This window comes from Pelophylax lessonae (genome assembly GCF_965119305.1).
Source record: "Pelophylax lessonae genome assembly, chromosome: 13".
Taxonomy (NCBI): domain Eukaryota; kingdom Metazoa; phylum Chordata; class Amphibia; order Anura; family Ranidae; genus Pelophylax; species Pelophylax lessonae.
This window is the reverse complement of record NC_138780.1, coordinates 114,944,363-115,088,541: the sequence shown is the minus strand read 5'-3', so window position 1 is coordinate 115,088,541 and position 144,179 is coordinate 114,944,363. Positions and strand designations below refer to the sequence as shown.

The 144,179-nt window shown below is 45.5% G+C and overlaps 1 protein-coding gene across 3 annotated transcripts; it reads right to left on the bottom strand.

The window, feature by feature from the left end:
* Window positions 1–81,437: 81,437 nt before the first annotated feature.
* LOC309569390 (serine/arginine-rich splicing factor 5-like) lies at window positions 81,438–136,771 on the bottom strand. Of its 3 annotated transcripts, none has more exons than XM_082275203.1 (8): window positions 136,696–136,771; window positions 125,560–125,690; window positions 124,977–125,047; window positions 124,706–124,825; window positions 120,885–120,954; window positions 117,273–117,346; window positions 92,164–92,274; window positions 81,438–82,645 (listed from the first exon to the last, which is right to left on the bottom strand). In XM_082275203.1, the coding sequence occupies exons 2-8, from the start codon at window positions 125,683–125,685 to the stop codon at window positions 82,447–82,449; spliced, it is 771 nt and encodes a 256-aa protein (XP_082131329.1). In that variant the 5' UTR covers window positions 125,686–125,690; window positions 136,696–136,771; the 3' UTR covers window positions 81,438–82,446. The 3 variants fall into 3 exon arrangements, with proteins under 3 accessions (XP_082131329.1, XP_082131331.1, XP_082131330.1); XM_082275205.1 differs by having other exon boundaries at window positions 81,438–82,642; XM_082275204.1 differs by having other exon boundaries at window positions 136,655–136,739.
* Between the last annotated feature and the right edge of the window lie 7,408 nt (window positions 136,772–144,179).

The following is a 144,179-nucleotide window of genomic DNA, read 5'->3' as shown; positions in this document are numbered from 1 at the left end:
TTTTTTTCCCACAAACAGAGCTTTCTTTTGGTGGTATTTGATCACCTGTGCGATTTTTTGATCACGCGCTATAAACAAAAAAAGAGCGTAATTTTTGCAAAAACAACAATATTTTTCACTTTTTTTTATATGAAATTCCCCCAAAAAAAAATGTAAAAATCAAAATTTTTTAAAATTTTCGGCCAATTTGTTTTACGCTACCTATGTTTGGTAAAAAAAATCGCAAAAAGCGTATTTTGATTGGTTTGCGCAAAAGTTATCGCGTTTACTAACAAAGGGAAAGATTTTTGTCATTTTTGGTGTTTTTTTTTTTAACGAGTAATGGCGGCGATCTGCGATTTTTTTTGCGGTACTGCGACATTGCAGCGGACAGATCGGACCCTTGACTGACATTTTTGACACTTTTGGGGGTACCAGTGACATTACTGCAGTAATCAGTGCTATATATATGCACTGTTACTGCAAAAATGACACTGGCAGGGAAGGGGCTAACAGTATTGGACAGGGAGGGGTTAAGTGTGTCCTAGGGGCGTGATTCTAACTGTGCAGGGACAGGTCTACTAGTGTAAAAACAAAGATCAACAGTTCTACATAGTAGAACTGTTTGATCTTCACTTTTACACAGGGAGAACTGACAGGTGGCTTGTTTACACAAGCCGCTCTGTCTTTCTCCCGCTGTAGCGGCGATCGTAGTGTGACCGGCGGACATCGGGTCCGCCAGTCACACTCCCGCACTCCTCCGTGAACGAGCCGAGGCGGGCGCGCGCCTCGGCGGGCGCGCGCCCGCCCGCTATTGGCTCTGGAAGGAGTGACAGGCGAGCGACGTAGACCTACGTCACTCTGCCTGGCCGGGGCCGACTGCCGCAGTAAATATACTGTGCGCAGTCGGCAAGCGGTTAAATGGGTTATGTTCAGGGGTGGCACTGCCCACTAAGCATGACAGGAGCAATAACTGCAGAGGTCAGCACACAAACTATATTAAAATATATGCAATATGTGATTGTGTTTGGCGGTGGGTCAGGATTGAGTTTAAGGCCCCATGCACACAGGATGTTTTTGCAGCTGCTGTTAGCAGTGTCAGACATTTTTTTTTTTTGAAGCTGCAGAACGCCCATCCATGTTATTCTATGGCCTCAAGCACACATAGAGCTTTTAGGAGCTCCAAGTGGCATAGGCGTTTAATAGCTGCAAAAAAAAAACAGGATCAGTGCGTTCTGGAGCTGCAGGGTCAAGCTGTAAAAACATCTGACGCTGCTAAAGGCTGAATAACATTGCTTAACGTGCGTTAAGCCACGTTAAACGTTTTTTTTTTCCATTCAAAATCAATGGTTCCCTATGGGAGCCTATTGATTTGAATGGAAGGCGCATCGCAAGTTGGATCAGGATGATCCGACTTGCGCTGTGAGAATCTTGAGGGGGAACTCCACGCCACAATGGGAAAAAAACAGCATGGGGGTCCTCCGCAGGTTCCAAACCAGGCCCTTTGGGTCTGGTATGGATTTTGAGGGTAGCCCCACGCCAAAAAAATGGCGTGGGGTCCCCCCCAAAATCCATACCAGACCCTTATCCGAGCATGCAGCCCGGCATGCCAGGAAAGGGGAGGGGATGTCATCTGTGACATAAGGGGGCGGGGCCTCCTGATGGCATCACTGGGAGGCCATGCCCCTAATGGCTATATAATAAGCTGCATAGACCGGAGACCGGCACAATCACCGGAGACAACGTCGGAGGAGGACCGGAGGAAGAAGAAGACCAGAGGAAGAAGAAGAGCGGAGGAAGAAGACCAAAGGCAGAAGAAGAGCAGAGGGGAGAAGACCAGAAGAGCGGAGAGGAGAAGACCAGAGCGGAGAAGACCGGATGAAGATTTTTAATAAACTTTTCAAAACGTCTCCTGTCATTATTTACAAACACAGCTTTTTATGGGGTGAATGGGTAGGGGTACAATGTACCCCATACCCATTCACATAGGGAGGGGGTTCGGGATCTGGGGGGCCCCCTTGTTAAAGGGGGCTTCCAGATTCCGATAAGCCCCCTGCCCGCAGACCCCCACAACCACTGGCCAGGGTTGTCGGGAAGAGGCCCTTGTCCTCATCAACATGGGGGCAAGGGGCTTTGGGGTGGGGGGGGTGCAGAGCCCCCCCCTGCCCCAAAGCACCCACACCCCCCATGTTGAGGGCATGTGGCCTGGTATGGTCCAGGGGGGCGGGGCCGCTCGCTCGTCCCCTCCCCTTTCCTGGCATGCCGGGCTGCATGCTTGGATAAGGGTCTGGTATGGATTTTGGGGGGTACCCCACGCCATTTTCTCGGCGTAGGGCTACCCTCAAAATCCATACCAGACCCGAAGGGCCTGGTTTGGAACCTGGGGGGGACCCCCACACTGTTTTTTTCCCATTTTGGCGTGGAGTTCCCCCTCAAGATTCTCACAGAGCAAGTCGCACGGCAAGTCGGATCATCCTGATCCGACTTTCGATGCGCCTTCCATTCAAATCAATAGGCTCCCATATGGAACCATTGATTTTGAATGGAGGCAGAAAAAACGCTGCTGTGACATGGCCAAACGTGCAATAACGCCAATGGAAAAAGCTACTGAAAGCACGTTTTTACAGCTGCTTTTTCCTGGCGTTAGAAGTGGCTCTACAGCTCTTTTTTTCTGACGCCCTGTGTGCATGGGGGCTTATAGTGCAGACTTGAAGTGTTTTTTGTGCGTGCGTGTGTGTGTGTAGTACTGAAACCACAGTTTCATTCATGTCAACTTGGCCTCCAAGGATGTGGACCAATCACTAGTTAATTAGGAACAGCTGTATGAGGTTTATATAAGTGCATTTTGTGTTTGGGTCCAGTAGGTTATGTTTAAGCGCTCATAGCGTGAAACGCGTCAACCATCGTCTCACCCGCTGTGTCTGTACTGTCATTTTGGTCTTTTATGCAGTAAAGTGGTTCACTTTGGAGTGCAGTCATCCAGATCTTTTTGTTTTCCATATTACATTATTTATAGGATTATCAGGTGAAAATATAGGGAAAATAAAAAACAAATGCAGTCACCTCATCTAAGGACCAATAAGCCTATAATATATACATTTTTGGGAGTTTAGATATGCTTTAAATATATCACATTGTTATTTCTTAATCTCATTAGAGCACTTTTATATTATAAAGGGGCCTACATAAAAAATAATTCCATATTTTTATCAGGCTAGCCCATGTCCTGATGAATATAGTGATGACTGGTGTGTACCAGTCACTGCCATATGTCACCAGTACAGTGCATTGTAAGGCAGGAAGTGTTTGTCATTGTGATAAACCATTCATTCCTTATTCCTGCCTTGTCTCCATTCATTGATAATTCCCAAAAGCCGCGTGCCTGTGAGTAATAAGGGAAAAAAATGAAAAGGACCAAAAATAACTGAATCCTAACCTAGAAAGCTCCACTAACAACCACAATCTTAAGGGTTGAATTTACGCTATTCTGATTATATTCCTCCCAAATACTATGGTACTTTATTACAATACTCACACTATATATACGATCTCTGATTTAAATGTTTTCATGAATCCTTCCTTAAAAATTAAAAAAAGATATGGTTTAACTTGACTACTTTTATATGAAACTTAATTATATTATTATATTGCTGGTCGTTTTCTAATAATTATTTATTTACTGTTGAAATGTATTGCTCTGTTAACCATTTGATTACAACCTAATAAAAAAAAAAATTTCGGAAAAAAAAAAAAAATCCAAATGGTGTCATAAAACGAGTATTCTTCCACATGCTGCTTGAATGGTAAAGACTTGAAATTAAATACATTTCTCAGTGCCACCTGAAAGATATTCCCAGTGTCCAATACCACCTAAATATTACAGATCGTTGGAGAAGTATAAATATTACAGATCCTTATAGGATCCGTATAGGATAATGCAGGAGACTCCCACTGGTCTCTTCTTTTAGGCTTCATGAACCGAGGGCGTTTTTTTAACAGCTGCTTTTATCAGACGTTTTTATCAGACGTTTTTATTTGCAACTTAAAAATACCCCTCCATGTTTTTCTATGGCCTCATGCACACACAGACGTTTTAAAGCTGTAAGTGGCATAGGTGTTTTCAAGCTGTAAAAAAACCCCAGGGCCAGCGCGTTCTTAGGACCGGGGTTACAGCTGTAAAAATGTCTGACGCTACTAAAGGCTGCTAAATGCGGCTTAATGGCGCATACAGTGTTTTTTTTGACATGTCAAAATCAATGGTTTCCTATGAGAGCCGATAGATTTGAATAGAAGTTGCATCCAAATCGGATCATGATGATCCGACTTGTGGTGAGATTTGTGCTCTGAGGATCTTGGAGGGGAACTCCAATGGCGTGGGTTCCCCCAAAGTTCCATACCAGGCCCTTTGAATCTAGTATGGATCTTCAAAGGGAATCCCACGTCAAAAAAAAAAAAAAAATGGCATGAGTTCCCCCCAGAATCTATACCAGACCCTTATCCGAGAATGCAGTCCGGCAGGTCAGGAAAGGGGAGGAGACGAGCAAGCGCCATACCAGGCCACACGCCCTCAACATGGGGGGGTGGGTGCTTTGGGGTAGGGGGGGCTCTGCACCCCCCCACCCCCCCACCCCAAAGCACCTTGTTCTCATGTTGATGGGGACAAGGGACACTTCCCGACAACCCGGGCAGTGGTTAGGGGGGTCTGCGGGCTGTGGACTTATCAGAATCTGGAAGTTCCCTTGAACAAGGGGTCCCCAGATCCCACCCCCCCCATGTGAATAAGTATGAGGTGCGTTGAACCCCTACCCAATCATCCCAGAAAAGGCAGTGTAGTGTAAACAATGACAAGAGATGATTTTGAGAAGTCCTTTATAAAAAATCTTACTTCAATCCTCTCCCTCAGGTCTTCTCCCTCCGGTGTTCTTCCTCCGGTCATTTGTGCCTCCGGTCTTTTCTGCCGGTGCTGTCTTCTCCACTGCCGTCCTGGTCCTCCCCTGACGCTTTCCCCTGTGATTATGCCAGCTCCGCTCTACGTGGCTTATTGTAAAGCCATATAGCCATGGGGCGTGGCCACCTGGTGAAGTCACCCGGAGACCCTGCTCCTTGTGTCGTCACATGATGACACGTAATGACACAAGGGGCAGGATCTCCGGGTGATGTCACCGGGTGCCCATGCATCATGGCTTTATAAGAAGCCACAAAGAGCGGAGCTGGCATAATCATGGGAGACAGCATCGGAGGAGGACCAGGTCGGCGGCGGAGAAGACTGCAGCAGTGAAAAAGACCGGAGGCACAGAAGACCGGAGGAATAACACTGGAGGGAGAAGATCAGAGGAAGAAGACTTGAGGGAGAAGATCGGAGGAAGATTTTTAATAAAGGACTTCTCAAAAACGTCTCTTGTCCTTATTTACACTATGCTGCCTTTTTTGGGCTGAATGGGTAGGGGTACAATGTACCCCATACTCATTCACCTGGGGGGGGGCAGGGGGCCGGGATCTGGGGGCCCCCTTGTTCAAGTGCGTTTCCAGATTCCGATAACCTCCCTGCCCGCAGATGGGGACAAGGTGCTTTGGGGTGGAGGGGTGCAGAACCCCCCCTGCCCTAAAGCACCCACCCCCCATGTTGAGGGCGTGTGGCCTGGTATGGTCCAGGAGGGGGGCCGCTCGCTTGTCCCCTCCCTTTTCCTGACCTGCCGGGCTGCATGCTCGGATAAAGGTTTTGTATGGATTTTGGGGGTGAACCCATGCAGTTCTTTTGTTTTTTATTCATTTTGGCGTGGGGTTTCCCTTCAAGATCCTCAGAGCATAAGTTGCACCACAATCATCATGATCCGACTTGAATGCGACTTCTATTCAAATCAAATGGCTGAAAGTCGGATTAAAGACGACCATAGGCAACTCTGCTAAAAGCTAACACGGCTAAACGTGCATTAACGGCAATGGCAAATGCTACAAAAAGCGTGTTTTTACAGCAGCTTTTTCTGGTGTTGGTAGTGGCTTTGCAGTTCATTTTTTCTAATGCCCTGTGTGCATGAGGCCTTAAAAATAAGTACCAGCCTCTGTGCAGATGGGGACTAAGAACTTGCCCACCACCCTACCCCTTCATCCACCTTACTGTTGTGGATGGGGGAATCTGTTTGGTTAAAAAAAAAAAAAATCTTTGGCCAGCTTTAGTATCTCTCTAAAAAAGATCAGATACTTTAGCTACACAAGGCATACAAAGGCTGGGAAAGAATAGGCTGAAAGAAACCTTTTGCCCACCAGGTAACCCTAGAAGAGTAAGGGTTCTTTCTTTTTTACTGCATTATGTTCATTTTTAAATTGCACGATAACCAGTGTTAATTTTTGCAGCAAATTTCAATTTAGTTTTAGTTATAGTCTTTTGACTAAAATGCCTTTTTAGTTTTAGTCGCATTTAGTTATCTGCAATTGTTTTAGTTTTAGTCGTAGTTAGTCAACTAAATCTGCAGTACGTTTTAGAAGACTAAAATGCCCTACATTTTAGTAGACTAAAATAATTTTAGTCGACTAAAACCCAATAGGTTTAGTTAAATTGTAATGCATTATTTAGGCATTTCTCCAGAATTTCCAAACTTATTATATACTTCCAAAGTAAAAACTTCTAATATGTTATTTTTTTATGGTATTAAGGTTTGAACAAACTCACAGATACAGATTTAGTTGCTTTTGATGGTCTGAGGAGGCCTGTAATGTACAGTACTCTGGACAGTGGTATGCAATGCAATGCTTAACAGTGCTCTGGATGGTTGTTTGTGAGGCCTGTAATGCTGCACAGTGCTCTGGATGGTGGTCTGAGGGAGGCCTGTAATGCACAGTGCTCTGGATGGTGGTCTGAGGGAGGCCTGTAATGCACAGTGCTCTGTGATGGTGGTCTGACTATGAGAGGCACAGTGTTGGATGGTGGTCTCAGGTCTGAGGGATGGCCTTTAATGCACAGTGCTCTGGATGGTGGTCAGAGGGAGGCCTGTAATGTACAGTGCTCTTGATGGTGGTCAGAGGGAGGCCTGTAATGCACAGTGCTCTGGATGGTGGTCAGAGGGAGGCCTGTAATGCACAGTGCTCTTGATGGTGGTCAGAGGGAGGCCTGTAATGCACAGTGCTCTGGATGGTGGTCTGAGGGAGGCCTGTAATGCGCAGTGCTCTGGATGGTGGTCTGACTCTGAGAGCCCTGTAATTCTGCACAGTGTTGGATGGTGGTTTCAGGTCTGAGGGATGGCCTGTAAAGCACACTGCTCTGAATGCTGGTGGTCAGAGGAGGCCTGTAATGCACACACAACTCTCTGGATGGATGGTGGTCTGAGGGGAGGCCTCAGGCCTGTAAATGTAATGTACACACTCACAGTGCTCTCTGCTCTGGACCGTCATTGTCGTGAGTCAGCAGTGGGACTCTCATTGGGACTCTGGAGACCTGTAATGCACGATGCTGCTCTGGACGGTCGTCTGAGAACTCGGAGGCCTGTATTGCTGGCTGCACAGTTCCTCGCTGGGAGCAGAAGCAGGCAGAGCTCTGTGGAAACCCGGAAGTTCATGAGGGTAAACGTCCCTGCCTCACATTCTAATTTCGTTTTCATTCGTTGATTGATTTTCGTCGTAGTTTTAGTCAGTGGACGAAAATGGGGTGTATTTTTTGTTTCGTTTTCGTCACTGTAAAGAGGCCACTGATGAAAATTTTGACAAAAATGTTTTTGTTGACAAAATTGACACTGGCGATAAAACATGCCCATAACGCATCTGCAATATAAAGCATCACATCGCAATGCATGATATGCATTGTGGTGGCTGGGCTGCAAAAAAAAATGGAAGCAGTACCTATGTTTTTCTCCTTTGAGGTGCAATACAGGCCATTTGTTTTAAATGGACAGCCTAAAAAAACATGTGTACTGCTGTGCATTGTATTCAAGTGTAAATGGGCCTAAATGTAGCTATGCAGAAATCCAACCCTGATGTTAGTTGTGCATTTTGGTCCTTGACCATCTACGAATTTTATTTTCTCTGCTGCTCTGCTCCTTTCTGTAACTCAGTGCTTTACTTTAGTTAAGCCCGTGGTGACTATTTGCAAGTGGATGAGGGAATACATCTGATATCTGTATAACATCATCTACATGAAGAGATCGGATGAACCAATGCACTAGGCTGGCACCAGTTCATTTGGTTATTTTAAGGTACTGCATCACTAAGCGCGAATCTCTGCCAAGGGTCACACGGTTATGTTACAATAAGGGAGGGGAGATTCCGAGCGAATATTTCATTTTTCCAGTACTGAAGGGGGATCCCTGGCCCACCCATCTTATTCATTTAAAACAGAGCATGCTGAGTGGGGACTCACATAAGGGTGGGAGGATAAGAGAAGGAAATATTGCTTCTGAGTTTAGACCTGACTTATATTTCCACTCAAGATTAACCAGAGTGTCAACTACCTTCCTGTTTACACCTACGAGTGGTTTCTGGGTTTGGTTAACTGGAGTGCAATGAATTTATTTATATCACTTCAAAGCAAATCAAGCACCGCTTTAACATTTTATTTTTTCTTTTACTACTTTTTTTTGCATTAGTAGTCAAAATAGTATTAGTACTGTGTCTGTTCATACACTATACAGATAAACCTTACATTACACCATCAGGAACAGAATTCCAGCAGGAATCATTCTGCCAGACCGTAACCACTTAAGCCCCGGAAGATTTTCCCCCCTTCCTGACCAGGGGGTTTTTTGCGATTTTTTACTGCGTGACTTTAACAGACAATTGCGCGGTCGTGCGATGCTGTACCTAAACGAATTTCACATCCTTTTTTTCCCACAAACAGAGCTTTCTTTTGGTGGTATTTGATCACCTGTGCGATTTTTTGATCATGCGCTATAAACAAAAAAATAGCGTAAATTTTGCAAAAATAACAATATTTTTCACTTTTTTTTATACGAAATTCCCCCCCCCCCCCCCAAAAAAATGTAAAAATCAAAATTTTTTAACATTTTCGGCCAATTTGTTTTAAGCTACATATGTTTGGTTAAAAAAATCGCAAAAAGCGTATTTTGATTGGTTTGCGCAAAAGTTATCGCGTTTACTAACAAAGGGAAAGATTTTTGTCATTTTTGTGTTTTTTTTTTAACGAGCAATGGTGGGTGGCGATCTGCGATTTTTTTTTGCGGTACTGCGACCTTGCGGCAGACAGATCGGACCCTTGACTGACATTTTTGACACTTTTGGGGGTACCAGTGACATTACTACAGTAATCAGTGCTATACATATGCACTGTTACTGTAAAAATGACACTGGCAGGGAAGGGGTTAACTGTATTGGAGAGGTAGGGGTTAAGTGTGTCCTAGGGGCGTGTTTCTAACTGTGATGGGACATGTCTCCTATTGTAAAAACAGAGATCAACGGTTCAACATAGTAGAACCGTCTGATCTCCATTTTTACACAGGGGAGAATGACAGGCGGCTTGTTTACATAAGCCGCCCACCTTTCTCCCGCTCTACCGACGATCGCAGTGTGACCGGCGGACATCGGGTCCGCCGGTCACACGCCCGGACTCCTCTGTGAGCGAGCCGAGACGGGCGTGCGCCTCAGCGGGCGCTCGCTCGCGCGCTATTGGCTCAAAACCCGGTGACAGGCTAGCGACGTAGACCTACGTCACTCTGCCTGGCCGGGGCTGACTGCCGCAGTAAATATACTGTGCGCAGTCGGCAAGCGGTTAAAGACCAACTCTTCCTACAAGTTTTAATGAGCACCAGTGGGTTTGATTACCACTGGCTTACCATTCATCTTAAAGGCTCAATGGTAGGATTTCAATGCATTGATTTGTGTCTCTGCCCCTCTTCCCCCACAAGTCTCTGATATTACCCTCTGGTAATTGTACCCCCCCCCTCCCCATTTCTTATTTATTACAGGAAATCCATCAGAGGAGGACAATACTGTCATTTCTTTTTGTTATGATCCCTGCAGAAGTGGGAATTCTGTTAAGGAGATGCAGCCAATGGAGCCCTTGAGAGAAATAGAAAACCAGCATTAGATTAAACTTGCCAGAAACTATGCAAAACTGAAATACTAATTTTGTTTTAAGTTGACCCTTGAGCAATAATCTGGACCTTCTTATTGGCCAAGTGTCCCCATTACTGAGATTCAGTCTGTCTAATTCTCCTGATCACCAGTAATGTAAATTAAGGTAAAGTAATGTAGCACTACTCCCTTGGGAGCTGCTTGAAGCGGATTCCCCTGGGTTACCGTTAGCAACAACTTATCGATTCTTAGTGCTTTAGCCTTTAAGTGTTTGGCTCAGTCAGGAAACAGTCCAGGGGATTTGGATTTTGTTGTTTTTTATTTTAGAACTTGGGATGGGAGAAGGGATGAGTGGGATACTCCAACTGAATGAACTATGCACAACTTGAGGACTTCTAGCTATGTTGAGTGCGGCAAGGCCGCTGCTTCACCTTGCCATTGTAGTGAAGTACTTGATAAGCAAACTGTATAGTGAATTACTCTTCAGGGCCCCGCTTGGTACCCCCTTTACCCTTACTCTTCAGGGTTATATTTGGCACCCCATTTACTCTTGCTAACTGTGTGAGCTGACCTTCTATCCTCTGACTTCTTTGGAGTGGTCCCCCTTCCTGGGCAGACCCCTTGGCAAGCCCCCTGGTACTCACGGACACTGTTTTTCACAGATGACTCTTCCAGCAGCTCCACCGTCAGCTTTCCAGGATCCTTCAGGCTCAGCTCCACACCTGGCTCACTAGGCCGACTGCAAGTGACCACCTTCCTCAGACAGCAGGAGGAGAGACAGCCATCACCCTCCTCCTGGGACTCTGCTTCCCACCAAACATGCCCTGTCACATGTGCCCTTGGCTTTTATGGTCAATCCCAGGATGCACTGCAGTGGTGCCCTCCCACTGGGACTGCCACAAAAGCCTGTTTGCCACTGGCCAGATTTCCTCCACTGTCCAACAGGTTCCCCTATTGGATACAGTGGGGAAACTCCCTCAGACCAAGTGACTCACACCTGGACATATGTAACAGGCATAACTAGCAGATCAGGCTCCCCAGATAAGCAGATGGAGCATAACAATGCTTTTAACCCAGCACCTATCTAGGAGGGTGCTACAGTAACATTTTGAGGTGCCTCCAGAACAGGAATAGATGGCAAACTTTCCAATAGGGAAATTTGTGACTCTTTATAACTGTATAAAAGGGGATTTCCCTTACATTTTAAAGATATTCTTTTATTTCCTGTTGGGTCTATAGGACAGGAAGTGCAGGCAAGTATCTTTAATTGACCCCCCCCCCCCCCCACACACACACATCCCACGTATACACTTTATCTGAAAAAAAAAAAAGAAACTTCTTGAAAAGAAAAGTATGCAATGAAGAGTAAATATGTATTTTATATGTCTTTTCACAACCTTTTGCATGGTGTTGTGACAGTCCAGGGAAAGGTCCGCTTTAAATACACTTAAACTACTTCAACAACTGTCACCCCCTTCCTGCCCAGGCCAATTTTCAGCTTTCCGTGTCGCACTTTGAATGACAATTGCACAGTCAAACAACAGTGTACCCAAAATCATTTTTTATAATTTTCTTCACACAAATAGAGCTTTCTTTTGGTGGTATTTAATCACCGCTTGGTTTTTTATTTTTTGCTAAAAAAACAAAAAAAAAGTCAAAAAATGTTGAAAAAAAAAAAGTTTTTCTTAGTTTCTATCAGAATTTTTTTATATAAGTAATTTTTCTCCTACACTGATGTTCACTAATGAGGCTGTGCTGATGGGCACTGATAGACAGCACTGATAGGCACTGATGAGGCAGCACTGAAGGGCACTGATGGGGTGGCACTGATGAGGAGGCTCTAATATGCAGCACTGATAGGTGGCACTAATTTGCAGCACTGATGAGCTCTGATAGGCAGCACTGGTGGGGACTGATAGGTGGCACTGATAGGCGGCACTGATAGGCAGCACCTATGGGCAATGAAAGGTGGCACTGATGGGGGGCACCTGATAGGGGCACTGAAAGGCAGCACTGATTGGAATAACGTATGGGCACTGATGAGCACTGATAGGTGGCACTTATGGGCAATGATAGGTGGCACTAGCGGGCACAGACACTGGTCACTGATGGGCACTGTTTGAGCTGCATTGTAATCAGTGGCACTGATGATCAGTGCCCTGATTACCTTTACAAGTCTTCCCTGTGAGGAGATGCTGCTTATCAGCTCTCCTCACCTCACTCTCTGTCAGCACGAGAGAGGAAAAAACGATAAACGGCACTTCCTTGTTTACATGTGATCGGCTGTAAATGGACCGTGGCTGGGGCTCTTTGTCGAGATCGGGGTCACACCGTGTCCCAGGGGGCACATGATCGCGGCTAAAATGGGTGCCGTCATAAGACGTTGTCCCAAAACGAGAACCACACTGCTCCGCGGGCGGGAAGTAGTTAAAGTGTATATCCAGCATTTTCATAATTTTGGATAAAGTGGGGAAGGGTTAGAACCCCTGTAAGCTTTCCAATGTATCCGCAGCCCCATTAGAGCAATTTCCCTCATGTCCTGTCTCAGTGACAACAGCTTCACCAGACAAGTAATTAGGGGAAATTTCCCTTAACATATGACTCAGCATACACTTTGAAGTACAATTCCAGGTTTTAAGTCACTTTAAGTGGTTTGTTTGTGCAAGACTGGCTGAAACAAACCATTTCTATTCAAACAATGCTGCTGCTGTGTGTGTTGTACTGTAGTAGCACTTGATATCTATTAAAATGAGTCAGGCTGAGAGCTTCTCCACACCATTTAGGATAATCCTTGTATATTTATCAATGAATAGGAGGCGATTACATCACAATCTCCACCTTAGACAATCAAAGTATTTATTGATAAAATTCAACACTTCTAATGAATAGCCGACCCCCTTTACCGGATGTTCTAATACTGCCCCTGGAAAACAGCTCTGCATACTGTATGTAGCTAATGCTATTATAGTACATTACAGCACACACAGCCGCATCGTTTAGCAATGGAAACATTTTGTTTCCATTGTTCCAATCAAACTATTTACAGTGACATGAGACCTGGAATTCTACTTCAACTACCAAGTTTTACAAATAAAGATTAAAAAAATAAAATGATGGGTTTAAAATTAATATTAAACTATTTTTTTCTCTTTAAATAAAATGATCTTGCAAGTTTATTTTTAACTATCTATTTGTAGACCTGCCCCACTTAGGGAAAGTGGGTCAAGCGGGTGAGATGGAATTATAAAAACAATCGCTATTAATTTCCTACACAACAGTCTAGCATGGGGAATGCTCCTTCTCCCCTCTTCATTTGTATCTGCAGATCTAAAGCCTGGTAAACACAGGGCCGAACTACCTACGCAATGTTAGTATGGCAATCTCTCCGCTGAGCTATTATGTGCTGACAAGGAGACTGCCCCCCCCCACCCCCCACCCCACCAGAACACACCGGTCAGCACTCGCAGCCATTGACTGCCAGCGCTGATCGGATGCCGTTCGTCGTTCAGGCCAGCTTCTGTCGGACAGGCTGCTGTACATATGGTAAACAAGAAGGAGAGGCGCCTCTAACTGTAGGATTAAAAGCAATTTTAATAGAAATCATATGATTGGCAATTCACTTGTCAGATAAAAACAGGCACATCTTATGATATAGATATCCCAAGGATCGTCAGTAGACTTGGAGTCCGTCCGCTAGCAGTGCCATGAAGAGGATACCTCGCTGGTCACCGTGAATAGGAAGCCGGCTGTGTGGTGGATGGATACTCAGACTGAGGTTTGAGGTGCAGGTGGCTAAGTGGCGTAGGGCAATGTTGTTACTGGAGTGCAAAGCGTTTCCGAGCATACACGCTGTGAATGTCCCTGTGGCCCAGTCTCCGAAGGGAGGGGATCATGCTCTGCGTCAGTATGTCACAGTACACGTTGGCATTCATGGTTCCCTCAATGAACTGAAGCTCCCCAGTGCCGGCAGCACTCATGCAGCCCCAGATCATGACACTCCCACCACCATGCTTGATTGTAGGCAAGACACACTTGGCTTTTCACTCCTCACCTAGTTGCCGCCACACACGCTTGACACCATCTGAACTAAATAAGTTTATCTTGGTCTCATCAGACCACAGGACATGGTTCCAGTAATCCATGTCCTTAGTCTGCTTGTCTTCAACAAACTGTTTGTGGGGTTTCTTATGCATCATCTTTAGAAGAGGCTTCCTTCTGGGATGACAGCCACGCAGACTAATTTGATGCAGTGTGCGGCGTATGGTCTGAGCACGGACAGGCTGACCCCCCCACCTCTTCAACCTCTGCAGCAATGCAGCACTCATACGTCTATTTCCCAAAGACAACCTCTGGATATGACACTGAGTACATGCACTCAACTTCTTTGCTCAACCATGGCGAGGCCTGTTCTGAGTGGAACCTGTCCTGGTAAACCGCTGTATGGTCTTGGCCACCGTACTGCAGCTCAGTTTCAGGGTCTTGGCAATTGTCTTATAGCTGAGGCCATCTTTATGTAGAGCAACAATTCTTTTTTTCAGATCCTCAGAGAGTTCTTTGCCATGAGGTTCCATGTTGAACTTCCAGTGACCAGTATGAGAGAGTAAAGCCCCGTACACACGTAGCAATTGTCGGCTGTAAATATTCGACCAACGTCTGATCGGCCGATTGTCGGCTTGTTAGTATGATGCTTCCGACAACCGACTCCGACTTTTCGGCCGAACAAAATCTGGTGTGCAGACTATAAAATTTTTGTTGGCCGTCACCAGAACGGCCGATTGTTCGCCAGTCAGTACAGATTTCGGCCGACAAACAGCAGATGAGCAAGACTGGGCATGCTCAGAGAAGAAAAACACACGGAAAGTTAATCATCACATGACATCACTTCTGCAGTCGGCTGTTGTTGGCCGACAAAATTCGTGTTCAGTCGCTAGCACTTTTCAACCGACAGGACAGCACCGGACAAAAGACGGCCGATCGTTCGGCTGACAATCGCTACGTGTGTACGGGGCTTAAGAGCGATAAAACCAAATTTACCACACCTGCTCCCCATTCACACCTGAGACCTTGTAACACTAACCAGTCACATGACACCTGGGGAGGGAAAATTTGGACATTTTTACTTAGGGGTGTACTCACTTTTGTTGCCAGTGGCTTAGACATTAATGGCTGTGTGTTGTTATTTTGAGGGGAAAGCAAATTTACACTGTTATACAAGCTGTACACTCACTACTTTACATTGTAGCAAAGTGTAATTTCTACAGTGTTGGCACATGAAAAGATATAATAAAATATTTACAAAAATGTGAGGGGTGTACTTACTTTTGTGAGATACTGTATATGTGTATGGCTCTCCTGCACATGTACATACATGTAGGGAAATAAAGAAACAAAAAAACTGATACTGTAAAGAATGCATGTACAATCTCCACATATACGTAAAGATATGTGCAATAACAAAAAAACAAAAAATGTATCTTTTTTGCCAAACCGTGCTCCTTAATTATAATATAACAAGCAGATACCTAACATACTTGCCTTACTATCAAACCAAAAATCATAGTGCATATAAATTTACATAAGAAACTGTCATGCCAAAAGCAATTAACTCATTTCATAAAATAAAGTGTGTGTTAACACCAAAGTGCTCCAAAACGTGCAGTTATATGTTCTCAAATATCTCCTCTGGATATTCCACAAGATACCGTGAACTTTGTGCTCTTGTCCACCACCAATGGATAAAATTACCTACTCACCAGAGGCAAGTGGGATCTCACATATTAGATTAGGTGAGGGGAACCCTCATGTAAAAATGGACCCTCTGGCAAAATCCATTCCACCGACACCACAAGCGATATACCATATTAGAGGGAACAAAACAAAAACACTTCTATTGTGCCATATTTAAATTTTATTTTGAAAGCGCAAAGTTTAAAAATACATAAAAGAAGATTTTTCACCAGTTCATGCGCTGACCAGGTATTCACTGCCAGGCTGGCTGGTAGTTTTTTAGAGGAAGGAATACACACTTTGTGCCAATGCAAGGTCTTTGCAGCTCTCCTTGTTTCCACTGGGTGGCAGACAAAGGATCTGTACAAAATTTCAAAAGGAGACACAAGTGCACAGCTGCCCTTGCATAATATAGTCTTAAAAAAAGACAATAAACAGAACTTGTGTTTGATGCACTCACATATTTCCAGCTGGTACAGGGCATGTACAACGACTGACTTCCTTCTCTTCTCTTCTCCTGGATGGCCCCTTCAAGTAGTACGGAGCTCTATCACTGCCCCTCGTGGCTCCTTCTAGCCGAGGCTCCAGCATTCTCAGCCCACTGCGCCTGCGCACTAGACCCGACTGCTAGGTCGCTACTGTGGTCACCTCCTCCACCTATAACTGGTCTTAGCAGTAAGAAGCACTGGAAGGGCAAACGCAGATCAAAAAAGCAAGGAGATTTCCAGTCACTACTTACCAGCCAGCCAGCGACCAACCGAATTAACCTGTCTAACAGTATCCGTTAAAAGCAGGGGTTTAGTTGCACACATTTGCAAATACAGGCATAAGCTGCAGGCCGCGCCAAGGCACCCTGATATCTGCAGTCCCTAACTCTACCTTTAAAGAGTCTCCACAATGGGAGCACATGCATTCTGATGAGATAGATGGAGGACAGGTGACTGGAGGGAGCCCACCCTTCCTTAAAGGCGCAGGGTCACACTGAACACCCAGCACATTGCACAATGGCAGCAAAGGTGTCAGTGCGTTGCCTGACCAATATAAACCAAGTTGCAAAAAGAGTTCACCTCCTCCACTTATAACGGGTCTTTGCTATGACTACGCGTTTCAGAGGCATGGCCTCCTTCCTCAGGTCACGCCCACACTAATACCCAACCTCATTTTATCAGCAGTAACCCCTTCCTTTGTTCTCAGTAGGGATAAATGAAAAACTAGAGGTCAGTACCCTTATTTGAAAATTACTGTGTCTATATATTTAAAAAAAAAAAAATGTGTTTTTTTTTTAAATATTTTTTATTATTATTTATTATTGTTTATTTTAGTTTTATTTTTATGGTTAAAAGTATCATAAAACTTGTAATCAGAGGTTAAAATCCCCTTTCTTGTTTACCGTTTAGAACAGTCATGTCCAAAGTCCGGCCCGCGGGCCAGTTGCGGCCCATCCTTTACTTTCATACGGCCCCCAGAGACACCGCTGATCAATGTCTCTCTCTGAGACATCGCACATCTCCGCCCGGATGCCGATGCAATGGTTTGGGGGCGGGGCCTCTGGCCTCCCTCGGCAGCTCGGCTGCTCCCGAGTCCCGCCGAGTCCCGCTCCGGCCCCCGCTCTGCTCTATGTGCCTGGCGCCGGCCACGACTGCGCGGGAGTGCAGAAGGAATTTGAAATCTGCATTCCTTCTCTCCTTCACCGCACAGCCACACAGCCACCTGTAGAAGCCGTGTGGAGCTGACCGAGGAGGTGTCATCTTTTCTACTGCCTGTCTAAGTGTGATTTTATCCATAAAGCACTGATGCTTTTTATTTCATATATATATATATATATAGTGCCTTGCGAAAGTATTCGGCCCCCTTGAACTTTGTGACCTTTTGCCACATTTCAGGCTTTAAACATAAAGATATAAAACTGTAATTTTATGTGAAGAATCAACAACAAGTGGGACACAATCATGAAGTGGAACGAAATTTATTGGATATTTCAAACTTTGTTAACAAATAAAAAACTGAAAAATTGGGCGTGCAAAATTATTCAGCCCCTTTACTTTCAGTGCAGCAAACTCTCTCCAGAAGTTCAGTGAGGATCTCTGAATGATCCAATGTTGTTACCTAAATGACTAATGATGATAAATAGAATCCACCTGTGTGTAATCAAGTCTCCGTATAAATGCACATGCACTGTGATAGTCTCAGAGGTCCGTTTAAAGCGCAGAGAGCATCATGAAGAACAAGGAACACACCAGGCAGGTCCGAGATACTGTTGTGGAGAAGTTTAAAGCCGGATTTGGATACAAAAAGATTTCCCAAGCTTTAAACATCCCAAGGAGCACTGTGCAAGCGATAATATTGAAATGGAAGGAGTATCAGATCACTGCAAATCTACGAAGACCTGGCCGTCCCTCTAAACTTTCAGCCCATACAAGGAGAAGACTGATCAGAGATGCAGCCAAGAGGCCCATGATCACTCTGGATGAACTGCAGAGATCTACAGCTGAGGTGGGAGACTCTGTCCATAGTACAACAATCAGTCGTATACTGCACAAATCTGGCCTTTATGGAAGAGTGGCAAGAAGAAAGCCATTTCTTAAAGATATCCATAAAAAGTGTTGTTTAAAGTTTGCCACAAGCCACCTGGGAGACACACCAAACATGTGGAAGAAGGTGCTCTGGTCAGATGAAACCAAAATCAAACTTTTTGGCAACAATGCAAAATGTTATGTTTGGTGTAAAAGCAACACAGCTCATCACCCTGAACACACCATTCCCACCATAGGCGTGCGCAGCCTATTGCATTAGGGTGTGCACCCCAAAGCTCAAACACGCATGCGTGTATATATATATATATATATATATATATATACACTTTGTACACATACACACACACTATATATATATATATATATATATATATATATATATATATATATATATACACACTTGTCAAAAGTATTGGGACGCCTGCCTTTACACACACATGAACTTTAATGGCATCCCAGTCTTAGTCCGTAGGGTTCAATATTGAGTTGACCCACCCTTTGCAATTATGCCAGCATCAATTCTTCTGGGAACGCTGTCCACAAGGTTTAGAAGTGTGTTTATGGGAACGTTTGACCATTCTTCCAGAAGCGAATTAGTGACGTCAGGCACAGATGTTGGACGAGAAGGTCTGGCTCGCAGTCTTTGCTCTAATTCATCCCAAAGGTTTTCTATCGGGTTGAGGTCAGGACTCTGTGCAGGCCAGTCAAGTTCCTCCACCTCAAACTCGCTCCATGTCTTTATGGACCTTGCTTTGTGCACTGGTCCACATCATTTGGTTGCGGGGGATTATAGTGTGGGGTGTTTTTCAGGGGTTGGGCTTGGCCCCTTAGACTCTTAGGGAGTCAGCATACCAAGACATTTTGGACAATTTCATGCTCCCAACTTTGTGGGAACAGTTTGGGGATGGCCCCTTCCTGTTCCAACGTGACTGCGCACCAGTGCACAAAGCAAGGTCCATAAAGACATGGACTTAGCATGGGTGGTGGAAAATTAACTTCAAGTGCAATCATTTACATTATAATAGTAACTAAAACATATAAAATTAAGTGTAACAATCTAAAAAATAAAAATTCCAAAGTGCTCTACTGGTGTGAACCTTCCAACTAAAAAGTTTTTGCACTTAAGTTAAATTGTATGGCAAATATCTGTAGAGGGGTTCCACCATCACTGCTAAGTTTTGAAAAAGATGTATGCCTTATTTTCCTTTTGATGTGTATTACAGGTGAAATTACATGTGAGGCACTGATATGGACTGATAGGCAGCACTAATAGGCACTTGTTCTCAGCACTGACTGGCACTGATGAGGCTGCACTGATGGGCACTGATTGGCAGCACTTAGAGGTGGCACTTATTGGCAGCACTGATGGGTACTGATAGGTGGCACTGATAGGCAGCACTTCTGGGCACTAATAGGCATCACCGATGGCTACTGATAGGCGGCTTTGGTGGGCACTGATTGGTGGCACTGATAGGAAGCACTGATGGGCACTGTTAGATGTCACGGATGGGCACTGATGAGGCGGCACTGCTGGGCACTGATAGGTGGCACTGATGAGGCGGCACTGCTGGGCACTGATGAGGCGGCACTGGTGGGCACTGATAGGTGGCACTGGTGGGCACTGATGAGGTGGCACTACTGGGCACTGATAGGTGGCACTACTGGGCACCACTTATGGACACTAACAGGGGAGAGGGGGAGTTTCACATTTAGCAGACAGTGAGACTTGCAAGAAGCGCTCAGTCTGCCTGCAGAAAGAATAGGGAAATATGAATTCCTCTATATGCAGCTTCCCCATCCCCCTCCTATCCAGCACACACACTTGGGCAATGGGCACGCACTCACCTTCTTCCCGGTGAGGCTCCATCCCTTCTTCCCGCTGAGGCTCCGCCCCCTTCTTCCCGCTGAGGCTCCGCCCCCTTCTTCCCATCGCGGCTCCGCCCCCCGCTAGCAGCACGGACTGAAGGAGCTGCCACTGCAGCTGCCTTCACGCTGCGATGCGGGATCTCAGAGCACGCCGGCTGACACCCCCCAGGGCTTGCCCACCCCCCCTTCCCCATTGGTACCCCACTGTGTGTGTGACACTTTCATGTATGTGCTGCTTTCAGGGAGAAAGACCAGCTGTCAAAACTTAGCGGTGATGTCGGGGGTGGGCGGGATCGAGCAGCTGTCAAACACCAGCCAATGATTGGGCTGCTTAAGAAAGGGGCGGAGCCACATAAACAAAGCGTGCCCAGACCCCATCCCATTGGCTGGTGTTTGATAGCTGTTCGGTCCCGCCCACCCCCGACATTACCCCTGAATTTTGACAGCTCGTCTTTCTCCCTGCAAGCAGTAACATTACCTGACAGTGTCACACACACTGAGCGGCTCTGACAAGCCTCACTGTCTGCTGGAGCCAACAGCACAGCTGCCTCTCCACCGAGTATCTCACTACCCTCAGTGCCAAAGATGGAGATCTGGCCCTACACTAACAGACACAGGGTGATTAGGGTGTGCCCAGGCACACCCGGCACACCCCGTGCGCACGCCTATGATCCCCACTGTCAAACATGGTGGTGGCAGCATCATGGTTTGGGCCTGCTTTTCTTCAGCAGGGACAGGGAAGATGGTTAAAATTGATGGAAAGATGGATGGAGCCAAATACAGGACCATTCTGGAAGAAAACCTGATGGAGTCTGCAAAAGACCTGAGACTGGGACGGAGATTTGTCTTCCAACAAGACAATAATCCAAAACATAAAGCAAAATCTACAATGGAATGGTTCACAAATAAACATATCCAGGTGTTAGAATGGCCAAGTCAAAGTCCAGACCTGAATCCAATCGAGAATCTGTGAAAAGAACTGAAAACTGCTGTTCACAAACGCTCTCCATCCAACCTCACTGAGCTCGAGCTGTTTTGCAAGGAGGAATGGGCAAAAATTTTAGTCTCTCGATGTGCAAAACTGATAGAGACATATGCCAAGTGACTTACAGCTGTAATCGCAGCAAAAGGTGGCGCTACAAAGTATTAAATTAAGGGGGCTGAATAATTTTGCATGCCCAATTTTTCAGTTTTTTATTTGTTAAAGTTTGAAATATCCAATAAATTTCGTTCCACTTCATGATTGTGTCCCACTTGTTGATTCTTCACAAAAAATTACAGTTTTATATCTTTATGTTTGAAGCCTAAAATGTGGCAAAAGGTCGCAAAGTTCAAGGGGGCTGAATACTTTCGCAAGGCACTGTATATACATACATACATATATATATATACATACATAAATATATATATATATATATATATATATATATATATATATATACCATATTTATCAGCGTATAACACGCACCTTTTCCTCCTAAAAATGGAGGAAAAAGTAACAGTGCGTGTTATACGCCGATGTAAAAAAAGAAAAGTCCAGGAAGCAGCGCCAAGAGGTAGAAGGGGGCGGGCGGCGCCAAGGAGAAGGAAGGACACGCTGTCATCGGAAGTCCCGCCTCCTATGCTGAGTCTATCATAGGCGCCGGGACTTCCAATGACAGCGCCTCCTTCCTTCTCCTCTGCCCAGCCCGCCCCCTTCTACCTCTCGGCGCTGCTTCCTGGACTTATATAAAAGTGATTCGGATAGTGTCAATGGCGCTGGCAAGGCTGCAATTATGGGCACTGCGCTGGCGAGGCTGCATGTATGGACACTGCACTGGCGAGGCTGCAATTATGGGCACTGCACTGGCGAGGCTGCATGTATGGGCACTGTGCTGTCGAGGCTGCATGTATGGGCACTGCGCTGGCGAGGCTGCAATTATGGGCACTGTGCTGGCAAGGCTGCGTATATGGGCACTGCACTGGTGAGCCTGCATATATGGGCACTGCGCTGGCGAGGCTGCATTTAAGGACACTGCACTGACGAGGCTGCATTCCTGGGCACTGCGCTGATGATTGTATTTAATTCTAAATGTCAGGCAAAATGGTCAGCCCTCACGCATGTTCACTTCATCAAGTCTGGCCCTCTTTGAAAAAAGTTTGGACACCACTGGTTTAGAAGGTTTTTAACAAATGTATAACATGTTTTTAAAGTTTTTAAATGGGTTAACCCAATATGAAAATTCAATGTATCTTTGATTGCCAGTAAGTTTGCTTTTTAGCTCTTTTATACCCTTCCTATTGTGATTAAACTCTTCCTGGTATGGCCCCTTTAAGAAGAAGGGCAAAGGAGGGGTTACTGTTGATAAAATGAGGTTGGGTATTAGTGTGGGCGTGACCTGAGGAAGGAGGCCATTCCTCCGAAACACGTAGTCACACTTTCATGTATGTGCTGCTTTCAGGGAGAAAGACCAGCTGTCAAAACTTAGCGGTGATGTCGGGGGTGGGCGGGATCGAGCAGCTGTCAAACACCAGCCAATGATTGGGCTGCTTAAGAAAGGGGCGGAGCCACATAAACAAAGCCAGTAAGTTTGCTTTTTAGCTCTTTTATACCCTTCCTATTGTGATTAAACTCTTCCTGGTATGGCCCCTTTAAGAAGAAGGGCAAAGGAGGGGTTACTGTTGATAAAATGAGGTTGGGTATTAGTGTGGGCGTGACCTGAGGAAGGAGGCCATTCCTCCGAAACACGTAGTCACACTTTCATGTATGTGCTGCTTTCAGGGAGAAAGACCAGCTGTCAAAACTTAGCGGTGATGTCGGGGGTGGGCGGGATCGAGCAGCTGTCAAACACCAGCCAATGATTGGGCTGCTTAAGAAAGGGGCGGAGCCACATAAACAAAGCAGCCGCCCAGACCCCATCCCATTGGCTGGTGTTTGATAGCTGTTCTGTCCCGCCCACCCCCGACATCACCCCTGAATTTTGACAGCTCATCTTTCCCCCTGCAAGCAGTAACATTACCTGACAGTGTCACACACACTGAGCGGCTCTGACAAGCCTCACTGTCTGCTGGAGCCAACAGCACAGCTGCCTCTCCACCGAGTATCTCACTACCCTCAGTGCCAAAGATGGAGATCTGGCCCTACACTAACAGACACAGGGTGATTAGGGTGTGCCCAGGCACACCCGGCACACCCCGTGCGCACGCCTATGATCCTCACTGTCAAACATGGTGGTGGCAGCATCATGGTTTGGGCCTGCTTTTCTTCAGCAGGGACAGGGAAGATGGTTAAAATTGATGGGAAGATGGATGGAGCCAAATACAGGACCATTCTGGAAGAAAACCTGATGGAGACTGCAAAAGACCTGAGACTGGGACGGAGATTTGTCTTCCAACAAGACAATGATCCAAAACATAAAGCAAAATCTACAATGGAATGGTTCACAAATAAACATATCCAGGTGTTAGAATGGCCAAATCAAAGTCCAGACCTGAATCCAATCGAGAATCTGTGAAAAGAACTGAAAACTGCTGTTCACAAACGCTCTCCATCCAACCTCACTGAGCTTGAGCTGTTTTGCAAGGAGGAATGGGCAAAAATTTTAGTCTCTCGATGTGCAAAACTGATAGAGACATATGCCAAGTGACTTACAGCTGTAATCGCAGCAAAAGGTGGCGCTACAAAGTATTAAATTAAGGGGGCTGAATAATTTTGCATGCCCAATTTTTAAGTTTCGTTCCACTTCATGATTGTGTCCCACTTGTTGTTGATTCTTCACAAAAAATTACAGTTTTATATCTTTATGTTTGAAGCCTAAAATGTGGCAAAAGGTCGCAAAGTTCAAGGGGGCTGAATACTTTTGCAAGGCACTGTATATACATACATACATATATATATATATACATACATACATACATACATATATATATATATACATACATACACATATATATATATATATATATATATATATATATATATATATATACCATATTTATCAGCGTATAACACGCACCTTTTCCTCTTAAAAATGGAGGAAAAAGTAACAGTGCGAGTTATACGCCGATGTAAAAAAAGAAAAGGAGAGGCGAAGGGAGTCAGTCGTTGTACATGCCCTGTACCATCTGGAAATATGTGAGTGCATCAAACACAAGTTTTGTTTATTGTCTTCATTAAAACTATATTATGCGAGGGCGGCTGTGCGCTTGTGTCTCCTTTTAAAATTTTGTAAAGTTTAAAAATACACAGCAGGGAGGCCGATTGCATTCCACCTGCGTTCCAACTGGTGGAAGTGACTTGTCTCGTTACCCAGTACCCTATGCGTTTCGTCAGATGCGTCTGACGTCATCAGGGGTCACATGACCAGACACATCACTTCCTCCTAATTTATACAAACCGCCAGTGAAGGATATTCATTCCGCATCAATCCTTAAGGGACAAGCCTCCAAATGAGTTCCAACCCCCTTCACATCAAACCCATACAATGGAGGTCTATATTAATGCCCTTATTGTTTGCATTGATTAACAAAAAAAAAAATCAAAGAAGTTTAAACAAAAAGATGCTCCCTTTAGTAATGCTGAGAAGTATCTTAATCGAAAAATAAAATTTAAAAAATATATAAAAAACCCTCATATTTATAATTACACTTGGTCACTAATTCCACCCCCATCTAGTGGTGGGAAATTAAAATTAACCATTCTCCACAACCAAAACCCCATTTAATGGTGATATGAACCACCAAGCACCACCTAGTGGTGACTAAAAGGCTAATCATCATTATAATACAAATCATATTTTTAACGTTAGGGTGCACAGGTAGAGGATAAATGTATACATTTTTTTAGTATATTCTACGTAAAGATATGTCTATAGATTTTGATGAGAAAGAAGGGGGGGGGCAGGGAAGCATTGACTAAACAGTGGAAACTTTAAATGAGGAACAATGTAATGGAGGAACAATTAGGAATTGACAGAAGCACTCATAAGGGGGTTTATGGGGGGTTGTGCAAAAGGATCAGTTGACCTACAGTAAAGTAGTTTTAAAGGTTTGGTACCCTTAAACCTCTGGATGTTCTATGAGTAAACATGGTTATTTTAAAGATTCAGGGTTTAAATTTTTGCCATTTTAAAGCCAGGATCCATACTGGGAGGATCCAAGAGGGTCTCGGTCTCGGGTCTTGGACGGCATCATAATTCAAGCTCCATTAGTTACCATCTAATTTTCTAGCGTTAAAGTCCAGAAGGCCATTGGTAAATATCTTTATGTATATACAGTATATCGAATAAACTGTCACAAGAGTCAGCTGATTCTGTTTCATAGGAAGTTTAGGAGCAAACACACATAGTGAGGATGGTAGTTGATTACGTTGATACAATATAATTACTGGAAATGATCATTAGCTCAGTGCTGTAAATAAATCACAGCTCTTGACATATAATATAGCAGTGTGGACTTTGAAACACTTTATAAGCTGACTTAATATGCAGGCATAAGTGATCAGTTAAATAACGTGTTATCTCTTAACTCTCCACGTGTCAGTTGAATAAAACTTTTTTTTTGTTCTGATCTGCACTTTTATTCACAATCACCTGATATGATGCACTGACTCATCAGCAGCTCACTGATACACTCATATGCAGTGATACCGGGGATTCCCAAACTGAGAGTTCATTTAGCTTTTCTTCTCAATTACGGTTCTCTCTCCTGATACCACCCCCATTTTTTTACAACATCCTTTCATATCTCTAGGTAGATTCTACTTTAGCTCAGTCACTTCCCACTACCTTCCTTACAAAGCTTTATCAAAGTTCAATAATCAATAGAAATCAAAATCAAAATCCATAAAAGCCCATCATAGAGGTGAAAATTATTGCAGTTCCATCATAATTAAAGTGCTGAGGTGCCAAATGTTGTAAGTAAAATTGCTGCAGTCCGTGCTGCCCTCCTGTGTGCCCACTCACTCACCAGCTGCCATAGACTCCCATAACATCCTTTGATAAAGTCCTGTGGGAAGGACGAAATGCGTCAGTTGACCGTGGGTGGCGACGTCAGATCTGGCTGGTGACACGCAAGTGGTGGCGTACTTCCAGTTTCTGGTCTATGCTTGTTTAACCTTGTACAAAAGTGAGTGCAATATTGTGTTTTTAGTATCATTAATTACGCTATATATTCCTCCTCTCTTTTGGCATTATACTATACGTGAAGGGAATCCGCACCCACAAAGAAGGAACTCCCTTGGAGGACTACTAATCCCAGCATCTGAGATGTTTTGCAAAGCGCAAATTATTTCTGTTATGGGAGTCTATGGCAGCTGGTGAGCGAGTGGGCACACAGGAGGGGAGCGCGGACTGCACCAATTTTGTTTAGAGCATTTGGCACCTCAGCACTTTAAATATGATGGAACTGCAATAATTCTCACCTATATGATGGACTTTGATTGATTTTGACTTCTATTGATTTTTGAACTTTGATATTGTGTGTATATATATGAGTTTATGTTCCCTTTTACACATATTAGGTTTTCATAATGGGAGCACCCTTTTAACACAAATACATGTGTTAGAATGGCCCAAAGTCCATTCCCAAATCCAATCGAGAATCTGTGGCAAGACTTGAAAATTGCTGTTTACAGACGTTCTCCGTCCAATCTGACAGCTTGAGCTTGTGAAATTTTCCACATTTTGTCATGTTACAACCAAAAATGTAAATGTATTTTATTGGGATTTTATGTGATAGACCAACACAAAGTGGCACATAATTGTGAAGTGGAAGGAAAATGATAATTCGTTTTCATTCTTTACAAATAAATATCTGAAAAGTGTGGTGTGCATTTGTATTTAGCCCCCTATACTCTGATACCCCTAACTAAAATCTAGTGGAACCAATTGCCTTCAGAAGTCACCTAATTATTAAATCGATTTTATGTGATAGACCAACACAAAGTGGCACATAATTGTGAAGTGGAAGGAAAATGATAAATGGTTTTCAAAATGTTATACAAATATATACAGTATCTCACAAAAGTGAGTACACCCCTCACATTTTTGTAAATATTTTATATATATTTTCATGCAACAGCACTGAAGAAATGACACTTTGCTACAATGTAAAGTAGTGAGTGTACTGCTTGTATAACAGTGTAAATTTGCTGACCCCTCAAAATAACTCAGCACACAGCCATTAATGTCTAAACTGCTGGCAACAAAAGTAAGTAGACCCCCAAGTTAAAACCTTGCGCTCCACCACCTTCCGTTTGAGAATGCCCCACAGATGCTCAATAGGGTTTAGGTCTGGAGATATGTTTGGCCAGTCCATCACCTTTACCCCCAGCTTCTTTAGCAAGGCAGTGGTCATCTTGGAGGTGTGTTTGGGGTTGTTATCATGTTGGAATACTGCCCTGCGGCCCAGTGTCCGAAGGGAGGGGATCATGCTCTGCTTCAGTATGTCACAGTACATGTTGGCATTCATGGTTCCCTCAATGAACTGTAGCTCCCCAGTGCCAGCAGCACTCATGCAGCCCCAGACATGACACTCCCGCCACCATGCTTGACTGTAGGCAAGACACACTTGTCTTTATACTCCTGACATGGTTGCCGCCACACACGCTTGACACTATCTGAACCAAATAAGTTTATCTTGGTCTCATCAGACCACAGGACATGGTTCCAGTAATCCATGTCCTTAGTCTGCTTGTCTTCAGCAAACTGTTTGCGGGGGTTTTTTTGTGCATCATCTTTAGAAGAGGCTTCCTTCTGGGATGACAGCCATGCAGACCAATTTGATGCAGTGGTCTGAGCACTGACAGGCTGACCCCCCCCCCGCACCCCTTTAACCGCTGCAGCAAGGCTGGCAGCACTCATATGTCTACTTCCCAAAGACAACCTCTGGATATGACGCTGAGCACGTGTACTCAACTTCTTTGGTCGACCATGACGAGGCATGTTCTGAGTGCATACTGTCCTGTTAAACTGTTGTATGGTCTTGGCCACTGTGCTGCAGCTCAGTTTCAGGATTTTGGCAATCTTCTTATAGCCCTAGGCCATCTTTATGTAGAGCAACAATTCTTTTTTTTCAGATCCTCAGAGAGTTCTATGCCATGAGGTGCCATGTCAAACTTCCAGTGACCAGTATGACAGAGTGAGAGCGATAGCACCAAACCTAACACACCTGCTCCCCATTCATTCCTGAGACCTTGTAACACTAACGAGTCACATGACACAGGGGAGGGAAAATGGCTAAAAAGTTGGGAGATATAGATAAACACACCTACATTGACAGAAAAACACCAAGGATTACAAAGACATTGCTGTTGGAGTCACATGACACTGGGGAGAGAAAATGGCTAATTGGGCCCAATTTGGAAATTTTCACTTAGGGTTGTACTCGCTTTTGTTGCCAGAGGTTTAGAAATTAATGGCTGCGTGTTGAGTTATTTTGAGGGGGACAGCAAATTTACACTGTTATACAAGCTGTACACTCACTACTTTACATTGTAGCAAAGTGTCATTTCTTCAGTGTTGTCACATGAAAAGTTATAATAAAATATTTACAAAAATGTGAGGGGTGTACTCACTTTTGTGAGATACTGTATGTGAAACGTGTGGCATGCATTTGTATTCAGCCACAGCTGAGTCAATACTTTGTAGAACCACCTTTCGCTGCAATTACAGCTGCATGTCTTTTTGGGGTATGTCTCTATCAGCTTTGCACATCTAGGGAGTGAAATTTTTGCCCATTCTTCTTTGCAAATGAGCTCAAGCTCTGTCAGGTTGGATGGAGAGTGTCTGTCAACAGCAATTTTTAAATCTTGCAAAAGATTCTCAATTGGATTTAGGTCTGGACTTTAACTGGGCCATTCTAACACATGAATATGCTTTAATTTAAATAATTCCATTGTAGCTCTGGCTGTATGTTTAGGGTCATTGTCCTGCTGGAAGATGAACTTCCACCCCAGTCTCAAGACTTTTGCAGGCTCTAACAGGTTTTCTTCTAACATTGCCCTGTATTTGGTTCCATCCATCTTTCCATCAACTCTGACCAGCTTCCCTGTCCCTGCTGAAGAAAAGCATCCCCGCAACATTATGCTGTCACCGCCATTTGTTTCACGGTGGGGATGGTGTATTCAGGGTGATGTGCAGTGTTAGTTTTCCGCTACACATAGCATTTTGCTTTTAGGACTAAAAATTACATTTTGGTCTCATCTGACCAGAGCACCTTCTTCCACATGTTTGCTGTGTCCCCCTCATGGCTTCCCGCAAATTGCAATTGGGACTTCTTATGGCTTTCTTTCGACAATGGCTTTCCTCTTGCCACTCTTCCATAAAGGCCAGATTTGTTGAGTGCACAACTAATAGTTGTCTCCTGTTGACAGAGTCTCCCAACTGAGCTGTGGATCTCTGCAGCTCTTCAGAGTTACCATGAGCCTCTTGGCTACTTCTCTGATTAATGCTCTACTTGCCCGGCCTGTCAGTTTAGGTGGACGGCCATGTCTTGGTGGGTTTGCAGTTGTCCCATGCTCTTACCATTTTCAGATGATGGATTGAACAATGCTCCGTGAGATGTTCAAAGCTTGGGGATATTTTTTTATAACCTAAACCTGCTTTAAAATTCTCCTCAACTTTATCCCTGACCAGTCTGGGGTGTTAACACTTTGGCCTTCGTAATGCTGTTTGTTCACTAAGGTTCTCTAACAAACCTCTGAGGGCTTCACAGAACAGCTGTATTTATACTGAAATTAAATTACGCACAGGTGGACCTTTATTTACTAATTGGATGACTTCTGAAGGTAATTGGTTCCACTAGATTTTAGTTAGGGGTATCACAGTAAAGGGGGCTGAATACCAATGCGCTCCACACTTTTCAGATATTTATTTTTAAAAAATGTGAAATAACTTTCCTTCCACTTCACAATTATGTGCCACTTTGTTTTGGTGTATGACATAAAATCCCAATAAAATTAGTTTACGATTTTGGCTTGTAACATGACAAAATGTGGAACATTTCAAGGGGTATGAATACTTTTTCAAGGCACTGTATAACTACTGTGGTTGTGCTATGCTTGTGATATTCCTAATGTATCTGATGTCTTTTTTATATTTCTGATGTTTACATTATTTTCTATAGCATTTTCAATTTTTGGCAGGTTTTATGTTAGGTGCCTTTGGACCTACTCTATTTTCTGTATTTGCACCGAATATACCATAATAAAGTGTATTACAATGAGAGGTAAATTGAACTAGCAATTTTATTTTGTTTGACAACAACCTAGAGAAAACAGGAATTCCTCTTTACAGGTTAGTTGCAACTGATCTTTTTGCTTCTACTGCCATCTTGTGTGCATTTTGTATGGAGTATTCTATACTGCTCAAAAAAAATTAAAGGAACAGTTTGAAAACAAAACACACTGTCCGGTAAGTGGAATCACTTTTGGGGAGAGGAGTCACTTTTAGCATCGCACCACTGCCCTTCCAGCACCTGAGCACTTTTATTTGATTGATATCTGGAATCTTCACTGGCTACTTGCTGAGTCAATTGGGACTATTGATATTTTCATTCTATGTATTGCACACTTTTATGGACTATTCAATAGCACTATTTATGTATTTATTTAATTTTATTATTTATATCACTGGGTTGTAACCACCATTGGAGATTTATTTATATATTTATATATGTTTTGAATTACTTTTTGCAATTTTTATTGCACTTATCACTTTATTAGTTGGTTATACCAATTTTTGCGCTGTTTACACTTGGCACATTATCACTTTGAAAACACATCAGATCTCAATGGGGAAAAATCTCATGCTGGATATCTATAATGATATGGACTGGGTAATGTGTTAGGAATGAAAGGATGCCACATTATTTAGAAATGAAAATGATCAACCTACAGAGGGCTGAATTCAAAGACACCCCGAAAATCAAAGTGAAAAAATTATAAAACAGGCTAGTCCATTTTGCTGAAATTTCATTGCAACAACTCAGAATGGTAGTCAGTAGTTTGTATGGCCCCAATGTGCTTGTATGCATGCCTGACAATGGCGGGGGAAGGTTCTAATGAGCCGACAGATGGTGTCCTGGGGTATTTCCTCCCAGATCTGGACCAGGGCATCACTGAGCTCCTGAACAGACTGAGGTGCAACCTGGCCGCGTCAGATGGACCGAAACATAATGTTCCAGAGGTGTTCTATTGGATTTAGGTCAGACGAGCCTGGGGGCAATTCAATGGTATCAATTCCTTCATCCTCCAGGAACTGGCTGCATACTCTCATCAAACGAGGCTGGGTATTGTCGTGCACCATGAGAGACCCAGTACCCACTGCACCAGCGTAGGGTCTGACAATGGTTCCAAGGATTTCATCCCGCTATCTAATAGCCGTCAGGGTGCCATTGTCTAGTCTTTAGAGGTCTGTGCGTCCCTCCATGGATATTCCTCCCCAATCACTGACCCACCACCAAACCAGTCATGCTGAACGATATTACAGGCAGCATAACATTCTCCACAACTTCTTCAGACCCTTTCACGTCTGTCACATGTGCTCATTGTGAACCTGCTCTAATCTGTAAAAAGCACAGGGCACCAAGGGCGGACCTGCCAATTCTGGTGTTCAGTGGCAAATGACAATAGAGCTCCACGGTGCTGGGCAGTGAACACAGGGCCCACTAGAGGACGTCGGGCCCTCAGGCCACCCTCATGAACTCTGTTTCTGATGGTTTGGTCAGAGACATTCACACCAGTGGCCTGCAGGAAGTCATTTTTTAGGGCCCTGGCAGTGATCACCCTGTTCCTCCTTGCACAAAGGAGAGATACCAGTCCTGCTGATGGGTTAAGGACCTTCTACAGCCCAGCTCTCCTAGAGTAACTGCCTGTCTCCTGCAATCTCCTCCATGCTCTTGAGACTGTGCTGGGAGACACAGCAAACCTTCTGGCAATGGCACGTATTCAGGCCCGGATTGGCTAATCGGGAGCACCGGGAGCATTCCCGGTGGGCCGGTCCGTTTTTTTGGCCGCAAGGGCCGTTGTCATGGCACTGGGTCTCCTGCTAATTAGTAGCCCCGATTAGCCAATCCGGGCCTGGCCTGTGTCTAACGTGTGCTGGCCCGGCCGGGCCTCAGCCTGGCTCTACTGCCTAGCCTGCCCGGGGGCCCGCTGCTGCCACACTGGTTGCTAGTATGCCGCTTGGCGTCTAGCAACCAGTGATGTCACATGACGTCAGCGTCGTCACGTGACTGCAGGAGAGCGCGGGCAACGGGACCTGCGGCTGATGGCGAACCCCCACACCGAGGAAGACTCCCAGGACTACGTCTCCTTCCACGTTCCCCAGGTGAGAGCGGAGATCACAGGTCTGGGGGGGGGGGAGCCTTTTGTTATTATGGGTAGAGTCCCTCCATGTGCCCTATAGTGGGACTCCCGATAAAGCCTTTCTTCTGGTTTGGGTGTCAAAATGGCAACAGCCCCTGAAGAGAAAGAGAATACATCACAACAGTGACATTGTGATGGCCTTGGGGCCGTCTCTGACACCAGGGACCTGGGTAACATTGTTGCCTGCAGCCTTGGGGCTGTCTCTGTCCTCCACTCATAAATAAAGCTGTCAGGTAAGCCGGGTGGCATTATTGCCTGCAGCCTTGGAGCCACCTCTGACACCAGGGAGCTGGGAGACATTATTGCCTGCAGTCTTGGGGCTGTATATGTATTCCACATTTAAATCAAAGTATCATGTAAGCCGAGTGGTATTATTGTCTCCAGTCTTGGAGTTGTCTTTGACACCAGGGAGCTGGGTAACATTATTGTTTGCAGTCTTGGAGTTGTCTCTGACACCAGGGAGCTGGGTAACATTATTGTTTGCAGTCTTGGAGTTGTCTCTGACACCAGGGAGCTGGGTAACATTATTGTTTGCAGTCTTGGAGTTGTCTCTGACACTAGGGAGCTGGGTAACATTATTGTTTGCAGTCTTGGAGTTGTCTCTGACACTAGGGAGCTGGGTAACATTATTGTTTGCAGTCTTGGAGTTGTCTCTGACACTAGGGAGCTGGGTAACATTATTGTCTCCAGTCTTGGAATTGTCTCTGACACCAGGGAGCTGGGTAACATTATTGTTTGCAGTCTTGGAGTTGTCTCTGACACTAGAGAGCTGGGTGACATTGTTGTCTGTAGTATTGGGACCGTCTCTGTCCTCCACATTTAAATGAAAGTATCAGGTAAGCCGGGACTCGGGAGGCATTATTGTCTGCAGCCTTGGAGCCATCTCTGGTACCAGGGAGCTGGGTGACATTATTATCTGCAGCCTTGGAGCCATCTCTGGTACCAGGGAGCTGGGTGACATTATTATCTGCAGCCTTGGAGCCATCTCTGGTACCAGGGAGCTGGGTGACATTATTATCTGCAGCCTTGGAGCCATCTCTGGTACCAGGGAGCTGGGTGACATTATTGTCTGCAGCCTTGGCATTGTCTCTGACAACAGGGAGCTGGATGACAATATTGTCTGCAGCCTTGGAGCCGTCTCTGAAACAGTGAGCTGGGTTTCATTGTTATCAGCAGCCTTGTGGCCATCTCCATCTTCTACTTTTAAATTAAGGTATTAGGTAAGCCGGGTGACATTATTTGCAGCCTTCAGACCATCTATGACACCAGGGAGCTGGGTGACATTGTTATCTGCAGCCTTGGATCTGTTTCTGAAACCAAGGAGCTGGGTGACATTACCCCCAGAGGTTATTGGCTCCTTGTCCCTAGACTCCATCCATAGCATCATCCACATAAGCTCTCACAGTTATATAGTTATAGCCTGGCTGGAACACACATAACAATTTCAAGGAAAACTGCAAGCTAGAAGTAGGAAAATGCAATGCAGCTGGGGTGGTTTTTTTATTTTACAAATCCTTTGTAGACTACACTGGGGGCTCCTTGTCCCTAGGCTCCATAGCATCCACATTGAAAAATACAATTAATTACAAGGTTGTAGAGAACAGTGCGCCATTGCAAACATATATTCTGAAGTTTTAATTACATTATTTTAATATAGTTAGTCATGAACTAAAGTGGGCCGGTCTAAGGCATGAAACTCCAGGGCTGAAAATGAGTCCCACTCCGGCCCTGCACGTATTGATGTGTTATCCTGGAGGAGTACTGCCTGTGCAACCTCTATAGGGTCCAGGTATCGCCTCATGCCACCAGTAGGGACACAGATCCTAGCCAAATGAAAAACTAGTGAAAAACAGTCAGAAAAGATAAGTAAAAGAAAAAAAAAATGTCAGTAGCCTTCACCTGTAAAACCATGCCTGTTTAGGTGGCCATTTCATTGTTGCCCATCTAGTGCACCTGTTGTTAATTTCATTACCACCAAAGCAGCTGAAAGAGACTAACAACCCCCTCTGCTGCTTAACTGACCAGATCAATATCTCAGCAGTTTCATTGACTTGATGCTATACTCTGATTTGATTTTTTTTCAGAAGTGTATAAACATTTCCCTACCATAGCGTTTTTTTTTTTTTTTGCACGCCTAGTAAAAAAATAATTTTAGGCCTAAAGATTACCTAAAGCTTCTAAAACATTTAATATTTTCCGAAAGAAGAGACCCTGGAGAATAAAATGGCTGTAGTTCCAATTTTTTATGTCATGTGATAATAAGGCAATGGTTTATCAAGCACAAATGTTCAGGGAAAAATAAAATAAAGATAATTTTAGGACACACAGACGCAATTATACATACCACTTTTTTGTAAAATATAAAAGATGAGGTTGTGCTGACTAAATAGGCACCAAACATCGATAATCGATCCTTAAAATTGCACGCGCCCATGAAAAAGCAACAAACTCGGTACCGCTTTTCCATAGGTGACGCGTTAAAAGCCCTCATCAGTTTAGAGGTAACTGTGAATAATGGCCCTAACTCTGGCATGCATGGAAATATGTAACATGTAGTGCATTGCATGTTTTTGTAAACAGGCCCCCCTGACACACGTGTTTACATTTGTATGTGCATGTATCTGGGGATGGGCTTACATTTTTTTTGTGTGGGGGTTAAGGTGCTTGGGTGTAACATTATTATTTTACACTTTTTTCTTCACTAAACTTAATTTTCACCTAGGGAACAAAAAGTCTCCAATCTAATACTATTTTCTTGTAGGGTTCTTACTAGGTAGGGAAGATCAACAAACATACACTCACAAGCCTCCCTCCCCTCTACCCAGCAGCAGCAGCCATACCCGTCCAAGGTCCACAGGTGGGACAGTGGAACCTGGGAAACATGGTGGGGCAAATGCGGGAGGGACAGCTGACAGTTGTTTTGTCAGATATATTTGCATTATGGTTAAAGCTCCCTGCTGCTGCCAACAAATACCATACATTGATGGCAGTGAAAGGGTTAAAAACCAGCAAAAGAAATGTAATTCTTCGTGGTACCACCCACTGTATGTTTGGGTACATCTGCTGTTAGTGCTGATGAGCTACCAGTGGCACCACACTCTCTGCCACACCTTGAAGCTGAGAAGAGGGTGATCTATGGAAAACATCCAGCAAGGCAAAATTATAAGCAGTAATCAATGAGCAACAATAATTTGGAACAGTACAACACAGTAGCATTAAAAGTAGCTAATAACATTATAACCAGTAATGCACAACACCTTGGAATGCAGAAGCAAGTTTCAATTTCTGGCACCCCTGTACTAAGAAGGACCCTAACTAGCGAAAAGTGCCTTTTTTTAAACTAACAGGGGTGAAGTCCCTCCCTACCCTACTGGCCAGTGGTGCTATACAAAGTCCTGCCAGCACTGGGGCCCAAGGTCCTTGAGTGGAGTGCTCATACAAGGAAGTTATTTGAAATCATAGAATGATATATGATAGCTGCCCAAAGAAATCAGTCCCACGTATTGAGTATGAGACCAGCACTAAAAGGCCTCTAACCACCCTGGATTCTTGTATTGCAGTCTCTCTCTCTACTTGGAGTCAGGAACAGTGTCCTTGGGAAACGCTCTCAGTTTCTGAATGCAGTTTCCACAGTCCTGGATGCAGCAACAGACTCTACCACAGGCAGGGCTTTGGGGCTCCTCACAATGTCCATCAGTACAGTGCTGCACTGTATATAGTGCGGGCAGGTGTGGAGGGAATATGGTCCTGCTCTCTCTTTCTACCTTTAGTTTTAAAGGCTAAGTTCACTTTCTTTTTATGAGAAAAGTCTTTTTATATATTCTAGGGCAGGCTTTACCTCAGCCTCCAGTGACTCCTATAGAAAACTCTTTCATAACATCCTGATTTTCATCTCGGTATTTGGGGTGGGAAAACTATTAGAAGGAAGTACTTCAAGAGGATCTTCAGGTTGTATGAAAAAAAAAATTACATATACTGTAGCTGCTGACTTTTAATAAAAGGACACTTACCTGTCCAAAGATCCAGCGCCATCCTCACCTGGGCTGGTTCATCACTGGTCCTCGGGTCCACAGTGCTGGCATGTTTACTAAGGGCCTCTGTATATACGCGAGCCAAGCTGCGCATTGTGAATGGTCCCACAACCTCATGGTTCATGGGCCCTGTCTCAGAAGGCTGCAGGAAAAAATAAGGGGGTTGGGAGGGGGGGGGGGGGGTGAACCTTCAACAAATACAAAAGAGATGGTACAAAAATAAAGGGAGTGAGGTCCACAGAAGTAAAACACGTCCTATTCTGTGATGTAGTAAGGCAATGCATGATGGGAGATGAAGTTTCCTGGAAGGTCACATGATTATAAAGAAAGTCAGGAAGCACCTTTTAAATTTTTGAATTGACAGGTGAAGATTCAAGGCTGCCATGGACTAAGTAAGTGAGAGATCAGAACATGGAATGGCTTGGGCAGAAAAGGTGAACTTAGCCTTTAACACAGGGTAAACATAATATTTCAACAGTGACAGGGAGCAACAATTGCTCATATATGAAGTAGACAAAGAAACTTTCCACCATTTACCGGAGACTACAAAACGACCCCTAATATTGCTAGAGGGTAGGGTCAGACTTGTATAAAGTATTCAAAATTTCTACTTGAGTAAAAGTACAAGTGCTCGATCAAAAAGTGACTTAAGTAGAAGTGGAAGTGCTCGCAGAAAAAGTTACTTAAGTAGAAGTACTAAAGTATTCAACATTTTTTTTACTTAAGTATTGCAAGTAGTTTTTTCAAAAAATTTGCTACTTAAGTACTAAAAGTAAAAAGTACCAGTAGTTTTGAAAAAAAATTTCTACTCAAGTACTGAAAGTAGAAGTAGAAGTACTGTGTTATGTAGTTATTAAAGAAAGAAGTCAAAAGTTTGAACATCATATTGTTTTTTATTATTTCAAATGATTTATTCAAATGATTATCCTAAAGGACAATCACAATTCCTTAGGCTGTAACTTTTTGTAAACAAAAAACAGATAAAGTATGTCCCTCCCTTCCCCTTTTAAAGCCAGGGGTGGTCTCCTTCCTGAGCTTCCTCACTCTCACAGCCAGGCAGATCACTTGAAGTTGAAGGGCCAGGGGTGGAAGGTGATGTTTTTGGTTCGTCCATCTTTTCAGCTGATCAAAAGGCAGAACAGGAGCATGCGCAGTCTTCTTAATCGCGGTTTGATTTGATTTGCTCAATTGATGATGATGTGCCAGGCCAGCTTCATCAAACCTACAACGCTTAAAGTGAAAAATGCATCAAAAACTACTAACAAAGTGGCTGTGCTAAAAATGCTAATAAGGTGCCTGCAATTATATATATATATATTCTTCTTGTATTCAAATTTATCGCCCACAGTATCAAAAATAAAGTGACATGTCTGTGCTAAATGTAGTGCAAATTATTCCCACAATGTAAATTTAATTCATATAAAATATATATGACAATACCACAATAAAATAAGTTGTGATTGTGAATAAGTTAGGTGCAAGTTTAAGTGTGTAAACTAAACTTTATAACGAAAAGTCCATAACTGAATTCCAGTGTGCAATCTAAGAAGTGCTTTTCACTTGCTGTCAGATGCTTCCACCTTTCTTCTGTGATCTGCTCAAGTAAAGTGGTGGACTGGATAGCCTTTCACTCTGCCTCTCACCTTAGTAGCACTGGCACTGCACTGGTTCAAAAAGCTGTCTATATAATTTTCATTATAAGAACTTGTCAGAACATGCTTCCACCATCTGTCCTTCACACTAGTAGTGCTCATTTGCTTTGCTCAAGTCAAGTGCCACTGCCAGTGGCCACTGCAGTGCAGGCACAGCCGCACAGGCAGAGGCAGGCCGCAGGAAGCACAGGCACCACCACAACACAACACTTATGGTCCATGGACCATGGATGGTCGGATAATCATCATAGCCGTCAGTCTCACTCTTCTTGGTTCAAAAAAGCCACCCATGACCCGTGTGTATATAATATATTAATATTTTATATTCAGACATCCCAACCTGCAAAAACTCATTTCAGGGAGGTGGCAACGTCATTTCAGGGAGGTGAGCCCCCCCCCCCCCACGCACGCCTGCGCCGCACCCCCCCCTTTCCAATTTAACACTACCAGAGAATAATGAAATTAAATGTAATCAGTATACCTGGTCACTGGTGCTGGTCACTGATGCTGGTACTGGTCACTGATTCTGGTACTGTTCACTGGTGCTGGTACTGTACTGGTCTGGTAACTGGTGCGGGTACTGGTCACTGGTGTGGGTACTGGTCACTGGTGCTGGTACTGGTCACTGGTGCTGGACACTGATGCTGGTACTGGACACTGATGCTGGTACTGGTCACTGGTGCTGGTACCGGCCACTGGTGCTCGTACTGGCCTGGTCACTGGTGCTGGTCTCTGGTACTGGCCTGGTCACTGGTGCTGGTATTGGCCTGGTCACTGGTGCTGGCACTGGCCTGGTCACTGGTGCTGGTACTGGTGCTGGTACTGGCCTGGTCACAGGTGCTGGTGCTGGTACTGGCCTGGTCACTGGTGCTGGCCTGGTCACTGGTGCTGGTACTGGCCTGGTCACTGGTGCTGGTACTGGCCTGGTCACTGGTGCTGGAACTGGCCTGGTCACTGGTGCTGGTACTGGTCACAGGTGCTGGTACTGGTGCTGGTCACCGGTGCTGGCCTGGTCACTGGTACTGGTGCTGGTCACTGGTGCTGGTACTGGCCTGGTCACTGGTGCTGGTCACTGGTGCTGGTCACTGGTGCTGGTACTGGACCTGGTCACTGGTACTGGTACTGGCCTGGTCACAGGTGCTGGTGCTGGTACTGGCCTGGTCACTGGTGCTGGTCACAGGTGCTGGCTCTCTGGTGCTGCTCTCAGGTTAGGTCACTGTGTCTGTCAAAGAGTGGGGTGTCACGATGATTGGTCCCGCGCGCCAAAATGCCTCCTGGAGTAGAATATGTGGCTGTAGTAGAGAGCAAAGCCGCTGCTTGCTCTCCGCAGCTCCTCCCACAGGCGGAAAGCATGACTCATATCACTCCGCCTGTGAGAACGACTTCGGCTCCGACATGATTTCTCTGTGCAGGCTCAGGATATTGCCCTGAGCTCGCGGGTGTCCGTGAGCTCAAGGCAGAAAGCGGGAGTCTCCCCCGCGACTTGCGGGAGACTTGAGATGTCTGTATATTGATTATTTGATTCTCAAATGGCACATTTGACATGGCAAGGATTAGGCCCTCTCTACGGTCCAACCCACTCACCTCATAGAGAAGAAGATGAGATAACGAAGAAAATGCTCCGAGTCCCGCTGCCCGTGTCACAACTCCTCTCAGTAAGGGCCCTAAGGGGTGGAGTCTGAGTGACACACAACACGTTTAGAGGTGGAGACCTCGAGCGGGAAGACGGCAGCACGGCTCCTCCAGTGCGGTCTTAACTTGATGATCATGACAGTGATTCCGCGGGCCGCGGCGCGAGTGAGGCTGTGGGATTGATTGAATTGAGTTGTGCTGCCTACTGCTACACGCTACCTACTACTAAATTGTGAGTCAGTATATTTTATTTCATTTTTATATATAAAAGCGGTATTGTTGAGCACTACTAGCAACTAGATCTCCTGGCTGTCACTTTGTCACATGTTGGGGAATCACAGCGGCTCCAGAAGTGGCGGGTGTCCCCGTCATCCTGCCAGGGCCGCCAAGAAGTTCATCACCTAATCTTAAGTTATTAATATCTTATGAGGAGAGGACCTATGAGATTGAGAATTGAAATAATTAAATATATATGGCTTTTTGAACCAGTGCAGCCAGTGCCACAGTGCCACCCAGACGCTATCCACCAGTGCCACCACCATTAAGTGTGTTGGTCGGTCACTCGAGCACTGAAGGAGGTGGAAGCATCTGACAAGTGAAGTGACACTTTAGATTTGCACACTGGAATTAATTTATGGACTTTTCGTTATAGATAGGTTTACACACTTCAACTTGTTGCACGCACCTGACCTAACTTATTTCATAACTTATTTTATTGTGCTTTATTGTCATATTTTATATGAATTTAATTTACTGTTACATTGTGGGAATAATTATTTTCACTGCATTTAGGCTTTAGCACATTCATGTCACTTTATTTTTGATACTGTGTGGAGTGTGGGCAGGGCATTGGGGGCAACGATGATATTATATCGATTGCACAGGCACTTTATTCGCGCAGCCAAGTTGTGTTTGTTAGTAGTTTCTTGATGCACTTTAAGCGCTGTAGCACAATTTATTTGTTTGTTTCATATTTTCTTTTTATTGGAAAGATTTGGTATAGCAGCTTTTATTATACACAGCCTTTATTTTCGTATGCGCTGATTTACAAATGACATTATACACATTTTTTTGAGCTTTATGTGACCTGCCATCTACTGTTCTGGCAGTGGTAATTTTTTTAAAAGTAACGAGTAACTATGCAGCACAAAAAAAAAATACTTGAGTAGAAGTATCGAAATCATCAAAAAAATGTAGTGAAGTAAAAGTAGAAGTAGGAGAAAAAAATTATACTCTAGGAAAGTACAGATACCGCATTTCGGTACTTAAGTACAGTACTTAAGTAGTTCTACTTCGTTACTATACATCTCTGCTTAGAGTGAACTCTTTTTTATGATATGCACAGTTTTTTTGCACTAATATTTGGTTATGGCAGATCATGATTGTTACAGTTTCAGTGTATTATTTGTGACAACTGTTGTTCGATGGTTTAGACACTTTATATACACAATTTATTACTTGCCACAGATGAGCAGATGTCTCTCTGCCCAATCTTTCAGGCATGAAAACTGCAGCAATTCAGCTAAAATTTGGCCAACCAGAAGCAACTGAGCCCATGAGATCTGACACCTTCTTCTCTCATTTCATCATAAAAGGTAAGAATCAGCTCAGTTGCAGTTGGAAGCAGTCTTTATTACCATCTAGGAGCAGACTTGTATAAAGTACTCGAAATTTCTACTTGAGTAAAAGTACAAGTGCTCGATCAAAAAGTGACTTGAGTAGAAGTGGAAGTGCTCGCAGAAAAAGTTACTTAAGTAGAAGTACTAAAGTATTCAACATTTTTTTTACTTAAGTATTGCAAGTAGTTTTTTCAAAAAATTTGCTACTTAAGTACTAAAAGTAAAAAGTACCAGTAGTTTTGAAAAAAAAATTCTACTCAAGTACTGAAAGTAGAAGTACAAGTACTGTGTTATGTAGTTATTAAAGTTTGAACATCATATTGTTTTTTATTATTTCAAATGATTTATTCAAATGATTAACCTGTGTTTGTTAGTAGTTTCTTGATGCACTTTAAGCGCTGTAGCACCATTTATTTGTTTGTTTCATATTTTCTTTTTATTGGAAAGATTTGGTATAGCAGCTTTTATTATACACAGCCTTTATTTTCGTATGCGCTGATTTACAAATGACATTATACACATTTTTTTGAGCTTTATGCAACCTGCCATCTACTGTTCTGGCAGTGGTAATTTTTTTAAAAGTAACGAGTAACTATGCAGCACAAAAAAAAAAATACTTGAGTAGAAGTATCGAAATCATCGAAAAAATGTAGTGAAGTAAAAGTAGAAGTAGGAGAAAAAAATTCTACTCTAGGAAAGTACAGATACCGCATTTCGGTACTTAAGTACAGTACTTAAGTAGTTCTACTTCGTTACTATACATCTCTGGGTAGGGTAACTTCCCACCTAAGTGTGTTGGGAGATAGGCTAGGGTCGTTGACATCCGAAGTCATGATAGACAGTACCGGTACCTCTAAGGATTTGCAGCGCTGTAAATATTTTCCCCGAAATGTGGCCTGGATTCATATGTCAGTCTCTTAGAAGGATTTTAGTGCAATGTATGGACAGCGCACAGTGATGGTGTATATGAGAGAGAACCCATAGGCAGCAATCCAAAGTGAAATAAAAGTTAGTTTATTAACAGTTAAACTCACAGAATGCAAGCTGGTTAGCACACAGTTCTGGATGGCAGTGAGGACGTTGAGGATGAACCCTTCACAGTGATCAAACCGGAGCATAAGCCACTCTATCTTTGTGGATGTTGGGACCCTTAGATGGAGAAAACCACCCTCTGTGGAGCAAGAAGAAAGATCCAGGCAAAACTGGCCGTTGTACACAGGCGCCACAAGCGCCAAAGGCAGCGTGACTTCCGGGAATGACATCACTCGGTGGAAACAAGCCAAGTGCAGGAACCAGCATGGAACTCAAGCACGCCCTGTTGCTGTGACTACAGCATGTGCTTCGTCAAGTTAAGGTGACTTGACTTTCTTCTTGCTCCACAGAGGGTGGTTTTCTCTATCTAAGGGTCCCAACATCCTGAAAGATAGAGCGGCGTATGTTCCGGTTCGATCGATGTGAAGGGTTCATCCTCAACTTCCTCACTGCCATTCAGAACTGTGTGGTAACAAGCTTGCATTCTGTGAGTTTAACTGTTAATAAACTGACTTTTATTTCACTTTGGATTGCTGCCTATGGGTTCTCTCTCATATACACCATCACTGTGCTCTGTCCATACATTGCACTAAAATCCTTTGCATTCACATCCTATGCTTGGGACTGGCAGCACAGTGAGTGGTTCTGGTATTTTTAAAGTGATCAACTGGTTCAATTCCTCCACAGATGGTTTTTTGGTTGTAAGCGCCTGTACTGTGTATATTATCTTTCAGTCTCTTAGAAGTGCATATGGAGCTGGGGCCTCCCCGAGCTGCCCGATGTGTAAGACGGCTGTGGGCACTTTCTTCCACCTACTCTGGAGTTGCCCCTCAAAACAGGGATGCTGGCAGTAAATCGTCACCTTTCTACATGACAAAATGGGTTCCCCGGTGCAGTTGACCCCCTGTAACGCTCCTGCGCTTTATGTATGATGTGGATTTTCAGCTGCAGAAATATTCCACTTCAGTAGTCATGTAGAGAAACGCTGAGACACCATTCCCAACTCTCAATGACTCATCATGTGTGGATGATCTCAATTCAGCAAGTAAATACACACACTCAATAAGATGTTTCCTAGAGTGACTTATGTATATAGTAACACAGTGATGATAGGCTGAAGAGACAGGTTGGGTAGAGATGGTAGATGACAGACACTTGAAAGGAAATGTTCTTGAAAGTAAGATAGTAGCAGATGGGATGCAGATAGGTTTAGCAATCATGTATGGTAGCAGATGACAGAGTAGCAGGTGGACATACAAGAGAGATCAACCCAGTGCAAGAACAGGTGGTAGTAGGCTCAAGAGCTAGCAATCTTAGATAATGCAGATGTAGTAATAGTCCTTAGTATGCAGAGCTAGATAGTGTAAGCTTTAGTATGAAAGTTATAGAGGTTTTCCCTGTGGGGTACTTATCACTAATAGCAATGTAGCAGAGGAGAGGTTCGGCAAGAGCGGATGATCCGGTAGCGGGATACAGGGATCAGCGCAGCATGGTTCCGACAGCGAGGTATGCTTGCAAGCATGAGAGCTTCAAGACAGGTTAGCATCAAGGCACAAAGCAGTTTGAACGAACACATGTGAGTGAGAGCCGGCGATCTAAATAGCCATCCAGTCCGGCGCTCAGTGATGACAGCATCAGTCTTAAAGGTGTATGCGCACCTTACCAAAAGAGAATGGTGGGGCGCATACACTTATGAAAGAGTAATTAGCGTACCCAAAGGTACCAGAACATTACACCCCCAGGCAGTGCCTCTTGGGTATATTCCCGGATGAGGACACTAACAGGCACCTCACCACTTTCCTACAGACCACATTGTTCCTTGTTAGAAAGTTGATAGCCAGACAGTGGATGCGGGAGTGTCCGCCCACTTTCGGTGCCTGGAAGACGGAGGTCAATAATATCTTACCATACCATAAATTCATGTATAAACACAGAGGTAACCCACTCAAATTTAACAAGATCTGGGATAGATGGGTCCAAAGGTATGATACTTGTACTTAACACACCTGGTCCTCACGTTTGAGATCCTTTGTGGGCACTCTCCTGTATGTGTGAACGGCCCTATTGCATATTTGCATTTTTGAGTTTATAATCTCTTCTAATTATATGTAAGTCATACTGCCAAGTATTTTTCTGACTGTATATGTGTGCACAGTTCATGTTTCTGTTTGTTGTTATTCTGACCTTTTTTTTTTTCAATAAACTCGCTGTTTTAAAAAAAAAAAAGGTTCATGCGTAGCACCTGTGGGTCATTGACTGGGGTGGAAGCCAGACGACCCAATAAAGTATCCTGTTTCAGTGTCCTGGGTTCCATGATGGGCTCCCTGATGCGCAGAGATGCGATAGTACGCAGCTGGACGACGCCCAGCCTCGGCGCCTCACCGACACAGAGGCTCTCCCAAAACTGCGCGTGCGCAGTAGGGAGAATAGGTTAGCTGGGACAAGGCTACGGAAGCCTATGGATGGCAAACCTCCTCAGGCGCAGTACTGGGCATGCTTTCAAAGAGAGAGCGGCCCTTTCCGTGCCCGGTCGCAGCAGGAGTGGGCCGATTGGATTCAATAGCTGCCGCAAAGGGATTGTAGAAAAATAAAAGAAAGAAGGATTCATTTCTCATGTGAATGTAACTCATATATATGTATTGAGTTCAGTAACCATCAAATAAATTTGGCCTGTAAAGGAGCACATAGTGTCACACCATATAAAGAATGGCAGACGCTGTGATTATCTTATATAATAGAAGAGAAACATACAGCCATACAAGACAAATAAGCACTGCGGGAAGTTCTAGGAAAAGGTCAGACAACAAAGAAACTGCTTGTGTGGGTGACCACTATAAGTGTCAGATGTAAAGAGGACATACTGAATTATTGTTAATGTCCAAATTCTAGTCAATATCTAATAGACAGGATGGGAAGATTTATTTTTCCATGCCTCCAGAAGTGAAACCCTCTAGGAAGGGTCTGAATGAAATCATTTCGTTCAGTCCTGGGGGCTGGGTGGCTTTGCAAGTAACTCTGGAGGAGGACCTTGTTCCAGTCCCCTCCACGGGGACTCAGGTGGACACGGTCCAGGATCAGAAATTTGATGTTGGGAAAGGTGCATCCGTGGACAAGGGCAGCATGTCTTCCCAAGGGGAGTTCTGGGTCACACTTTTTGATACTGAGAATGTGACGATAGGCCCTCCTCCAAAATTCTAATTTGGTTTTGCCTATATAAAAGCAACCGCAGTCGCACAGAAATAGATAGATAGACAACACCAGGTGTTCGGCAATTGGCGAAATGCTTTGGTAGAAATATTTGACCGTTAGGGAGAGTGGGATGTTTGTTGGTATACATATACTTACAATATTTACAATTGCCACACATGTACGTACCCCTGTATTTGCAGGGGTCGTCCATGTTTGTTCCCTTATATTCACTTTTAAAAAGTTTGTCCTTTAACGCAGGGGCCTTTCTAAATGTAAATTGGGGAGTTGGAGGTATGTAGAGACCAAGAACTGGGTCCATTGTCAAGACATTCCAGTACTTGTTAATGATCTCTCTGATTTTGATATGCTGATCGAAGTACTTGGTGATAATCCTCATATTTGTGTCTTTTTTGCGTGGAGAGGGGAAGATGAGATCCTGTCTCTTTTTATCAGAGGCCCTTTTAAATGCTTTTTTTAAGGGATGTTTTTGAGTATCCCCTCTGCAACAGTCTGTCCCTCAGTCCATCTGCGGCTATCTTAAATGATTGATCATCAGAGCAATTACCCCTGAGACGCAGATATTGGCTGTAAGGAATAGAATCTATAAGCGGTTTTTGATGAAAACTAGATGTGTGTAAGATTGTATTGCCTGCTGCGGAGGGTGCCGTTCTTACCTTTATGTATTTTAACATCCAGAAAGGGTACTTGGTCCCTATCTGCATGCATGGTGAATGCCAAGTTGAAATCATTTTTATTCATCCTTTCCATGCATTGATGGAGAAGGTCAAGAGGCGCCTCCCACACCACAAATATGTCATCGATATAACGGAACCACATAAGTATGTGGTCCGTATATAATGAGAGAGACTCATCTGAAAGGAAAGAACGCTCCCACTCCCCCAGGTACAGGTTGGCATAGGATGGGGCACAACAAGTGCCCATTGCTACCCCCTGTACTTGGAGGTAGTGGGAGCCGTGGAAAGAAAAGACATTATGTGATAATATGAATTCTAAGAGGGTCACAATGAAACTTGATCCAAGGGGCCGCATTGTGACAAGACGTGCCGTATAGCTGCAACTCCCCTGGAGTGGGGAATCAAGCTATATAGGGCCTCTACATCTATTGTCACCAAATAAGACTCAATAGGGATATTGGTGTCTTCGATAATTTGTAATAGGTGAATAGTGTCAAGGATGTATGATGGTAATGCTATAACATGTGGGTGGAGGTATTTGTCAACAAGTCTGCTGGCGTTCTCAGTCAGCGCTCCTCGTCCTGATATTATGGGCTTCCCTGGTGGAATGGAGGTTTCCTTATGGACCTTAGGGAGGGCGTAGAATGTGGTCGTAATGGGGAATGGTGTCCTAATAAACTCCCAGGTCTGTTTTAGGATGGTGTTGTTGAGGTATGCTGAGTCTACCAGATCATAGAATTCTGTATTGTATTTAATGATAATATCCGCAGTGATGCGCCTGTACCATTGCGGATTTTTTAGGATCTTCATGCACATTTCAACATATTTCTCATTATCCATCAAAACGACATTGCTGCCTTTGTCGGCCTGTCTCTGTGAAATAGTGATATTGGGACTTTTAGAGGGAAGTAGTTTTAAAGTGTCCAGCTCTTTACTGACTAGTTTGACAAAGGGGCTGATGTTAGAGTTGAGATTGGTATTGGGGTATTTATCGGATTTTTTGCTAAGAGTGGATGGAGTTGCAGTGTTAGGCCCGTTATAATTGTCAGCCTCTGAAATAAGGCGAGACAGATCAATACGGTTAATAAGGTCGTCATTTTCTTGCAAAAGGGATACAAGTATTTATAAGGCAGGATCATTAGTGCTATCATGCCTTCCAGAGTCTGATCGTCCATGGAACACAGCTTTGAAGTTTAGTTTTCAAGCAAATAGGTGTAGATCTTTAAGAAAGTCAAATTTGTCAAATTTGTCAAGTTTGTCGTTGGGGCAGAAGCTGAGACCACGTGATAGTATGTCAGCTTCATCATGATTGAGGGGATATGTGGACAAATTGATAATCTAAAGAGAATCATGGGTATTGGTAGGTTCTCCATGTGTAGGAGTCGTGGAGGATGTGTGAATGTTTAAGTGTATAGGAGAGACAGTAACATGTGGTTGGGAGAGTTGGGATACAGAAGTTCTAAAAAAGTAGGGTCAGTAGGGGTGTTCAGGGGAAGACCACCCAAAGTGGGTGGGTATTCTTGTAAACCTAGTGTATGTGGGTGCTCATGTAGACTTGGTGCATAGGTCCGGGGGTGAATGGTTGGAGGGAGAGAAGGGGATCTAGTGTCTCCTTGTGTGGTGGTATGAGGCTTGAATAAAGAGGGCCCTACCTTGGTGTTTTTCTCTGTACTAGGTTTTTTCCCCGTTTGTCCTGGTAGGGGGTCATCGTGGTGTTGCCGTTTGTTACGGGCTGGAATTCTAGAGTTGTTTGAGGACTGTGACGCTATAGAGGACAAACTGGAGGAAGAATGAGATAGGTTACCATAGTGTTCCTTTTTTTTATCAAATTGGTTCGGTTTTCTATTGTTATTTTGGGTCCATTTACTATATCACTTACACTTTTAATTCAAAAATTGTGAAAAACAAAGAAGTACGCTTATGAAATAAAAAAGATATATACGTATATAAAGTATTAGAAAAATGGAAAGGAAAACTTTCCAAGAGGGGGATTGTTGAGGACTGGGCGGGGAAATGGTAGAGTCTGGACGTCTCAGGGAGCCCTTCATGGAACCCAGGACACTGAAACAGGATACTTTATTGGGACGTCTGGCTTCCACCCCAGTCAATGACCCACAGGTGCTACGCATGAACCTAATTTACAAGGCTTTATAAAGTAAAGGCCCGTACACACGTGCAGATTGTCGGCCGAAAAGATTCGGCCGCCGAACGATCGGCCGATTTTCGGCTTGTTAGTATGATGCTTCCGACAGCCGACAGCGCACTTTCGGCCGAACAGAATCTGTCGTGCAAGCATTAAAATTTTTGTATGCCGACACCAGAATGGCCGATTGTTCGCCAGTCAGTACAGAATTCGGCCGACAGACAGCAGATTTGCAAGACTGGGCATGCTCAGAAAAGAAAAAACACACGGAATGTTAACCATCACATGACATCACTTCTGCAGTCGGCGGACAAATTTAGTGTGCAGTCTTTTGCACTTTTCAGCGGACACGACAGCCCGGGGACAAAAGACGGCCGATCGGTCGGCCGACGATCGGTACGTGTGTACGGGGCTTTAGTCTCCCCTGATGCTCAGTCTCATCCTACCTGCGGTGATGGCGGTCATCAGCTCTATCCTTCACACATGTGGTTAAGGTAAGACTATTGAACTTTCATTCATGTAACCTGCAATCCCTGCATGCCTTCATCTATGAGTGAGCCGACAGATCCCACTACACTATACTTCCTCCTTTGTTAGTATATGGCTCTATAAACATAATAGAGGCTCTCCCTATTTGTAAAAAATCTCCCCCCTTTCTTTGATGAATGCATATGAGCCGTTCCCCTTTTACATTCAAGCTATATCTGATTCTTGGCTACTCCCTACCTGCAATCATTTACCTGAGCTACACATAATCCTTTTAGCCCAAAGCCATATTTTGGCAACTATGCAACACCACTAGGTCGGATATTTTTACAATTATATTTTTATGCCATTTCTTACCTATTTTCCCTCCCCTTCCCCAACACTTATACAGCTATATGTGGAACCTTTAAGTTCTTCCTTTAACGTGAAGCGTTCTATGCATTCAGGACTTTTATGCTTTACCCCTTCAACCTGGGTTCCTCTACTTATTGGACTCAAGCCGCATGCAGATGGTGGACTGTGGATCGCAACTGCTGACCTGCTCTAAATAACAGAGAATTACTCCTCTATATCAAGGTTCCTGGCCATTCCCTCTTGAGCCCTGCGGGTAGTTTCCTCAGAAAAGGTCATTGCTTTTGTCGTGGCATACCTATCTCGCATTTTCTGGATACCTTATTGGCCTTTACAGGATGCCTTGACTGGCATTTAGAATGGTTATCTTAAACAAAATGTCTTTCGAGTTAATCTCATTTTACTTTGATTTCTTTACATGTGTCACTGAGCTTGCAAAGGCTAAGAATATATCAGATGAACGAAACAGTGGAAATTCCCTATCTCTCAGAATATCAACTCTGTCTGGACAGCTGACCACAAAGCCAATAATATCTTCTAAAAGCCCCTTTGGAACTTTTATTGTGTGTCACCAAGAAATTTCCCTTTATGACAGAGAATCACGATCTAGATTGACATAATGCTTACTATAATTAGTTGTTAACTTTGATTGGACAAAAGATGTTAATAACAACCCATTTCTGAGTATATTTAAACTCCAGCAATGTTGTAATAAATCAGGTCACTATGATTCAGCCATCTTGAGTCTTGTCTGATCTCATTATATATATAGCTATATATTGTCTGATTTGGTATCACTGACTAACAGGTAACAGGTATTTTGTACCTGAGGAAAAATTCCACAACAATTTGGCGAGCCAGCCAGGAGAGGTGACGTCATCTGCGGACGGAGTGAGACATCTGGACTGCATTGGATACACTGAAAATATCTGGCCAGGTAAGCCCATTGTCTGCTTACAATGTTTTTCAGTCCATCCAATGACGTCCAGGTAACTCTGTTTTATTTTTGACGTAATACCCTCTTAAAGAACCTAAACCCTTAGTCGGTGTATATATTGCTAATAACATTTGTTGTTTGTTGCGAAAGGTGAGGTTGGGTCAACCCTCACCACTGTGGGTGTCTTGGACACGCAGGAACGTGACCCCCAGTTGTGTTCTGGTAAAGCGGTCTCATTTCGGAGTGTCCATTTGAGACGTAGCAAGCATTGAATGTATATGACTGTTTTAGCCTGACATTTCATATACATGTAAAGGTTTCTATCTCTATGTTATAGTATATATGTAAACATATGCATATGGTAATAGGCTGATTTTAAGTTAGAAGTTATCCTGACATTGTGTATCGGCTGTGCAAGGGCCGAAGTCCAGGTCAGGGAACTTGGGAGTTATCCTGACATTGTGTATCGGCTGTTTGAGGCCGAAGTCCAGGTCAGGGAACTTGGGAGTTAGAAGTTAACCTGACATTGTGTATCGGCTGAGCAAGGGCCGAAGTCCAGGTCAGGGTACTTGGGAGTTAACCTGACATTGTGTATCGGCTGGCAAGGGCCGAAGTCCAGGTCAGAGTACTTGGGGGTTAACCTGACATTGTGTATCGGCTGAGCAAGGGCCGAAGTCCAGGTCAGGGTACTTGGGAGTTATAGGTAGTTATTCTATTTCTTGGATAACAGTGAAATGGGAAACTGGGTTTCTGTAGATACCGACCAGGGGTCGATGGGAAAGGTCATTAGGACCATGGCCTTAGAGTGTATGGGTAACAGGGTTACCAGATAAATGGGGCAAACCAGGGAGTTTGCATTCGAAGATTAAATGCTCTGGGAGCATAGTCTTTGGGCTACACAGCCAATTAAAGTGTTCTGTAGTTGGACAGCTAATAATCCTAGTTGTAGGATAAGATAAGATAGGATATGGCAGATTTTTGTAAAGTGTATGAAACAGATTTGGCAAGAACAAACCTAAAATCAGTTGCAGAAATATGGAAGCAGGAGAGTATGAAGTTGAATGAGTATTGATATATTATAAATGAGTTGGTGTGTGTTGAATTGTTTCATGAGAAAACACAGCAAATCTTGTATTCATAAGAAGAATGTAAGGATGATCGTTGCCCTTTAATTCAAAAGCCTGTTGTTTATTTTGAGACAGATTGTATGAAGCTGTGTCTTTAATATAAAAAGAGGAAGTAGCCGAAGAGGTTCCTTCTCCGTGAGCTCGGAGAAAGAGGAAAAAAAAAGATTGTTTCTTTATATGATAAATGAACGGCATATGATATTTTTGGGGTTATTTTGTATTAAATTAAACTAAGATGAAAAATAATAGGTTGCCCTTTAAACCAGGAATCTTTGTTTAGACATTAAGGGTTACCGCAATTAACATGACCATTGAACCCTATTGGCACTGAGCCAAAAGTTTTAAAATAGAATAACTTTGTATATAATTATGGTTTATTAAGTGGTATTTCAGGGGCACCCTCCGTAACCAAAGGGGAACCTCTGATAAGATTTTTGAAATTCGAGACAAAGTTTTAGAGGATATTTGTTTGAAAGATAAAAATACATTACTTCCTGTCATTATGGGTGTATAAAAAGTGACCTACTACAAATAGTGTAAAGACAGGACATTAGAGCAAAGAATTGCAACCACCCCCTCTACCCCAGAAGATGGACAGTAGATAAGGTATTCAGCTAACCTGTGTCCGCATGTCCCCATCAGAAGCGTCCGAAAGGTTTACAGAAGGAATAACAGTAGCAAGGGTGAGAGTGGTTTCCTGCCTGGCTTCAAAGGAAAAGGGGAAGTCATTTAAAAAAAAAATGTTTGTGTTGAGTTAAAATTTCAGTGTTCAGTTTCAGATGAAGTGCCCATTAATCCAGTATGTAGCATATGTCTCTTGCCAGCTTGACCCAGTGATAAAAGGATCCTCAAGCTGTGTGCGGGCCACAGCCTGCAAAAGAGCTTCTGGATAAAACAGGTGCAATGTTTTTAAGCCAGTTTACTTCCAGTACAGGAGCAGGCATTAGAGGGGGAGGGGAAAAAATGTTTGTTAAATATCCCCCATGACTGTTTTTGAGCTGATGATGGCAGAATCTGAATTGTTGAGCCCTGCCAAAAAGGCTCCTCTCTGGAGCCCTGATGAGACCCTTTATGTAGATGTATCATGTTTATAAACAGAGGGGGGTAAGCCTGTAACTGGTTATGCAGTAGTAACAGCAATAAATAAACAAAAGGAATGCAGAGGCATTAAATCTAAAGTTCTAAGCACAAGCAGCTGATGGTTTTGGCAAAGGCCTGTGAATTTTAAAGAGTTAACATTCACATTGACATGATTTTGGTCATATTTTTGAAAGCTTGTAGCTTTTTGACCTCAGCTGATAAGCCAAGAAAAAGCATGCAGATATAATAGAGACTGTTCTTAGTCTTCCAGTGTTTCACCAAGGTGGCCATTTATTAAAAAACCAAGGCACATGCAAGAGAGGACACAGAAGAAGCTGCAGGAAACGCAAGGGCCGACAGAGCAGCGAAGAAGGCTGCACTGGAACAGGTCCCTATCCGGGTACTGACACTCGTAGGAAAGCAACCAACTCCTGTAAGTATGGCAATCTTGATATCATTGCAGAAAAAGCCCCCTCACAGGAGCGTGAGAAGTGGCGGAAGAAAGGTGCAACACAGGATGTAACTGGTTGCTGGAGGATGGAGGAGCATTCCTGTCTGATCTCAGGCCCTATACCCGAGGGTGGCAGCCGCAGCTCACGGATCGTGTCATATCTCAAAGACTCTAATGACCACCTTGGTAATACAACACTGGTTAGCACCAGGTTTTCCTGGAGTAGCTGCAAAATATACTGCTTCTTGTCTTACCTGTGCTAGGTACAATGTTGGTAGAGCTGTAAGCACCCCATAAAAGCACCGCCTAAGTCAGACTGTCCTTTCCAAGGAGTTCAAATAGATTACATTGATTTCCCACAGTCTGGTCCCTATGCACATGTTTTAGTTTGTATAGACATTTTTCAGGATGGCCTGAGGCCTGGCCAGTCTCTAGGGGTACAGTACAAACCACAGGAAAAAGGCCTTTGCCCCAGGTAATGTGCAGGTATAGAATCCCAAAACCTATGGAAAGTGACAGGGGTACTCACTTTAAAGGAAGGGTTCTACAAGAGATCCTATCCGCACTAAATATTGAGAAAGCCTTTCACACTCCATATCACTCACAGAGTAGCGGAAAGGTACAAAAGGTTGTATGAAAAAAAAAAAAAACACAAGTTGAGTAAAATAATAGCAGAAACAAGTAGATTGTTTTATGTTTTTTCCTTTGTCAGGAACACTCCCAAGAGAGGTGTGGGTACCTGAAGCAGGTCTCTATTTATCACAGCAATTGCAAGCTGCACACTCAGATCTCACTAGATGTGTTGCAGCGCTTTAAAAGCAATTGACAAAAATGCATAATAGTGTGTTTTCATTCCTACCAGATCCAAATGAGGATACTAAGTCATAAAGTAAGGCTACTAAGAGTGCAATTGGTTACACCAACATCCCTCAAGGTAGAAGGGATACATGGATTCACGCCAGTCATTGAAAAAAGGTGGTACAATGATTTTCTTTTAATTTTTAATATGTATGGGAATGTTGGGTATAAAAGAGACAGACAACCTAAGGCCCAATGTACTGTTAAGTTTAAATACCAGGTAGCCAGGAAGTTAGGGTACTCAGGGTGCTAGATATGTCCACAATTACACCCAGAGTCCCAGACTATACCTGTGCTAGTAAACCCACTTGCATTAGAGGATCTAAATCAGACAGAGTTTTCAAAATCCTATAGAAACATTACCAGTGCACAAAAGGACATGTTAATTCCCCCAAAAGTCGCAGGTTTCAAGAATCCTACAGTGTGTATAGAGTTCTATGGAAATAAAACTGATGTGGGGAGGGTGGACTGTTCACAAGCACTGATAAACATATCCTGCCTACAGCTGACTGTGAACAGCCCATGAAATGAAACTTGCATGCATTACAGAAATGAAACTGTTAAACATAAAATATGGGCCATATTAAATGACAATATGGACATTTCTCACCTAGGGGAAGCCCTCAGGTTTCTGTTGTTCAGACAGAAACTGGGGTATTATGCAGAAAAGTTATTAATACCCATTTTCACCCCAGGGTGGTCACATTCAGGGTTGGGAATCTATTGTGTCTGTGGCAATCAGTGTGTCACAGGAACAGGTACTATAGCCTCTTTATTTCCAATGGTGTCCGCCCATCCAAATGAACACAGTCTTTTGGAGGTTTTGCTTTATCTCCTAAAATAATGAAAGTGGTGTATTCATATTGATGTTTATGATAATTATGATCTCTAGTTATCTGTTGAATTAAAATAATTATGTGTTTGGTTGATAAGGTTACCAAGGCCAAGAAGACAACCTATTTCAACTCTATACGGAAATAAGAAGGGATTGATGATGCTGAGTATGCTGTAATGAGAAATCTGTCACCTCAAACCCCCATGTATGAAGTAATCTCCGCCTCAGAACCTTACCAAGACTCGGACACCCCCCACTGAGGTTTGCCCTCTGGGCCAGTGTTCCAAGCGTAAGGGGCTGCTCCCTTGGATGAATCTGATAAGCGGAATAGGTAGTTAGTTAGCCTGATCAATACATTCTCAAGAGGAGGGAGATGTCGTGGCATACCTATCTCGCATTTTCTGGATACCTTATTGGCCTTTACAGGATGCCTTGACTGGCATTTAGAATGGTTATCTTAAACAAAATGTCTTTCGAGTTAATCTCATTTTACTTTGATTTCTTTACATGTGTCACTGAGCTTGCAAAGGCTAAGAATATATCAGATGAACGAAACAGTGGAAATTCCCTATCTCTCAGAATATCAACTCTGTCTGGACAGCTGACCACAAAGCCAATAATATCTTCTAAAAGCCCCTTTGGAACTTTTATTGTGTGTCACCAAGAAATTTCCCTTTATGACAGAGAATCACGATCTAGATTGACATAATGCTTACTATAATTAGTTGTTAACTTTGATTGGACAAAAGATGTTAATAACAACCCATTTCTGAGTATATTTAAACTCCAGCAATGTTGTAATAAATCAGGTCACTATGATTCAGCCATCTTGAGTCTTGTCTGATCTCATTATATATATAGCTATATATTGTCTGATTTGGTATCACTGACTAAAAGGGAACAGGTATTTTGTACCTGAGGAAAAATTCCACAACACTTTTATATTCAGCAAACAGGAAATTTAACACAATCACAGATGATGTGAGTTTCTCAATCTTATCAAGATTCTGTTTATACCATACATACTGTAAATTATTTGTATTAATATGACCTTATATCACCCTATTGCAGAATCAGCTCTGCAGCATACAGTTCTTTATCCCTGAAGAAGAAGCACATATTCGCTTTCGAAACACGTTGGATACTCTATTGCTGTTGTTCTGTTAACCTTTTATATGTGCTGCATTTTTTATGTGCAAACTGTTTGCTTATTTATCTCATGTATTTCCGTGTATGAAACCTTTGTACCAATAAAATGTATTACTTTTTTATCTTTTTGAATTTTTTGTGTGCCTGTAAATTCCCAACCCCTTAGGGGAAATCCTTTTCTTTTGCTATCTGCAATCGGATGTGGCACCTTCCTTTGGGGCCTTGTTGAGGACTAATCCTTTGATCTGGAGGAGTGGAAGAGGACTCCAGTGGCAACCTGTGAAGCTCTGGTGAACTCCATGCCCAAGAGGGTTAAGGCAGTGCTGGAAAATAATGGTGGCCACACAAAATATTGACACTTTGGGCCCAATTTGGACATTTTAACTTAGGGGTGTACTCACTTTTGTTGCCAGCGGTTTAGATATTAATGGCTGTGTGTTGGGTTAGTTTGAGGGGACAGCAAATTTACACTGTTATACAAGCTATACACTCACTACTATACAGCAAAGTGTAATCTCTTCAGTGTTGTCACATGAAAAGATATGAAATATTTACAAAAATTTGAGGGGTGTACTCACTTTTGCGAGATACTATATGTAAAAAAAAAAAAAAAAAAAAGGCTAGGGGAAAATCCCAAGCTCTACTTACCGACCAGCCTGCAACCAATCAAATTGACCTAACAGTATATGTTAAACAGGGGTTTAGTCTGCACACATTTGCAAATACATGTGTAAGCTACAGGCCCTGCCAAGGCACCGTTACCTGTAGTTCCCATCTCTAACTTTTAAGAGGCTCCACAGTGGAAGCACATGCATTCTGATGTATAGAGGGCAGATGGGCTGGAGGGAGCCCATTCCTCCTTAAAAGGTACAGGGGCACATTGAACACCAAGCATATAGCACTGTGGCCGCAAAGGTGTCAGTGCATTGCCTGACCAATATATCAACAGTACAAAAAATTAGCCACTGCCCCCACCTATGACTGGCCTTTACAGTAAGGAGCATTGAAGGGCAACATCTCTATAAAAAAAAAAACCAAGGCAAAATCCAAGGAAAATTCCAAGCTCTACTTACCGACCAGCCTGCAACCAATCAGCGGAACTGAAGACTCCTCCTTCATGCCTGAGGCACAAATTTAGGGGCATCAGACTTCAGAGTCCCCAAAATAGGTCTCAGTAGCAGAGGTGGATGAAGTCGCATTAATTGACTCCGATGTCCACAAATGTCATCCTCCTTGACAGGTGAGGAAGACTGGAATCTGGTCACCAAGCATCGTCTTACAGTACATGAACTGATTGATGGTAGCTCAGTTCACTGTGGCATCCAAACAGCTTCACTCAAGGGCAGAATATGATTTGCATGCCAAACTTTCAAGGATCTTGTTTTCCCTTCTAGGTGAGTCTGATACACAGGCAAGCCAGACAGCTGCTTGGAGATGATGTATGGTTTGGAACTCCACAGAGGTCTGCAAGCTTGTACTTTCCAGGAGTATCCAAATTCCTCAGCAACACTCAATCATTCTGTCCTGAAATCTCCATTTTGGAATATAGTTGGTCTTGTTCTGCTAACCTCAAATGCCTGAAACAACTTTGGCCATTTCATAAGCCTATACTTCAGATCCTTTCTAAGCCAGTCCATATATTTTCTGCGGGTTGAAACAGATGTCTGGTTGATGGAAGCAGTGAAGGCAAGTCTACTGACAGTGAGACATTTCACCCAAATAAGAGCATGTACAGGGAGCAACCAGTTGCATCATTTTTGATACTGGCATGACTGTAGATATGTCTACCCCAATGCTGCTTCTTTCCTGGTGTCAGAGTCCCCAGCATTTCAAGGCGGGTGTGCCCATAGGCTGCAGATACCGTTGTGGGCGATAGGAGGTCATTCTGGATTTGAGGACATCCAATTTTTCAAACAACTGTAATGCCCCATACACACGTGCAGATTATCTGCAGACTTTTGTCTGCAGACTTACCAAAACCATATAATATGAGGTCAAACCTAAACACTTTCAATTTGTATGCAATCCGGCAGGCCCTTGCACTACATACAAAAGGTAAGTCTGCAGACAAAAGTCTGCAGATAATCTGCACGTGTGTATGGGGCATTAGATGAGTATGTTCTCAAAGTTTCTGAATTCTTTGGGGCAGTTTGTAATGAACAAATAACTTTCCCACCAGCACTTTAAGCATGTTTGATGCTCATTTTTCTTTTTTTGGGAAAGCTTGGACATAGTGGGTGAAGTGGTCTGTCATCACCAGGATGTTTTTCTGTCTACTCTTATTGGGCTCCAGACTCAGGATTCAATGCTCATAAACTCTATGGGTCCTTGACTTTGGAGATGACCCATCAGGGAAGCTCTGGAGAATAAGTGTAAATAAGGACATTCCGAAGAAATTCGTCAATTAGGTATACTGCCTCATACATATAGGAAGTTGCCCCAGAGCAGACCATGTGAAGCCCCTAAAGTGGATATATGTGCTCTTTCAATCCAATTGGGAAGCTGTCATGCTAAGATGATTGCTACCTGGACCTCGCGTCAGCGGATGTATGATTTTCCCAGGCTTTGCCTGAAATGTGACCATTTGGCAATGGACCTTGTGCAGTGTTACTGACCAAGGTACTTCAAGCAGGGTGCTGTACAGGTCCAAGTCAAAGGACCCCTAGGAAATTGGGAACGAGTCCTTGAAGGTCTGGCTAGATTTGCCTGCCATGATGGGTGAAGATTGGGTCCTGGGAATCAGGACCCTGCGGCGGGAATGGCAAGAAAATAAAACTGGCTGCTTAAGATCACTCCTTTTTTATGCTTGCCTGTCTTGTTTCCTTCAAGTTCGAGGGCCCTGCTAATTGTCAGGCTGTGGGGCTGCTTTCTAGCAGAGTACTAGTTGGTGGCCTTTTTTCACATCCTGTTGCTTCCTGGGGTTGCCTGTATTCACAGAATGATAGACACCTGTTGGGCTGTTCTTTATTGGGATCCTGCAGCACAGACACAAGATAAAGTGTGGACCTGCACCGGGGCAGGAGGAATACCATCTGTAATACTGAGACAGCATGGTGTTGGGAATGCAGATAAGCAGGCTGACAGGGGCAGTGTGTGTGTTCAGCCCGTGGGTGGGTCCCAGAGGCGGAAAGGACACTGGCAGCTGGAGGGCAGGCTCACTGGGGTTATTTTTTATTGCTTCCTCCCTGCTGTGGTGAGCTGCTATCTTAATGAAACAGGTCTCATATTGAGTCAGCATGCTACCATGTTAAAAAGAATGCAAGGAGTGGTCAGCATGGCTGGGAGGGGCATGCAGCTGCCACTGTCAGGTCTTGAGGGCACTGGACATAGTTCCACCTATGCAGTTATTCCCTTAGGAGCCAGGTGTGGCGGGTGGTTCAGTGCCCCTGCGTTTGTCTGGTCTGGTGGCTAATGAGGTGTCTTATGTGACCAGGCATGATTTGGCAAATGCATTGGAAGGCTTAGAAAACAAGCTTGTGGGCATGTTCGGCCAGCAATGGGGAATGCCAGACATGAATCTTCTGGCTTTCAGACAACACAAAGCTAAGAAGATTTGTGTTCAGGACCAGGGATCCACAGGTGTTTGCAGCAGACACCTTGGTAAGACCTTGGGATTCGTTTTCCCTGATGTCTTTCCTCTGATCCAGCTGCTTCAGCATCTGGTTGCACAGAATTCAGTTGGAGAAAACATCAATAATTCTGGCTGTTCCAGCTTGGCCCAGGAAGGCTTGATATTCCAGCAAAGTAAACATGGCGGTGAATTTGCCCTGCACGCTTCCAACTCGCCCGGACCGCCTTCTTTACAGTCACTGGCTTTAACAGCTTGGCTATTAAAGCCAGGGTTTTGATGGATAGAGGAGTATCCGGAACAGTCCTTCCCACGTTATTAAGGGCCAGAAAGGAGGCATCTATGTGTATTTACAATAGGACTTGGAAATCCTATATAGCCTGGTGTGATGCTAGGAAATTCCATCTCTGTAAATATGTTATAGGGCAGATTTTGTCCTTCAGTCTGGAGTAGACTTAAAGCTGGTTATGATTCAGGGGCAAATTTCAACTTTGGCTGTGTATTTTTAGAGACTAACTGCTTCACATTAATTGGTACAAACATTCATTCAAAAGGGGTTACCCGGGTGGATCCTCCTTTTATACTCCCTATTGCCTCCATAGTCCCAGGTGGTCTTAATTATTAGGTCTGCTCTGTGTATGGTGATGTACCAAAAGAAAAACTGAATTTTTGTAAAATCTTACCTTTAAAATTCCTTTCTCTGAGTCCTCCCGACAGTCGCCGCCTCCTCTAAGTCATCACTGTTGGGTATTGACTTCCCATCCGCAGGAATAGCTAGGCATATAGACTTAGTCCAAAGACAAAAGGCATTAGCATATACACACCCATGGGGGCTGTCCCATCTGGTCAATACCCCCCCTGCATCACCACTCCCAACTCAGTTTGGTAGCATAGCAGTAGGTAATAAGAACCCCAAAAGAGGGGCGGGGGCAGCGACCGTCGGAGGACTCAGAGAAAGGAATTTTACAGGTAAGATTTTACAAAAATTCCGTTTTCTCTTACGTCCTCCGACAGTCGCCACCTCCTCTAAGTCATCACTGTTGGGATGTCCCAAAGCAGTATAGACATGAGGGGTGGGAGATGCAACCGTAGAAAAGGCAACGCAGTACCACCATCAGAGAAAGGAATCTTACATGCACTGTAAGAGAACCAAATGGGCAACAGAAAAAAAACAATGCTCAACAGGAGCAACAGCCCAGGAAAGGAAATGCCAACAGCCAGGGACCCATAAAAAAACACAAGGGTCCATCATGGCACTGCCGCACTGAGAACTTTGCGGCCAAAGGAAGCATCAGCCGATGCCCGAATGTCTACTTAGTAGAATTTTGAAAAAAAGTGTGCACCGACGACCAAATCGCAGCCTTGCACACCTGGGCCACCGAGGCCCTATGCCAATAGGCCCAGGATGCACTCACAGATCTGGTAGAGTGCGCCTTAACAGGGAAGGGTGGAACCCGTACACTCAAGGCGTAAGCCTGTTCAATGGTCTGTCTGATCCATTTGGCAATAGTGGCTGCAGAAGCAGCCATGCCCTTCCGAGGACCCTCAGGAAGGACAAAGAGGGAATCCGTCTTCCGAAAGGACTCCGTAGACGACAGGTAAACCCTGATCGCCCTGACAACATCCAAGGAATGCAGAACAACCTCCTTAGGATGTTTTGGCCCCGTACAGAGCGAAGGCAGGACAATGTCCTCATTAATGTGGAACTCAGAGACCACCTTGGGGAGAAAGGAGGGATGCGGACGCAAAACCACCTCATCCCGGTGAATCACCAAGTACGGAGAACGGCAAGAAAACGCAGCCAGTTCAGACACCCTGCGAACCGAAGTGATCGCCACCAAAAAGGCAACCTTCTTAGACAGCAGAGGCAACGATATTTCCCGAATGTTTTCAAAGGGAGCCCGCTGTAAGACGGACAGAACCAAGTTCAAGTCCCATGGAGGTAAAGGCTCCTTCCTGGGAGGAGCCAAATGTCACACACCGTGAATGAAGGTGCGAACCAGAGAGTGAGACACCACAGGGCGTTGAAAAAGAACAGCCAGTGCGGACACCTGGCCTTTTATCGTGGCCAGCTCCAGGCGCTGGTCCACCCCAGACTGGAGGAAGGCCAACACTCTGGACACCGAGTACGAGCGAGGGGAGAACCCCCTGGACTCACACCAGGCATAATAAGCCTTCCAGGTATGGTAATCGAAGTTACCAGAGGAGGATTTCCTGGCCTTGAATAGGGCAGGGATAACCCCCGGGGAGAGACCCTTGTCCATCAAGACCTGGGTCCCAACAGCCAGGCCATTAAAGCCAGCGACTGTAAAGCAGGATGGAAGATCAGACCCTGAGACAGGAGATCTTCCCGCAGAGGCAGACGCCACGGAAGCGCCACTGCCAGGTGAACAACGTCGGCGTACCAGGACCGGCGCAGCCAGTCCGGAGCCACCCGAATCACCACGTGCGGTTCCGAAACCAATCGGCGGAGGAACCGGGATAGTAACTGAATCGGAGGAAAGGCGCACATCAGACAAAACTGATGCCAAGGGGCCACCAACGCATCCGAGGCGTCCGCCAACGGATCGCGCGTTCTTGCCACGAACCTTTCCACCCTTGATTTTGCCGGGATGCGAACAGATCCACGTCCGGGGATCCCCACCTCGCACACAGCATCTGAGGAAAAAAAAAAAAAAACCTCCGGGTGTAGGGACCATTCCCCCTGGTCCAGGGTCTGGCGGCTCAGATAGTCGGCCTGCCAACTTATCACACCCGGAATGTGAACAGCTGAGGTCGCCGGGACATGAGTCTCGGCCCAAGACAGAATGTCGGACACCTCCCGGGCCGCTCGAGCACTCCTGGTGCCCCCTGGTGGTTGATGTAGGCCACCGCGGTAGCATTGTCCGTCTGTACGCGGACAGGCAGGCCCCTGGAGACGGTCCGACCACTGGAAAAGACAGGAGTTCGATCGCTCGTACTTCCAGCACATTTATCGGGAGGGAGGACACCTCCTCCGACCTAGTGCCCTGGGCAGACAGGCTGCCCAGAACTCCACCCCAGCCCGACAGGCTGGTGTCCGTGGTAACCACCGTCCACACCAACGGACGGAAGGACTTGCCGTCCGCCACCGACGGGGACTGGAGCCACCACAGAAGAGCCAATCTGGTCTGACGACTCAAGGAGACATCCCGATCCAAGGACTGAGACAGTCCGTCCCACCTGGCCAGGATCTCCGCCTGGAGAGCCCGCATGTGGAACTGAGCAAAGGGCATCGCCTCTAAGGCCAAAACCATCAACCCCAGGCCCCGCATACAGGTCCTGAGTGACGAGGACGGGTCGTCCCTGAGGGACCTGAGCTCCTCCCGCAAAGTCCGGAGCTTGTCCTCCGGCAAGAACACCTTTGCCTGGAGCGTCTGTACCGTAATGGACAGATCGCGCACAAGGTCCTAGCTGGCACGTGATTGCAGAAGCAGATTGTCCAGGTAACCCAGGACCGCAATGCCCTGGGCCCTCAGCAGGCCCAGAACCGGCGCCAATACCTTGGTAAACACCCTTGGTGCCGAAGCGAGACCAAAAGGTAACGCCACCAAACTGGCAGTGGTCCTCTGCGATAGCAAACCGAAGGTACCGCTGATGGCCCTTCGAAAATGGGGACATGCAGGTACGCGTCCTTCAGAGCTATCGAAGCCAGGAATGCTCCCGGACTCAAGGAGGCCACAACCGAACGGAGAGACTCCATTCGAAACTTCCGAACACGCACAAAGCGGTTCAGTGCTGTTAGGTCCAGATAGGACACACTTTGCCCTCCTTCCTGGGCACAGTGAACAGATTCGAAGAAAACCCCCTGAAACCTGGCCCGATGAGGCACCGGGACAATCACCCCCTGAGAAGCAGGTCCTGCACCACCTGATGCAAATCCTGCAGACGCCCCGGAAGCAGATGAAGATTGGAGGGAAAGAATCTGTCCGCCGGCCGGGAAAGGAATTCGATTTTGTAACCCGATCGAACGATTTCCTGAACCCACCTGTCCGATAGCCGGAGCAGCCAAGGTTGGAAGAAACCGCGCAAACGTCCCCCCACCCCTGAAATGGGTGAGGGCGCCCCATCAGGCAGAGGCGGATTGATCTGCCGAGCCGGCATTGCCGGACTCCTGCTTACCCACCCAGGGCTTCTTCTGGCTGCCCTGGGCCTTGAAGGGCTTGCCCTTGGATTGGTTCCGATAGGCACGAAAGGACCCCCGATTGGATCCAGGCGCAGAACCCCGCCTGCCTTGAAAAGACTTGGTCTTCGGGTTCTGGGGCAGCATAGTGCTCATGCCCCCCGTGACGCCTGCTACCAGGGTGTCCAACGCCTCGCCAAAAAAGCGAGAGCCAGCATAGGGAAAATCAGCAACAGTTTTCCTTGAGGACTGGTCGGCCGACCAGCTCTTCAGCCATATCAGTCGCCGGTGAAGCACCGCGACACTAGAGAGGGGGCCTCGGTCAAGGCTGCATCACACAAGTACATGACTCCTTGGTGGATCTGATCCACCAATTTCAGCTGGGCAGGTGGAACACCATCAGACACGAGATTGCGCCTAAGCATCTTAGTCCAATCAGCCACCGCCTGAGCCACCAGAACGGACGCGAAAACGGGTTTGAGCAACGAACCCGCCACCGTATAGGAATGGCGAGCTAAGGACTCCAACCGCCGGTCCGTGGGATCCCGGAAAACTGGGGCATCCCCAGTAGGAACCAAGGTAGCCTTGTTCAACCCGGCCACAGTGTGATCTACCTGTGGAGGCACACACCATCGTGATTTCGTAGCCGGATCAAAAGGATAAAGCAATGTGAAGCGACTAGGTACCCGGAATGGACGTTTTAACGTGCGCCACTGATCATTAACAGTGTCATGGAATTCCTCTGGACAGGGAAAAACCTGCGCAGACTTGCGGGTCCTGTGCGTTCCAAACGGAGACACAACGCCCGGAGGACAGGGCTCATCCTCTAAATGTAAGGTGTCCTTAACAGACACAATCAACTCATCTATGGTCGCCCGTTCTGCAGGCGACCCCGGGGAGGAGGTATCAACCCCTTCCAACTCAGCCTCCCCCTCAATCCCCGGGGGGTCCAAGGATGAGCGGGACCCTGAAAAGGGCACACTCGCAGCAGCAGCCATATCCCCATCTGAATCAGAAGAGAGAGACAACCTGGGACGCTTTCTCGCAGCCTGTTCAGACATCAGCATTTCCATATTTGCCACAGCAGCCAGATCGGGACACAGCGGGGCCACAGGAGAACTGGGCCCCCCACTAAAGCTGAAGGAAACTTGCTTTCCTGAGAATCCATTGCTCAAGTTATCAGAACAAACTACAGTGCAAAACAATGTACTGTCCCCTTTAAAAACGCTGCGGTGTAAGCAGCCCACCGCTACTGCTACAGTGATAAAAGACCCCCAAAGGAGAAAAGAAACTGAGCCAGAAGCGACAGCACAGAGGGAAATTGAGAGTGATAACCTGCAGAGCGTTGCAACCGGTGTCCTTGCTGCTGATGGAAAGGAAGTGCTGCTGGAGAGGGCTGGACTATATGCCAGACCCTGGGAAAAAGGCTGCCCCATAGGGAAGCATTGGAGGCTACGCCAAAATGGCCGCCGACATGCGGCCGGACCGATCGTTCCACCGCCCACAAAATGGTGGCGGAGGGCGCCAAAATAACATGCAGGATCGCCCCAGAGGAGCTACTCATGTTTGCCCATAGTAAAGATGGCGGACCGGGCGAAAATGCAGCGCTGCGGTTGCCGCACAATCATGAATGTCTGCACCCCCAACAATGCACCTAGGTGACACAGGGACCCCCAGGCAACATACAATATCTGCACAAGCGATCCCCGCAGGGATCGCACAGGGAGTCACACAGGCACAGACACAGGGGAACCCACAGCAACACAGACTGCCACCCCAGACAGAGGCCCCACAGAGAAAGTACTTAGCTGTACCAGATGGCGTGGGGAGCCTCTATGCACGGAAAACCCCTGTCCTCATCTGACAGGGAGTGCCGTGAGCCAGGGACATGACGCTGCAGCACCGCAGACAAGTCCTGTGAGGTAGCCACCTCACGGCTGCATCCCTGTAGCGAACAGGGATGGGTCGTTCATAATGCCAGGGCGAACCATAGCCAAACGCTCGATGGCGGGCTGGGGGTCCATCTGACCCTTTTGCTCTGGAGAACCAGGGCGGTCAGTCCGAATCCCAGCACCGCATGATCCATCTTCATCCGAAGAGAAGACTAACACTAGAAGCTGACAAAATAAACAGCTAGTAAAGTAAGAGAAAAACTGACAGTTTCAAAGAAAATCAAATAAAAGATTAGGAAGGCTGAGACTGAAGCCCCAGCACAAGGGAAGCCTGACTATTCCTGACGCTAGGCAGATTAAAACTGAGTTGGGAGTGGTGATGCAGGGGGGGTATTGACCAGATGGGACAGCCCCCATGGGTGTGTATATGCTAATGCCTTTGGACTAAGTCTATATGTCTAGCTATTCCTGCGGATGGGAAGTCAATACCCAACAGTGATGACTTAGAGGAGGCGGCGACTGTCGGAGGACGTAAGAGAAACTGGATTTTTGTCCTTACCTGTAAAATCTATTTCTAAAGCCTCGTAAACACGATCAGATTATCAAACGATCTTTTGTTCGTTTTTTGTTGCATGCTAGCCTCATATCGAAAGTGAAGAGGTTACTTTCATATGAAAATTCTCGTATGACAGAATTCAACTTCAGAAGTGATATAATGTGTTGAATTGTTTTGTAAGTGTTCTTTCGTTTCTGAGCATGCCTAGTCTTGCTCTTACGATATTTTTCGGACAAAAACTGTATTAAACAAAAAACTGACAGTGTCCGATTTTTGTTTAATTAATACAGTTTGACGAATGTACGATAAAAATTTTATAGCCTGCACATCCAGTTTTTGTCGTCCGAAAATTCGTAATCGGCTGTCGAAAGCACTATACTAATGATCCGAAAATCGGGAGATCGTTAGTCGGACAAAATTTTACTTTCGATTATCGTATCGAGGCTTGGGAGACGTTGGACCTTTCAACAGGACAATGATCCCAAGCATACATCCAAGTCCACTAGAGCATAGTTGCAGATTAAAGGCTGGAACATTTTGGAGTGGCCATCACAGTCACCAGACTTAAATCCGATTGAGAACCTCTGGTGGGACTTAAAGAAAGCAGTTGCAGTGCACAAGCCTAAGAATGTGACTGAACTGGAGGCTTTTGCCCATGACGAATGGGCGAAGATACCCGTAGATCGCTGCAAGACACTTGTGTCAAGCTATGCTTCACATTTAAAAGCGGTTATAACTGTAAAAGGATGTTGTACTAAGATTGAATGTCACTTGGGGGTTGAATAAAACTGATAATGATGTGAGCACAGAAAAGACATTTGTGGTTATTTCATTATAAATGTTATGGTTTACAGGGAGTGCAGAATTATTAGGCAAATTAGTATTTTGACCACATCATCCTCTTTATGCATGTTGTCTTACTCCAAGCTGTATAGGCTCGAAAGCCTACTACCAATTAAGCATATTAGGTGATGTGCATCTCTGTAATGAGAAGGGGTGTGGTCTAATGACATCAACACCCTATATCAGGTGTGCATAATTATTAGGCAACTTCCTTTCCTTGGGCAAAATGGGTCAAAAGAAAGACTTGACAGGTTCAGAAAAGTCAAAAATAGTGAGATATCTTGCAGAGGGATGCAGCACTCTTAAAATTGCAAAGCTTCTGAAGCGTGATCATCGAATAATCAAGCATTTCATTCAAAATAGTAAACAGGGTCACAAGAAGCATGTGGAAAAACCAAGGCGCAAAATAACAGCCCATGAACTGAGAAAAGTCAAGCGTGCAGCTGCCAAGATGCCACTTGCCACCAGTTTGGCCATATTTCAGAGCTGCAACGTCACTGGAGTGCCCAAAAGCACAAGGTGTGCAATACTCAGAGACATGGCCAAGGTAAGAAAGGCTGAAAGACGACCACCACTGAACAAGACACACAAGCTGAAACGTCAAGACTGGGCGAAGAAATATCTCAAGACTGATTTTTCAAAGGTTTTATGGACTGATGAAATGAGAGTGAGTCTTGATGGGCCAGATGGATGGGCCCGTGGCTGGATTGGTAAAGGGCAGAGAGCTCCAGTCCGACTCAGACGCCAGCAAGGTGGAGGTGGAGTACTGGTTTGGGCTGGTATCATCAAAGATGAGCTTGTGGGGCCTTTTCGGGTTGAGAATGGAGTCAAGCTCAACTCCCAGTCCTACTGCCAGTTTCTGGAAGACACCTTCTTCAAGCAGTGGTACAGGAAGAAGTCTGCATCCTTCAAGAAAAACATGATTTTCATGCAGGACAATGCTCCATCACACGCGTCCAAGTACTCCACAGTGTGGCTGGCAAGAAAGGGTATAAAAGAAGAAAAGCTAATGACATGGCCTCCTTGTTCACCTGATCTGAACCCCATTTAGAACCTGTGGTCCATCATCAAATGTGAGATTTACAAGGAGGGAAAACAGTACACCTCTCTGAACAGTGTCTGGGAGGCTGTGGTTGCTGCTGCACGCAATGTTGATGGTGAACAGATCAAAACACTGACAGAATCCATGGATGGCAGGCTTTTGAGTGTCCTTGCAAAGAAAGGTGGCTATATTGGTCACTGATTTGTTTTTGAATGTCAGAAATGTAGATTTGTGAATGTTGAGATGTTATATTGGTTTCACTGGTAAAAAATAAATAATTGAAATGGGTATACTGTATCTTTGATTATTGTTAAGTTGCCTAATAATTATGCACAGTAATAGTCACCTGCACACACAGATATCCCCCTAAAATAGCTAAAACTAAAAACAAACTAAAAACTACTTCCAAAAATAGTCAGCTTTGATATTAATGAGTTTTTTGGGTTCATTGAGAACATGGTTGTTGTTCAATAATAAAATTAATCCTCAAAAATACTAATTTGCCTAATAATTCTGCACTCCCTGTATTTGTCTGACCTACACGTGCCTCTTTGATTTAATTGTAAGCAGGATGACTGAATGATTAAAATCAATGTCAGACTGGCCAAAACAATTTCAGTGGGGGTTGAATCATTTTGAACACAACTGTGTATATATATATATATATATATATATATATACATACATACATATACACACACACACACACACACACACGTGACAACACTAAAGAAATGACACTTTGTTACAATGTAAAGTAGTGTGTACAGCTTGTATAACAGTGTAAATTTGCTGTCCCCTCAAAATAATTCAACATACAGCCATTAACATCTAAACCGCTGTCAACAAAAGGGAGTACACACCCCTAGGTGAAAATGTCCAAACTGGGCCCAAAGTGTCAATATTTTATGTGGCCACCATCATTTTCCAGCACTGCCTTAATCCTCTTGGGCATGACGCTCGCCAGAGCTTCACCGGTTGCCACTGGAGTCCTCTTCCACTCCTCCATGACATCACGTAGCTGGTGGATGTTAGAGACCTTGAGCATCTGTGGGGCATCCTCAAACAGGAGGTGGAGGAGCGCAATAGCGCTTAGGGCTGGAGACATGCTTAGCCAGTCCATCACTTTTGATGGGTGGAGTATATGGGTAATTGGCACTGCCTGTATGGTGGGTGTCAATAAATAATTGAAAGTATGTAATATAAAATATGCACTGCAAATGTGTATATAAAAAATGAATAGATATACACTAAAAATATATAATCCACATATAATAATTTACACTCTAAATAAATAACCAATGATAAAGTGCAATGTGCATACCAAAGTGGAATATAAATATAAAAGTGAATAAATAAGGTAGCTGAATGAATAAATACAATAATGAGAATCCGTGGTAAGGTGCCAAGTGCGTATCAAAGTGGAATAAAAATCCAAGTGAACGAATAAATTAATTAAATAAATATATGCAATAGTGGAGATAATATGTGCTAGTGACACAAGGTGGTTGCAATTAATTAAATAATAAATATATTAAACGAATAATCATGTGAATATTGCAACAAATGGTGCAGAAAGTGCACAATAAATAACAGGTGGGTAACTGGTTGGAATAAAGTCCCAATAGCTAGTATTGGATTGACGTTAAAAAATATTAGTCCATAACTTGGCAGGTGTACAGGTGAATGATAAAAACAGCCTTACGGTGACCCCGTGGTGGGTGACTGGTGAGGTGCAGGGTGACCCCTAATGAAAAAAGACCTACTAACCAGACATACCCACCCCACACAGGGGTATAGAGCAGGTATTTAAGATGTTCTTTCCCGTAGGCTCCTGGCTCCCTTCAGTAGTGGAGGCGAACTACGGGGCGTCCCTGGAGATCCGGAGTATCCCAGGAGAAATCAGGCTTAATGGGACTTCTCCTAGAATGATGTGATGTCCGGCGGTTAGTGGGTGGATTCCGGTCACTCAATGATGTGTTGTGGACAGGAGGGTCATATAGGGCAAAGAAAGGCTCGATAGTGCATTACCGTTTTAAACCTTTATTAGAATATGTGCAATAAAAAGTGGGTACTCACATAGTACAAAACGATTCAGAGCAAGGAAATGGCGCCCTGGAACACAATGCGTTCCACCGAGATGCCAGAACCGGAAGTGATGTGACGGCGCTGTACGCGGTTCGTCATCAGACGTCTTCTGAAGGGAGCCAGGAGCCTACGGGAAAGAACACCTAACTACATCTTAAATACCCGCTCTATACCCCTGTGTGGGGTGGGTATGTCTGGTTAGTAGGTCTTTTTTCATTAGGAGTCACCCTGCACCTCACCAGTCACCCACCACGGGGTCACCGTAAGGCTATTTTTACCATTCACCTGTACACCTACCAAGTTATGGACTAATATTTTTTAACGTCAATCCAATACTAGCTATTGGGACTTTATTCCAACCATTTACCCACCTGTTATTTATTGTGCACTTTCTGCACCATTTGTTGCAATATTCACATGATTATTCGTTTAATATATTTATTATTTAATTCATTGCAACCACTTCATGTCACTAGCACATATTATCTCCACTATTACATATATTTATTTAATTAATTTATTCGTTCACTTGGATTTTTATTCCACTTTGATACGCACTTGGCACTTTACCACGGATTCTCATTATTGTATTTATTCATTCAGCTACCCTATTTATTCACTTTTATATTTATATTCCACTTTGGTATGCACATTGCACTTTATCATTGGTTATTTATTTAGTGCAAATTATTATATGTGGATTATATATTTTTAGTGTATATCCATTTTTTATTTTCAATGGTTTTTATTGAAAGTTTTCATGAGAAATTGACAAACAAAAATTTCAGGTACAGAAAAGAGTACCGTCAACATAAGCATAACAGTTTCAAGTATCCTACTGAAATTACAATGCATTACCGTTGAAAAAGAAAGTTCTTGTAGTATAGGTCTTTGCGTAACATATTCCAAACATCGTGAAAAATTGATATGTAGTACAACAGGGTACCTGACGATACCCAAGCAGGACCGGCAATGGGATCACGAGCCTCCCAGCGCAGCAGGTAAAAAAAACATTAAAAACAATACAGGTCATTCAGCTCACTGCCATAACCTGACCCCAGTGCTGCCCATGTAACTGCCTATAGGGTATAAACATTGGAAGATGTAAGTGAGCTAACGGTACATGCCCATAAGGCTAAAGAGATAGGAATAAGAAGGAATAGCAAGAGAGAAGAAAGAAGGTAATAGGAAGAGAATTTAGCAGGACCCCACCCAGCACCCCCCGTCCCCAAACTCCCGATGCCCCAGACTCCATTAGCCACTTCCGGTAAGATAACGGAGCCACGGCTCCCACACCTTATCAAACTGTTTCATTTTATCATTTAACATGGCCAACATACGTTCATTGAGCATTATCCATGTAAGTTTATGACGGAGCTGGTAGAACGGCAGGACTGGAGATCTCCAGGATCGTGCTAGCGTTACCTTGGCAGCCGTGAAAATAAAAAAAATAAGCCTTCTCTGTGCCCCCGCGGCAGCATCCACCTTCAACCCCAGCAAAGCTTGCTGTGGGGATTTAGGCAGGTTTACTTGCGTGAGGGTGTATATAAAGTTATACACCCTAATCCAATAGCGGCGCGCCTTAGGGCATTGCCACCAGATATGGAACATGGTTCCTTCCTGACCGCAGCCACGGAAGCACAAAGAAGATGCGCCAGGTACAAATTTCGAGATTCTCGCCGGTACCATATACCAGCGCAACAATACTTTGTAGTTCGCTTCAATAATGGAGGTATTGATTAATGATTTGGAGGCGGCTTGAGCCATATTTCGCCAGTCGACCAGCTCAATGCCCTCCTGCAGGTCGGCCTCCCACTGAACCATGTATTGCAGCTTCACGGAAGAGTCAGACAATATATTGTAGAGTATGGAGATATAGCCGCGAAGCTTGTCATAATTCCGGCAAAGAAATTCCATGGGAGTCATAGTAGTTAAGTCAGAAACCTGAGACAAAGTACGTAGAAAGTGCACAATTTGGTTAAAACGATAAAATTCAGATGTTGGTAAAGCGTATTTCTCAATCAATGCCTGTCTCGTTAGTATACCCCTATGGTCACAGAGATCCGCTATCCGTAGAAGCCCCTTATTTGTCCACCATTGGAAGGAGCTGGGAGAGAGACCCGGGGGGAACCCGCTGATGTTGAGGACAGGTGCTAGAGGAGTGTGGAGTGATTTAAACGTATATGCTTTGGACAATCTGTCCCAGACGGCCAGCGAGTGGCAAAGTGCCGGGCACAGAACAGGGGGGCGCTCTCTGGGCAGCAGCCACAATAAATGAGAGATCAATTTACCCGGGACAGAGCGTGCCTCCAGCTGCATCCAGATAGGATGGGGGCCCCCAGAGTTGAATTTAGCCAATTGGGCGCTGCATAGTAATACTTCATCAGATCTGGCACTCCCAAGCCACCCCTGTTTCTAGGGGTCAAAAGCGTTCTCCTGTTCACCCTGGGTCTCTTATTCCCCCAGATGAAGGACAAAAGTTTACCCTGTAATCTTTGGATATCACGTCTACATAAGGCAACTGGCAATGTGCGAAACAAGTATAAAATTTTAGGCAAGACATTCATTTCGATTGAGTGTAGTCTGCCAAACCACGACGGAGGGTGAAGTAGCCACCTATCCATGTCAGCCAACAGTCGAGTAATGAGGGGCGGATAGTTAGCGCTGTACAAGGTGTGTAAGGACGGTGTCAATCGTATGCCTAGGTAAGGTAACGTTTTAGTCTGCCATATGAATTTAAAGGATTGTTGCAATCCGGCGACCGTTGAGTCCTCCAAAGAAATGTTCATCGCCTGCGATTTAGCCTGATTGGCGTTTAAGCCCGATAGACGCGCAAATTGGCGGAGTAGCGCAAAAAGGTTCGGAAGCGTCGTGATCGGCGAAGAGATCAAAGCCAGAATGTCGTCTGCAAACAACATGCATTTGTGCTCCGATCCTCCACAGAGAACTCCCCTAATATCCGCCGAGGCCCGAATTTTGATAGCCAGAGGCTCTAAATCGAGCACAAAAAGTAGGGGAGATAAGGGGCAGCCCTGTCGAGTCCCCCTTCTAATGTTAATCGAACCCGACGCGTAACCCTTCAACATTAGTTTCGCTGTGGGAGAACTATAAAGAGTCCTCAGCATGGTGAGGAAAGGAGCACCGAAACCATATCTCCCCAGGACATCAAACAAAAAATCCCACGAAAGGGAATCAAAGGCCTTGTGAATGTCTAACGAGAGGATCATGCACTTACGTGGGCCCCCCCCCATCCCAGTCCGAGTGAATAGCCGATATGATGTCCAGTATTCGCCTAGTTTGATCGAAGTCTGGCGTCCCGGGACAAACCCCGCTTGGTCAGGATGAATATAACTAGATAGGAAAGAGCAGAGCCTAGTCGCCATAGTTTTAGTTAGGATCTTTAAGTCTGAATTTACTAACGATATCGGGCGCTAATTCTCACACATACTGTGATCTTTCCCTGGTTTCGGGAGGACATGAATGAACGCCGCGTTCTCCTGAGGAAGGTCACCCCCAAGGCGTATTGCGTTAAAGAATGCACAGAGATGAGGGGACAAAACGTCCTGAAATTTGCGATAGTATAGTCCAGGAAAACCATCGGGACCAGGTGCTTTAGAGGGGTGTAAGCCTTTAATCGCCTGTTTGACCTCCGCCTCAGTGATTTCGCCTTCCATCATGTCCTTATGGGATTTTGTCAGCATGGGCAGCGACATATCAGCGAAAAAAACATCAGCCAAGTCCCTGTTGTAAGGGGGAGGCGTGCGGTATAGTTTGGTGTAGAAATCGGTAAATTCCGCCGTAAGCAGTTCAGGATTACGAGAAAGAGCCCCGGATTTAAGGCGCAATTTGGGTAGCGCTGAGGTATACGGGCAAGGCATTAGTTTCCTAGCCAATAGTGTGGTGGGCTTATCACCCATAGTGTAATATTTGTGTCGCGACCAACGAATACATTTTTCTGCTTGCGTAGGAAGGCTTAGATTGAGAGACAGTCTCGCCGCGTCAATCTTATGTTGTATATCTACCTGGGGTTGGGACCGTTGTTCGGCCAAAAGGGCCGAGAGTTCCTTCTCCTGCTGTTTAATCCTGCTTTCCCGATTCCGTTTCAATCTAGCCGCTACCTGTATCAGTTTGCCATGAATTGTGGCATTATGTGCCGCCCAAGTGATAGCAGGAGTTGTGTCCGTCGGACAGTTCTCTATAAAAAAAAAAGTGCTGATCTCAGTTTCTAGTTCTTTGAGAATATGCGGGGTCATTTAAAAGTGTGACATTGAGCCGCCATGGGGATGGACCTGGTTTAGACCACTGCCCTGAGAGCGTTATGAGCACCGGAGCATGATCTGACCAGGGAGGGACTAAAATCTTTGCCGACGACACGTAGGGGGAGAGCGCATGATCTATGCGGGAATACGTACCGTGGACGTGTGAGAAGTGGGTATAATCCCTCCGAGAGGGGTTAAGTTCCCTCCAGAGGTCTAGCAAGTCACAATCATGAAGAAGACGAGCCAGTTTATGCCCATTCCTCTGCACATGTTTCAATTGCGGCTTCCTCTGGACGGTCCTGTCCCTGCTATCCCCCCCCAGGATCACTTTGCCCTGAGCTTTGGGGAGAAGTGTACACAGCATGCTATGGAAAAAGGCAAGTTGTCCTGTGTTAGGAGTGTAATAAGAGATAAGCGAAGTTAGTTGATCATTGACAAGACCCACTACCATAATACAACGGCCCTCCTTGTCCCGCACAACTGTCACTGGAGTAAAAGGGACCGTGCGAGAAAAGCATATGGCCACTTCCCGCTTTTTCTCTAGACCTGACGAAAGGTAGAATTGCGGGTAACGGGCTGAAAGGTATCTAGGGGCGGAGGATTTGGAAAAATGTGTTTCTTGTAAAAGCAGAATATCCGCTTTCTGTTTGTGGTAATAGGTAAAAGCTTTGGTACGCTTAGCCGGGGAATTAAATTCCTGTACATTATGCGATATAAGGGAATACATAGAAGAACTACTGGCTGACATTGTGGTCTGACAGAGCACGCTCACCTGATCGAATCGTTATCCGGAGCAGGTTCCCAACAGCATGAGTCCAGGCACATCCGGGATCCAGGGACATCAAAACGGGGTCAGAGCGCAGGGTCCAAATGAAACGAAGGAAAAAGAAAAGATGGTGAAAAAAGAACAAAAAAAAGCACAAGCAAGAGGATAAGTTCCTCCCGCCAAAAGAGCACAATAACACAAAATAATGCAACATAGAAGGGAATTTACTTTCCCCAGTCCCTCCTTCTGGGGTACACTTTGCGCGGTTGCCCCCATCGTAAGACAAGGGCAAGGTCACAAGAGTGGCATGCGGTTGCACCCCAGCCGACTCATCAAAAAACACACGCCAGCGGGGAAATACAAGGGGCAACTGCCCCACAACATGGGCCCAATCCCGCCTAGTAATAATACTACTCCCCCAAGGGCCTCCCACATCCGGAACCCGGGCCCACGATCCGCCGACCACGGACCCGGACCCGAACACGGTCCGCCCAAACACAGAAACGTGAAGAAAACCAAAAAAAGAAAAAAAAAGGCACAACTTCCAGGCTGGTCCTGGGGTCCCAGAAGGGGAGACAAAAAGAAACGCCAATGTCATCAGCAATGGAACACATACCCCCCCCCTCCCCCGAGGGGAAGCCCGCCGCTCCAGGGACCCCCCCCAACAGGGGGCCCGGAGGGGGAGCACCCCCGAAGCGGCCGACCGGCCCCCACTCAGCAAGAACAACAAGGCATTTCCCCGGACCCCCCCGTAGGGGTGACCAGGGTCAAGGATGGTCACTGTCACCATCCCGGCCGTCCCCAATCGCCACCGACGTGACCGCCAGCAGGCGAAATAGGGACAGACCATGTAAATGTAGCTATGCCCATGCAGGAGGGGGAGAAGAGAGTAGGGCAGTGGAGCCAGAAAAGGCCCTCCCCCCCCCACCCCCCGCAGGGGCACAGCACAATCAAAAATAAAAAAAATGGATAACAACATGTGGGAAAAAAAAGGGAAATAAGGAATCCCAGTCACTTCAGGTGTTGCGCCTGTCGTTCCTCGCAGAGGGGGGGCCCCTGTGGTTCCAAATAGGAGGCAAGAGGGCGAGCTGTTGGAGTCATGGAGGTCGAAGGACGCGGTGATGAATGTGGTTCCCTGGAGATAATGCCCAGTTCCAGAAGTAAAATCTCCCCATCCTGAAAGTTCGTGAAAGAGTAGTTCTTGCCTTGAAACGTGAAGGAGAGCCGAAATGGAAATGACCACCTGTACTTTATTTGGCGATTCAGCAATTGTTGTAGCAAGGGTTTAAGGGTGCGCTGTTTTTGCACCGTGGACGAAGCCAGATCAGTGAAAAGCTGTATGGGGGAGCCAAGCAAAGCAAGGTCCTGTCGTTTCCTAGCTGCCGCCATCATTTTCTCCTTTACCCTAAAGTAATGGGGCTTGAGAATGATGTCGCGTGGAAGTCCATCCTGGCGTGGAGCCGTCAGGGCCCTATGGACCCGATCCACTTCCAGCTGATGAGGTTGGATATCAGGGATTAGATCCTGCATAAGGGTATGGACCGCCGATTCCAAATCCTGGTGCGATTCTGGAAGGCCCCTGATGCGCACATTATAGCGGCGCGAACAATTCTCAAGGTCCTCTATCTTAGAATAAGCCTCCTCCAATCTTTCATGTAATTCCGATACCAGCGCAGTGTTCTGGTTGACTCTGGACAGGGATCCATCCACCTTAGTTTCTATGGTGTCAAGCCTAGCCCCAAAACTCCGCAGGTCCCTTTTAATGTCTGTGGTTATGATGGAGCAAGCTTTAGAGAGTTCCTGTTGAAGCATGGTGGAGAATCGTGCCAGCAGCACAGCATCCCCTGAATATGTGGTTGCAGGAGACTCGGGATCTCCCCCCGTGGGGCTGGGTTGGCTAAAGAGAGATTCAGCCAGGTCTGCCATATTCCTGTCCATGGAGGAAACAGGAGAGTCCGACAGTGCAGGACAATCGTGGGGGGTGGAGGGGGATGGGGGCGATCCCACACCCTGCAGACCTCCCTCCGGCTCCCCGGAGGATTGGGAGGAAAAAAGATCCCTCGGCTCATCCCCAGAGGGCGAGCGGGCAGCCTGGGAAGTATAGCTGGTGGAGGGCGGATTGCCCTGTGCTGGATCCCGGCCGCTGTGTCCGTGCTGCTTACCCGGCGCCATCTTGGATGGAGGAGTCCGGCCCGGCGGTGTGTGCTTCGCGGTTTCTCGTTTCCCTCCCTGCTTATATTGCCGCTTCCTCGTCGTCCTCCGCTGCATGGCAGGCTTACGAGCCCCTGGATAGGATTGGCGGGCGTGTTCTCCCCCTCCCGCCGCTAAAAGTAGCTGAAGTTCGGCTGGTGGTGTGCGGAGCTCGGCTACAGCATGACCGCTCCCGTGCCCGCGCGCATGCGCACTGTGTATATCCATTTTTTATACACACATTTGCAGTGCATATTTTATATTACACACTTTAACTTATTTATTGACACCCACCATACAGGCAGCGCCAATTACCCATATACTCCACCCATCATTTCATACAGTCTTCTGACTGTATTTCTGGGTAGGCCGCAGCCTATCTATATTTACACTCCTTAGCGCGGATTTTTACTTCTTTCAGTCCATCACTTTTACCCTCAGCTTCTTTAGCAAGGCAGTGGTCATTTTGGAGGTGTGTTTGGGGTCGTTATGTTAGAATACTGCCCTGCAGCCCAGTCTCGGAAGAGAGGGGATCATGCTCTGCTTCAGTAGGTCACAGTACATGTTGGCATTCATGGTTCCCTCAATGAACTGTATCTCCCCAGTGTCGACAGCACTCATGCAGCCCCAGACCATGACACTTCCACCACCATGCTTGACTGTAGGCAAGATACACTTGTCTTTTTACTCCTCACCTGGTTGCCACCACATACTCTTGACACCATCTGAACCAAATAAGTTAATCTTGGTCTCATCAGACCACAGTTCCAGTAATCCATGTGCTTAGTCTGCTTGTCTTCTTATGCATTATCTTTAGCAGAGGCTTTCTTCTGGGATGACAGCCATGCAGTATGATCTGAGCACTGAGTCTAGCCCCCCAACCTCTGCAGCAATGCTGGCAGCACTCATTATTTCCCAAAGACATGGATATGATGCTGAGCATGTGCACTCAACTTCTTTGGTCAAACATGGCCTCTGTTCTGAGTGGAACCAGTCCTGTTAAACAGCTGTATGGTCTTGGCCACTGTGCTGCAGCTCAGTTTCAGTGTCTTGGCAATCTTATAGCCTAGGCCATCTTTATATAGAGCAATAATTTTTTTTTTTTTCCCAAGATCCTCAGAGAGTTCTTCACCATGAGGTGCCATGTTGAACTTGAGAGCGATAAGACCAAATTTAACACATCAGCTCCCCATTCACACCTGAGACCTTGTACCACTGCCTGACCAGTACAAAAAGTTAACCACTGCCCCCACCTATAACTGGCCTTTTCAGCAAGGAGCATTGAAGGGCAACATATGTAAAAAAAAAAAAGAAAAATCCAAGGAAAATTGCAACAGTGTCAGGAGAGCTGATCAACAGCTTCTCTTCACACAGGAAATGTGTATAGGTAAATCGGGCACTGATCATCAGTGCCCTGTTTACATTGCAACCCCAACAGTGCCCATCAGGGGACCTAATTCATGCCCCCTATCAGTGCTACATATTCGTGCCTCCTCATCAGTGAAGGAGAAAAATTACTTACTAACAAACATTTTTGACAAAGAAAAACTTTTACAAAAAAACAAAAAAAAAACAGCAGTGATTATTTACAAAAAAAACAAAAAAAAAAGCAGTGATTAAATACCACCAAAAGAAAGATCTATTTGTGTGAAGAAAATTATAAAAAAATAAAATTTGGGTACAGTTTTGCATGTCCGCACAATTGTCAATAGTGCGACAGCAATGAAAGCTGAAAATTTGCCTGGGCAGGAAGGTGGTGAAAGCTATTTATTTGCACCGTGATTTAAATTATTTCTAGCCTACTACTATCTGAAGAATCTTGAACATGTTAAACCTAATTTGTGAAGATCCCCAAAACATTTACATCCTTGTTTAGAACACGTTCACTATGCCCTGACAGTAAGCAATGCCGTGCCACAAAAATCAGAGAGCCTGCCCTGTGAACTACAGAGGTGAGGTGCTTTCATCTATGCCCGAGTGCGATCATCATCTTGTGTTTTGGATTGCTACTTGGACAGCGGATCCGACTCGCACCTGGCCTTCATCTCACTTGAGTGGCTTTGTCTGTGTAAGGAACTACAGAGGTGCTGAGAGGAGGAAATTCAGGAGGCAGAGTCCGTACAGGAATTTACTGCTTACAGACAGCAAGGTACCGTGGGATATGTAGCCTTTAGAAAATGAAAGCAAACAGCAGAAGCAAAGCATGCAGGAAATGTAGGAATTTGTGGAAGGCCAGTAGACAGGCAGCACTTACAACAAGATAGATCGTGCACTCTCTGCCTTTTCCTAAGTGTAGTAGGCAATACATGTATTGTGAATAAAAAAGACAAGTGGCAACTCACATGGAATAGTAAAAAATGTGCCCATCATAAATACATTGGACTACGGGGTTCCTGGGGAGGTGTAGTGTATGGATACAGCTCAAGTTGGCATACAGATGCCAAGAACCTGAAACAAGCTGAGAAGGCACCACGGGACGTCAACTAAATGCAGCAATGGGGTGGTTACAAGGTATCACAAAATTAGCAACACGGATCAATAGTCATGACATGTACAGTGGATTATGGCTGCAGTAGGTCAGTTTCTTTTCAACAGGAAGTGATAGCAACTGAACCTGTACCCGGGTGGTTGTTGGTGGCCAGAATACTGTTTATTTTGGTTTCTTCGTTTAGACCGCCTGAGGTTATAGAGTTCAACCTGAATATCCTGTAGGTTTCTCTTTTGCATTCTGAATCATTGACCCAAGGTTAGTTCCTGGTAAGGCTCTGTGAAAAAGAAACCTACTAGATATTCATATTGAACTCTGACCTCCAGGTGGTCTAAACAAAGAAACAAAATCAATACAGTAATCTAACTAGCTTTTCAACAACCATCCATCAGCTATGCAGGTAGCATCATTCAACTGCCATTTCTCCCCTACCACCTTCCATTTTTATTTACTTCTTTACAGCAGTTTAGCACCACTCCGGTTCCATGTTAAATCACTGTTCATATCCGATTGTCTTTATTAGTTTGTATTTTTTCCACTCTGCAATTCCCCTGTATTAGCCATCATCATTTATGTATCCCGTTTATCATCAATACATATACGCACTCCCTATGTTTCCAGTAAGGTCATGGGTTCAATATTTTGGCCTGCCCATTCCGATGCCCCTTGTGGTTCCACAGCAAATAAGACCAGCTGTTCCATTGCAATGTTGTGGCTTGAAAAGGACATTTTTCAAGTAAGCTTATTTTGGATTGCCAAAAAAGTATTATTTGTATTGCCATTACAATGCTGACGTTCTAGAATGAAAGTGTATGCTCTGACCCTAGAACTTCTTAGGTCTCTTACACATAATACAGATTTGAAATTAGATGCATACTTGTCTATGGAACAATGCAAACATTGAGTACAGAGCCATAAAACAAAAATAGAAAAGTTTAGATTTGAGAGCAGTAATTTACGTGCATACGAGTGTTTACGTGTCGACAAGCTTGTTTATGCAAGTATAAAATGGAATACATTACAACACTGGTAAGAATTGTACTTGTCTATATGCTTACGCACCTTTAAACACACTTATATGATTACATTACTCAGGGTCTTTACACAGTTTTTTTTTTTTAATCAGGGACTTTGTCAACAAGTTCCCACGTTAACATCCGTAAATTATGGTGCCCATGTGCAAGAGGTCTTAAAAAATCGTAGGTAAAAGCACAAAAAAAAATTGTTTAAATGCTTACTTGCAGTGGTGGTCACTTTCAAAAAAAGATTTTGTATTTACGTGCACTGTATCTTTTAACTGGCAAGAAAATGTGACTACACCAGGAAGAGTCAAATCCCTAGTACAACCCTCTCTCTCCTGGAGTCCCCAATTACTCTTCCTTCCCTTTGCCTCTCTACATAACCTTTTAGGTAGCTGCCGTAGGAGTGAAGGGGAAAAATAAAGAGGGTTGAATGGTAGACAGCGCCGAGGCTGCTGGGGATGCCTACATTACATTGAAGATGGCAGAACCCAGCAGAAGTTCCAGGGCTTTTTGATTTCCACATCAAGAGAGTCTTTTACAAGTAAATAACCCGCATAACCCGTTAAATGCACATATAATCTTATTGGAAGATAATTGTTGAATAATTTGTCTAGCAATGTGGTCTCTCTAAAGCGCATCGCAAGAATGAAAAAAACTTAAATCGCTTAAGCGGAACTCTGCAGTAGTGTATGGTGAACTGAGGGGGAACACGGTGAAGCGCCCCAAGGGGGTGTTACCAATGACAGCCTGGGCTCACAGGAAGCAGTCCCAACTATGTTGGCCATCTTAAAACCTAGAAGAGGACCAGTGCCGGACAAAAGGTGAGTAATGTACTGAAAGCTGGTATTTTATTTTTTAATCCTAATAGGCAGTTTATTTTTTTCATTTAAACATGTAGTTCTGCGTAAACATCTGTTTACCTTTTAAAAAAATAGCAACATTTAAATAAATGAAGTCCATAGAGTGCAGGGAACATAAATATATTTGCACAAGCTTAGTTTTACCAGAATATTTAAAATAATCAAAAGCAGGAAAAAATAAAAAATGTTAGAATCAGCAGATCGCTTGCTGGGGCTTTACTTTCCCTGATGCACACTTACTGGTACTTGGTACAAAAGCAAACCAAAAAAAAAAATTACCCACAACATACAATGAACTAAACAATGAAGGCAGCCATTGCACATTGTTCAACTGATTTACTTAGTTGGGGGGGGGGGGGGGGGGATTCTAGGACAATTACAAATTGAGTAGACTCTGTGAAGATAAAGGTTCTGCATTCATTTAATTGAAGTATCATCCATCACACACAACACCTACTAAAGCCAGTATGACAGAACATACACACAACATAAGTTTTGGTATGAATATATGAACAGATGGATACTTGCTTTAAATTTTTTAATTTACTTTAAGTGGTTTCATATTTTTAAACTCTTGAAAATGTTTAATGAAATAGAAAATCTTCTGGTATTTCAACACAGAAGAGAATTACAGGGCAGTATTCAATTTAAAAAGGAAAATATGACCAGCTTAGACTACACTAACTGACATTATAAACAAAGAAAAGAAATAAAAGCACAAGTATCCAAAACAGCTTCCTCTAATCTACACAGTGAAAAGCAAATTCATCTCAAATGGGTTCTACTTGCTGGATTGAGTAACTGCCTTCATATGCTCTAGGCAGAAGGGTTGGATCACATATTTACAAAAACAAAGCATCAGGCCACCACTTCGAGCCTTAATAAACAGGCGCTTTGGTTACATAAAATAGTGAACACCACCTCTCACACCGCCATTGTCTCCTAGGGCACAATCTTCATTCACCATTTACACACAATATGAGATCAAAGATCTCTCAATCACGGCTTTCGGGGGAACTGGAACGAGACTGCCGCTTAGGAGAGCTCTGGGATGGTTCTCCGCTTCCAGATTTTTGACTGTATTTCTTTTCAGGTGTGCGACTGGGAGATCGGGACCTGCTGGCAGAACGAGAAGAGCCACGAGATTTCGACTTGCTTCGGGATCTGGAGTAGCTTCTAGACCTGGACCTGCTTCTGGGGAAAACACATTGATCAGTAAATACTACACAAGGGGGTATCTAAACAACCACATTTAGAGATGGAGTCAACAGAGAGTAATCTACAGAAATAACACGCAGGGAGGCAATTCTACATCGTATCACTTCTGCAGTTTTGACAAGTGAAACTGGGATACCAATTATCTGAACCTCACCCCATTTGGCTTATTCAATAGTGCAAGGGGCTAAGTACACACTACTGTCATACTTCTAGCAACCATCAGAATCCACTCTGTACTGGTAAATTATGGTTATTGTTAAATAGCAGACCCTGCACAATCTATTGAACATTTATAGCAAAACAAGTTTATGTATTTTTCTTTATTTATAATATAAAAAAATAAACACGCACAGCAACCATTCCCTACTTGGCAACAGAAAGACACCAGCTTATTGGTAACTTTTATACCCAATACAAACAAGTTTCTTGTGAACCCTTTTGCTCATTAAGGCCCAGTTCACACCGGCTCCGGGACCGCATGCAATTTATACAGGAATAGTACTGCATTTCTGTTCAAATCACATGCGATTCTGAAGCAGTGCGATTTGAGCCATTCTGTATGGCTCAAATTGCACCGCATCTGCACCGAAATCATGCAGGACCTTTTTTTGCAGCACCAGAATCCGATCGTATGGGTATTCGCGTTGCATTTTGCGAACCAGTTTTGGGATGTCGTTAACATACGCACCTGCAGCAGTTCACATGAACGGGAGGTGTTTTTGATGCAAAGCGGAAACTGCACAGAATTTGCTGTGAATTCCACACTAGTGTAAAAAATCTCAGAGAAAAATACGATTTTTGTAAGATCTTAGCAGAAAATCTTTTCTCTGAAGCCCATTAATGGACGCAGCCTCCATCTTCATTAGCTGAATGGGTTATCCTCCTCCCTGCAGGAGTAGTCTAGGCAGGAAAAATTTAAATGTACACGCCCACGGGCCGTCCCCACATGCATAACTTACACACCCTCTGCTCTGCAAACCAGTTTAGTTGTAAGCAGTGAAGAAAAAAACCATATCCATATCAGAGGGGCGGGTGCTGCGTCTGTCAATGGACTTCAGAAAAAAATATTTTAGGGTAACATCTTACAAAAATCTTATTTTCTCTATCGTTCATTGACAGACAACAGACGCAGCCTCCATCTTCATTCGGTGAATTGGACGTCCCAAAGCAGTATAGGCATAAGGGATGGGAAGAACGCAACCCGAAAGTAAACTCCAAGACTAAACTATGCCCACTGGGTAACGAAGCTCAACCAAACCGGAGCTCATCCAGGTTAAAAGACCCCTAAGAGAAACAAAAAATATTCTCTTACGAAACAGCAGCCTGCAAAACCTTGCGGCCAAAAGAGGCATCCGAAGAATCCAATAAATCTACCTTGTAGAATTTTGTAAAGGTGTGCACAGACAACCAAGTAGCTGCCTTACAAACTTGTACAACAGAGGCCTGATGGCAAAAAGTCCAAGAGGCACACAGCGCTTTAGTAGAATGCGCCTTCACAGGCAAAGGAGGATCCTGGCCGTTGAGTGAATAAGCCTGAACAGTCTGCCTGATCCACTTCGAAATGGTCACAGCGGACGCAGCCAAACCTTTGCGAGGACCGTCCGTAAGGTCAAAAAGAGTCCAATTTTCGAAAGGACTCAGTAACCGTCCGATAAAATCTTATCACTCGAACCACATCCAAAGAGTGCAAGGCAAATTCCTTGGGATGCTTAGGCTTCGAACACAAGGAAGGCAACACAATGTCTTCATTAGAATGAAAATCCGACACCACCTTAGGGAGAAACAACAGATTAGGTCGGAGAACCACTTATCCCTGTGGACCACCAATAAAGTGGACAGGACAGCGCCGCCAATTCAGATACTCTGCGAGCAGAAGTAATAGCCACCAGGAAGACAACCTTCTGCGACAAGGAAGGCAGAGAAATCTCCCTAATATTCTCAAAAGGATGCTTTTAAAGAACAGGCAAAACCAGACCGATCCCACGGAGGTAACTGAGATCTCCTCGGAGGAGACAGATGATGCACCCCATGAATAAAAGTGCTAATCAAGCTATTAGTAGCCAACGGACATTTGAAGTAAATAGCCAAGGCTGACACCTGGCCCTTGATAGTGCCCAACGCCAAGTGCTGCTCAACCCGTTTGTAAAAAGGCCAAAACTCTAGCTATAGAAAACAAGCGAGGGTGCAGTTGCAGCGATTCACACCGTGAAATGTACGATTACCACGTACGATGATAGATCTTCCTAGATGTGGACTTCCTGGCCTTCAAAAGGGTAGGAATCCCAGGGTCAGAAAGGCCTATATCTCTCAACACCATGCTTTCAACAGCCAAGCCGTTAAAAGCCAGCGACCGTAAAGCAGGATGAAAGATCGGTCTCTGAGACAGCAGATGTTCCCGCAGAGGAAGTCTCCATGGAGGATCTGCGACAATTTTTACCAGGTTTGCATACCAAGACTGATGAGGCCAGTCTGGTGCCACCAAAATGACCAGAATGCCTTCTTCGCCGGGTGGCATAAATCAGCCGATACTTGCGTCTGTGGCGTCGGCCAAAGGATCCCGAGACCTGGCCACAAACCTCTGGACTTGTCTGTTGAGATGAGACACAAACAGATCCACCTCCGGAGCCCACCGGGCACACAGAAGATGAAACACCTACAGCTGAAGGGACCATTCCCCTTGATCCAACACCTGACGACTCAGGTAATCCGCTTGCCAATTCTCCACACCCAGGATGTGGACAGCAGAAAGAGCTGAAACATTGGCTTCTGTCCAAACCAGAATCTCAGCCACCTCCTTGGCCGCCAGGGCATTTTGGTGCCCCTTTGAGGATTAATGTAAGCCACAGCCGTGGCATTGTCCGACTGTATCCTGAACCAGAGAATCGCGTAGCCGGCTCGTCCAGTGGAACAGGCAGAGCTTGATCGCTCAGAGCTCCAGAATGTTGATTGGCTAGGAGGACTTTTCTGACGCCCAAGTCCCCTGGGCACAGAACTTCCCCAGCACTCCATACCAGCCGGACAGGCTGGCATCCATGGTGACCACCGTCCAGAACAGCGGCAGGAAGGACATGCCTTGACACAGAGCAGGAGACCGGATCCACCAGGATAGGGTCGACTTCGTGAGAGGACTCAAACGAATATTCTGGTTCAATGACTGAAGGACCCCGCTTAGCATAGGATGTTTTACCTTTGGAGGATTGAGGAAGAAGAGTACTCTTCCCGCCAGTCAGACCCTTGATCAACTCACCCAGTGAATGGCCAAACAAAACGCTCTCCCAGAAAAAGGAGATCCGTCAGGGCTTTCTTGGAAGCTTGGTTAGCCGACCAGCTCTTCAGCCAAACCATGCACCTTAGGGCAATACCCACAGCCGAAACTCTGGCCACCAGGGGGGGCCGCATCCAGGGACGCATCACACAGGAACACAAGAGCCTGGGCCATCTGGTCCAAAAGTTCCATCAGTTCTGGGGGAACTACGTCAGGGTCCAAGCTCCCTTTCAAAACCCTAATCCATTCCGCAACTGTCTCATACCAACACAGACACAAAGACCGGTTTCAAGATTGAACCCGCCAACACGTGAAGATGGCGGGAAAGTGATTCCACCCGCCTGTACACCGGATCTGTAAAAAACAGGCAATCTTCCACCGGCACAATGGTAGATTTGTTCAACCTGAAAACAGGGTGGTCCACCTTAGCTAGCACTGTCCAGCGGTTGGAGACCATATCAGCAAAAGAATACCGGCGTATAAAGCGTTTTGGCACAACTAGCACGTGCTTAACGCGCCGCCATTAGTCATTCACAATATCATGAAAAGTCTCGGGACAGGGAAAAACCTTGCCAGACTTTTGTGTCTTGCGGGAGCCAAAGGCCACCCCTGTTCCTGCCGGCGTGGGCTCAGACAAATTTAAGGTTTCCCTCACTGAAACAATCAGGGCTTCCACCAAAGTGCGTTCCCGTTCTGCAGCTTAAAACGATAGGTCCTCTTCACCATCTGACTGCGAGGACAGCGACCCTTCAGGTAGGGGGGCGTCCGTGGCGACATCAGCCTCAGAATCAGAGGACTCCACCAAAGGTGGAGAAGGCAGCGGCCGTTTGACGATTAACCCTTTTCATGACAAAATCAACTTTTTTGCCGCCAGGCTTTCCAGAGCTGCTGAAATCGCAGCCTGCGACTGCAATCCTGACTGTCAGGAAGTCGAACAGAGTGGGTCTGAGGGAGAAATTACAGCCTGGGGCTCCATATTCAAAGTTGCAGAAAAACGGAGTACGGTCACTTTAAGACGTGCCAATCGCGGTTCCCAGCGGTCTGCAGAGTCCCCCTTAAATATACACTAACAGCAGAGTGTTTAGGGATATGCCCGCAGAGACCCCCAGTACTGTACCACCTCCAGAGAGAACCCTCCTGAACAGCCTGCAGCAGGAAGAAGAATCACAGGAAGTGACCTCGGCCTGGATGTAAAAGATCACGCTGCTAGTGCAGTACAACAGAACTACACAAAAATGGGTGCTAATGCATTTTATTAGGAAGCTCAGGGAAAATGGCTGCTCCATACTAAATGAGAAAAACATACACATTGCCCACACTTAAGATGGCGGCGTCCACGGCATGCCATGTGGCCAGGAACCCCCACAAAGAAGGCCTCAAGGATCTACAAGACTCAGCAAGAACAAGGTACTATTGCCAACCCCCTCAGGACACCAGGCATCCCAGTTACATAGCCCCCGCGGGGACGGGAGAGGGAGACAGGGCACAGAGGCCGGATACCCGACAGGCCAGGGGGATTTTTGAGGTACAAATCCTATTATCCCCAGGAAGAGTGCCAACATCCCACCAAGGCCACCAGGGGCAAGGTGGGCACATTTACTCACCATACCATGGACCGTCTGGGCTCCGCTCAGGGCAGACCTCCTCCCACCCGAAGTGGGGGTGCTGCCAGCCGAGGGGCGTTCCAGGTCGTCATGTCCTGGCAAGGCGACCGCTCTGAGGCTCGTCCCCATCCGGAAAGGGGCACAGTCGTGGCGAGGCCTAGTGCAGGACTTTAACCTGCTCACGCTCGTAGGCCAGGCTGGGGGGGGACCATAAAGATCTAGATTATCCAGTGCAAAGCCCCAGCCGGCATTGCTTGCAGATCACCAGGAGGACCCCTTGAATACTAGCTAGCAAAGTGAAAAAAGAAATAAAACAAAATATTCTAAAAAGAATAAAAAACTGAGACCGAAGTCCCAGCAGGAAACCTAGGTCCTACTCCTTCTCTAGGCAGAAACAAACTGGTTTGCTGAGAAGAGGGTGTGCGAGTTATGCATGTAGGGATGGCCCCGTGGGCATGTACATTTAAATTTTTCTTGCCTAGACTACTCCTGCAGGGAGGAGTATAACCCATTAAGCAAATGAAGATAGAGGCTGCGTCTGTCAATGGAAGATAGAGAAATAGGATTTTTGACTCACCGTAAAATCAAATTCTCTGATGTTTGACGGACAGCTCCTAATTCTTCTTAACCATTGGGTTATACTATCCTCTACAGGAGTAGGACACTACGCAGGAAAAAGCTTGACTACGTCTATGGGCAGTCCCAGGGGGTATACACATACTCTCAGCTATAGGCACTCAGTTTAGTTACAAGCAGTGTCAGAGGGGTGAGTGCTGTGTCCGTCAATGAACATCAGAGAAATGGATTTTACTGAAAGTCAAAAATCCCATTTTCTCTTTCGTTCATTGACGGACACAGCTCCTGATTCTTCTTAACCATTGGGACATCCCAAATCAGTGTTAAACAAGAAGGGTGGGAAAAAAAAATCTGAAAAAACATTCCCAGGGCTAGCCATAGCCAACCAGGTAACATGGAGCTCAACCATAAAGAACTAGAACTCACCTGGGTAAAAAAGAAAAACAAACAATACACCCTCAAAGAGGACCAGGTCCTCAACAGCAGCCAGCAAAACCTTGCTGCCAAAAGAAGCATCCGCAGATGCCAACATATCCACTTTATAAAAATTTGTAAAAGTGTGCAAAAACGACCAGGTGGCCACCTTGCAAACCTGCGTCGCCGACGCTTGATAACGGAAGCCCAGGAGACACTAAGTGCCCTAGTAGAGTGCTCCTTGATAGGGAAAGGAGGAACCTGAACCCTGATGCAAAAGGCCTGAACCCCTGTCTGTCTGGATGAGCCCTCTCGTGGCTTGCCAGACCAGGTCCTCTTGGAATCTCTGGTGGAAGCCCTGACTTTTAATCCCCTGTCTTGAGACCTTGAGGGGCTAAAAGACCTCTTCTGAGCTGAGGAGAATGGCCAACATCTACGACGGGGCTTCTTGTCCTTGGTAGCTAGTGGAAGAAGAGTACTCTTCCCCCATGAGACCCTTAATGATGTCATCCAAGGAAGCTCCAAACATGCAATCCCAAAGAGGGAAATCAGAAAAGGCCTTCTTAGAAGTCTGGTCCGCAGACCAGTATTTCAGCCAGATAATACGCCAAAAGGACCACTGCTATTACAGACAGCCTAGAAATCAAGGGAACCACATCCAAGAGGCATCACAGATAAAACTGTAGCCCCTGGATCAACTGATCCGCCAGCTCTGTAAAGACAGGGGGAAGCAGTTTCCCCTCCAGGTCCTCCGTAAAGGTTTAGCCCACACGGTCAGAGCTTGCGACACCAGGGCAATAGTAAATACTGCCTATGTGCCTAACCAGCAACAGCGGACATATGGCGGGCCAGAGCCTCCGCCCTCCTATCAGCTGGATATTTAAAGGGCGGGAGCTCCTCACCCGGAATGAAGGTAGCTTTATTTAACCTGGAAACCGGCAAGTCCACTACAGGTGAGACCTTCCACCTTTAAAAACGCAGCTAATTCTCAGAAGGACACCGCAAGCAAAAAGCGCTTAGGAACCACAGCATTTTGGACAACCCCACTGTTTTGTGACAATGTTGTCAAAGTAAGCGGAAAAGGGAACACCCTTGCCGCTTTGGAGGGCCTGTGAATGCCAAAAGGTGCCGACGCATCAGCCAAAACCTCCATTTTTAAAGTGTCACGCACTGCCAAACCGTGCATCCACCAGCGCCTTTTCATGCGCAGCTATAGGAGCAGAGGAACCACCCTCACTATCTGAGCACACAGGGTGCGTGGACGCAGACCCAGTAGGGTTGCTATATACCAAGCTCACCTGGAAAACATAATCAGGGGAGGCCAACTGCAATCCCGCAAAGGGGACGCCGACCAAGGGCCCACGAATGGGCCACCTATTGGACCCCGCAAAAAGACTCTCTGAGCCCTCCATAGAGGGCAAAATAGGAAATAGCCCCCTTCAAAGGGGGTGGCCGCCGGGATGCGCAGGCAGGGTACCCAGATGGTCCCGCATGCTAAAAGGGGCAAGTGCCCCACACAATAATGGCGCCAAGCTGACCACATGGCTAAGCAGGCCGCGGCCTAAATTTTTGTGGAGGCCCAGCTGCAAGTGCACAGATCTTTACCCAACAGGTGCCCAAAGGAAGAGTGGGGGCTTCAGCTAAAACGCACTGGGGCCGCCCCATCATGGAGGCGCCAGACTCTGCCGCAAAAAAAAAAAAATGACGTGGGCGCCCAGCCGCCTGGATGCGAGCCCCAGCAGAGCCGACCACCCAGGGGCAGCAGAGGGTAGGGCGGATGCCCAAACAGAAGGCAGTGGATTCAGTCATCCTCAAAGGGGTCATCTCATGTAGTTTCCGAGAAGTAGGCTGCAAAGGTTCAACCTAAATTTTCGACTGGATCTGACTGCATGAGGCACGTACCCGCGGATGCTAAACTATTTGCTTCCACAGCCCAACAACCACCGCAGGGAGCCCAGAGGACATCCCTGCCCTAGTCACCAACCCCCCAGGGTGGCAGGTCAATTCCCCACTGCGCACCAGGAAAACCGGTCAGCAGCAACTCCAACCAGCCCCCCTGAAGAGCTTGTGGCAACAGCTAGCTCATAACCTCACCCAGGGAGGTGGGCCAAAAGACTCACAGTGACCATTAAAATTTTAGAGGAGCTGGGGGAAAGGAGGGGAACCCGGGGGACTGACTATCCCAGGGAAGGGCCCATGTCCACCTTAAAACCCTCCAGGAGTAAAGGGGGACAGCTACTTACCATACCAGGAACAGGGTGTGCACCCCTCCAGACAAACCATTGCTCCATCGTAATGTGGGTGCTGTCAGCCAGAAGGAAACACTGCAACTCAGGCCAAAGCCAGTTTGTATGCATCCTCGTGAGACGTTCATCTCGCAAGGCCAGCCCCCGTCCAGTGAGCCTATGTCGCAGCCGACCTAGCATAAAGCTGTTGTCCGAAGCCCTTGCTGACCGGACTGAGGGGATCCTAAGGATCTATATTATACTGTTCGTCGTCCAGTCCGGCACTTGATGGTAGTTCTCACAGGAACCAAATATTAAAAAAGAGGAAAAAAAAAAAATCAATTTAAAAATGAAAAAATTGCCAGGACCAGAGATCCCAACAAGGAACTAGGTCCTTATTCCTGACTAGGCAGAAAAAAAACTGAGTGCCTATAGCTGAGAGTGGGTGTATACCTCCTGGGACTGCCCATAGGCGTAGTCAAGCTTTTTCCGGTGTAGTGTCCTACTCCTGTAGGGGGCAGTATAACCCAATGGTTAAGAAGAACCAGGAGCTGTGACCATCAATGAACAAAGAAATATGGATTTTAACTTGTAAACGTGTCAGAAATAGGCTTGGCCTTAAATGGTTAAAATGATAAATTTTCTCAGTTTAAACATTTGATATGTTTTCTATTGTGAACAAAATATGGGTTTGATAATCATTGCATTCTGTTTTTAAATAAATTTTACACAGCATCTCAACTTTTTTGGAATTAAGGTTGTAAATGGCAGGCATATGGGGTGTCTGCACTGATGTTACCTTACTTTGCAATGTGGCCCTGGGCCTACAAAAATAATTAGTAAATTCATCTGGGCCTACTCCAGTTCACTATAACAAAAACCATGAGGAGCAGGCAGGCCTAGATGCAAATCAAACTGAAATCATCTATTCTGCAGCCAAATATTTTACTTAATTTTTTTCCCTTGAAGTGGTTGTAAACTTCATATACGAAACATGAAAAAAAGCTCCTCCTTTTAAAATGTGTACTTGTTTCTCTCTAAATCTCAGAGTGTCATTTCCCCCCTGCCTGGCTCCTCTAGTATAAGCATGAGTCACTTCTGGTAGCCATTCCAGACAGCAGAAGGGATGTCGGGAGGGTGCTGCAGCTTCCCTTCCTTTCCCTACAATCAGGGCTCAAAGCTGTTGGCTGGCTGTGTGTAGACTTTAGATCCAACCCTGCTCCTAGAACTAAAGAGAAATCCTTTCTTCTGTGAGTTTTCAGAACGATTGGCTGCAGATACACAGATTCAGAATGCATGAAGTTAAAAAAACCTTCAGCCTTTACAAACACTTTAACTGGCCCCCATGGCTATTGAAAACACTAAGCCTGAAAATTCCCAACCACAAAAGGAAAGGAAGATGAAATTTACCTGTGTTTCTTGCGATCTTCAGTTAGCTTTATTTTACGACCACTAAGCTCCGTACCATCCAATTTGTCTATAGCATTCTTCATATCATTATAGGATGCAAATTCCACAACCCTAACAATGGAAAAATTTTGAGTTATTATTAAAACAAAAGATAACAGCAAACTACAACTAAATGTTATTTGTGTGTAAAATCCCAAGCAGAGTTGACTAGCGCACAAGCAGATTGACAACATAGCCTACAGTAGCAGTCTCTATCAACTCTTCACATGCAGCAGGTTAGGTCTTCTACATAATGGAACTGAGGGTGCAGTGGTGATGACCAATGAAGATAAAGGGAGTTGTTACAAGTTATAAGTGCAGTCACACCTAAATGTGCGAAAATTAGATCCACAACCTGCTGAATTGAGACTTAAAATTGTACCCATGCAATCAAAAAACTGGTCACCTGAGGAAGGATGACAGTTGCCTCCATCTATTTTTATACATTTTCTGGCGCATCTCGGGAGTGCAGGGCAGTTAACCGGTTGCAGTTTTACTATGACAAGGCGGTTCGGCTGCACGACCCAACGTCACTGGATGTCGGTCGCTCGCGGGGGGGGGGGGTGTCGGAGGAGTGGGCATACGCCCACCATCCCCACGATGTGCTGATTCGGTTCAGAACTAATTGAATTGCGAAAATAAATATATGCAAGGGAAGGTGTCAAAATAAAATAAAAAAGGAAAACAAAAAAGAAATTCAAGCACCCCTGTCCCCCGTGTTTGCGAATGAAAGCATCGGTCTAGTGTCATATGTAAACAGCAATTGCACCATGCATGCGAGGTATATCACCACGAACGTCAGATCGAGGGCAGTAATAATTGCAGCATACCTCCTCTACAAATCTCAAGGTAACCTGTAAAGTCTTTTAAAAATTTGTACGTTGCTTGTCGTGGCTGCATGGGCATGCATAATTTTAAAGCATGTCATGTTTGGTATCTATGTACTTGGCATAAGATCAGCTTTTATGTTTTACTAAACAATTGGGCAATATATAGTAAATTTAAAAAAAAAAGTGAAAAAACAAAATTAAACCCGCGCTACACAACGTGAAAATTTTATCACATTAAAAAAAAAAAGTGTTTTTTTTTTCCCCCTGCGCAAATACCGTGTGACAAAAAAAATTCCATCACCCATCATTTTGTTCTGTAGGGCCTCTGCTTTAGAAAAATATATGTTTGGGGGTTCAAAGTATTTTCTAATTTTAAAAAATTATTTTTTCATGTAAACAAAAAGTGTCAGAAAATGCTTGGTCTTCAAGTGGTTAGAAGAGTGGGTGATGTGTGGCATAAGCTTCTAATATTGGGCATAAAATGCCAGGACATTTCAAACACCCCCAAATGACCCCTTTTTAGAAAGTAGACACCCCAAGCTGTTTGCTGAGAGGCATGTGGAGTCTATGGAACAATTTATATTTTGCCACAAGTTTCAGGAAAATTACAATTTCTTTTTTTTATTTTCTCCACACAAAGTTGTCACTCAATGATATTTTCCTCACACATTCCATGAGTATATGTAGAATTACACCCCAAATACATTCTGCTGCTTCCCCCCTGAGTACAGGGATACCACATGTGTGAGACTTTTTGGGAGCCTAGTTGTGTACGGGACCCCAAAAACCAATCACCGCCTTCAGGTTTTCTAAGGGCGTAAATTGCTCATTTTATTTCCCCACTACCGATCACAGTCTCTGAGGCCCTGAAATGTCAAGCTAGCACAAAACCCCCCCAAATTACCCCTATTTGGAAAGTAGACACTCCAAACTATTTTCTGAGAGGCATGTTGCGTTCATGGAATTTTTTATATTTTGCCACAAGTTTCGGGAAAATTAAAAATTTTTTTTTTTTTTTTTACACAAAGTTTTCACTTAAATGATATATTGCTCAAACATGCGGGTCGCTATATGTGAACTTACACCCCAAAATACATTCTGCTGCTTCTCCCGAGTATGGGGTATGAGTACTGCCTTCAGGCTTTCTAATGGCGCAAATTGCTGACTTCACTCTTCACTACCCATCACAGTTTCGGAGGCCATGAAATGCCAAAATCTCACAAAACACCCCCCCCCCCCCAAAATTACCCCTTTTCAGAAAGTAGACACCCCAAGGTATTTGCTAAGAGGCATGGTGAGTATTTTGCAGCTCTTATTGGTTTTGGAAAATTAATAATAAAAAGGAAAAATATTTTTTTTTCAATTTTTAAAACTTTGTGACAAAAAGCGAGATCTGCAAAATACTCAACATGCCTCTCAGCAAATAACTTAGGGTGTCTACTTTCAGAAAAGGGGTAATTTGGGGGGGGGGGGGGTTTGTGCTATCTTGGCATTTCATGGCCTCCAAAACGGTTAAACGGTTATAGGTAGTGAGGAGTGAAATCAATGAATTGTATTTTGGTGCGTAATTCCACATATACCCCATGGCATGCATCAGCAATATACAATTTCAATGACAACTTTGTGTAAAAAAAAAAAAAAAAAAAAAAAAAAAAAAAAGGCCTCTTTCACACGGCCGCTCCGCTGTTTTTGTCCGCTGCGGGACTCTTTTTTTTTCAAGGAGCGGATGACAGTTGTGTCATCCGCTCCGTAAGTCCGCATATCATCCCATCCGTTTGCAGATGATATGCGGACATAATGCAAGTCTATGGGCATTGCGGATGTCAGCGGATGACACCGCTGACATCCGATTTTCCTTCCTTTCCGTTTTTTGAACGGAGGAAAAATAGGGTTCTGTTCCGTTCCAAAAAACGGAACAGAACTGAAAGGAAGAAAATCGGATGTCAGCGGATGGTATTCCGCTGACATCCGCAATGCCATTGACTTACATTATGTCCGCAAATCATCCGCAAAAAGTAGGATGATTTGCGGACATACGGAGCGCCCGTGTGAAAGGGCCCTTACTGTAAAATCCATTTCTCTGATGGTCACAGCTCCTGGTATTCATAACCATTGCGTTATACTGCCCCCTACAGGAGTAGGACACTAGGCAGAAAATAATTCTGGCTATACCCATGGGCAGTCCCAGGGGGTATACTCCCTCTCTCTGCTATAGCCACTCAGTTTTGTTACAAGCAGATTAAGGAGAATAATAACTCCACAAAGGGGTGGGTGTTGTGTCCGTCAATGATCATCAGAGAAATGGATTTTACGGCAAGTCAAAAATTATATTTTCCCTTTCGTTCACTGACGGACACAGCTCCAGGTATTCATAACCATTTTTTAAATAAAGGAAATGGCGCCTCTCCCTTCTTGGTGTTAGATAACCCTATGTAGAGCTGCCTTCAATTTAAGGGGTTAAACTTAAATATATAGGTATAGTCAGTGAGGCGCTGCTACTTATTAACACACCATCAAATTTAGAGAATAACATGCTAAAAGATGAAAAATTAATTGAATTAGATAATATTGGTAAATATGAAAAATACATAAATTGTGCAATGCAATCAGTGCTAAATATCCAGTGCAAATGTTGTAAAAGTACTGAATAAATTAATATAAAATTAAATCATGCAATAGATCAAAAGTCTTTCTAAAGTAACTTTCTAAAGATAGAAAGTTTGTGCAAATACGCGAAAAATACAAATATAAATATAAATTGCAAATGACTGTATTCAAAAAAGAAAAGGATAGCTTCATGCACAACCCAGTCCTACTTCTTGAAAGTGATTTAAGTGCCCGATGTCTCTTCAAAAAATTGTTTAAAATTAAACAACTGGTGATCAATAAATAAAGTCCATCCAAAACAGTTATGCCAGGTGATAGGTGTTCATCTTTTCGAGTGACATCTTTTCGGGTTCCTTTTAGGTCTTCATCAATCTAGCAATTGCTTAGTTCTGTTTTGTGTATAAGACTATGTACTTAATAATATGGTATCAACATTGAACCTGTCAGTTGTATAGTCTTATACACAAAATGGAACTTCTAACCAATTGCTAGACTGATGGGGACATAAAAGGAACCGAAAAGATGTACTATTGATCACCATTTGTTTGATTTTAAACCAATTTTTGAAGAGACATCGGGCACTTAAATCACTTTCAAGAAGTGGGACTGGTTTGTGTATGACGATATCCTTGTACTTTATTTTTTGAATACAATCATTTGCACATTACATTTATATTTTTCGTGTATTTGCACAAAATTTCTATCTTTAGAAGACTTTTGATGTATTGCATGATTTGATATTAATTCATTCAGTACTTCCATTTGCACTGAATATTCAGCACTGATTGCATAGCACAATTGATATATTTTTCATACTTACCAATATTATTGACCAATTCAAATTATTTTAATCTTTTAGCACGTTATTTATCATCTAAATTTGATGGTGTGTTAATGAGTAGCAGCGCCTCACTGGCTATCCCTATTCATAACCATTGGGACGTCCAAAAGCAGTGTTAAACATGAGGGGTGGGAACAATCAAAACATTCCCAAGGCTAAAACAGCCAACCAAGGAACAGGAGCTCAACCGAACTGGAGCCCACCTGAAAAAAAAAAAAAAAAAAAATACCCTCAAGAGGATCAGGTCCTCTTAAAAAACAACAGCCTGCAAAACCTTGTGGTCAAGGGAAGCAACCGCAGATGCCAACACACCCACTTTAAAAAAAAATTGTAAAAGTGTGCACCAATGGCCAGGTGGCCATCTTGCAATCCTGCGTCACTGACGCCTAATGATTAAAGGCACTAAGCACCCTAGTAGAGTGCGCCTTGACAGGGAATGGAGGAACCCGACTCCTGGTGGAATAGGCCTGAACCACAGTTTGTCTGATCCATCTGGAAATGGTTGCAGAGGAAGCAGGCAACCTGAGGTCCGTCCGCGACCACAAATAGAGTCTGACTTCCTGAAAGACTCCGTAGCTGCCAGGTACACCCTAACTGCCCAGACCACATCCAAGGCATGCAAGGCAATTTACCTCAGATGTTTAGGCCTGGGACAGAGGGAAGGCAACAAGGTCTTCATTCAAATGAAATTCAGAGACAACCTTTGGATAGAAAGACAGACAGGGGCGAATAACCACCTTATCCCTGTGAATCACCAGATAGGGTGAATGGCAGGATAACGCCACCAAATCTGACACCCTGCCCGCAGAGGTGATGGCCACCAAAAAGACACCTTCTGGGACAGCGTAAGCAGGGGAATGTCCTGGATATTTTCAAAGGGAGGCTTCTGTAGAGCTGAAAGCACAAAATTGAGATCCCAAGGCGGCAACGGAGCCCGCACTGGGAGGAACCAAATGTCGGACACCCTGAAGAAAGGTACACACCAGGGAGTGTGTGTCAAGAGGTCATTAGATCCCCAAAGCCAACACCTACCCCTTGATTGTACTTAAGGCTAACTTCTGTTCAACCCTTTGTTGAAGGAAGGTTAAGATCTGAGCCATCGAGAAGGAGCGAGGATGAACCCCAAGCAACTCCCACCACGCAATGTACGTCTTCCACGTACGATGGTAGATCTTCCTAGAAGCAGATTTCCTAGCTTTCAACAGTGTAGGAATCACCAGCTCAGATAAACCCTATCCTTCCGCACCTGGGGTTCAGCAGCCAAGCTGTCAAAGCCAGCGACTGTAAAGCAGGATGGAAGATCGGTACATGGGACAGCAGATCCTCCCTGAGAGGAAACTTCCAAGGAATGTCAGCGGCAAGCCGCACCAGATCGGCGTACCAAGCCTGACAAAGCCTGTCCGGAGCCACTAAGATGACCGGAATCCCTTCTGCCTCCATCCTGCGTAGAAGTCTGGGCAGAAGCTTGAGAGGAGAGAAGGCGTAAATCAGCCAATACTGACCCCGTGGGGCCACCAGTGCATCTGTGGCATCCGCCAGAGGATCCCTCGACCGAGCCACAAACCTCTGCACCTTTCTGTTGAGCTGAGACGCCAACAGATTCACCTCGGGGTGCCCCAACAAAGACACAGCTGATGAAACCCCTCCAGATGAAGGGACCACTCCTCGTGGTCCAATGCCTGTCGACTGAGGTAATCCGCCTGCCAATTTTCCATCTCGGGAATGTGTACAGCTGAGAGGGCTGGAACGAACCGCTCTGCCCACCTTAGAATGCCAGTTACCTCCAGAGCTGCCAGGACACTTCTTGTGCCCCCTTGGTGATTGACAGAAGCCACGGCTGTGGCATTGTCCGATTGAATGCGCACTGGGCATCCCTGAAGACGATCTGTCCAATGGTCCAGACACAGTCTAAACGCTCGGAGTTGCAAGACATTGATCGGTAGTCTGGACTCTTCCAGCATCCAGATCTCCTGAGCAGAATGCTTGCCGAGGACGCATCCCCAGCTGGCCAGTCTGGCATATGTGGTGCCCAAGGGGAAGAAGGATTTTCCTAGCTGAAGCGCCGGAGAACGAAGCCACCATATCAGGGACGCCCTCGTTCGCCCACTCAGCCGGATCGGATTGTCCAGAGACTGCAAAGTCTTGTCCCATTTGGTCAGAATCTCCCTTTACAGGGACCCCGTATGGAACTGTGTAAACGGAACCCCCTCGAAGTAGACACCATCAAGCACAGCACCCGCATGCCAGTACGGAGGGACGACCATCTGTGGGGACAGCAAGATGCAAATTGCAGCCTGCAATTTCTGGAGATTGCCCAGAGGAAGGAGCACTCTGGCTAAGGCCGAGTCCAGAGTCAGGCCCAGATGGTCCAGCTTCATGGACAGAGCCAGAGCAGACTTCTGAAAATTCAAAATCCACCTGAACTTCCGCAGTTTGTATTGTGATCTCCAGGTTTTCCACCAGAGCAGAGGGAGACTCCGCTCGCAGAAGATCATTCGAGTAGCCCAGTACCTCGATCCCCCATTGGCATAGCAAAGCTAGCATCGGGGCCAACACTTGTGAAGACCCGAGGACCAGAGGAGAGACTAAAGGGTTACGCCACAAACTGATAAAGCTCCTCTCCCACAGCAAAGCAGAGAAAACACTGGGGACTGGCACATATTGGAATGTGAAGGTAGGCATCCTTGATATCGATAGAGGCGAGGAAATCTCCCTGACTCATGGATGCCACCATTGTTCGAATAGATTCCATTCTGAACTTCTGTACCCGCACAAAGCAGCTGAGTGCCTTGATTGAGGTCCAGGATTGGACGCACTTTGCCTTCCTTACTGCGGACTGTGAACAGGTTTGAGTAAAAACCCTGAAAACGTTACAAAGCCAGAACCAGAACAATCACCCCTTGAAGGAACAGGTCTTGTACCACCCCTAAAAGGCCCTGTAAGCGGTCTGGGGTTAGGGGCAGGTTGGAAGGAAAAAACCTTGCCGGGGGACAAGAGCGAAACTCTATTTTGTAGCCGGACCGAATGACATTGTGGACCCACTTGTTTTGCACAAGGGAAAGTCTACGGTAACCAGCGAAGACGTCCTCCCATCCCCGATACGGGTGAGGGCGCACCTTCATGCTCAAGGAGCCTTGTCCACGGTTCTGGAGAAGTCCGATCTTGGCTTGCCAGACCAGGTTTGTTTGGATCCTCCTGAAGAGGCCCTGAAAGGCTTCGAGCCCTTGTCAGTCGACCCCGGGGGGGGGGGGGGGGGTGAATACTGGCCTCATTGCCGAACCAGCAAAAGTGTACATACTGCGAGCCACAGCCTCCACCTTTCGGTCAGCCGGAACCCTAAAGGCCAGGACTCTTCAAACGGAATCATGATTGCCTTGTATAATCTGGAAACCGGAGGGTACAGTCCACTTCTTCAGAGGGGATCAGGTGGTGAAATGTGCTCCAAAGACTCCATGAGTCACCAGGGGGACCCCACAAAAGGTGTAAAACAACGCAAAGGGACAACCCCCACTGCGCTGGCAGCACCACCTGGTCGCCAGGCACGAAGTACCAAGCGATCCTCAGCAGAGAGGGAGAGGACCCCACCAGACTCACCACCCGCAGAAACAAGCGCCTGCAGCCACCAGGATAATGCACTACACATAGGGAAATCAGGAAGTAAAAATCATCCAGGAGTCAGCACCAGGGTATGAGGGGCTCCCACAACTGAAATCACCGCCCACAGGGATCTACTGTCATAGCCGCCGCTATTTTCAATGGCAAACCACAGCAAAATGGACGCCGGACTACACAAACATGGCCGCCGTGTATGGGAATACACAGGCTACAACAAAATGGCGGCACCACGAGGCATACAGGGACCCAGGAGGGAGACCAGGCCTCAAGGACAGATCCAGGCAGGATGGGGGGGGGGGGGGGGGGGGTCCTGGCAGGAGCGCCCAACCAGGTACAACCCCGTCCCCCCACACAGCCGATAGCCTGGTCGCGGCAGCGCACCACCATCGCTAGCAAGCGCCCTGCCCCCACCCCAGAAACAGTGGCCAGACCACAAAAAACAGCCCCCGCGTATGTGGAGGGGAGGTGCAGGTAACGGACTTGGTAAAAGGGGGGGCGCCTGCAGGAAGGAGGGGAGCCCAGGGGTCCGACTGTCCCAAGTAGGGGCCCACGTCCACCCCAAAGCCCTACAGGGGGAGGGGGGCAGCTACTCACCATAAAAGGAACCAGGCAGGCATCGCTCGAGACAGAACACCTCCAAAATTAGGTAGTTTGCGACCTCGCAGGTCAGCCCCCGTCGAGTGGGGCTATGTCGCGGCCGACCTAGTGCGGAGCTAAGGTCTGCGTGTGCACGCTGGCCAGACTGGGGTGACCACTGGATCTAGATTATCCAGCCAGTCGCCCAGTCCGGCAGTTTATTGTAGATCTCACAGGAAAAGTCCAGGAGCAAAAAATTTCTATCTAAAAAGAAAAAAAAAAAAATTGCCAGGACCAAACATCCCAGCAAGGAACTAGGTCCTTACTCCTGACTTGGCAAGAAAAAAAAAAAAAAACTGAGTGGCTATAGCAGAGAGGGAGTATACACCCTGAAATCTTTTCTGCCTAGTGTCCTACTCCTGTAGGGGGCAGTATAACCCAATGGTTATGAATACCAGGCGCTGTATCTGTCAAGAGAAAAAAAAAAAAAAAATTATATATATAGAGGCATGTTGAGCTCATTGAATATTAATTTTTTTGTCACAGGTGTTTGAAAAATGACAAAAAAATAAAATGTATATATATATATATATATATATATATATATATATAAATTTATATATATATATATAAATTTATTTTTATTTTTTTGTCATTTTTCAAACACCTGTGACAAAAAAATGAATATTCAATGGGCTCAACATGCCTCTCAGGAAATTCATTGGGGTGTCCACTTTCCAAGAATAAGTAAATTTTTTTTTTGGGGGGGGGGGGTTATGTACTGCCCAAAAGTGGAACTTCCACTTTAAAAACTCCTGATCCCCTGACATGCCACGTTTGGCATATCAATTTTTTTTTGGGGAGGGGGGGGCTTGGGGCGAATAATTGGATTTTTGACTTACCGTAAAATCCTTTTCTCTTAAGCTCATTGACAGACGCAGTCCTCTTTGATTAATATCAGTAGGGTTATACTGCCCCCTACAGGAGTAGGACACTAGGCAGGAAAAACGTTCTGGCCACACCTTAGGGGCAGTCCCAGAGGGTATATCCTCTCTCTCCCTGCTACAGGATGTCAGTTATGTAACAAAGCAGTGTCAGGGAATTTAACCCAACCCAACTCAAAAATAGAGGGGCGGGTACTGCGTCTGTCAATGAGCTTAAGAGAAAAGGATTTTACGGTAAGTCAAAAATCCAATTTTCTCTGTCGCTCATTGACAGACGCAGTCCTCTTTGATTAAGATCAGTAGGGTTGTCCCAAAGCAGTGCCACAAATGAGGGGTGGGATAACGGAAATCAAAATCCAATTCAGAAGGCCCAACCGGAGCCAACCAGAAGTCTTAAAGGCTCATCGGACAAAAAGATGAGACAACTGAAAACCCAACAGAAAAAAACCCTCGCGGTAGACCAACGGTCCCCTCAAACAGCGGCCTGCAGAACCTTGCGGCCAAAAGAGGCATCCGCCGATGCCAGCACATCAACTTTATAAAATTTTGTAAAGGTATGAACCGACGACCAGGTAGCAGCCTTGCAAACCTGAAGCACCAACGCCTGATGGCGGAAGGCCCAGGAAGCACTAAGCGCCCGAGTGGAGTGCGCCTTAACAGGGAACGGAGGAACCCGACCCTTAATAGAATAAGCCTGTCCCACCGGCTGTCTGATCCATCTAGAGATAGTCGCGGCAGACGCAGGCAACCCCTTTTTAGGGCCATCTGTGATCACAAAAAGTGAATCCGTCTTACGAAAAGAGTCCGTAGTAGTCAAGTACACCCTGATCGCCCGAACCACATCCAAGGAGTGTAACGCAAACTCCCGAGGATGACTGGGCTAAGGACACAGGGAAGGTAGCACAATATCCTCATTTAGATGAAAATCTGAAACCACCTTAGGAAGGAAGGATGGATGGATTCGGACGAAGAACCACCTTATCCCTATGAACCACCAGATATGGGGAACGACAGGACAATGCGGCCAGTTCTGACACCCTGCGTGCGGAAGTGATAGCCACCAAAAAGGCCACCTTCTGGGATAAGGTAAGCAAGGGAATCTCCCTAATATTTTCAAAGGGAGGTTTCTGAAGAACCGACAACACCAAATTAAGATCCCAGGATGGCAAGGGCACGCGCACCGGCAGAGCCAGGTGCCGCACACCCTGGATGAAATTCCGCACCAAGGACTGAGTAGCCAGAGGCTTCTGAAAGAAGATTGTTAACGCTGAAACCTGACCCTTGATAGTGCTCAAGGCCAGTTTCTGCTCAACCCCCTGTTGCAGAAAAGCCAATATCCGGGCCACCGAGTAAGAACGTGGAGGAAACCCAAGGGATTCACACCACGCGATACAAGACTTCCATGTGCGATGATAGATCTTTCTGGAAGTCTCTTTCCTCACTTTAATTAGAGTAGGGATAACTGAAGCCGACAACCCCTTGTCCTTCAGCACCTGGGTCTCAAAAGCCAGGCCGTCAAAACCAGCGATCGTAAAGCAGGATGGAAGATCGGTCCCTGAGACAGCAGATCCTCCCTGAGGGGAAGTCGCCAAGGAGCGTCCGCGACCAGCCTAACCAAGTCGACGTACCAAGCCCGACGAGGCCAGTCCGGAGCAAGCAGGATAACGGAATTTTTGTAAAATCTTACCTGTAAAATCCCTTTCTCTGAGACCTCCGACAGTCGCCGCCTCTTCATATTCGTCACAATGGGGTATTAGACTTTGCTCCGAAGGAGTAGCTAGGCAACAGAATATGTTAACATTAAAGCTTTTAACATATCCCACCCACAGGGGGTGGTCCCCTCAGTCAATACCCTCCTACTTCCTGCAACCATATCTCAGTTTCAGTGGAATAGCAGTAGAGTATACAACCAAACCCCAAAAGAGGGGCGGGGGCGGCGACTGTCGGAGGACTCAGAGAAAGGAATTTTACAGGTAAGATTTTACAAAAATTCCGTTTTCTCTTACGTCCTCCGACAGTCGCCGCCTCTTCATATTCGTCACAATGGGGACGTCCCAAAGCAGTGCAAACATGAGGGGTGGGAAACGCAGCCGCGCCGTAAGGCAACGCAGTCTCCACATCAAAGAAAGGAACCTTACCAAAGGAAGGACACCAGCTGGGCAACAGGAAAAAAACTTGCTCAACAGGAGCAACAACCCAGGAAAAAACAAATAACCCAGGGATAAAAACGTATCCCAACAGCCAGGGGTCCAAAACAAAAAGGACCCTAAGGAACTGCGGCACTAAGAACCTTGCGGCCAAAGGAAGCATCTGCCGATGCCTGAACATCTACTCTGTAGAATTTTGTGAAAGTGTGTACGGTCGACCAGGTCGCCGCCTTACACACCTGGGCCACAGAAGCCCCATGACGACAGGCCCAAGACGTACTCAGACATCTAGTAGAGTGCGCCTTCACAGGCACAGGAGGAACTTTCCCCTGCAAAGCATATGCCTGTTCAATGGTCTGTCTGATCCATTTGGCGATGGTAGAAGCCGACGCCGCTATACCCTTCCGAGGACCCTCCGGAAGGACAAACAAAGAATCCGTCTTGCGAAAAGACTCAGTCGATTTAAGGTAAACCCTTATCGCCCGAACAACATCCAAAGAGTGCAACCTCACCTCCTTCGGATGTTTAGGCTTCGCGCACAGCGAAGGCAAGACAATATCCTCATTGAGATGGAATGCCGAAACTCGCTTCGGAAGAAAAGAAGGATTAGGTCGCAAGACCACCTTATCCAAGTGAATGACCAGATACGGAGACTTGCAGGACAAAGTCGCCAGCTCCGACACTCTGCGAGCCGAAGTGATCACCACCAAAAAGGCGACCTTCTTGGACAACATGGACAACGAGATCACCCTGATCTGTTCAAAGGGAGCACGTTGTAACACAGATAGAACGAGATTCAAGTCCCAAGGAGGCAGAGGTTCCCTCCTAGGAGGGACCAGATGCCGCACTCCTTGAACAAAAGTGGCAACCAAGGAGTTAGAAGCCACAGGACGTTGAAAAAGAACGGCCAGCGCAGACACCTGACCCTTGACCGTAGCCAGCGCCAAACGCTGGTCGACACCCGTTTGAAGGAAGGACAACACTCGAGAAACAGAGTACGTGCGAGGTGAAAACCCCCTGGACTCACAACAGGCAAAATAGGCCTTCCAAGTACGGTAATAGAGCTTCCCTGAGGAAGGTTTCCTCGCGTTGATCAAAGTGTGAATGACCTCAGGGGAGAGACCCCTATCCTTCAGGACCTCGGTCTCAACAGCCAGGCCGTCAAAGCCAGCGACTGTAAAGCAGGATGGAATATCGGGCCCTGAGACAGGAGATCGTCTCGAAGAGGTAGACGCCATGGGGCGTCGACCGCCAGATTCACGAGGTCTGCGTACCAGGACCGGCGAGGCCAGTCCGGTGCCACAAGAATCACCGTGCTGCGTTCCGAGTGCAACCTGCGGAGGAACCTGGACAGCAATTGAATCGGTGGAAACGCATACATCAGTCTGTACTGATGCCACGGGGCTACCAACGCGCCTGATGCGTCTGCCCGAGGGTCGCGCGTCCTTGCCACGAACCTTCTCACCTTGTTATTCAGACGAGATGCGAACAGGTCCACATCTGGAAGACCCCACTTCGCGCACAACATCTGGAAGACAGCTGGGTGGAGAGACCATTCCCCCTGATCCAGGGTCTGGCGACTCAGATAGTATGCCTGCCAGTTCTCCACCCCCGGAATGTGAACTGCCATTATCGCCGGGACATGAGTCTCGGCCCAAGACAGAATGTCGGCCACTTCCCGAGCCGCTCGGGCACTCCTTGCCCCCTTGGTGGTTGATGTAGGCCACCGCCGTGGCATTGTCCGTCTGCACCCGAACCGGACAGCCCTGCAGTCGGTCCGTCCAGCGACGAAGGCAGAGATTTATCGCACGCAATTCCAGAATGTTGATCGGAAGGGAGGACTCCCCCTCCGACCAAGTTCCCTGGGCGGACAGAACGCCCAGAACACCACCCCAGCCCGACAGGCTGGCATCCGTGGTGATCACTGTCCATGAGATAGGACGAAAGGACTTGCCCCCCCGATATCATCGGGGACTGGAGCCACCACAGAAGATCCCTTCTGGTGCGAAAGCTCAACGAAATTAGAAGATCCAGAGATTGCGGTCGCCCGTCCCACTTGGACAGGATCTCTGCCTGGAGACCCCGCGTGTGAAACTGGGCGAAGGGAATCGCCTCGAAAGCCGAGACCATCAATCCCAGACATCTCATGCACGTCCGGAGGGACGAGCACGGACTGTCCCTGAGGGACCTGACTTCCTCCTGAAGAGTCCTGAGCTTGTCTTCCGGCAGGAAGACCTTTGCCTGGATCGAGTCCAGGATCATTCCCAGGTAGGGAAGACGAACTGACGGAATCAGCGTCGACTTTGGAAAATTTATCGTCCAACCAAACTCCTGTAGAGTTTGCATCGTGACGGACAGGTCCTTTTCCAGACCCTGGCTGGACGCAGACCGAACCAGAATGTCGTCCAGATACCCCAGGACAGAGATGCCCTGAGCTCTCAACAAAGCCAGAACGGGAGCAAGCACCTTGGTGAAAACCCGAGGAGCCGAGGTGAGACCAAAAGGCAACGCCACGAATTGGTAATGATCCTCCGCAATGGCAAATCGAAGGAACCTCTGGTGACCCTCGAAAATCGGGATGTGAAGGTACGCATCCTTCAGATCGATGGAGGCCATGAATTCCCCCAGAACCAGGGCAGCCACCACCGACCGCAGGGATTCCATGCGGAACTTGCGAACCCGCACAAAGCGGTTCAAAGCCTTTAAGTCCAGAATTGGACGAACCTTGCCCTCCTTCCTGGGCACGGTGAACAGATTTGAATAAAACCCCCGAAATCTGTCCCGATGAGGCACCGGAACCACCACTCCCTGAGCCCTCAGGTCCCGCACCGCTAGGTGCAGGTCCCGCAAACGTTTCGGAGACAGCTGAAGATTTGAGGGAAAGAATCTGCTCTCGGGCCGAGAGAGAAACTCGATCTTGTAGCCAGATCGAACCATTTCCTGAACCCACCGGTCCCGCACACGGGCCAGCCAGGGTTGTAGAAAAAAAGAGCAAGCGTCCCCCCACCCCAGAACTGGGTGAGGGCGCCCCTTCAGGTCGCACTGTTATGGGTAGAGGGTCCGGACTGACCGGACTTCTGTTTTCCAGACCATGGCTTCTTTTGGGAGCCTTGACCCTTGAACGGTTTGCCCTTGTAGTGCGACCGAAAGGCACGAAAGGACCCCTGAGGAGGCCGAAAATTAGTATGCTTCTTACCAGGAGCCCCCTTAGCCTTGGGGAAGTGGGGCAAGAGCGTGCTCTTACCGCCCGTGATCCCCTTAATCAACGTATCCAAGGACTCCCCAAAAAGGCGAGATCCATCATAAGGCAGATTGGCTAAGGTCTTGCACGAAGATTGGTCCACCGACCAACACTTCAACCAAACCAGGCGGCGAGACAACACCGCCACGCTTTGTACACGTGCAGACAACGGCACTAAGTCCAAGTCCGCATCACACAGGTACATGAACACCCTGATGGATTTGATCCACCATATCCAATGTCGCCGGCGAGGCCGAATCAGCCACTAGGACGCGCCTAAGCACCTGCATCCAACTTGCGACAGCCTGGGCTGCCATAAGAGAGGCAAACAGAGCTTTAAGCATCGAACCCGTAACAGAATAAGTATGACGGGCAAGAGACTCCATCCTCCTATCCGTGGCATCTCGGAACACCGGGGTATCCCCTGCAGGAATCGCAGTGGATTTGTTCAAAACCGCAATGGCGTGATCCACCGGGGGTGGCACACACCACCGTTCATCAGTGGCAGGCGTGAAAGGATAACACAGCCTGAACCTATTTGGCACAGCAAAAGGTTTGCGTAAATTGCACCATTGTTCCTTAACAGCGCGCTGAAAATCATCAGTGCAGGGAAAGACCTGCGATGTCTTGCGTCTTTTCTGCGTCCCATAAGCCGCCAAGGCAGCGGGAGGACACAGTTCATCCTGCAAACGCAGCGTTTGTTTTATAGAAGCAACCAATTCATCCATGATTGCAAGCTCTTCAGGCGAGCCAGGGGGAGAATTATCAACCCCTTCAACCTCAGCCTCCACCTCGGACGCCACGAGATCCAGGGTGGAACGGGACCCTGATAAGGAGACCCCAGCCATAGCAGCCCCATCACCTTCACCCTCAGAATCAGAGGAAATAGAAACTCTGGGTCTTTTAGTGGATTGAGCAGCCACCAGCATCTGCACCTGAGCAGCAAGGTTAGCCACCACTTCGGCTAAATCCCCCCCTGGCTTCCCACCAAGGTGGCAGGAAATTTGCCCTCCTGAGAATCCATTTGCCCCCAAAAAATATGCCGGAGAATAAAGGGTTAACTGCCCCTTTAACAAGCGCGGCGAGCGCAGCCCACCGCACACACACACACACAAGCACAATGAGACCCCCACAGGGATAAAACTGAACACAGGCAATGGATATAGGAAGGAACAGAAGGATAAAACCTGAGGAGACCCCTGCTGCTGCTGCCGCCTCGATCGGTGCACCCAGGAAAGAGGAAGTGATGCAATCAGGGCGCTCTATTAAAGCCTAGGGAAGGCTACAAGAAAATGGCCGCCCGCAGTGAAAACATGCGGCTGGAGCGAGCGCAGGCAAAATGGCGCCGTTTGGCGCCGAAACCGCCGCTCCCCCACTACTGTGATGCATATAACACCACCCATGTAAAAAACACGGCGGATCGCCGCATCGATCGCTGTATCGTGCCCCAAACATGACAAAAACATGCCCCACAGCACACAGCCCTTCACACTGTACACAGGCTGACACAGACAGTGCCACACAGCCCCCCCCCCCCCCTGCAGCCCACAGCATGCAGCCAGAGCGATAGGGAGACAAACAGTGTGAACAGAGGCAGGTTACACAGTCCCAGACTGACACCCCCCCCGACAGACAGGTCCCCACATAGACACACTTACCTCATAATAGCGTGGGGAACCCGCACAGGCGAACAAGCCGCTGCACATGAGGCAGGGAGAGTCGCATCCAGGACGCACAAAATCGGGGTTAAGAAACCGCACAGCGTCGGTGAGGTAGCCACCTCACCAATCATCCCGGCACCGAACAGGGATGGGTCGTTCACTGCGCCAGGAGCGTTACCTGGCTGAACGCTCGACGGCAGGCTGGGAAGCCACTGACCCACGACCTGCGACCAGGGGGATCAGCCCGAGACCCAGCCCGCACGAATCCTCTTCATCAGAAGAACTAACGCTGACAAAAAAAACAGCTAAGTAAAGAGAGAGAAAAAACTCAAACAAAAAATCAAAAAAGAAGAGAAAGGCTGAGGCAAAAAGCCCCAGCATAGAGAGATCCAGCTACTCCTGACAAGCTAGACATTGAAACTGAGATATGGTTGCAGGAAGTAGGAGGGTATTGACTGAGGGGACCACCCCCTGTGGGTGGGATATGTTAAAAGCTTTAATGTTAACATATTCTGTTGCCTAGCTACTCCTTCGGAGCAAAGTCTAATACCCCATTGTGACGAATATGAAGAGGCGGCGACTGTCGGAGGACGCAAGAGAAAACTGGAATTCCCTCCACCTCTATCCTGCGAAGAAGTTTCAGCAGCAACTTGAGAGGAGGGAAGGCATACAGTAGCTGATACTGCCCCCACGGGGCGACCAGCTCGTCTGCGGCGTCCGCTAGAGGATCGCGGGAGCGGGCTACAAACCTCCGCACCTTCCTGTTGAGCCGAGATGTCAACAGATCCACATCCAGGGTGCCCCAACGAAGGCACAATTGGTGAAATACCTCTGGATGAAGAGACCATTCCCCTTGATCCAGAATCTGACAGCTGAGAAAATCTGCCTGCCAATTTTCCACCCCCGGAATGAATACCGCGGAGAGAGCTGGAACAAATCGTTCCGCCCAACGAAGGATGCCGGCCACTTCCACGGCCGCCAGGACACTCTTGGTGCCCCCCTGGTGATTGACGTAAGCCACGGCCGTGGCATTGTCCGACTGGATCCGCACCGGGCTGCCCCGGAGCTGCTTGGTTCAGTGAATCAGACAAAGTCTGATCGCTCTGTTCCAATACATTTATCGGTAACCTGGATTCTTCCAGGGACCAGAGCCCCTGAGCAGATCGTCTGCCGAGAACCCCACTTCACCCGGATAGACTGGCATCCGTGGTGACAATCGTCCAATAGATTGGAAGAAATGACTTCCCCTGACTGAGCATTGGTGACCGAAGTCACCAAACCAGAGATTCCCTGGTCCGTTCGCTCAGCCGGATCCGATTGTCCAGGGAATCGGGATTCCGGTTCCATTGGAGAAGAATCTCCTTTTGAAGAATCCGGGTAGGAGACTGGGCAAACGGTACTGCCTCGAAGGAGGCCACCATCAGTCCCAGAACCCTCATGCAAGTCCGCAGGGAAGGCCAGTTGACGGTCAATAATAACGGAGTCGTCGACTGAATCTTCTGGAGTTTCTCCGCTGGGAGAAACACTTTTGCCAAGGATGTATCCAAAGTTAGGCCCAGATAGTTCAGTCTCCTGGTGGGGACCAGGGATGATTTCTGCCGGTTCACCAGCCACCCGAACTCTTCCAAAGAGATCATAGTGATCTCCAAGTTTAGCAACAGGGCCTGCGGAGACTCCGCACGGAGAAGAAGGTCGTCTAGGTAACCTAGAACCGAAATGCCCCGCTGTCGCAACAGCGCCAAAACTGGGGCCAAGACCTTTGTGAAGACCCGGGGAGCAGAGGCGAGACCAAAGGGTAACGCTGCAAACTGATAATGGTTCTCTCCTACGGCAAAGCGAAGGAAACGCTGATGTCCTGCGTAAATGGGAATGTGAAGATAGGCATCCTTGATGTCTATGGACGCCAGAAAATCCCCCTGATGCAGGGAGGCCACCACTGTGCGAATGGACTCCATCTTGAATTTTTGCACCCGGACAAAATGATTGAGCGCTCTCAAGTCCAGAATTGGACGCACCTTGCCCTCTTTTCTGGGTATTGTGAATAGGTTTGAATAGAACCCCTGAAAACGTTCTGTCCAAGGAACGTGGACCACTACTCCTTGTTGCATCAAATCCGTCACTGCCCCCCGCAAAGCTTCTAAGCGATCCGGGGATAGTCTGATATTGGAACGGAAGAACCGCACCGGTGGAAGTGATCGAAACTCGATATTGTATCCCGACCGTATGACCTCTTGAACCCACTTGTCTGGAATCCTGGAAAGCCATGGGTCCGGAAACCGGTGAAGATGTCCCCCCACCCCAGATATGGGTGGGGGCGCACCTTCAGGCTGTAGTGGTCTTATCTTCAGGTCTGGCAGAGCCGGACCTTTGTTTACCTGACCAGCGCCCTTTGAAACCCCCTGGGGGGGGCTTTGGAGGACTTCGCCTTATCGCCCGCCCCAGAGGAGCCAAAAAACTTTATGAGCGGAAAAGGAAGGTCCCCGTCTGCGATGAGGTCCTTTCCCCTTAGTAGCCTGTGGTAAAAAGGTGCTCTTGCCACCAGTGAGACCCTTGATGATCTCATCCAAGGTGGCCCCAAACAGGGGAGATTAGCCAAAGCTTTTTTGGAAGTTTGCTCCGCCGACCAGCATTTTAACCACAGCATACGCCTAAGGACCACCGCCGAGATCGATACGCGTCCCATTAATGGAGCGGCGTCCAGGGCGGCGTCACAGGCAAAATTGTAGCCCTTGTACCATCTGCTCCAGCAAGTCCGATACTGCGGGGGGGAAGACTCCTCCCCTCCAGATCCCGGCGTAACAACTTGGTCCACTCTGTCAATGTTTGTGAAACCAGAGCAATGGTAAACACTGGCCTAAAGGCTGACCCTATCAGGGAAAATATAGAGCGGGATATAGATTCCGCCTTACGTCCACCGGATCCCGAAAAGACGGAGCGTCCTCCAACGGGATAACAGTAGCTTTATTTAGTCTGGAAATCTGCGAATCCACCGACGGTGGTACCGTCCATTTATTAAGGAGGGATTCTTCAAACGGATAGCGTCTAGCAATCCGTTTGGAAATACCAGGGGTTCGTTTTGGACGGACCCATTCCTCCTTAATTATATCATCAAAACACTTGGGCAAAGGAAACACCTTCGCCATCTTGGTAGGCTTGCTAGTACCAAAAGCAATTTCAGTATCAACTGCCTCCGTAGGTGTAACCTCAAGTCTTAAGGTTTCCCTGACAGACACAATCAGTGCATCTATCAGCGCTTCGTCTTGCGCTATAGCGGAGGCAGAAAACGTCTTCCTCGCTATCCGAGTAGACGGGATACGAGACACCAGCCCCAGGCTCAGAATCTGTATCTGAAATGTCAGACGAAATAGGGATAGGCGGGGGTCGTTTATTCGCCCCCCGTCCCTGACAGGCCACCTCCACCCGGGATACAAAAGACTCCAAAACCGCTGACAATGCATCAATAGTGAGTGGAGATTTGGAGGGTCAGGTGGGGATACATGTGTGGCAGGGTCCATGGCAAAGCCAGGAACACCCATCAGCAAACAAAGATTGAAAAATAACTTTTTTTTTTTTTTTTTTTTTTATGTAATCCCCCAGCGCAACAGCGCCCCTCAGTGCCATCTGCTTTGGAACCCCCACAGAGATAGAGAGAGAGAGAGAGAGAGAGAGAGAGACACCCCAAGGGCTCACCACCTGATGCACAGAAGCTTCTACCGAACTGCTCTCAGCGCTGTCTTTACAGAACAGGAAGTCTTATGGATCGATTTACCCGGGTAAAGGAAGCGGCTCCGCCCCTTTACACGTCTTCCGGCACTCCCACCGCTGCTCCTCGAGGCTGGGTGTATCAAAGATGGCCGCCGCCATACAGGGGACACTTAGGCTACGCCAAAATGGCGGCCTCGCGTGCCCACAACGTCGTTCCGTACGGCTGCAGTCGACCGATCGGTAAGTGCTTGTATCCTGCATGCCTTGCGGCGCTCTACTCCATCTTACACAGACCTTAGTCATGGATCCTCAATCTAATGCCGCTAGCAGTAATAGATTATACCGGATTGTCAGCTCCCAAACCAAGCCTGCTGTCCTGGAAGGGGCGGCCTGGGCCCGAGTGGTACTCGGCTCGGCCTGCCGGTGGGAGGGAGCTCGCAGGGATGGATTGCGACCACCCCATTTTAGGAGGAGTGTGTTACAGGATAGAAGGGAACCCGGTCATGAGGGTCCGACCATCCCACGGATAGGCCCGCATCCACCTGACAGAGGGAAAGGGGACATTCTACTCACCATACCGGAACAGGTGGGCACCAACTCGTGACAGAACCCCTCTCCACCAAGGTGGGGGGGCTGTCGGCCAACATGGACGCCGCGACTCCGTTTCAGACTGGTCGTGGGCGACCTGGCGAGGCGTTTAACTCGCGGGGCCAGTCCCCGTCCAATGGGACTATGTCGCGGCCGACCCAGCGCGGAGCTAGGGCCTGCACGCGCTCGTAGGCCGGCTGGGGTGACCACTGGATCTCAACATCCAGCCCGTCGCCCAGATCCAGCATAATTGCTTGAAGATCTCACAGGAACAAAAACTGGAGAGAAAAACGCTAACTAAAAAAGATCTAAAAAAGCTTGCCAGGACCAGAGATCCCAGCAAGGAACTTAGGTCCTTACTCCTGACTAGGCAGAAAAAACTGACATCCTGTAGCAGGGAGAGAGAGGATATACCCTCTGGGACTGCCCCTATGGTGTGGCCAGAACGTTTTTCCTGCCTAGTGTACTACTCCTGTAGGGGGCAGTATAACCCTACTGATATTAATCAAAGAGGACTGCGTCTGTCAATGAGCAACAGAGAAACCTAGATTTGACAAGTACCCGCTCCCACTTCCGCTCGGGCCGCAGCAAATAAACAGTTATGCGATCTGTACTTTAATCATGCTTAAACTGCTTTTACCAGTTCATTGGTCTGTTTTAAAAGACTCCTACGTGGAGACAAGGGACGAACAAAGGTGCCGTTTAGAAGACAATAAACCAGTACAGCACCCTTCCCGCCAGCAGCGAAGTCCTATCGCCTCAGGTGCCCTAAGAGCTGCTAGGAAATCAACCCCCAGGATTTTTTTTATAAGCTCTCCACTGAAAAGGTCAAACGACCTCCTCCTCCACCAAAAACTCTCATATTAACGCTCTGACCCTCTGCCAGCCTAAGTAACTATGTTGCGACGATGTTAGGTTACCCTGGAGCTGTGGGGAAGATGCCTCCATTCTGGCCCTCTTGCTCTCCAGTTCTTGGCGTTTGAGCCCATGCTGTAGCACCAATTTAACACCGGCCTTGCCCTCCCCTTTCTCCCTGCGCCTTGAGGCCAGAGCCGAGAGTAGCGATGACATCACTTTGGGTTGGCTACTCTTGCCGCAACCAGCCTTCTTCCCGTCGTTTTCTACAGATGCTCGGTTAAACTCCCCAACTCCCTATCTGGGCACTGGAGAGAGGAAGGGATGGGTGGACTCCATACCGCTGCGAAGGAACCCCGTGGCCAACACAGCCAAATGGCAAAAAAGGTGAGGGGAACTCTTCTGCCTAGCCAGGGCAACTCGAGCCATGGAGCACACTCCAGCCCCTTTAGGCATCGGACAGAAGAAAAAAAAGCTGACCAGATGCCTGAGGGACTGCCTTTTAAAGATCTGGTGGCAATGCATTTCCTGTTCCGGTGGGAAGAGCTCTATCTCTCAAGGGCTGTCCTGGAAAATCAGGGAAAAAGCAGTTACAAGGAGGGAATTGTGTAGGTCAGGATGTGCTAATCCCACAGAACCCCCCCCCCCCCCCATGCCTCCACTGCTTCCTCTAGACTAGAGGATCCCTGTACAGTTTGTTGTTAATCCTGAAAACCAGGTCCACATCAAGCATCCCCCACCGGTGACACAGATCCTGAACACCTCTGAGTGAAGAGACCATTCCCCGAGGTCCATGAGCCGACAGCTCAGAAAGCCTGCATGCCAATTTGCTCGCGCCTGGAAAAAAAATGGTAGGCAACGATGGAACATAAGTGCTACTTCCACTCTACTGCTTTTGGAGTGGCAAGACTTCTGGTTTCCCCCTCATGGTTGATCGCATTGTCTGACCAAAACTGCATCCGATGACCCTCCAGTCAAAATGTCCAGGGTTGCAGGGACAGCCAGTTTGTCCAAAATTCCATTTTGTGGATTGGTAGAAAGGATTCCCTCAACATCCTAGTCCCCTCCCACACTGAAAAGGTACCCAGGACCTCTCCAAAGCCCGACATGCTGTGCTGTGTCTATCATGAGAATATCCCACGGGATAGAAAGGAAGGATTTTCTCTCGACCCCAGAGCTGGATTCTTGGGCCACCAAGCCAAGAACAACCTGTTCTTTGGTGTCAGATGAATTGGCCTGTTCAAAAACTGGACTGCATTGTCCCACAATGAAAGGATGTTATGATGTAGAGGTCTGGAGTGCAAAGAGTCTGGTAACTCCAGGAGTCTGAGCCTGGGAGCAGAGTGTTGAAGCTCCTCCTGAACTATGGCTTGAACTGTGCCAAGGAGAAGACTCAGGTAATTCAAGTGATGAGTCAGTTTCAGCACTGATCTGTGATGTCTGAGCAATCCAGGCTATATTGCCTGCTCATGCCGACTATTCCCTTAACAGAAGGTTGTTCCCCCACAATGTGGATTCCCTGGGAGCGCAGCAAGAATAGCACAGGGGCCATCACCTTGGTGAATACCCAGGCTGCAAAAGGGGTTGAACAGCAGGGCAATAAACTGGAATTGCTGGGGACACACAGCAAATAAAAAAAAATCACCTGCGCACTGAAAAAAATAGGACAAGTATGTGCCCTCAATGTCCACAGAGGCAAGAAAGTCTTGCTTTATTTCTGAACACCAAATGCTCTTTATTTAGGATCAATTGCAATATAGATCTCACCTCTTCTGATGGTCTTAGCCTAGTTAGCAAGGATTTGACAGACTAAGGTCAAGACCAAAAACAGGTTGCAGTACAGGGCCTACCTGAGAACACCTTCAAAAAAAAAAAAAAAAGGGCTTCCAACGCCCACACCACATGGGGAACAAAAACATGGCGGCCAGTGAAACTTAGTCTGCCGCTAGGCATGCGCAGTCGCTGCCCCAAAAAGGCACAGCCATATGGTGGTTACGTGTGCGCTGATCCAATCGATGGGGCAGTCAAGACCATGCATGCCCAGTGTAGTTAGAGAATCGAGAGGCCGCCTCGGGAAGGAGCCACAGCAAGGTACGACGACCCCCCCCCCCCCGGACAGAGGAAAGGCAATTTAGCTGGGACGTTCGCCACGGTCTACTGGAGGTGTGTGGAGGCCAGACTCCTGCCCACGGACTATGGGCCCTGGCTTGTAGGGGAGTGCTCCTCTGTGGGGGAGTATAGGCTGGAGGACCATGGGAGTAGTGTTACTTTGGACTCAAATCCATGTCACCCCAAGATACAATCTCTGAGACTAAGATCCATGTTACAGGCCTAAAGCTGCCTGTTACAGCAGAGGACTTCTCCAAACAATGAGACTAAAGAGATGCTAATGACGTCAAACTCAGCCATTATCTACTGTGGGGATGTGTATTGACACTTATTATAAGGTGTTTTGAAAATGGAGACGGCAGTCTACAAGCCTACGTCTTCTACTTTCATCTGTCTAGAGGTGGTTTTGTATTTACACTTCTAGGAATACGTACTCTGCTTTGTTTTGGGGGCTTGTTTGTTGTGTTAATTATGATAATGTTGCAGTCTAATTCACCTTTCCAGATGGCCAAGGTATGTTAACTATGTTCTGTATACAATTACATTTGCATAGGATAACGAAATCAAACACATGAGACTGTATATATTGGAAGGGAGTTGTTGAATAAAAAGGGTCTTTTGTTTTACCCTCCATCGATCTTAGGCTGATGCTTGGGGGGAATTGAGGGGCCATGTCACTGCATCACGTGAGATTCTGGAGACCCAAGACAGAAATACTTGGTCCAAGTATTGAGGATCTGTTACAACAGTCTTTCCTTGAGTAGAGAAATATAACCTATGCTTCGGTCTATGCTGTGGATGAGTTACGTTTTTAAAAAGTTTTAAAACTCTATAATATTCATGCTTTTATTACTCTGTCTCATGTTTTAATATGACCAACCTGATGTTGGGTTGAGTCCAGTACAATAAACTTTGGGTTTTATACAAAATTTGGGTTGTCTGCTTTCTTGCTGCTCTTAGTGGTGATCTTGGCTCCTCCTCTTCTCCGTGTGCCCCTGTAGCAAGTGGCTTGCTATGGGGGCACAGGTGCATGCTTGTTCCAGAGCTGTGTGATAGAATGGCTTGACCCCACCCCCCACTTTCTCCTCACAGCATTTGATTGGCTCCTGCTGTTGCCCAAATCCCTGTGAAGAGGGAGAGGACAGGAGAGATGCAGTTGTGCACAATGCTAGATCAAATGAGGGCTCATGTAAGTATTTAGGGAGTTGAGAGGAGGACAGCAAGATATAAAACATTTTTTATCTTAATGCAGAGTGCACTGAGGTAAAAGATGTGTTGGCTTTAGAACCACTTTAATTTAAATGAAATGTACACCTCAGAATAAGTCAGGTTTTAAAATGTATGTACGTACCCTTCATTCCGGTTACCCCTGTGTGCATCAACGTAAGTCACCTCTCCCGCTTTTCTCATAAAATCCTTCAGATCCTGTAACAATTGGAGAAACATTAGCCTAAATCAAGGTAATCCATCTTACTTAATAGAAACAATATGAAAATATTGATAATGAGGTGGCGGGAGCTTGTTTTAACTAAAGGATCCTAAAATAAATCTGTGTTAGTGTCATGTGGCAAACAAAAGAGAGCTACAATGTATATTATACTGATGCATTAAGTGTCTGCAGTGTAAGCTCAGGACAGCATGTTAAACATTCTGATAAAACAGACTAAGGTAATGTTACATGAGAAATACAAACATATGGAAATATAATAAACTGTAGCTCTTTTGTATAACAAGCTGATAGATACATATACTTAACTAGTGTCCAAGTTTAAAATTTGGTATTATATTATTTCAAACCCAATTTACTTACCACAGCACACAATCAGTGGTCGGAGGAACCTTAAGCAAAGAGTCGCTTGTCCATAACCTAGATGACCTTGTGAGCAACTCACTTACAATGAGAAGGGTGGAAGGCAGCAGGAGAGCACCAGAGTCTCAGTAAGTGAGTGGAGTTAACCCTGAAACCACTGGATGCCATTACTGGAAGTGGCTAGAGAACCTGAAGCTGACCTGAGCTAGCCACTCTTGCACAACCTGGGAAAACCAAGATCTAGACCGGCAAAGCGGAAGGGTGATAGGAACCAAAAGGAAACTTCAGAACAGGCCCAGCCCTAGAATTTCAGCCATTAGCAAACCAAAAATTCTTGGGCTCTCCTCCACACAAGAGAAACGTGGCTTAACCCAAAGAAAGGCTGTTAAAAGAGGTTCAAAATGCACTTGGTTAGATATATGATTGTGGAAAAAAATATTTACTACAACATAGGATGGATCAATATCAGTTTATTATGGGTATAAACAAAAAGGAAGATGTGTAACTTTATGAAAAACACTATTAAACGCGTTAATATCTTTGCGTGGTTTTGGAAACTAAGCCATCCTCAGAACAGAAATCATTTGTTAAGCACTTCAACATTTGTAAAAGAGATTTTACAACTGACTGCCAAAAGGGTAAAAAAAAGAACTGGGAGAGCTGAACTCAAATCCAATCAGAACAATTTAGCTTTTGGCAGAGAGTGATAACGAAGCCAAATTAGTTAAAATAGACCTATAGTTCCAACAAAAAAAAAAAAAAAAGAAAAGAAAAAACCTTTACCTCATTGTCAACTATTTCACAAATTCAATCAGCGGGGGTTAAATATTTACTTGCATTTTTTTTTTTTTTTTTTTTTTTTAAGTATAGGTCTACTTTAAAAGTGATTCTGAGGACAGATAAATGGAAGCAGCCAATGCCAACTTGCTTTTAACAACAACAATTTCCAGGACTGTTATCTGTATCCTGACCTGGAACAAGGATGCAGTCACTGAAGTCTGAATAGCTCTGCTCCATACTTATTCCAAATCAGCAGGCAGGTAATAAAAACTATGATCAGTATAACAACCCTGGAGCTTGGATCAGCAGATCAGCAATTTCAGCTACTGTACTTCTATGGGCAAAGGTCACCTTTAAATTACTTACCTACTCCATTGGGAACATCCACACATCCCCACTTTACTACTCCCACAAATGTGACAATTTGTTGGTAGTTTCCTCACTGAAGTCACTGCATCTAACCCTAAGGTTACTCAAACTAGCAGAGACCTCCACGTATTAGGCAATCTAATCTCTAACAGATGTGGCAATTCGCTGCGATGGCCAAATCTGACAGATATAACTGGTAAAGAATTGTGCTGATCTCTGGAATAGTTTGGTGGTCAGACAGTGGCATAAATGTGCCATTGCAGATTTTATCCTTCTTTGCTGTCCAATATGCAAGCAGATCTCTTTGGATAGTCAGGGAAGTGTACATACAGGAAGATTATATGGTGTCTAAAAAGGATGTCTTTATGCAAGGCTCTGGAGGTTTCCTAAAGCAGACCCTGCAGTAAAATGCAAGGTCCACTTATTTAAAGTTTATATATATATATATATATATATATATATATATATATTTATATATATATATATATATATATATGTAATTTTTTAATAAGGCGAAAGTGTACCTGTAACTAAAAAAATTTACCTTACCCTATCTTTAGCAATGCAGGTTGTTATATCACCATCCTTCCAGCAAGATTCCCGTGGAATAAGCACCCCAAATCTCACAAAAAAAAAACAAAACAATCCAGCCCACTGAAAGAATGTCTTCTTACAAGATTTGGAATGCTTTACATCCTCAGGGTCGTGATGGAAGGATCATGATGTCACCCTTATCTAGAAGCCATAAACAGAAGGGGGTAAAAAAAGTATGCATTCGTTTTCTGTCCGGGTACATTTTGCCCTTCTAACATATAGCGATTTATACAGGGAGAGGGGGCCTAGCTCTAATCGGTGAACCTTGCATTTTACTGCAAGGTCCACTTTAATCACCTCTTTTTTAGACCAAGTGTTTAAAATGTTAAAACATCGGCTAAACAGTGGTACCAAAAAAGATTGTAATAACATGAAGGTAAATGCAGACAGCACACATTCACAAAGAATAGAAGAAACAGATGTTTAATTACACAAGTCATTTTTCACTTGTGTTGCAGCTAGGCCTAACGCCAATGAATAGGACAATAGGTACAAAGTTACTTAAAGTATTGCACTGAAAGTTATGAATCTCCACTGGTGATCTCAAATCAATGGTAAATATTACTGCACTTAATGGGTTATACGGGAAAGTATATTTGAAGAAATTGTAAAGTCAGAAGGTTTTTTATGTTTATGCATGAAGATAAAAAAAACACCTGTGTGTAGCAGCCTCCCCAGCAACCCTAATACTTACCTGAACCCGATCTCTGTCCAGTGGTGACCACGAGTCCCTTGGCCGTCCGGGACTCTCCCTCCTGATTGAGACACAGCAGCGGTGCCATTGCCTCCCACGGTTGTAAAAGTCTGTCAATCAGGAGAGAGAGGGAGCAGGGCCGAATGGCAGCTCAGTGTCTGAATGGACAGACAGAGCTGAAGCTCAGCTTGGGTGCCCCCATAGCAAGATGCTTGCTGTGGGGGCACTTGACTGAAGGGAGGGGAGCCAGGTGCTGCGAAGAGGGACCCGAGAAGAGGAGGTTCAAGGCTGCTCTGTGCATATCCACTGCAACGGAGCAAGTAAGTAGAATATGTTAAAAAAAAAAACCCAACAGATTTTACAATCACTTTGAGTCCACAGAAACTGTACATTATGGTTAGCAGTAGAACTACAGAAGTATTTTTAGTTAGAGGAAAACTGTATCGGACAATGCATGTAACCCAATAAAGTTATATAAGCTACTAAGGGCTTCTTAATAAGCGTGAAAGTTGTAATTGCTCAACTGTGCCCAAAAATATAATTGGCTAAGAAACTAAAGACCCCTGTAACTGACCAGAAGGGAAATGCAAATTGTTTGAATATTAAAAAGGTGTTTCTCAATGCAATGTGAATATGTGCCCATTGCGTTAACCTTTAAAAGAATATAACATTTTCTTCATGGACATTTAAGTTTTAAAGGTTAGAATTATGCTCACCTGCCAGCTGACACGAGAAGAAAGGTTCTCTACAATTATCCTGTGCTCTGTACGAACTGGGGGTCCATACCTAAAGAACAATATAAATAACTACATGTCACACTGTAGACCTAATCTTCTGTTACTAAAATATAAACAGTTATATTAACCACTTGCTGTCCAGCCCACAGTAATACCACAGGCGGCACAGCCAGGCACAATCCTGTATCTGTTAAAAAATGAAAAGAAAAAAACCCTGATCCCTGTTTTTTTTTTTTTTTCCCTTTAAAACACACTGTCGCCATCTCACCAGTTATGAGGATTATGACGACACTGTACTGCACTGGTAACCGTATGTAAAAAAAAAAAAAAAAAAAAAAAATTAAAATTACATCATCCAAAAAAAAAAAAATTACAACTTCAAACAACTTGCCATACTGCTTAATACCTCAAACTGCCTACTTTCCAAAAAAGAGGTAATTTGGGGGGGGGGGGGGGGGGGTATTTGTACAGTCCTGTTATTTTATGGGCCTCAAGAAATGAAATAGGCCGTCAGTACATTAGATTGATCCATTTTCAAATATACCATTGTTTGTAGACAATATAACTTTCACAAGAAATCAATATACACTTAATGGTGTAAAAAAAAAAAAGAAATTTCATTTGCGTAGTGTTGCATGACCAAGCAATTGCCATGTAAAATAGCGCAGTGCTTAAAAAAAAAAAAAAAAAAGGCCTTGTCATGAGGGGGGGGGGGGGGTAAAACCTTCTGGAGGTCAAGTGGTTAAAAGGATTTCAGCAGCAGTTTCAGCTGCAAAGCAAAAAGCATGCAGTTAATAATCACCAGAAAGTGATTCATTATAAGACAATATCTCTTAACAGCTACTGTAGCTTTGCCACAAATAGTAAAGTAAAACATTTTTTATTTTATTTGCAAAAAGTACAAACAAAAAAACAAACACTTTTAGTCCGCATTCACACTAGTCCACCTTGGACCGCGACTTGTCAGCCTGACAAGTCGCGGTCCGTCGCGCTCCCATTGTGCGGTACAGGAGCCGTTCTAATAGGAGCGACACAAGTCGCTCCGACTTAGAAAAAGGGTCCTGTACTACTTTGGGGCGACCTGGAGGCGACTTGCATAGACATTCATTTTATGAAGTCCGTGCAAGTCGCGCTGCACGCGACTTCACAGGTCGCCCCCGAAGTCAGATCGACGTAGTGTGAACCGGCACTTAGGGCTTAAGACCGGAAATACACTGAAGTGTATGCTTAGAAATGCTTACTTTCAAATACCAACAGAAATTTTAAAAAATACAGATTACTAAAAATTATAAAACACTGCACTACAAAAACCACAGTCTGCCAATTCATTGGCTAAGTTTGCTCAGTAATAAAATGGTAACATAGTAACCAGCGGTTGGGTCATCATGTACAGTGCCTTGCAAAAGTATTCACCCCCTTGGCATTTTTTTTGCCTCACGCCCTGGAAGTAACATGGGTTGTTTGGGGATTTGCATCATTTCATTTACAGAACATGCCCACAACTTTGAAAATGTTTTTTTTTTTTTATTGTGAAGCAAACAAACAATTGGACAAAATAACAGAAAAAGTCAATGTGCATAACTATTCACCCCCCTAAAGTCAATACTATGTAGAGCCACCTTTTGCGGCAATCACAGCTCCAAGTCACTTTGGATAAGTCTCTATGAGCTTGCCACATCTCACCACTGGGATTTTTGCCTAATCCTCCTTGCAAAACTGCTCCAGCTCCTTAAAAGTTGGATGGTTTGCGCTTGTGAACAGCAATCTTTACATCTGACCACAGATTTTCTATTGGATTGAGGTCTGGGCTTTGACTAGGCCATTCCAACACATTTACATGTTTCCCCTTAAACCACTTAAGTGTTGCTTTAGCAGTGTGTTTGGGGTCATTGTCCTGCTGGAAGGTGAACCTCCGTCCTAGCCTCAAATTACACACAGAGTGGTACAGGTTTTGCTCAAGAAAATCCCTGTATTTAGCACCATCCATCTTTCCCTCAAGCCTGACCAGTTTCCCAGTCCCGGCTGCTGAAAAACATTCCTACAGCATGATGCTGCCACCACCACCATGTGTCCCTGTGGGGATGGTATTCTTTGGATGATGCGATGTGTTGGGTTTGCGCCAGACAGCGTTTTCTTTGATGGCCGAAAAGTTCAATTTTAGTCTCCTCAGACCAGAGCACCTTCCTCCATAGATTTTGGGAGTCTCCCACATGCCATTTTGCAAACTCAAAACATGCCATTTTGTTTTTTGCTGAAAGTAATGGCTTTCTTCTGGCCATTGTGCCATAAAGCCCAACTCTATGGAGCGTACGGCTTATTGTCGTCCTATGTACAGATACTCCAGTCTCTGCTGTGGAACTCTGCAGCTCCTCCAGGGTTACCTTAAGTCTCTGTGCTGCCTCTCTGATTAATGCCTTCCTTGCCCGGTCCGTGAGTTTTGGTGGGTGGCCGTCTCTTGGCAGGTTTGCTGTTGTGCCATGTTCTATTTGGTTATGATAGATTTGATGGTGCTCTTGGGGATCAAAGATTTGGATTTTTTTTTTTTTTTTTCCAACCTAAACCAGACTTGTACTTCTCAACAACATTGTCCCTTATGCCTCGTACACACGCGTCGATAATTGGCCGTGAATTTTCGGCCAACGTCTGATCGGCCGATTATTGGCTTGTTAGTATGATGCTTTCGACAACCGACTCCGACTTGTCGGCCGAAAAAAATCTGGTGTGCAGGCTATAAAATTTTTGTTGGCCGTCAACAGAACGGCCGATTTTCCGTCAGTCAGTACAGATTTTGGCAGACAAAAATCTGATGAGCAAGACTGGGCATGCTCAGAGAAGAAAAAAAAACACGGAAAGTAAACCATCACATGACATCACTTCTGAAGTTGATTTTTGTTGGCCAAGAAAATTCGTGTGCAGTCTAGAGCCCATTCCAACCAACACAACACTGGACAAAAGACGGCCGATCGGTCGGCCGATAATCGTTGCGTGTGTACGAGGCATTACTTGTTTGGAGAGTTCCTTGGTCTTCATGGCAGTGTTTGGTTAGTGGTGCCTCTTGCTTAGGTGTTGCAGCCTCTGGGGCCTTTCAAAAAAGGTGTGTTGATATAATGACAGATCATGCGACACTTAAGATTGCACACAGGTGGACATCATTTCACTAATTATGTGACTTCTGAAGGTAAATGGTTGCAACCAGAGCTTTTTATGGGCTTCATAACAAAGGGGGTGAATATATACGCACATGACAATTTTCTGTTTTCTATTTCTAAAAAATAGTTTTATGTATATATTTTTCTCATTTCACTTCAACTTGGACTATTGTGTTCTGATCCATCACATAAAATTCAGATTAACAAAACATTGAACTTAAGGCTGTAATGTGACAAAATAGGTAAAAAGTCAAGGGGGTGAATACTTTTGCAAGGCACTGTAGGATTGCCAATTCATTACAAGGCTATTTGATTTTTAATCTACTTTTTAGGTACACCTAAATGCTGGCACTGGCGAGTTAAATCTCTGGTTGGCCTCGTTTTCCAGCAGTCAAGAGTCGAGTGATGAGATTTACCTCTAGTCGTTTGTGTATATTGCAGCTAAAAAGTCTATTCCACAATAATGATATTCCATGGAACCTTGGCACAATCAATTTGGTTTTGAAATGATTGGGGAAGTTGGAGAGAACTGGTAACTTAACTGGCATCCTTCAGAGATATAAGAAGCCATGTGATTTGTCAGACAGCTATAGAAAATGAAAATATTAGTTTTTGGATGGAACAAGTTTTGAAGCTGAACAGCTATATTACCTGGGTCCACCACTGTTAGACTGACGATAGCCAAAGCGCATAGGGTACCGCCCTCCACCACCACCACCTCCCATCATGCCTCCTCTTCCTCTACGATTTCTGGCATGTTCAATTGTGACTCTTGAATAGTGGGAAAAAAAAAAACTGTCAACATTCTCTAGTCAAGGCAATGCTCAATGTATACAGACATTAATAGGACAACTGGGCCGAATTTGTCTGTGTAGTGAATGTCAATTCAAACGAACTGATTTTACAGAAAATATGACTATACCTTTCATTGCACAGTTCTTTTCCGTTCAATTCATACACAGCATCATCTGCATCTCTATGATCTTCAAACTCCTACAATTAAAACAGAAGATATAGCAATTCAATTCTTTTTTTTTCAATGTTAATCAGACAAAAAAAAATACTGAGCAGAAGTGGTCCATAAGACCTCAGGTGTGTGAAACCTGGCAACGGCTGTTGCAAAGCAACATCTCTCTATAAAGAGCATCATGGGAAAAGAACATGTAAGGCAGCAGGGAAGCCTTATATAAAAATAGAAGGCAGTGTGTCATTTTTCTACAAGTGATAACATTTAGGAAAATGAAATCTGCTTGTGAATACATCATTAATTTCCTTATAACATAAAATAAGGGGGGGGGGGGGATGTAACCTGGTAGGAGGGGCACAATTTTCACCTGCAAATCTTCAAATTACAGATACATTTTTCTAGTGTCCCGAGGGTGTGGTCTGTCCTCAGGGCAATTATTTTACCATTCTTATTTAGAGAGACTAAAGCAGAAGTCTTTTCATTAAATCCAAACTATACAGACTTTTTTGCATGTCAGGTAAAAAAAAAAAAAACTTACCACAAATCCAAATCCACTCTTTAGATTTATCTCCCGGATACGTCCATATCCTTTGAAAAACTTCTCCACGTCTCTCTCACGAGCATGAGGACTAAGCCTCCCTATAAATACTCTGCAGCCACTCATATTACCTAAAAAACGGGGGGAAAAAAAACAAAAAACAAAATACATTTCGGTCAGGGACAAACTTTTTTGGACAATTGTTTGCCTACCTTCTGGGATTTACCCAGCCCTGATTTAGTAAAGAAGCCTAGATAATGAAAAATTTCCACTTTACAAAACTATCCACTTGTTCTGCAGATACTATAAAACGATGTGTTCTGTATTGCAGTATAAAATTCAATCTTGGTAACCTCGGTATCTAGCAGGATTCCCGCGCCAGGCATAATAATTCATGTTGCTTCTTTTTAGTAAAGACAAAGAATACTGCAGGTGTATAACAATCTTTGCTACAATGGGGCTGCCAAGGAGGGAGGAGACACCCAAATCCCTGTGGGATTTGGCATAGTGTGTATCTTTTGAAGACAACTTAGAAAAACGAAGATGTTAACCACTTCAATGCCAGGCACTTTCACCAGCCCAATTTTCAGCTTTCAGTGCTGTGGCCCTTGAATGACAGTTTTGCAGTCATGCAACACTGTTCCCATAAAATTGTTATCTTTTTTTGAGAGATAGAGCATCCTTTTGGTGGTATTTAATCACCACAGGTTTTTTTTTTACTAAAGGAAGACCAAAAATTTTGAAAATAAACAAAACAAAAACTGTCTTCTTAGTTTCTGTTATAAAATTTTGTAAATAAGTAATTTTTCTTCTTCACTGATGTGCACGTATAGGCGGTACTGATAATCAGGGCATTGAGACACAGCCGGTGAGGAAAGGATTGCCAATAACAGGCAAGTCTATTTACATGTGATCAACTGTGATTGGACCCAGTGATCAGAGCGCACTTGATGCATGCCGCAGGAGGTGGGTTTGTGGGATGACATCCATGGACCCCCCAACAGCCCCCCCCCCCCCCCCCGGGACTGAATGACCATGCTGTGGCCATCTTTTAGCTATAGGGCGGCTGGAAAGGTGTTAAAGAGGAAGTAAACCCTCCTCGGCAAGTTGTACCTATAGGTAAGCCTATGATGAGGCTTACCTATAGGTACTGTAAATATCTCCTAAACATGTACCGTTTAGGAGATATTTACCTTCGATGCATCCAGTGATGTCACTGGCGCATGCGCTCTGAAGGAACGGCCGCTCGTTCCGTTCCTTCAGAACTCCATGCCGTGACCGTAGGCTCCCGCGGGAGTGACGTCAACGCGGCTCCGGCCAATCAGATGGCCGGATGCCGCGATCCCAGAAGACGGGCAACTGGACATGTCGCCCGTCATACAGCCAAGCAGGCGGCACGGCGGGGGCTCGTTCTAAGGTAAGTATTTCATAATGAGCTAGTATGCGATGCATACTAGCTCATTATGTGTTTGTCTTTCAGAGTAAAAAGGAAAAAAAAAAAAAAAGGGTTTACAACCTCTTTAAAGAGCGTATACAAGTGAACAAGAAAGCTAAGGAGCCTTTTTTAATAAAAAGAAGTGTGGCCCCCCCCTGCTGGCTCCTATGGAGATATACAAGTTGGCAGGAGAAATTATAGTAGTGGGGGGGGAGGGGGGGATTTCTGCACATGCGCAAGTTTAGAATACACGCAAGAAGCTTAGAATACACAGAAGATTTTCAATACACGTGCTGCTGGAAAGTATGTATATCAACACTTCTTTCACAGGTAATCTACTGCCTAAAAGTGACCCTGTGCCGATAGGAACTCTATAAGGAGAGGGGCTTTAGAAACAGAAAAAATAAAAATAAAAATCAGATCTCCTGCACTGCCAGATAGGGCTGTGCTGCGTGGCAGAGGTAGCTATAGGACTGGATGGACAAATATAAATCAATTGCCAACTGAAACTGCTGTACTTTGTGAATTTTAGGGGTTTGCTTGAATAATAGCTTTAAAAAGAGCAACTCCACTTTTGTGGGGGGAAAACAGCAAATAAAAAAATAATACTAACAACATTGATACACAAGCCATACTGTAATTTATTTTTTCATGCAACATACGATGATCACCCAGGGGGATGGTGTTTTTTTTTTTTAACTCAACAAAAGTGGTGTTTTTTTTTTTTTTTTTTTTTTTTAGCAAAATTGCCACTGCACTCATACATCACTAAAGTGCCCTGACATGCCATCTTTCCATGCATCCAGTCACCAAATCGAATAGATACTTAACCCAATAGCCAGGCTCCGGTAGCTTGATCATCTGCAGTGGCCACACACACACTATAACAATTGCTGAATTGGCCCAGAAGACAAGTATATATTCAGGTTAGCTGCACTATGGAGAGGGTTGAAGAATTGAAAGACAACTGTACCAGACTGTGAAGTCAATTGTCCTCTAAAGCAGCACTTTTGCTTCAACACTTTAATATGGTGCTGTCCCCAGCAGTTCTTCTTTTATGCCAAATGATGTCCTCAGTTTTCTGGGTTGGATGATGGCCAGTCCACTTTAACCTACTTCCTCTATCCCCAGACTGTCATAGATCTGCCCCTACCCTGTGATTGGACAGTGAACAGTACAGTGATGAGGTTATCTCTCTGTCACTTTACTGTATCCTCCCATCAGCATATGAACTGACAGGCTACTCATACTGATTCTCCCTCACACACACAACCATGATTTACATGTACTTGGTACTACTGAAGTGCAGACGTCTTGTGGTGCTTGCAAGGACCAGTGTTATTCTTTAAATCCTATCCCAGGGGTCTTCAAACTACAGCCCTCCAGCTGTTGCGAAACTACTGAGGCATTGTAAAACTCTGACATTCACAGAGATGGTTAGGCATGATGGGAACTTTAGTTCCTGAAAAACTAAAGGACCATAGTTTGAAGACCCCTGTCCTAACCCATGTATCTCTAAAGCCCATTGGGTCTTAGACGCAGGCTGATCACAGGGCCTTGACTTCTAATGGCTCGTACACACTAAGAAAATCGGGTGAACATTTTTGTCCGAGGAATGATCGTACGATTTTCTGACAGCGTGTACACAACTTTTGACAGCCGATTCCGACCTTTTGAACTAAAATTTCTGAAGGGACAAACGTCTAAATGTTTCTCATACGGGTAGAGAACTATTTTCTTTTAGGCCTCTTTCACACAGGTGGACTGTTCAGATCCACCTGTCATTTTTTTTTTGACGGATCTGAACGGTCACCTCATGCATCCCTATGGGGCATCGGATGTCAGCGGAGACATGTCTGCTGATATCCGATCCGTCAAATCTGGACGGATGGAAACCCTATTTTACATCCATCCAGCGGATCGGATGAGAACGGACCAACTGCAAGCTGCGGGCTGCCCTGTTGCCACTGCCCAGCTACACAAAAGTCGACTGAAAAGTCAAAGGAGGCAGGTGGAAATCAGATGCGGTCACTGTTCAGGTACTCAAACAGCAGCTGGTGCCAAGCATCAGAATACAATAGGTGGCAGGGGAGATTCCACTTTTAAAGCTGTTCAGCGAGCATGTGGGCATTGAATGATTTCCTCTCGTCCAGTCCACGGAACTAATAAAACCTGTATGGCTAGCTTAATCACTTACCCACGAGTTTATGCATACATGCGGCCTCATGGAAGAGGGTCTCCATCCGGCACAGCGCACTCCCAGCACAGAGACCAAGCTCCTACTGGACATCCCCAAATCCTGTACAAACAATTAGGAACCAGGAGCCCTGGTTCCCGATTACCTAATTGCAATGATAGCCCTTGATTGGCCATCACTGCAATCAGTGACTGTATAGCCCACCCCGTGTTATTTATCCACTTGCATGGTAGCCAATAAGCATTTAGCGTCAGCTTGTTCATTTAGGCTTTGGCATTAAAACCTGGAAGCTTATTGGTTCTGACCCCCAGTACTTTGTCCTCCTGACACCTCTGTGTGCCCTCCTGGCACCCCCCCCCCCAATTTCATACTACCCCGACCACCCTGTACCATGCCCTCCAGACCACCCCTGTAGTGTTCCCTCCTGACAAAACAGCACCAAGCCCTTCAAATTTATCAGCCCTCCTGACCCCACAGTTCCATACCCTCCAGACCCCCTCGTACCATGCTCCCCCCCCCCCCCCCCCAAGTACCGTGCCCTCCAGCCCTCTTGAGCCCCTGGTTCCACATCCTCCAGACCCCCTAACCAGGCCCTCCTGACCCAAATCCAACCCCCCCCCCCACACACACACACTGCCTTGCTGACCCCTGTCCTTTGCCATGTTTTCTTCTCTGCTAGCCCCTGTCCTGCTCACCCCTCATCTGTCCTACTGATCTCTGTATGTACTCTGCCCCTACATCCTACCGACCTCTGTATACTGCCTTACCCACTACTGACCTGTGGGGGTTTGCTAGTTAAGTAAAAAAAAAAAAAAAGTAGGAGGAACCCTGTTGATCTAATAGGGTTGCCTACCCCTGCACTAGAGGTGCAGTGTGGAGTAGTCAGTATGATGTGGAGAGCTGCATTTGCTCTCTGTAATACATAAGACCCCAAGACCCTACTGCAGGGGTGCTAAACCTTTAGAGAGGGAGGGCCACTTAAGTGATTGGTTGACCAGTCAGGGGCTACGATGGAATTAAATGGTTCAGAATTAAATTTTTTTTTTTTTGATTAGCATAATGAACATTTTCCTCCAGCAGTAGCTGAATGCTGGCAGGAGGGAGAGGAGAAGCCAGATTTTAGCAGTTGCAGGAGGAAAATGGAGGGGATCGGTTTCTGTATATGACACCCCTCCTGTCCTGGAAGAAGTGAAAATACGTCAGAACTCATTTTTTCACCCCCCAAACCGCAAATTGAAACGAGCCTGCACGGCAGGTAAGGCAGTGCTCCTGAAGATTTCCTGTGGGTTAGCTGCGCTTTGCCATATAGACTTTTATTAAATCTTGTGGGTGTGGTATACTTTCTGGATCGGCAGGATAAAAAAAAAAAAGAAGTGTATTTCCCTGGTTTTAGGTTGAGGGACACATCAGAGGGGCATATGTGGCCTGCAGGCCACAGGTTGAGCACCCCTGCTCTGCTATCACAACCAAATCCAGAGCCATTCTGACAAGGTCTTTGCCTGTCACTTCCTGAAAGTGCTTGAGCTTGTTTTTAAGGGTTAATTCACACCAGTGAGCCATGCTGATTGTATGGTGTGTGCATTGCACCGTGACCGTTTACTTTTCCACAAAACTTTAATGAAATGTGACCAGTGACATTTCAATACAGTTCTATTCACAACAGCGGTGTTGCAATGAGAGTGTTCACGATGCAACCAGGTGCACTGAAATAGTGCTGTAAGATCTTTCAGTGCACATCACAGCAAAGATGTGGTGTGAACGTACTTTATAAACAAGGCATTTTGCTTTGTCTTTGTATTGGAGCTTTGCTATAAACAGCAGCCAGCATATTCCCAATACATCCGGTGTGAAAAACTCCTAAAGCGTGGGAAGCAAGGGGATTCTCAGCTGGAGATGGGCTTTAAAGTAACCTCCTCAGCACAGAATTGTACTACAGGCCCTTTACTTACTGACCACAACGTATGCGTGCGAGCACGCAGGGACGGGGGCACTGTAAAAATGTTTAATTATTATTTTTTTTTTATTTTTACACTTTCCCTTTATTTTATCACTTTTATTTCTATTACATGGAATGTAAACATTCCTTGTAATAGGAATAGTGCTTGACAGGTCCTCTTTATGGAGCGATCTGGGGTCAATAAGACCTTAGATCTCTCCTACAGGCTAGAAAGACTGAAATCATGTTTTTTTTTTTATCTTGGCTATGGAGCCAAGATCATGGCAGTATTGACAACTGCCACGCCAGGCGTGACGTCCCAACGTCGCACCTGGGCCTCCGAGAGTCAGAGACTGCCGGGGACCATTCAGTGCTTGGCAGTCTCTATTTTGTACTTCTGCCGGCGACCGATTCCTTCCCTGGCTCGCCGATCGCACGGGCGAGCCAGTAGAAGCACCGGAGGACGACAAGAGGCGATGTCCCTTCCCGCCGCCTGTAAGAAGGATCAAGTGGCTGAACAGCCGCTATGATTGTTCTTATGGTGCAGGGAATTGCTGGCTGAAAAAAATGATATCTGAATGATGCCTGCAGCTGCACCCAACATTCAGATATCCCCACTTGAAAGCCCAGGACGTCATACGATATCCAGCTGTTAAGGAAGTAGTTAAAGGGCCAATTTATTTTTTTTTGTTTATTGCTTTTAAAAGCGGTTGTATACCCTGCTTGGGGATTTTTATCCACAGGTAAGCCCTATAACAAGACTTACCTGTATGTAAAATGAATATCTCCTAAACCTGCATGGTTTAGGAGCTATTCACCCAGCATGCAGCCACTGACATCAGGGGCGCATGCAGTCTGAAGGTCCGATGTATAGTGCCGGAACTTCAGAGCTCCTTACCGGAAAAAAAGGTTCCCGCATGCATGCACGGGAGTGACGTCATCGCGGCTCCAGCCACTCACAGCGCCGGAGCCCGTGAACCCAGAGGAATCGCCAGGGGAACATGTCCGCTCCCTCTGCGGTGACTGGGCTTCGTTCTAAGGTATTTCATAATGTGGTAGTATGCAATGCAGACCTCCTCTGTAACTATAAACTGGTAACCTGTAGACATTTTTAAAGCGCTGCCTATGGAGATTATTAAGTACCAAAGTTTGTCGCCATTCCACGAGAATTTCTAAAGCTTGACATGTTAGGTATCAATTTACTTGGCTTAACATTATCTTTCACATCATAGATAAAATTGGGCAAACTTTTTTTTTTTTCAAAAAAAAAATTGCGTTTATAAGACCGCTGCACAAATATGGTGTGACAAAGTATTGCAACGATCTTCATTTTATTTTCTATGGTATTTGCTAAGGAAAAAAAAAATGATATACATACATATTATATAATGTATATATAAAAACAAGTGTCAGAAATAGACCTGGCCTTTAGCCCCCATTCACACTAGGGCGACTCACGAGGCGACTTGTGTCGCCCCAGGTCGCTTGACATGACCAAACCAATGTAAATGAATCAGTGCCGTCTTAATTGCCGCTATTAAGGTCGCTCCGACTTCAGAAAAGGGTCCTGTACTACTTTCAGGCGACCAGTGATCCGACCTGTCCCATATACTTCAATGGGAGTCGCCTCCTTATCTTAATTGAAGCGACCTGTAATCCGACTTGTCATCCGACTAAAAAATGGTAGTGAACAAGAAAAGAGCATAATTTTCTTGCAGGCATTAGCGGTCATTTTTTTAGGCAGGCATGTCATTTTTTGGATTTCGTTTCTGGGGGGTCTAAAAAGTGTCCCTGTCAAGTTTCAGCTATGTAGCATGTCCAGAACCCCTAAAAAAAAAATCATTTTTCTTATAATTTTTTGTAGTGTCTTACCAGCTGTCTTTTTCTTGCAGGCATTTAGCGGGCATTTTTTTAGGCAGGCATGTCATTTTTTTGTATTTAGTGTCTGGGGGGTCTAAGTGTACCTGTCAATTTTCAGCTCTGTGATTGGCCAAATAAAAAGTTGCCTCGCGATTAGGTCGCGTCAAAGTCGCGCTAAGTCGCGCCAAAGTCGCGTCAAAGTCGCGCTGGAAGCGACGCTACTTTAGTGGTAGCGGCAGTGTGAACCAGCACTTAAGTGGTTACAGTGCTAAAAATTGCATTCATGTTTTTGAGTGTTCAGTAGCAAAAACAAACAAACACATGATGCGTTGAAAACCATACCCTCGTCACTTCCGGTGCACCTACGGAGGGTATGGATTTCTCACGGTAGTTAAACTTGCGGCGCTTACATTAAAACAGCTCCTCTGCAACATAAATCATCTCCGCTCCTTCCCCTGTCACTTCCCTCATCTCCGGTAATAAATATAAAAGCGGATCACGGAGCCGCGATCGCCGTCATTTACATCTCATACACCCGCCGCCGCTTTTATATTTATTACCGGGAAGTTACAGCGATAGCAGAGGAGATGATTGATGTTGCAGCCGAAGTGTTTTAATGTACCCGCCGCAAGTATAACATTAGACACAGTGCCGTGATAATTTCATGCCCACCGAGCATGCGCACTTGTCAAATTCTTTCATGTTCAATTGCGTATCCGGGGCTCTGAGCATGCGCACTGCTGCGCTGCTCAGCTGTTTCAGACCGGAAGTGACGAGGGTATGGTTTCTTCACGGGGTATGGTTTTTTAACGTTACACTGGAACTGAATGCAGCAGTGTGAATAGGGTGATTGGAAAACATTGATTTTACTATGCATGCGTCCAGTGTTTAACCACTTCCAGACCAGGCCTTTTCTGGCACTTTGTTTACATTTAACAATCAGTATTTCTGGCTAGAAAAATTACTTAGAACCCCAAAACATTATATATTTTTTGTTTAGCAGAGCCCCTAGATTTTTCATGTTACAAGGTATTTACATGCAACAATAACATTTCAAACTTTAGGCTCCTTTCACACGGCCGCTCCGTGTGTCCGCAAATCATCCCATCCGTTTGCGGATGATTTGCGGACATAATGTAAGTGAATGGCACTGCGGGTGTCAGCGGAATACCATTCGCTGACACCCGATTTTCCTCCTTTCAGTTCTGTTCCGTTTTTACGAATGGAACAGAACCCCATTTTTCCTTCCGTGTAAAAAAACGGAAAGGAAGGAAAATCGGATGTCAGCGGTGTCATCCGCTGACATCCGCAGTGCCATATACTTACATTATGTCCGCAAACGGATAGGATGATATGCGGGCACACGGAGCGGATGACAGCGGCCGTGTGAAAGGAGCCTTTTTTTTTTGGAAAAAATACACATTTTGAATTCTAATGAGGCATGTTTTACTATCCATAGCGGCGCTTAAAAAGCCTTCAAAGGTTACCACTTTAGAGATTTACAGAGGAGGTCTGGTGCTAGCATTACTGCCCAAGATCTGAAGTTCGCAGCAATACATCACATGTGTGGGACAATCCCTGCTTGCGTGCAGGACCAAAACGCGTGTTCAACTTTGTGCACAAGCACAGTGGGACCAGGCACTTTATTTTTTTTAAATGTATTTATATATTTTTATACTGTTGCTTTCAATTATTATTATTTTTTTGATCACTTATTGCTGTCACAAGAAGTATAAACATCCTTGTGACAGCAATAGGCATGCGACAGGTACTCTAAGCCCCCGTTCACACTAAGGCGACCTGTGAGGCGACCTGGTCGCCTCACAGGTCGCCTTCCATAGGGAAGCTGCGGACCCGTTCTAATAGGAGCGACACAAGTCGCTCCGACTTAGAAAAAGGGTCCGGAGCTTCTTCGGGGCGACCGCCATAGACTTCAATGTTATGAAGTCCGTGCCGGCCGCTCCGAGGTCGCGGCACTCTGCTCGCACCGCGACCTCGGAGGTCGCCCCCCCAAGTCGGATCGCCCCAGTGTGAACGGGGCCTTAGAGACGGAAGTTCATCACTTTGATCTAAAAGAACCAAATGATACATTGTAAAACATGCTGGGAGTTCTCTCCTAGCCTGAGCAATGTTGATAAACATTTGCCAGAGGCGCTCTTTTTTTTTTTTTTTTTTAACAGCTGTGAGTTAACAGAGAACAGCTCTGCACTGCATGAATCGTGGAAATGCCGAATTAAGATTGCGATTTTAACAATTAATCGTGCAGCTCTGACAGGTGAAGGGAAAGTATTAAGGAGCCGGACACTGATTGTGGGTGCAATGTAGAGATGGGCTCTGGGGTGTTCCAAGTTCCCAATCTTGCCAGGGAAGCCAACCCTGCACTCCGCTAATCACACGCAGCGAGACATTTTCTGATCCGCAGCTGCACAGACCAGGAAATGTCTCAGTGCCTGTAATTAGCGGAGTGCAGGGTTGGCTTCCTGGAAGGATCGGGCACATGGGGACTAGGGTTGCCACCTCATCCCTTTAATCCAGGGCACATTAATTAAAGAGGTTCTGAGGCTGATATAACGCACACAATGCACCAAGTTTAATTGCCACCTCAGGGATGAGCTCAGGCATGTTCGAGTTCGTACGTGCCCGATCCCGCCAGCAAGCCGACCCTGCACTCCGCTAATCACAGGCAGCGAGACATTTTCTGATCCGCAGCTGCACAGATGGGGAAATGCCTTGTGATTAGCGGAGTGCAGTGTCGGCTTGCTGGCGGGATCGGGCATGTACGAACTCATCTCTACACCACCTTAATCAGCCACAGAACCTGTGTAAATTATATGTGTCCTGGTTTAAAGGGATGAGGTGGTAACCCTAGTGGGGACTCAAACATGCCCATCTCTTGTGCAATGCTCTGCAAGTTCTTGTGGGATGAAATGCACTGCACTTTTTTTTCCTGCAAACATGTGGATTTGTTATTCTTCCCCTAAAGGTGAAAGCCGTTTAGCGATGTTTTCTGAAAATTCCTGTGTGCAATTCCTTATGTTCTGAATAGGACTTCCCATTACACAGACACTGGTGGGTGTAATGGGGGCTCCCTCCATCTTGATGTGTGGCCCCCTTTGCACTCTCTCCCGATATAGCTGCAGGGCCACAAAATTGTAGCATCCAACTGGTCCTGCAAACAGCAGTGCAGAGAGAAGGGGGGGGGTAGGAATCGAACCCCAAGACTCCCCTTCCTAAACACAGCAGCACGTGTGAGAGAAGGTGCACGCCCCTCCTCCATATGGCTGGCTGCCATGGCAGGCCTATCACTAGGCCCGAGTGCTGCCATGTGCAGGGTGTGCCTAGGCTCCTGTGCATAACATGAGAGGAGGGATGAGCACAGGACCCTGAGTGTAGGGGGCGCTATGCTATTTTATAATATACATAATGTATACTGTACAGCACCGGCATTCCGGTCCTCCCCACCGACCACCCATATACTATTTCCCTGCACAGGACCCCATATGGTAGCTGGGCGCCCCCACCTCACCCAGCGCAGTTCCACCTTCCCTCCAATCTCCTACGGAGAGCCCCCCCTCTCCCCCACCCCCCATTTCCTACAATTCTGCCGCTGTACCTCCAGGGAAAGCCCCCCCGTACTATTACAGACAAACCGAGTCCTCCCGCTCACCTCTACCGCCACACCGAGCCCCGCTTCCTGTTTACACTCACCCCGCTCCTCCGCTTCTTCCCGACAATGAAATGGCGACCGCGACGCTCCGGATGTGACTCTGAACAAGATGGCGGACCGGGGGAGGAGGGTGTTGCTATGGAGACAGTGCAGCCTGAGGGAACTCAGCACGCCGTCTTCTCACTTCTTGCCATGCAGTTCACTAAAACACAATCAATTCATTTATGGAACCGAAAATCTCCATAATGTATATACAGACAGCAATACAAACCTGACATGGGTTCCAATCCCTCTCCACCCCAAAACAAAAACAAATTCCTGTAGCGACACTTTAGTAAAACTAATGGCGTTTTTTTTTTTTTTTTGGATAGACTAAAGTGGGGTACACACTAGTAGAAAATCTGCCGAAAATTCCCGTCCGAGGTAAAATTGTACGATTTTCGGCTAGTGTGTACACAACTTTGCTGACATTTTCAACGAAAAAAAAACAGAGACACAAATACCAAATTGTTTATCGTCCGTCCCCAGACGACCAGTTTTTGTTTAATGTGTATGCAGTACGCCTGGGAAAAATCAGATACGAAAGACCGGCGCATGATCTGAAGTTGCTGACGACCCAGAAGTCTAGGAAAAATGTCCCAAAAAATAAAAATTGGACGAGAAATTTCATGAACATTTATGCACTGTCAACTAAAAACGGTAATGAACGCTGAGCATGAGAGAGAAAAATCGGAGGATATTTCGTCCAATTTCCGTCAAGTGTGTACAGGCCTTAAGGGAGGATTATAACCCCTTTAACCACCTAAGCCCCGGAAGATTTGGCTGCTCAATGACCAGGCCCTATTTTGCGATTCGGCACTGCGTGAGTTTAACGGACAATTGCACGGTCATGCGACGCTGGACCCAAATAAAATTGACGTCTTTTTTTTCCCACAAACAGAGCTTTCTTTTGGTGGTATTTGAGCACCTGTGCAATTTTTATTTTTTGTGCTATAAACAAAAAAAGAGGGACAATTTTGAAAAAATAATATTTTTCAAATTTTTCTATATGAAATTCTCAAAAAAAAAAATGTAAAAAGCAACATTTTTTAACACTTTAGGCCAATTTGTTTTTTTCTACATATTTTTGGTAAAAAATCGCAATAAGCAGTTTTGGATTGGTTTGCGCAAAAGTTATTGCGTTTACTAACTACGGGAAATATTTATGTCATTTTTATTGTTTTTTTTTTTTAAACTAGTAATGGCGGCGATCTGCGATGTTTTTTGCGGGACTGCGACATTGCGGCGGAAAGATTGGACCCCTGACTGACATTTTGGACACTTTTGGGAGTACCAGTGATAAATATGCACTGTTACTGTAAAAATGACACTGGCAGGGAAGGGGTTAACTTTATTGGTGATCAGTGGGTTAAATGTATCCCTAGGGGTGTGATTCTAACTGTGGGGGGGTGTGGCTTGTGATGTAACCACAGAGACATACGATCCTACATAGCAGGATCGTATAGTCTCTGTACTTACATCAGGGAGAATGACAGAAGGCTGTGCTTACATCAGCCGTCTGCCTTTCTCCCTCTCATGCTGGAGATCGCGAGTGACCAACGGATATCAGAGCCGCCGGTCACACACGCGGGGTATCACTGTGAACAAGCAAGGAGGGGAGCCCTACGTCGGTTTGCCCAGAAGCGGCTGACCGCCGCAGTAAATAGTCGTGCGGCGGTCGGCAAGTGGTTAAAGGACCAATCACAGCGGCCCTTTACGAATGTAATAAGTTGTATCCAATCACAGCTGATCACATGTAAACAGACTTGCTATCATCAGTCCATAGCTCATGTGCTGTGTCTGTGGGAGGAAAGGAGAGCCGTTAACCAAGAAGTGTGTGAGCACATCGTTTATACTGATAATCAGGGCACTGATTATCAGTACTGCCTCATCAGTGCCCATCTATGCAGCCTCATCAGCGCACATCAGCAAACCTCCCAATTTTTTTAGATGGGAATGAGGGACACCTACTAGCAAAAGTATGTAGGCATAGAACACACCCTGTGCCATGCCTCCCTCAAAGGGAATTATACCAAAAATGTGGTGCTTTTTTTGACACTATCATTTTTTTATACTTGTAGCACGCTCTAGCTAGTATGCAGGTGTATATAGTTAGCTATTAGTATAGGTAAATTGGATTGCCTTAGAGCCAGGCCTGGGTTGAATCTGGGTCAGGGGTAAGTGACTCAGGGAGGCTGTCTGACTCAGCAAGCAGTATCTCTGGTGCCTCCCCCTGTTTTCTGGAACCTTGGAGAAGCTTGTAGATGTAATGAGTGGAGGCTAGGAGGAGCTGTTCAGTATATTTATGAGGGCCCTATCCAATCCCCAGCAAGAAGTTGCTAGAAAGGGGCAGGCCATTTCCTAAATAGACATAGGCCAAGTCAGCGGGGGCAGTCGAGTGGAAGATGTAGTGCTGAGGAGGCTGTCAGGGGCCCTTGAGGGCACACCCTAGTCTAGGGGGGTTGATTTTGGGCCTCGGGCAAGGGTGCTGGAGGGATCCAATACAACACACGAAGGAATCTTTCCCGGAGGCACGGGAGCCAGTAAGGGGACAGCAGGAGCAGGTCAGCACGTCTGGAAGATCTGAGAAGTCAGCCGGGTGGGATGGTGAGTGTTCAGTCTGGGAAGACTGTGGAGAGAGTGTGTAATGTTCTGGTACCTCTGGTACCCTTATTTCCACATTTCTCTCTTAATATTGTGTCCCATCTTGCTATCCAAATGGAACGCATACACCTTTAAGGGCAATGACGTCATCGCCGGGCGCCGCTATGAGCGGCTATTTCAATCGCCGGCTTTCTCTCACTCATTGCTCGTTCAAACCGCATGTTGCCTTGTCTTGTCCAATGCTGCCGGAGCTTCAAGCTATTCCCCTTGCCTGAACAAGACCGGAACCTCGCTACCGATCCAGTATCTCGCTACCGGATTACTCCATTACTCTTGGACCTTGCTACTACTAACCCATCTAGTGATAAGTACCCCGCAGGGGATTCCTTCCTCAACCTAACTTTCACTATCTACTACTGCATACTAAAGGGACTATTACTATCTAAGCTATTTCTATCATCTGCATAGATTGCTAGCTCTTGGGACTACCATCACCTATCATTGCACTAGGTTACTCTCTCTTGCATACTTCATCTGCTGTCCTCTAATACCTGTTACTATACATGATTGCTAAAACCTATCTGCATACTATCATCACCTACCACTCTCCTGAATACTACTACTAAGTGCTCACCATTCTATTGCCTGTCTCTCACCTCTATTCTATCATATACATTCTATCACTCCAGGAACATCATATTGAGTGTATGTATATTTGCATAACAGGCTGTACACAGTGATGAAGTCCTGAGAGTTGGATATGTTGTTCAACACATTCTCTACATGACTAGTGAGTGTAATAATTCTGCAGCTGCAAATCCATTCACTAACAAAAAACGCATGAGCGTTACAGAGTGTCAGTCTGGGAGGACTGTGGAGATGTTAGCCAGGAGGGTTAGTAAAAGAGGCAGCTAGCAGCCAAGCGGGCTGGCATTGCCTCTCCCCCTTTTTCAATGTATTTTAGATTCATGGTTCATACATCGCATAATTTTTTGTTCTGCTTTCCTCATCACCCCTTTGCTCACTGGTTAGACTCTCCAGCCGACCACGTCTTCCAGCTTTTGTCCGGTTTCGACTGATCTAGTGAGTATAGGCTTCGATGGTTAATCTGTCCAATATTTGGTTACATACTCAAAATATATAGATTACGTATACTACTATTTTACTTTATAGACGCATGATGTGCATCCACTCCCGAGGAAGCTAATTTTACTTTGCGAAACGCAATAGATACTGTTCTCATCATGGTCTTCATGTGTATGCCTATATTTGGATTCTATCATTGCTTGTATTGCTTTTATTGATCAGTCTATCATGTCACACCGGACACTTACTTTTTTTGCTACACACCAAGGGGCTCCCGGGTTCCTGTCTGTTATGGACTTCAGAACCGGATGGCTGGCGCGACTCCCTACGAGGCCTCGGGAGACACCCACACAAGAGGGTAGAGTCAGAGCATGTTCGTTTATTTCAGGAAATGTCCCGAGTATATATACAATTTGAAACAGAGAGATTGATTTCGCAATAAGGGGTTTGGTTTCCGTATGACTCACAGTCACATGATACTTTTTTTGCATACTACAGGAGTTAGATTATTCCCATAACAAATTTCTATTTTCATGTGAAACTATTTCTGCAGAGTTAGACATATCTGAGCAAACAAGATGTTATGACTATGAATCAAGGATAACTACATGAGAAATAGAGAGGAATATACAGCATGAAAACACCATTAACCCTTCAATCCCCCTTTTTTTTTTTTTATCATGAATATGATAAATCCCTTTAAATCACTTCGGCAACAGGCTTGTCCAAGCCTGATCATCAGCCTTTTTAATCATTCTGTTAATCTTTTCCTTAAAAGTTCAAACCAAATGGCAATTATACAGGACAAGTATAACAAAAACAATAACACGGACAGCGAGTGGGTAGAAAAAAGTTCTTACCACCTCACTTCATGTGGGTGACCACCCTGTAAACATATCATACCATGAATGATAGGTATCCTATGACAACTGAGTGGTGGCTGCTGCAGGTTTGCCTCTCATAATTGTTGTTTTTACTATTGCCTGATGCACTGTAAAATTATATGTTTTAAGAGGGATACACACTATAAGAAAATCGGGCTAACGATCGTCCGATTTTCCTCATTGTTTCAAAGCAAATCGGAACTGATGAACGAAAATTCGTACGGAAATTCTCGTACGACAAAGGCTTTTTTTTTTTGTTGTTTATTATTGATTCTGATTGGGCGCAGTCTTTATTTTCTGATTTTTCTTGTACAAAAATCGTACAAAAACGGTACACATTCAACGAAAATCGTTTGTTTTTTCCCGTACGAGAAAAATTTTGGAGTTTGTCCCTTCGAGAATTTTCGTACAAAAATTCTGAATCGGCTGTAGAAAGTTGTGTACACACTATACAAAAGTCGTACGAAAATTCTTTGGACAAAAATGTTCGCCCGATTTTCTAATCGTGCATGCGAGCCTTTAGGGTGTTGTAAGGATTTATTTTGTTGTTTGAGTATATCTATGATTGGACCTATGGGCTATGAAAAATCACCTATTGGGAGTGCATCTGGTCTCCAGTAGATACTTTGAAAGTGTTCTGTAACCCCCTCTAATACATATAGTATCTCACAAAAGTGAGTACACCCCACATTTTTGTAAATATTATATTATATCTTTTCGTGACAACACTGAAGAAATGACACTTTGCTACAATTTTAAAGTAGTGAGCGTACAGCTTATATAACAGTGTAAATTTGCTGTCCCCTCAAAATAACTCAACACACAGCCATTAATGTCTAAACCACTTGCAACAAAAGTGAGTACACCCTAAGTGCAAATGTCTATATTGGGCCCAAATGTCAATATTTTGTGGGCCACTTATATTTTCCAGCACCGCCTTAACCCTCTTGGGCATGGAGTTCACCAGAGCTTCACAAGTTGCCACTGGAATCCTCTTCTACTCTTCCATGACGACAGCACAAAGCTGGTAGATGTTAGAGACTTTGCACTCCTCCACATTCCGTTTGAGGATGCCCCACAGATGCTCAATAGGGTTTAGGCCTAGAGACATGCTTGGCCAGTCCATCACCTTTACCCTAAGCTTCTTTAGCAAGGCAGTGGTCATCTCTGAGGTGTGTTTGGGGTTGTTATCATGTTGGAATACTGCCCTGTGGCCCAGTTTCCTAAGGGAGGGATCATGCTCTGCTTCAGTATGTCACAGTACAGGTTAGCATTCATGGTTCCCTCAATGAACTGTAGCCCCCCCAGTGCCGGCAGTACTCATGCAGCCCAAGACCATGACACTCCCACCACCATGCTTGACTGTAGGCAAGACACACTTGTCTTTGTACTCTTCACCTGGTTGCCACCACACACGCTTGACACCATCTGAACCAAATAAGTTGATCTTGGTCTCATCAGACCACAGGACTTGGTTCCAGTAATCCATGTCTTTAGTCTGGTTGTCTTCAGCAAACTGCAGGCTATTTTGCGCATCATCTTTAGAAGAGGCTTCTTTCTGGGATGACAGCCATGCAGACCAATTTGATGCAGTGTGTGGCGCATGGTCTGAGCACTAACCAGCTGACACCCACCCCTTCAACCTCTGGAGCAATGCAGGCAGCACTCATACGTCTATTTCCCAAAGACAACCTCTGGATATGACTCTGAGCATGTGCACTTGACTTCTTTGGTCGACCATGACGAGACCTGTTCTGAGTGGAACCTGTCCTGTTAAACTGCTGTATGGTCTTGGCCACCGTGCTGCAGCTCAGTTTCAGGGTCTTGGCACTCTTCTTATAGCCTAGGCCATCTTTATGTAGAGCAACAATTATTTTTTCAGATCCTCAAAGAGTTCTTTGCCATGAGGTGCCATGTTGAACTTCCAGTGACCCGTATGAGAAAGTGAGAGCAATAAAACCAAATTTAACACACCTGCTCCCCATTCACATCTGAAACCTTGTAACACTAATGATTTACATGACACCGGGAGGGAAACTGGCTAATTGGACATTTTCACTTAGGGGTGTACTCACTTTTGTTGCCAGCGGTTTAGACATTAATGGCTGTGTGTTGAGTTATTTTGAGGGGACAGCAAATTTACACTGCTATACAAACTGTACACTCACTACTTTACATTGTAAGCAAAGTGTCATTTCTTCAGTGTTGTCACATGAAAAGATATAATAAAATATTTACAAAAATGTGAGGGGTGTACTCACTTTTGTGAGATACTGAAGACCTGACCATGCCAATACAAAATTGAGACATTGTGTATGCAGCCTGAGAAGGGTAAATAATTATCCACTTCAGTTATGTGTACTCCTATTTCGGTGGCCAAACATACCTGTTGTGGGCCAACTTCCATAAAAGCATTGTACCCTTGGGAATACAAGGTCCAGGTACACATGGTAACATCTGGCCTGGTCAGTACACAAGGTTCAAATACTGGAGACCTGTGTGTGCAAATGAGACCCTTTTCTGTTTCTGACAATCATCCTAACTGTAGCCTAAAGCTTTATAAGATCCGTCATACTTTGGTTCCGACCATGTAATAGTGTTAGTGATTACGTCTGGCATAGGAATAGGGAGAGTAAAGAATTTACACATGATGACTCCATTATCTTTAGGAATAAACACCTTTTAATGTCCTACACAATACAAACTAGATATCTTGCTAAATATCTTGGTATGGCACACTGTGTCTTGAGGGAAAAACATTACCCAATAATCCCAAGAGTAGTTCCTGTTCCTCCTAGGAGTGTGTCATACCAGGCTCTCTTCTTTCTACTATGTGACCTAGGGTTACAAGTAAATATGTTGGATGTGGTAATGTTAAAGGTTACTTGAATCTCTTGATTGGATAACGAAGT

Coding starts and splice junctions, on each gene's coding strand:
- LOC309569390 (XM_082275203.1), bottom strand. CDS start 125,685: ATGAGTGGCTGCAGAGTATTTATAGGGAGGCTTAGTCCTCATGCTCGT. Junction 125,048..125,559: donor AGAGTGGATTTGGATTTGTG/GTAAGTTTTTTT, acceptor TTTTAATTGTAG/GAGTTTGAAGATCATAGAGA. Junction 117,347..120,884: donor CTTCTCGTGTCAGCTGGCAG/GTGAGCATAATT, acceptor CAATTGTTACAG/GATCTGAAGGATTTTATGAG.